The sequence below is a fragment of the Aythya marila genome (assembly GCF_965140915.1).
Source record: "Aythya marila genome assembly, chromosome: 15".
In the NCBI taxonomy this organism is placed as follows: Eukaryota; Metazoa; Chordata; class Aves; order Anseriformes; family Anatidae; genus Aythya; species Aythya marila.
Genome location: NC_139056.1, coordinates 4,964,032 through 5,100,691, shown reverse-complemented (window position 1 = coordinate 5,100,691; position 136,660 = coordinate 4,964,032). Strand labels below are relative to the sequence as shown.

Below are 136,660 nucleotides of genomic sequence, written 5' to 3'. Positions count from 1 at the left end.
TTACTCTAGCTGAACAAGATCAAGGCAGTGACACTTCTTTAAAAGTACACCTCAGATTATACTTAACTTTCTGTTTGTCTCCATTGTGCAGAGTTCCACTTAGAAACTCAAAAATAAAGCGTGAATGAGTTTGTCCTCTCCTGTCGAGGTGTCAGGAGGTGTGCAAGCCCCTCTCTAGCTGGGCGATGCCACGGTCCCGACCCGCTGAGCAAGGGCACCCCACGAGCACTGCTCCCCGCATCCAGCACCCCTGCCACTGCAGCTTTTTGCACTGTGTCTCGCTGAGGCTTGCACAATGCTCTGAGGACTTCGTTGTTTCCTCATTCTGCTGACAACAAAACGTTGTTTTACTTGGAGTCCTCTGTCCTGGACTGCTTTCTTGAAGAGCTGCCCGGTGGAAACCCTGTGGGGCCAGCACAGCAGTTAGCTTTTGCTCAGGGCACTCGCTGAATGAGTTGTTTGCTCTGGTTTTTCATTACGCAGAGCTGTTACGGGTATGTAGTACAAGGTCAAGCTCCTTTGAAGCATTTTGTTATTTTTCTTCACATGGCACCCAACAGTCACTTTTGAGGGAGAAAAGCATTAAGCCGTGCCAGAGCTCAGCAAAATGCATCTCAGTGAAGGCACCACGGCTCCAGCTCGTGCCCCGTGGGTAGTTTTTGGCTGCCTGGTTTTACTCTTGTTTAGCTTTTGTTTGCTATATCTACTTTTGCTGAACTTCACGAAGTGCCCGATAAAGGCTGAATTCGCAAAACTTGAAGGCTGTAGGCAGAGGCACATGACAGTGCCCCAGCTTGGTAAAGCACTTCCGTGGGATTTATTTTAAGCCTCTGTTCAAGACCATATGCTGAAGCGTTTTGCCAGAGCTAAGAATGGATCTGAAGCTGTTGGGGTTTTTATACATCCTTAAGTGATTCCCTGAATCCAGCCCGAGCTGGTGAGTTCACAGCCTCCTCCACCCGGGGAGCAGGGCTCCGACCCTGCTGGGACAGAGGAACGAGCCGGCAGCGCTCAGACTGCTGGCCATTCAGGATGAAAAAAGGCTCAACCTTCCCAAATGTTCAGTTTGGGGGTGAAGTAGGCAAACAAACACAAATATTTGGAAATTCCTGGGCAGTGCCACTGCACTCCCTGCGTCCCAGGGAGCTGGGCTGTGCTGGGGGCTGCATCACCCCGCTCCCGGGTCGCCACGCACATGGTAGTCTCCCTGGGATGGAGCCACCAGGGAGGAAAAGGATTCCCTGTGCTGCAGGCTGAAGAGGAGCTGACTGGCATTTCTAAATCACCACTACTGCATTTTTCTGTCATTTGGGTTTTGATAGCTGGGCTTTCGTGGTCCCCCAAAGTGGGAGTGGATGAGGGACAGCCACGTGCAGAGCCATGCGCCCCGTCTCCTGCAGGCACAATGCACAAAGCCAGACCCACTGGGGAGCTAGCACCAAAACCAAGAGCTCCATTGTTCACTGCTCGTGTGAATCAGCTTTCAAACCACTCAACTGAGATGTAATAAAAATAACAACACGCTGGAAAGCAGCTTGACCCTGTACTACGGCCTTCACAAAACTCACTCTGGCTGTTGTGAACGTGGGCACTTCTGGAGTTGGAACTTCAGTGTCGAAATTGGTTTCTGGAGTTTGGTGTTCAAAATCCTCCGAGCTGTGGGAGCCCTTCATGCAGCAGCAGAGAGCAGTGGCACACTGTCACTGAAAATGGATATCCAGCCTTGTACAATAGAAAGACAATGCTAGCATGAACAGGAGGCCTGGTGACGGATGGCATTTTTTCGGAAGGATCTGTCTGAATCCACCCAGGCCTGCCTTTCTTGTGGGCTAAGATTTAATAAAACCATTAAAAATACACACTTCATTTTTGGACCAGAACCTATTATTGGGGCTGAAGGGGAGCCATGCGAGTCTCGGAGAGGTGATGGCACAGGGTCAGAGTGGAGCAGCCTCAGGGCTGCCCTCAGTGGGGCTGGTGGGCACCGGCCCTGACCTCTTCTGTGCTGGCTCCTGAAGTGCTCCAACTGCAGCAGCCCAGGGCCAAGGGCCTCTCACCTCTCATAATGGACCTGGGAGCTCTTAGGCATTTGTGCTCAAGAATAAGGAAGAAAGTTTTAAAGCCTTCTGGCCTCTGCTCCTTGCCTGTGCTGAGTGGGAAGTCTGCAGTGCCCAGAGGTGAAGGCAAACACCGTGCTGGTGCTGCTGGGGCTCGGCCACGTGGCCAGCATCCAGCATGGGCTGCCAGCCACGGGCAGGAGCAAACCCCAACACAACCTCTTTTTGTGAATCTTCCTTCTGACCACACATGAGGAGACCTTGACCTGTGCCTTGGTGTCCTGGTTTCAGTTAGAACAAAATTAATTTTCTTCCTAGTAGCTGGCATAAGGACTTGGGCATAAGGACTTGTGTCCCTGCTGCACTCCTTTCCCACACTGCTTCCACGCACAGGTCAGCCTGTGCACGGCTTTTTGGCTTTTTGGCTTTTTGGCTTCTGCAAAACCTCTCCCTCCCTCCGCAGCAATGCAAGGCAGGGACTTGAGGGAGCGTAGCTGGATTTCATGAGGCACCAGTTTTAGGTTTGCTGTCTTTCAGCCTGATCTCCCTGCTGCTCATTCATTAGGAGACAGCAGAGCACAGCAATCTTCTTTGCGACATTTCTGTTGTCCACAGCTTTCTGTTGTCTCCCTTTCCTGAGGACCTTTGCGGAAGCAGGAGCATGCCTTCAGGGGCAGCACACATAGAAGCTGAATGCCTTTTGCTAAAGGCTTTTAGGACTGAACAGTGAAAACCTTTTAGTGCTGGCACATCGTGCAGAATTAAATCCAATCAATCTAGTCCAGACATCACAGTGCCCCTATAGTGAAAGGAAGTTTTCATATTTGCTGCAAGAAGCATAGGAAAAAGCTGATGATCTCATGCACAGGAAGAACACAAAGGGCTTCCTAAATTGAAGACTGCACCCACATACAGTTGGCAAGTGGCATTTGCCGTCCAAAGTGATTGGCACTCATGGCAGGAGGCAGCAGCAACAAATGTGGAAAGGCAGTGACTGACTGGGGAAGTATATGCCGAGAGCATAAACAAACATGAAATCTGTATGTTTTATCCAGAGGAGACCCTCATAGCTGAAGGCCGCTCGGGAACAATTGTTTTTCTTCCAGATTTGATGTGGAATAACAACAGCTCCATTTTCCTGGAAGCCTTAGCCTACTAGCACGCAAAACCCATCCCTGCACACAGGGCTGTCGTACCGCCGGAGCTGCCGAGGCATCCTTACTTTTTCCAGTTGGAAGTCTGCTTCAGGCTGAATAGGGCACTTGTCTGTGTTTTCTGGACATCTGGAGTATGTTGGGAGAGTGGTTCCCGCGGGGCTGGAGGATATCTGGAAAATTCAGACATGTGCATGGGTACAGCAACGCCACAGCAGGACCAAAATAAATGTTGCCGTCTGAACCAAGGGCGGACCTTGTGAAGAGTCTGTGACTACGAGCTAGCGAGGAGAGGCACTTTACCAAATTGTCACACCAGAGATACAGAAAGGTGGCTGCAAGCGTTCAGGTTAACTTGCTTTAGGAAGCCAGCACAGCTGAGGAGAAGGCTGGCTGCTGATTGTACACGTGCTCCGGCAGTGCCAACAGAGAGAGATTAACATCACTCACATCGGCAGGGCACGAAGCTGGAGCAGGGTTAACCTATTTCACATGGCATTTGCAATGCCTTGCTTGGCTGAGGGACGTGCTGACACGGTCACACACAGCTGCCTGCTCAGAGCCCGTGGGTGCATTAACCCTGACATCAGCGGACAGGACTTAGGAGTTAAGAAGCAACTGGACTCTCCAATCACCCTTGGGGCAAAACGTGTGGGCTAAATTAATTACGATTGACTTTTTATTCCCCTTGCTCTGGAGAATACCTCCAAACACACCCACAGAGCTGCTGACCAGGGCCATACCCTTGTGGTTTCCTCCTCCCTCTGGCCGCAGGCTGCACCACCGCAGGTGGCTGGGGAGCCCCAGGGATGGGGCCTGGAGCTGCTGTGTGGCTGCCCCGTGTGCTGCGCACGCGTTGCTGCTGCCCAGGGAGCTCCCAGGCACCAGGCCAGCAGCATTTATTTTTTTCAGTGCAACGATCTACTTCATCCCCTATGGGAATATTAGCAGGAAGGGGCTGTGCAGAGCCAGAAATCCCATTCTCCCTTGGTACTCCCCTGGGGATTTTCTTAGAAGCCCTCTCTTGGGTCAGGGACCCCAGAGGTGTTTCTCTGGGATTTTAATGCTCCACCTTCCCCCAGAACAATCGGCTTTCAGCTGCAGGCAAGAGCAGCCTGACAGCACTTGTGGCACACAGCAGGGATCAGCAGTGTGTTTCGCATCCCTTGGGTGTCTCTGAGACCACTGCTCCGCTCCAGGGTGCCCCACACAGCCCGGGGGAGATGATGGGGCCTGGCTTCCACCACACAGCAGGTCCCCGGCCCACGACCAGCAGGCCTGGGCCTCATCTCATTTCGTGGCCACTCAGCCCCGCTTCCTGCTAGCCCTCGGCCTTTCAGCCTCCAGGCTTGGCCAGCAGACAGCAGGCGGCCCCCAGACGGCGTCTAATTGGGAATGTGCTCGCGTCGTCGTGCCGGCTCTGCTGCCACACTGGGAAATTTTGTCCTTAACCTTGCGGTGGGGGTGGGAAGCAGGGTGAAAAAAAAAAAAAAAAAAAAAAATTCTCCTGACAAACAAGCGGGGATTTTATTACAGCTTGTGTCACACCCGAGGAGTGAGAGCTGAGTCACTGCCAGGTACAGACAGTGACTGTGAGTCACCGCGGAGCCCGGCTCATCAATAACCCCAGTGCTCCTCGCCCAGCTCCGGCCCCGTTACGGGTGCCCAGTGCCGGGGTTGCGGTGCCGCTGGCCGGCTTCTCCCCCTCACCGAGGGGCCACCGGGCAGGCCTCACCCTGCCGGAGGTGGGAGCAGGAAGGCAGTAGGCAGCCAGCCATCCCCAGCGTGACACGGAGAGAAACTGGGGGCTGTGAAAGCGCTAAATCAGCGCAGAAATGCCAGCTGGTGTCTGTCGTCCTCCAAGCCCCAGAGGCCAAAGCTCTCACTCACATGAGGATCTGCTTCTCTGCTGCACTTCCCCACCCGGCTGCAACCAGCACCTCCTCGCCAGCAGAGCCTGGGGCTCCCCTGGCCGCCCCAAGCTGACCAAGGAGCTGCTTCCATGAACACCAGAGAGAAAAGAGTGCTTTTTGGGAGAAAAATGCACCCATTTGGTGATCTCGGGCCATTTCCTGATGGCAGGTGCTCGCAGCCTAATTGGCAGCCAGCAGTGCCGGTGCTGGCTGTGCTGCAGGGAGCCCGGCGGCGAGGGGAGAGCCGGTGGCCACCCGCAGAGGGTGCTGAGTGTCACCGGGACCTCGTCCCCGGGCTGGCAGGGCTGGTGCTCTCTTTCTGCAGGGTGTCACGCTGAAAGCTTTGACTTTGCAAGAAGCCCCTTTTAGAGATAAAACAGACAAAATGAAACAATAAACCTCTTGAAAAAAAAATAATAATAAAGGAAAAGAAGGGTAATTTAACACAGAGTTAATAAAGGCAATGAATAACCTGCCAAGTACCCAGGGGACAGGCATGGCATAAAGCTATCACTTAACGTCTGCGCTCGATTTTCTTTCCTAACTCAGCTGCCATTAGCATCAGGCCCCCATTTGCTGCCCTTGTCCTTCAGCACCTTTTATACCAAAGGTGCCCAAGCACTTCCCATTCTTTCATGTGCATCAGTCACCTCACTTGGTCCCAAAATACATCTGATAACGTGGGCGGCGTACGGCAGCATGCGATAATTAACATTACACAACAGCCTTAGGACCAGAAGCAAAGGATAAACTTGGTGCTGGATTGAAAATAAGCTGGGCTGTGTGGGATGAACCAGCCGAGCTGGAATTCAGCCACAAGCTCCCGAGCCCCGTGCGTGCCAGGGGTCTGGGGCTGGGCTTTTGCCATCAGGTCGGGAAGCCGCCAGCCTGCCCTCAGCTGCCACCACTTCACAGCGCGATGGGCTCGGCCTCGTCTCCAACAGAAGCCCCTTCCTAACATCTTCATATTTCCAGGAAACATTGGAAGGGGGCCCAGCCTGCCAGACAGCTTTTTAGAAATCGGGAAAGCAATCATGGTTTGAGAAAATTGCATTAGTGCCTCCTTGCAGCCACGGCCCGTGCATCCGTGTGAGTCACTCCTAGCAACCCCCGGCCCGCTCGCACCAGTGCGAGCACCGGGCTCTGCCTCCAGCCCCGGCTGATGGATGAGTGCTGAAGCACCGAGGCCGCACGCCTGGTGCGATAAAGCAAGGATGTCAAACGTTGCAGAGAGCACGGTGCACGCCAAGCCATCCCCACACAGAGGTCCCGTGGAAGCCCTGAGAAGTGGGTAAGGCGGCTTCTGGGCTTGCGAGGTGATTTATTGCTGCTTGGCATGTGAGATGCTGTGCAAACAGGGAGTGCGATGTGATATGGGGCCCTGGAGAGCTGCTCCCGGTGACCATCGGTGGCACTGCAGTGACAGGATCTCACACTGGGGTGACGCCGGGTGGGCACAGGGAGCCCAGGAGGACAAATGCCAGGAGCAGTTTGCTGATAGCAACGGGCTGCCCCTGCCCAGGAGGACGTGTCTGGGGGCACGGGCAGCCCCATCAACCCCAGAGCTGTCGGCACGGGCAGCATCTGCCATCGCCTGCCAGCAGCGCCGTGCAGCAGCACCGACACACTGCTCAACTTGTCGCACAGCACAGAGAAAGCAGGCGAGGTGTCAGCACTCACACCCAGCCTGGCAAGGCATTCGCACATGCGTGCAGTGCTGCAGGACACACGGACACACCTGGGAATGGCCCAGCTGCAGCAGGGAAGTGCCTGCGACAAAATCCCCCTTTTGTCAGCGTCCAGCCTGGCCCACGCAGGGGGTTTGGTGAACGCACTGCTGGCAGCTCTGTGTTCAGCAGCCTCAGCAAGACCAGCGATGCTTTCTGCTCCCAAAAGAGCTGTCCCTGCTGTCAGAGCTCTGCAGCCAAGGACGGTCCCGGCTGAGGCTGCCTCTCCCGTGGGGAGGGAAGGAGGCGCTGGCTGTGAAAGCTTTAAGCTCGTTAGCTGCTGCCGGAACGGGTAATTAGGTTGATTTGTGCAGGAAGCACACAGGGAGCAGCTTTCTTCTTCAGGAAGCACCCACAGCGAGGGCAGGACTCCCATCTCCCCTCGGAGCAGGGTTAAGGACAGAAGCTGGCTGAGCGACCGCTGTGCTGGGGAGGTCACCAGCGGCTCTGGAGCCCCCTGCTGCATGGGATGGGGTTGTGGGGCAGCCCAGGGCTGTCTCCTTGTGGTCTCTGGGCCCATGCAGGGGATGCAGGAGGTTGGTAGTGGGACAGCCCTGCCCAGGCTGGCCCCCATGGAGATGTAACTAGGGCTCTGGTTGCCGGTAGCTCCATCAGAACAAAAAAATCCACTTGTACCAGTGTGCCGTGAGGGCTCATGGTGGGTGCGGGGGACACAGCATCACTGTCTGGGAGGATCCTCACCAGGAGGGACCCCCCTGACCCCTCTGGCCCCCTACAGGGCGCTCAGCACCGGCTTTCAACAGGCACTAAATAGTCCCTGAGCTTTCTGATGTGGGATCAGACCCCAAACCCTGTCTGCTTTCTCTGAGCCTCGACACCCCGTTTCTCTCCCCGGAGAAGAATGTACGATCCGTTCAGTTAAACCTCATCATTAGTGGTGGAACCAGAGCCTGGAAATCTGGCACCGGTCCGCAGCTCTCCTCCTGACCCCACACATTTGTGGGGTGAGAGCGGAGGCAGAGGAGCGTTTCCTGCCCATGCCTCCAGCAAAGCTTCTCCCCTGCCCACGTGAAGCTCCTGCCAAAACCATGGCTGGCACAGCAGAGGCACTGTGCTGTCGTGTGAGAGCCACGTGTCCCCTCCTGTGGCTCCGTCCTCGTCCCCACCGGCTGCTCCTGGCACAGGCTGTGTCCCTCCCCGTGCCGAGGAGGAGACAAGGCAGGGCTGCCTGGTGGCCGAGCGGGGCTTTTCTGGAAAGCTGTTAGCTGGAGGCTGCCGGGGGAACATGGCGAGGTAATTGGGGAAGATGGGACTAATCTCATTTTTTTTCTTGTTGTGAAAAGGGCGTGAAGAAGAGAAAAGGAGATGTACTGCTAAATTACCATCAGGGCTGCTATAGTAACACGGCTTTAAAGAGTGCCTAGCCGGCCTCCTTGGGGCTATAGAAAGCTCTTCAGATTGTTCTGTAGTTTTCCACTTTCTCCTGACGCAGGCTGCCCAGGGCTGGCTGCCGTGGCCATCCCCCTGTGCCGTGCCCCCGCACGGGACCCAAGGGTGCTGCACGAGCCGGTCCCTGGGCACCACAGCCAGAGCACCCTAAACCCATGGGATGCCCTGGCAGGGCAGCACGGGGCTGGAGGGCTGGGGCTGGCAGGGGGACACCAAGAAGGGACACAAAGGGAAAGGTTCACTGCTGAGTTGTTGCCCAGCCTTCAGTGGGACAGCTTCTCTCTCCTCTTTTCAAAGGAAAGCCCCAAACCTCAGAGCAGTGGTGGGATGCCCCGGTGTGAAGTGCTATTAACTGCTGCAAACTGAGGCAACAGAAAGCATGGGAAACAGCTGATTTCCTCCCGTCTGCCATCAAGCGGTTTGATCTTCTGCACCGACCATTTATCTTTCCAAGCAGTTCTCATTTCTGTCAAGCAGGATGCTTTCCTCGGCATGCTCAAGAGCAAGCCTTGTTTTCAGTGCAGTCAAGGTCAGGGTCACAATGTAATGCTTAAGTGTGTTTGCAGGATAAATAGGATTTAACAGAATTTCAGGCTCCAGGTACTACTCATGAGTGACGTAGAAGTCCTGGAAGAGAGACAAGTCCTCTCCTAGCACTCCTGTATTTCAGTATTTTTCAACTCTAGCTTAGCGTGTGGAGGCGTTGGTATTTTATGTCTTCGTGGCTTTGAAGTTCCCTGGGATGGAGAGATGCTAATGTTAAATTTACATAGGAGGGAGAATGTGTTAAAAAACAAGCCTTGCAAAGGTAATTTAGTAAAAACAAAAGGCTGGTGTGGATTTTGCCATGAAAAATTTGAAATCGGTAGGTGTGCTGGCCTGCAGCTTGGAGCATTTAGGAGTTTTGAGTTGCGCACTTTGAAGCCACAGAAATAATCACTCTTACCCTTTATTAAAATAGCACCTAAGGTGTTGCAAGGCAATTTTCTTCCAGATGAGATGGATGTTGTCCCCGTGCTGAAGACCTTAGGGCCTTCTCGATGTGCTGCAATACAGAAAAACAGGGATGAGTGAGGTATGATACAGGGAGCAGAGCTCAGCTCGCAGCACTTGGGGCCACGGAGATACTCAGGAGCAGGAAAACTCCAATTTACAATAAACCAGCCACACACACACCTGCACACGTGTGTGCATTGTAAGAAGGAAGCACAGCCACCATCCTCCCCAGGATGCTGGCTCAGATGCCATGAGCCCCTGGAAGAGCAGAACGAGAGGATGGAGGTGGCTCTTCAGTCCGGCACCACTCAGGGCCTCAGCAGCTCGCGGCATTAAGGCACCACCTTTCCACCTCCCAGAGCAGCCGTCAGTCTGTCCTGCGAGCAGACTGGAGCCTGGAGGAGATGCAACGTGCCCACGGTCACTCCACGCACCAGGAGATGTGGGGATCAGAAGATGCATCCCGCGGGCCTTGCTCCATCACTCCAATTCCTGTGAAGCCAGGCAGCTCAAGGCACCTCTCGGAGCCAGGTCCGCCCCTTGGTGGTTCAATGCTAGAACAGCATCAAAAAAACGTAGCTGAAAGGATCTGAGAAATGTAGCTGCAGATCTGCGTGGTGGATGTCAGCTCCGTGCCTGTGGCAGCTGGGAGCACACACAAGGACTTTGCACAGCCGGCAGCAGGGCCGCTGCTGGGAGTGGGCGTTGAGGCACGCGGGGTCAATGTCAAATCCTCGCCAGCTGAGAGGCTCTTGTATGCATCAGCCGAGAAGCAAAAGATTCATGAAACCATGAACTTCTTAAAAGATCAAGAGAAACAGACAGGAGTTGTTTAGAAGTGGCAGCAGCAGGACTGAATGCCACCCGCAGCAGGTGCCTGCTGCCAGCTCTGCTCCCAGCACAGCCCAGACGTTTTTGGGGACTCGCACTCAGCCCTGGCAGGAGCAAGAAAGGAGCTGTCATGGTCTGAAGCCTGGGAAAGCAAGGAGCCATAAAACCAGGAGTAGATCCTCTCCTGGGGCCCTGCTGTTAGGTGCTGTAATGCTGGAAACGCTGCACGTGTTAGAAAGCATTCTAAAACAGCAAACCTTTCCCCCACTGTTGTGTTACCTTACTCAGCTTTCATAATGCAATCTGATTTTTTTTCCTTTCAAAAATTTTGCATCTGAAATGTTGACTTCTGTTCCTGCTTGCTCCTTCTCTTTCATTTTTCCCTTTCCTGATTTTTTTCTGCTTGTTTGCTAACAGAGCAGCTGCCACCTGCCGAGTGCTTGGTTACTCTTTAATTCAGTTTGATTTCCTCAGAGGCTGCTGGGGATGGATAGCCACTGAGCCCTGACCAAGTACAGTTATTTCTGGGGTGAAACAATGCAGCCCATGGAAGGAGCACTGGATCCAGCTGATCTCCTCTCCTGGCAGGGTCTGATTAGTGTTTGCAGCCTCATTCCATCCATCGGATGCGGTGTCACCACCAGGTGCTTGAGCACAGGCATGTTTTTAGGGAGCAGAGAGCACGTTCCTCCTGTGACACAGGAGGAGAAGAGGCCAGGACGGGGCCGTCTGTCCCGACGGGTGTGAAACCCGACCGCGGGGTCCCGTGGGGAGTGAACGTAAAAGTCTGGTGGAGCACAGGTTGCTTGGGGTCAGTCACACAGGATCCTCTCATCCCATCTGCGGGATGCTCCCAAGAAGGACACCACCAGGTGACTGCTGAAAATTTGCTCCGGCACAGAAGCGCAAGTCCAGAGCCACCACTGTACTGGCCTTGGCAAGGACCTGGAGACCTTCCTGACTGATGGGACCGATGTCGGAGCCCAGGAGGCTCCCTGGCAGCCGTACGCCACCTTACACATTTCAGATAGCCGATGGAACAGGAACATCCCCTGGCTCCCGTGATGAGTTTGTTTACCCTCTCCTCCAGTTACAGGAGTCAGATGGAGCACATCCATCTTCAGCAGGGAGACCGGTGCCCACGGAGAGGGCAAAACTGTAACCAGAAACTTGCTGATGGACACAGTGGCACTGCAGCCCCTAGTCCAGCCCCTGCTCTGCTGCTCTGCAATTTTCTGCTCTTCTGCAAGCAGAGGAAGGCTCCCGTCTTCTGCTGGTAACCGCAGCCATAAATCTCAGCTGTGACCAGACCTGAACTCTCAGTAGGCCCATGTTCTCTCATGCAGGGTAGCACTGTCGCTCAGGGAGGCAGCCAGTGCCCTCGGACTTTTCTGCTGTCACTGCAGAAACCGCTCTCTGCAGCTGAGCTGGGCTCCTCCAGGAGCAGCTCTCCCCGGCTGCAGCGCACGAGTGCTGGGGCCGCACAAAAGAGTGCACTCCTAGGCCTAGGAAAGGAGAAAAACTATCTTTTTCCTTCATGTTTTAATGAAAGGATGCAGTGCCCAGAAGGTTCCTCCATTTCTATTCCAAAATGTGTGGTTTTACTGTGAATGTGGTTACTATTCACTGGTTTGCAGCCTTGCAATCTGCAGGGTGAATTATTATTAACATTCTCTCAAACAAAAGGACTCAGCCTTGGGGTTTCATGCATATTTATACTAAATGCTAGGCTTGCAAGGACGTTCCCCTTGACATTTCACTTGGTTTCTCTCTGAGCACAGGAATCTTCCCACCCTCTTGCCTAAGCATTGTGCAATATTCAAGCAAAAACCAGATGGAAAACAGCCTTTGGCTGAGAGAAAGATCTGAGGCCCTGACATGGAAGTCTCGCTCTCTTGGAAACCAGGCTGCAGTTCCCCAGCAGCTTGTGCACGACACAATTTCTCCAGGAGCACAAGGAAGTCAGTGTAAGAAACTTTCCTGCTGGTGGCAAAAAGATGACTGTAAGGCTTTGCCTTCGGGACTGGACATCTGGAAGTGGTTCCCAATTCTGCCCCGGGCCCCATGTGTGATTCCGGGTGAATCCTTTGCTGAGATCCCCTGCTGAAACTGGGCTGTAGGGCAGGGACTGCAGTGCCGTGTGTCAGAAGATGATGATTTAACACAGCCTTTGGGTGCTCTGATCAGGTGTCGTGATGATTCACAGTAAATGGAAGCCGTCTCTGCTTGGTAGCTGGCACGGTGTCTGTGCTGGCCACAGAAACACTTCGTCTTCTGCCCCTCCTAACCTGTGCTCTCCTACGAGACGAGGAGTGACACAGAGCAAGCTTTAGAGGCACAACCCTCACTTGCAATTTGTGAAGCTTTTGAATTGCTTGGGAAAGGCAAAAAAAAAATAGCTCTCAAAGCTTCCCATTGCTCCTTTATCATTTCCCTATTGTGCACCTCAGGTGAAACAGGAAGGCCAGGTCAGCGCTGAGAGGTTTTTTCCTGACCTTGTCTCCGTGGATATCCTAGACAGAAATCCTTAGATGAACGTTTGTCCTCCAAGTCCCAGGTCTTTGTAGCAAGTTCTTTAACCCCCACAAGCCGTCCAGAAAACCTCAGTGTCGGTAGACAAATCTGTTCTGCCCGCGTGCTTCATCTCAGACAGCTTGTGGCAACTCAGCCCCTCGTTCTGGGGGCTGTCTGCCTCTGTCACACCTTAAGCTTACATCTAAATTAAAACACTTAATCTCCAGCTCTTCGGGTTACAGAGACTAAAAGCCTCAAGTCTGGAACAGAGTGTAAATAGATCAGCATCTGTCTCGGGGCTGCACATCAGACGCACAGAGGCTGGCTAAGTGGAACCGGTGTTGATGCTAGAACAAGTGACCGACCGCATGCCCCTCGGTTCAGCTAAGCCTCTGCTGATCAAAGCTTGGAAGAAAGGAGAGAAGTGGGGGTATCACGAATGCTTCTGTGTTACCTCTCAAATGATGTTTGAACGTTGCTGAGGCAAAGTTATGCCCACCACAGGAGCTGCAGGAGTGTGTTTAGTTTCGTGTCAACACCCTCAGCATCACTTCTCTTTTCTTGTTTTTTTACTCTTGCTTGAGAAAAAACTATCAAGTTAATATTTAATGCAGCCTCACAAATGTTTATTGTTCCACTGCTCTAATGTTTTTCTACCTTTCAGCCCTGAAAAGCTGGGCTGCAGGGTGCTGCCACCAGCTGCCTGCCAGGGACGAGAGCATGAGACCAGGTGCAGGGGCACAAGCTTCAGCCTCATGCCAGGCGCTCTACAACAAGACCTGCTTCGTGCTGTGGCAGTGATAAATCCAGGTGTCCAGGTTCTCACAGGAGTGCCTGAAGTCCTGCCTGTGCCCACGTCCCTGGTGTCCCCTTTTTGGTGCCGGATCCCAGGGATTCCACTGCCACAGCCCAGCCAAACGCCTCCGCTGAGAGAGCAAACTTGCCTGAACCAGGGCTGCCTCTGCCGGATCACAACCTGAAGCAGAGCGCAAATTTTGGCCTAAGAGTGGAGGAGGGACCCGCTGCGGGGACCAAGGCAGAGCAGTGAGCCCCCCAGCACTGTGCTCTGCTTGAGCCCAGCCTGGGATGGCTGAGGCTGCGTGTGGGCGCGGGGCTGCCAGCAGGGCCCCTTTCTGCTGACGAAACCTTGACCGGAGGGGGCTCAGCCTGCTGCAGCCGTGCGGAGTTCCCCGGTACATTCCCAAGAGGAGGCTGTTAATCCCACTGACCTGGCTTGATTTCAATCAGCGTCGGAACACTCTGCCTACGCAGGTTGTTCCGATAGGGTTACTTGGCTACAGCAGGCTTCCCATCCTTTTTTTGTATTTTATGTGTATTTTGTAAATGCAGTGTGTCACAGATGCCTTCTGCCTTGGCAATCACTCACACTCTGTCCCCAGCTGTCTGCGGCACCCATCCCTCATTGTCCCATTTACAATAACATATTTTGTCTCCCTAGTACATTTTCTTTTTAATCATGAACAAGTTCCCCTCAACCTTACGCTCTCTGGCTTGAGCTGCAGGTGACACCAGCCCTCATGGGTAAAGCCACCTATGATAGCAAACAATGGTCCCGGGCCTAGAGCACATTTGCCTTCCCAGTGCCGTCACCAGCCCTTGGTTTGGCCACGCAGTGAGGGGCTCACAGCCCTCGCTTTCTCCCTGCCAGGGAGAGAAGTGATGCCCTGGCTGTATAGCTTTCTCACATTGCACAGGACAAACATTTTTAGACATGAACCCAATACAGATTTCATTACATGACCACTAATCATTTAGTCATGTGCTGCATCTCTGCCCCTAAGATACTTCTCTGCAGTTAAGATGCATACAAAAAGTTTGTCTCTATTTTTCTGGAGATAACTTCTTTTCAAAGTCCTTGCTTTTTCCGGCCAGCTTCTTAGCCCTGTGCTTTGGAGCACATCACAGGCTTTGAATATCCTGCTCTTTCCATACTCTTGGAGCACTTGATTAAGACAGAGTGGCTTCTGACTTTACATCAGCAAAGTGTTGCTGGGTGACTCTTAATGAGCACAAATTGTCAATCATTAACCACATGGTGCTTCGTGCATGGGTGGTCACCCAAAGGATGCTGGTTCTCTGTGCCTCAGCTCTGCCTTCTCCTGCATGACCAAAGAATGGGTCTTTCTAAACATGTATGAGATATATGCAAGCACGATCGTGCCCTGGTGTCCATTCTTACCCATGCCTGGGAGCTGGCAGGGCAGCAAGAGACTCCATCCTCCTTGCCCAACCCTGCTCTTCTCTCTCCGATGTGGTTGTCCCCACGGGTTTGCCACTCTCCCCCAGTGGGCCTGGTTCTGGTGCCCTGCCCTCACACACAGTGGGGTGTCCTGGGGAACACCACCTCTGAGGAGGAGCTGAGGTGAGGAGGTCAGAACTGGATTTCGGGAAAGAGAAGCTCCCACTGCTCGAGTCACTCCTGGGATCCATCAATGAGCTGCCGAGCTCCCCACCTTCCATGTGCCACCCACAGCTGGGATGGCCACCTCAGCCCAGTCTCTCTGGCTAGTCTTATATGTTCCATCCTCAATTTCAGATCACCCTTCAGTAAAGTTATTTACCAAGCATCTGGAAAAAAAGAATAATAAAAATAATAATAATAATAAAAAAGGCAGGTAAAACTGTTCTGTCCCCCCAGTGTCATCCATGGCTTTGCCACTCTTTTTCCATGCAGGTTCTGCACTCTTCCAAGATGCTACATGGCACTGTCCCTGCCTCTGCCCCTAATTCAATGGCATCGGGTGATCCTTCCTCTCAGACATGAGCTCTGGAAATATAATCGTTTGCTCTGGCAATTGAAATAGGTATCCTCTGGGACTGCTATGATCTGATTAAAGAAAGCACTGAAGTGAAAGACAGCAGCAACACTAATGAGCTCGTCTGAGAACAGATGAGGCAAAAAGGTCTGCCTGCTGGCTTTCGAAAATTAAGCTGTGCTGTGGTTGTGAAGACACAGATTACAGGGAGCACAGGAAAGAGCAAAACATGACATCCCTCCTCATGCAAACACACACACAGATGCACCTCTTGTTCTTCAGCTGGGAAGTGTGGCGGGGACCTGAGGAGCCGCTGCTCATGCAAAGCATGTTCCTGAGAAGCGGATGAAAGCTGTTCTCCACAAATGCAGGGGCAGGCAGCATTCTCAACAGTGAATGAAAATTACCAATCAAAAGAATTGTAATTAAAGCAATTACCGTGTTCTCTGCATATACACACCCTGCATGTTTCATAAAGTCTAATGGAGTATAGTGTTGGGCCATGATGGATAGGAAATTGCTGGTTAATCACTAGGGAATGGATAACTTCCTCAGCCAATCTTCAGCTAATGCCTTTAACACGCTCTTTTGAACACAATTTGTACCGGCTGTGTTTATGGAGAGACTGTTCAGTGAAATAAAGCTGGTTAATAAAGTTACTGCCCCCTGTGCATATCAAAACAAGCCTTTGAAGCCCTACGCAAGGTCCAGCTCCATTCGAGCCACCTTGCTTGGGTGCCTTGCTTGGGTGCTGTGGGCTTGCTCCGCTCACAGCACGGGGATGAAGGACAGGCCCATGGCTCCCCAGCAAGGCCCCAGGCACTGAAGGAGGCCACATCCACTTCATCTGAGTCATCCACTGGCAAGCCCAACTTCCCAGGAATTTATTTTGCTTCCTCTGCCTTGTGCCAACCTAAGACCTCTTTGAAGTCATATTTCTTTTATTATTACAGCTTAGGAGGCCTTCTGCCACAGGCTTTTGGTGGTCCTGTAAGTGAAGCGATAACTCTAGAGCATCTGAAGCCTTTCTGTCACAACCTTAACTTTTTACCCTTCACTGACTCTTTTTTTTTTCCACTTGTTTGCTTCTTGGGAACAAATTCTTGCTGATACCCCCGAAACCTCTCCAGGAAAGCTTTATCCCTTGGGGACCTTTGGCACAACGCAAGAACGCAGCAGCTGAACCCTGACGTAAGGCTGCCGGGCAGGATGCGATGCACCCGGGGGCTGGTTTCTGCACTCTCAGCAGAGAGGCTGTGCATTGCCCTAACCATCACACCAGCTTCGGAAGTGCTTTCTGCAGTCCCTCCTTGCTGGTCAGTGGCCAGGGCAGCTGCCTTGACGCCAGCAGCTCCCCAGCATCATTCCAAGTGACAGGTGTGGTGGTTTTACCCAGCCGGGTCACTGAGCTCCACCACAACCACTCTCTCACTCCCTCTCCTCAAAGGGAGAAAATACAATGAAAAGGGCTCAGGGGCTGAGATAAGAACTGGGATATTACTCAACAATTATCGTCATGGGCAAAACAGACTCAGCGCAGGGACGTTAATGTAATTTATTTTCTATTACTAACAGTCTAGAGCAGCAAGAAACTAAAAGCAAAGTAAAATCACCTTCCACCCATCCACCCTCTTCCACCTCCTCCCTGCAAGTGGCACAGGGGAACGGGCAATGGGGCTGCGGTCAGTCCCTGATGCTACAACTCCTCACAGTCCCTCTCTGCCCCTGCTCCACGAGGGGTCCCTCCCACGGGATGCCGTCCTTCACAAACTGTGTGGGCTTCCCACAGGCAGCAGCTCTTCAAGAACTGCTCCCACATGGCTCCATACCATGGGGTCCCTCCCCCAGGAGCAAACTGCTCCAGCACGGGTCCCCCACGGGTGGGTGGCAGCTCCACCCAGACCCCCTGCTCCTGCGTGGGCTCCTCTCCATGGGCTGCAGCTCCAGCCCAGGGCCTGCTCCTGCGCGGGCTCTCCATGGGCCACAGCCTCCTCCAGGCCACATCCACCTGCTCCACCGGGGACTCCTCCACGGGCTGCAGTGGATATTTGCTCCATGTGGGACCCATGGGTGCAGGGGGACAGCCTGCTCCACCAGGGGCCTCTCCACAGGCCGCAGGGGAACTGCTGCTGCCTGCCTGGAGCACCTCCTGCCCTCCTGCTGCACTCACCTGGGGGCTGCAGGGCTGGTGCTCACTCCCTGCTCTCCCAGCTGCTGTTGCACAGCATTTTTTTCCCCTTTCTTAAATCATCTCTCACAGAAGCACAACCAACATCACTTATTTGGCTTGGCTCTGAGCAGTGGTGGGTCCCTTTGGAGCCAGAAGAAACTGTCTCTTATCAGACATGGGGCAGCTTCTGGACCCTTCTCACTGAGGCCACCCCTGCAGCCCCTGCTACCAAAACCTTGCCACATAAACCCAATACAGCAGGAAAGAGACTTCTCAGCACCTTTCTCCAAGAGCATTTGAATTCCTGGAACTTGGCTCTTATCTCAGCTTGGGAAGTCCAGGCCATGCTGACCAACATACATCTTCGACAAAGGGCAGGAAATGGCCCTGTCAACTGCAAGGAGCGTACAGCAGCAAGAAAAAGCCCACCGCCACCAACGGGGCCTGTCAAACACCCATCGTGAGGTGCCCCTCCGGGAGAAGAAGGGTCCATGCTTCATCCAATGTTGCCTCTTTGGATGGAACTTGGTTACTTTTTCTATGGGTGTCTCATAAAACATCTAAAATAACTGTCTTCAGAATACAGCTTTCTTTCCATTCTGGGAATACTTCCAGCTTGTTGAGTTACAGCATCACCGCAAAGAAAATGGGATTTTACGAGTGTAATTACTGAAGACAGCTATCAGAAGATGGTAACACTTTAACTGTGGAGCTTCTGGGAGCTTTGGGGCAGTGCCCTGGAAGGCATATTCAGAGACTTTTGGCCTGATTCCGCACCCTCTGGGTACCATCAGGGCTCAGGGTCAGCCCTTGGAAGTGCTCAAGATTGTTTCAGGCTGCTGCCCAGCACTGGAATCAGCACAGGGCTCTCTGCCTTGACCTTGACCCTGGGCTGGGGGATGCTGTGGGACAGACACAGAACGGGGTAATGAGCTGGTAGGACTTGGCACAGCAGCACTGGGACAACAGAACTTTTACAGCAAACACTTAAACATTTGTTTCTATTTGCAGTGAGTAATATTAATAAGTTTGAATTCATTTGGCTCTCCATTCTCATCCCCCAAGTGTTTCTGTCTCCTGCTGCTTTTGCTGTTCTTCAGGCTGCCCCTCCTCCATCGCATCTCCTCTTGGCCAGTCACTCGCTATCTTCCAAAGCCCTCCAGCAACCTTTTTGTTTCCGCAGCTGGGCTTATTGCTCTTCTCTTCCTTCCTGTTGCGTACGCACTCCCCTTCCTGCCCCAGTGATGTCCTGGCTTCAAGTTTGCCAGTGTTGGGTTGCAGATTCCTTGGACAGGGCCCGGACCTGGCAGCATGCGTGGTGTATTCCTGGCCAGCTGTCAGTAACGTTACGCGCCTGAGCCCGGAGCAGCTCTTTGAATGCGTTCCCATGCTCGCCTCTTTGGCTCTGCTTGGCCAAGCTTCTTCTGTTACACCCTCAGCCCACTTGCAGAAATCACTTCTATCCTTGCAGTTCTTAAAGCCAGAAATGTAATTGCAAGCATATCAGTGACTTCCTTTTCTCAAGCCAGAACTCCCTAGCAAATCTTTTATTTCACAGGATGCTAAAAAAAAATTATCTTGATTTACAGCAAAAATGAAAAATGTGATTCCCAAACCTATTGTATATGACTACTTGGATTTCCTGCATAGGTCATTTTTTTTCTTCTGACTTTGACCAGAGCTTTAATGCATTGCCACACTTGTCAGTGCAGGGATACGTGAGCATGCACTTTAGGCAGGAAACAGTCTGCAGTGTTTGTGCGGTGCCAGAAGCAGCAGGGTCTCACCTGCAGCTAATACTATTTAGTGATAATGTAATGCCAACAACAGTAATTAAACATGAGTGTAATTTAGCATGAAGACTCTTTTAATTTAACTTTGTCTAAAGCCAGAGTGAGAGGAAAGCTATTTCAGCAGCTGTATTATCAGCCTCTGGCTGGTATAAGGCAGGTTGCATTTCCAGCCTCAGGGACATCACCTGTGCCTGAACTCAACCCCTGTCATGCATCCAGAGCCTAGCGACTGGGGTGCCTCTCCTGGAGAGCTCTGCAGAGCAATTCCACCCGCACGGCATCTTGGTTGTGTGCCGGAGACGCCTGTCCTTCGCTGCAGGTTCCCCTGAGACTGGTGGCTGCCAGCACCTGGGCTGGGTGCTTTAATTAATGTATACAAGTCCCTAATGCAACCGGCACGGGGACTGTTCATGTTCTCAGATGCAGGCTGGCAGCTGTGTTGGGCAGGAACTTCCACATGCTCTCTGCTTCTGGTCACATTTTGCACTGTTGTGTGGATTCAGGCAGGAGAAATCCAGAGCTCCCTTTACAAACGTGCGGCCACCAGCCAGACAGGACAGGACGTAAGCAATGGCATTACAGCATATAGGTCAGCTGTTGAAACACCAAAAAGCCTGAGAGGCATAGGAATACATGACTACTGCTGCACTTCTTGGCACTGTGGCCAGCCAGAAGAAGATGGTAGCAGAGGGACAAATCACCACCCTGCACTCATCTCCTCACCTGATGGGGTTCTTTACTAAGGGCTGCAGAGATGTTTAATGGCCTGTCCTGCGAGGGATAATTGCTTGCGTTTTGGATGTACCATGTAGGATGCCCCCACACTGATCCACTGCAGCAGTAGGGTAAGGAGTATCAACTAAATAAGGAACAAATTCTTTTTTTCTGAACTAGATTTTAGAGTTGTCTGCACCTGTGCTGAGCTGGCTGAGCCTGTGGCTGGTGCCTGTCGCCGCAGGAGGCCGACATTTTGCTCATACTGACTCAGAGAGGCAATTTCTGGGAAGCAGACTGAAACAAAAGTACCTGGGGCTGCAGGCGAAATGGAGCCACATTTTTATGTCGCAATTAACTAAAAGCAGAGAAAGTGCCTATGTCCTGCAGTGATTTCTCCATGCCTCATGGACTCCAAGAGGAGCTGCAATTTCTCCACTTGTCTAAGGGTGTGCCTGTAAATTATTATAAATATATATGTATTATTTGCCCCAAATTGGAAAAAAAGAAAAAAAAAATGTCAATTAACAATTTAAAAGAATTTTGTCATAAATTGCCCAATTTGAATCTCTTCTGCAATCCCAAACTTTCCATTGCACAACAAGTCATGTGGGAGATTTTTGCCAGCCTAATTCTCACCCTTACCCTTCTAAGTACAAAGATGGTAGTGTTGCAGCTTGATTCTGTTTTCTGTTCTAGTCAAACTGTTTAAGAATGTGCTAACGGTTCGTTCTTCTTGCAATTAGAATGACATGCAGCAATCAGATACTTTCCTACACTCCTGCAAAGTTTGCTGCAAAGGGGGGCAATGTAAGCACAGTGCTAGGAAACAAGTTACATATCTGTACAGAAAATCAATGGCAGTTAGCTGGCAAATTCCTTCTGGGATCTAGACCTGTATTTAATGCATGCCATTGCCTATTTGCAGGAAAAGAAAGACATGAGGGAAAGATGTTTCTTTCTTTCTGTTGAGTTCTCAAAGGATATTCTCAAGCATTTCATTTTCCACTTGGTTTTTGTATTAAAAATCCGAGTCTCTAAGGATCTACCTTTAAAGATTGCCTCTGAAGTGTAACAGGAGACACCACGAAATCCTGGCATCACAAAGCTCAGGGAAATGAGTTTCCATTGTGGATGTGCACAAATCTGCTTTTTGTTGAAGCGGAGCCTGAAAGGTGGCTGACGTTTTTATGGCTTGTGCTTGCAGCGCTCTGAGGCTTGTATTTCCCAAGCAGTGCAGATGCACCACTGCTAGCTCCTTGGAAGCTGCACTGTTTACAGGGCTCAAACTGGCTGGGTGTGTTTAACCCAAGTCGAGTCCCAGCAGATTGTGTTCCAGCCTTCTAATCACCATCCAAACAATATTTTGACGTAGGCTACCACCGAGAAAACATTGCCTGTTTGGGAAGGAAGGGTCAGCAACTTCTCGGTAAAGTAGGGCTTGGTCCGAGGTCAAGGCAGGATGTCAAGTCAGCAGGCCTGGGTCTGAACCAGAGAGGGACACGATCAGGCATGGCCAGAGCTGCAAGCTCACGCAGGGCAGCAGCCCGAGCTTTCAGCAGCTCTGAAGACCCCCAGAAGGCTTCTCACTGCACCCCAGGATCTGCATCTGTGCCATACTGGAGCTGGCCTCGGCCACAGGGCACTGAGCCCCAAGGATGGGATGAGGCTGTGTATGTGCAAGGCCCATGTATAGGGGAGTGACCTGTGGGTCCTGCGGTGCCGTGGGTCCAGGCCAGCTCAGCAGCCACCGCCGGGCTCCTGCAGGGCCCAGGCAGCACCGTGGGACTGAGCCGAGTCATAAGACAAATATAAATCCTATTGACTGAGCAGGCCTGCGCTGGCATGCAGGCAAGAAGAGGAAGCATCCACCATGGGGTTAGCCATGGGCAACGTTATATGGTAAGGGCTTCGTTCGTTGCAGGAAGGAGAATTAATTTTGCTGGTGTTGCAGAGAGCAAACCCAGTCCCACACAACTTCTCCTTCAGAGCCCTCGTCTCGGGCTGACTGGAGGGATGCTCCAGCAGACGTCACGGCACTGAGTCACACTACGGAGCGTTTGGAGCTATGATGGTGAAAGAGCTCACTCCTTTCTTCTGTTCTTAAACAGCAGCTTACTTTCCGGAAGAGGTCATAGATTACAAGAGAGGAAATACTGACACAGAAAGCTGCCAAGTGCTTACACTATCCTCCAGCTTGTCTTCTTCACACTCTGTATGAACGTTTCTCAAAGGCGCACTCTCCCATTATGTGCCTTGCCTGTGCTGCTGCTGCCTCAATAACCACACGTTCACCATGTCCCTACGTCTATCTGGCAGGGTGAGGGGCAGCAGTGCTCGGGCACAGGCTGCTGCCCCTTCCTGGCCACCCGCAGAGCTCCCAGGTCTCGTGATGCTCAGCCCCTTTCCAGGCAGGGCACTCCGAGAAAAGGGGCTCTGGGCTGTCTCTCCTGTGTCTCCCCCTCTTGCACCTCCTCTCCCACCTCAAGCCCTGGCGTTGCCCCTGGCTTTGCAAAGTCTGGGAAACGTCTGTTTTATGGCTTTCCTCTCTATAGCTCCTGCCCTCCAGAATCACTGTCGTTTATCTCCCTGCATCATCAACTCTCCACCCCTTTCAAATTCAATTGAAAGCACATTTTCTCCCTTGCCTGTGGTTCTTAAATTATATACTCAGCTCACTTCAAAATATCAATTCAGAAACTTGGCGAGGTGATTATTAATAACAGCTCTGTTCTCCTCTGGAGGAGAAATAATACTAGAAATATGTGAAATGTGTACACAGTTGTCATTCTCATTCTCCGCTTTTGCCAAACGCTATGTTCTTTACAGGAAATAAAAACAACCCTACACCCAGTATTAAGTGGCTGAGACCGTGTAATCAGCGAGGCACCACGCAGGATGAGGGCTGTATTCCTTCACATGTCCTGAAGCTCGGGGTGTTCACCACCCTCTGCGATGAATTAGTGCTTGGCAGTACGTAGCTCAGCAGCACATATAGGGCTAGACCTTAACAAGCTGCATACGCAGCAATCTGGAGCCCAGCTGAGCATGTGTGGTCTCTTCATTCACTTGTGTACACGATAGATATAAATATGCTTAATTAGTCATGGCAAATTGTGCTTCAGCTGTATGGTTTTTATCCCCGGGGTTCCCATGGAAGGTGGGCCAGGGCTCCCCAGGGACCCAGTGCTGGCAGCGCTGAGCTGCGGTCTGGCCTGCAAGCTGGGCTGGAAACTGCTTAGGTACATTTTTTTATTTCCTTTCCTCTTTTTTCTTTGTTTAAGTGTGCTTATTAACATGCAGCAGAGTAGTGAAGGCTGTTCCATGGCCCATAACACCACAGCATGTGCGGAGAAGAAGCTCTGGGGTCTGACCCAAAATAAACCCGTGTGTGTCTATGTGTGTGTGTGTAAAAAATCTATGAGTGTCCAGGCACTTTTAACTCCAGGTTAGCTCTGGGAGAGGAGAGGCCCCGGCCTCCCCACTCTGAACCCTCTGGTGTTCAGAGACTCGCAGGATGATGTGCCAGCACAGACCAAAGCTCCGGCCCGGCACTTCAGCCCCCAGGCACCGCGTGTTACAAGCATCTGTGCCAAGTACCTCAATATTATACTTTTTTTTTTTTTTTAATAAAAAGATGTAAATTGAATATTTCATATCAGCAAGAGCGTCCGGAGGACAAAGCCTGGTCACAGCAAGAGCCTTTGGCTCTGTGATGACAGGCAGCACTCGGCTGGCAGATGGAGACCTGCTCCCTACCCGCGTGCTACAAGCACTCCTGCCGCTATTGCTGATCCACACCGGGCACTCCCCTCCCACACAAATACGTTTTTTAAAGAAGTGGTGCCCATCCATTATTCGTAACACTCCTGTTTCAGCTCCCTAGCATGGCACTGGGGCCATACCACATGTCCACTGCAGCTTTGGGACAGATGGTGGAGGGCACCAGCAGCCACGCAGGATGGTCACCAGCACACCAAATGCTGGGAACCACAGTCCCCTGCTCAGGAAAATGAAGACCATCGCAGGCCCCTTTTGCCATGTCATTTGTTGTTAGAAGCTACGTTCACTGTTCCTCCGGACAGGCCTCAGTTTTGATTATCACTGAATTAATCTGCTTCATGCAAACGGCCACGTTCGTGTTCATTTATTAGCACAGAGTAGCATTTTCTCGTGGAAGGCTATGAGGTTATACACAGCAGTACTAAGCCCAAAGATGTGTGAAACAAAGACGTTCTGCTGCTAAAATACTAGTGCACTCCTCGGGTTAGGACTGCACTGAGATGTCCTCAGATTTGGAAAGACAAGCCAACAGCTGAAGGTCTCATGTCCCATAGTATGGGTTTGATGCCACCTTGTGGTAGTTTTATGTCCTGGTTTGAAAGGGGAGGTTTTCACTCTTTGAGGATGTTTCTCAAGTGCGTTCCCTATGAAAGAGAAATACAGTTTGGAGAAAGGATGAAGACATTACAGGCATCCTGCTCTGTCCTTGCCCTTCACTGCAGATTTGCTGCACTGTCACCCAAGGAATTGTTAACAAATGTTAGTACAAACTAAAAATATTCTCCAAACCTGGACTTCAAATTAAACTCACTACTATCGTGCTGAAATTACCTAAAGTACAAGGAAGTGAGCATTAGAGGATACACTGAGATACCCTGACTTAAAACTTTAGCCACTGTTGTCTCACCTAAGGACCTCAGATGAACACTTCCACCCAATTTGCAGCTAGATTTGGAAAAGCTCCCTTGGGGAGCAACTTCCATCTCCAGCCCAGCAGTCGTTATATGGTGTTACAGGTGTAATAAAGAGCTGAGTTACATCACCTTCTTAAAAGCAGGACAAGAGAATTTGAAAGGCTGCTACCACCATTTCAACTGAGGATTGGCTCTTTCAAGAGAAAATTGGTTCCTCTATCCTCTCGGTAATTTAGTCGTACTACAGCAGAGGATGATATTTGCCAGGAGAATTCATAGAGCATTTCAGCCTTTCATGCAGTAAATGGCCTGTGGTTGCTTCTGTTTGCCCTTTGAACTGTGGAAAAGACACTCTTTTGCAACTGACCAAATGCATTCTTCAGATGTTATAACATAAAACTGTCACATTTATCGAGTGAGTGATCATGGTCTATGTAAAAATCATAGCAAAATGACTCCTGGGTGCCCACTTCTTTCCTAGCCTCAGGCATCCTCAGATTTGAAATGGCACCACATCAGCCCCTGCAGAAATGCTAGATCCTGAAGGCAATAGAGCTGTGATGCTGCTGCAGCAGAGCTAATTACTCTTAGGTTTCCAGTTTGCTAATTAGCTTCCTTGTAAACTGTAATACCACAGGCATTTCATTTTTGGCTCCAGAACTATCTTGGACAGTGCCTGTCTTGGGGGAAGAACTTCTGCAAACCATGGCACTCCACTGTGCAGTGTACACAAGTGCTGTTTTAGTGTAAAGCTTAATGAAATTATGTTGGCAATGGCATGCAACAAAACCTTTAGTATTCAGTTGCTTGTCTGCAACAAGCTGAACACATTCTGGATGTCTAAATTAAGTGGCTTGTTAATTTGTTCTTCAGATGGGATGCTGCACTCGTTGTTATCATTTTGTGATAAGACCTATTCGACTGAAACTCTTCATCTCTGCTCTCTCCTTGAAATCTGCATATATGAATCTAATCACAATCCACGTAAACATTATGGTGAAAAAATATACTAGCTCTAAAAAGACTTTCATAATTGACCATATGAAGAGGCTTAAAAAGCTGAAATTCCTGAGAAAGGGGACACTGATGAGCAGCAGCAATACATGTATATCCTCTTAATCCACAAATGGATTTTGAAAAATGCAAGTTGATATATGCCTTATTAACAGGTATATTTCAGCAAACTTACAGACGATACTTTAAATGTCATGGGAACTTAAAGACTAATACAGGAAAACCAAATCTAACAAGAGATTCTATGCGTGAAGGAAACCAAGTGGACAGACATTTCTGACGAGCCTGTTCTGCCCAGAAAAGCGACGGGGCCGCCACCGTGGTGGCAGGACTCCTCAACTCCCTCCTGCTTGATCTGCCACAGGCAAACTTATCAGCGCCTGCTGGAGAAAGGGCTCTTGATGGGCTGTAGGCATCTATGAGAATCTCTTTCCCTGTAAGAAAATTGTCTCCTAGCCCAACAGACCTTGCCTTGGAAATAAAGATGTTTTGCCAAGGGAACGTATTTGCTGGCCATGCACATAATGCTCAGATGCCATGGTCTCAGACCCTTGAATCACTTCATGAGAGGAGTAAACACCTTGGCTGAAGATTGAGCAAGTGTAGCAGCATCTGTTGCCCCCAGAAGAACTGCCTCACATCTTTGTTGAGCTTTTTTTAAATCACAACAATTGAGGCAAATAAAAGGCTTTCACTGTGTTTAGCTTCACTTCCACAGCCAACAGATGTGAAGGGAAGAAAGACGTTCTGCTGTTCAGTGGAGACACGGCAAACAAGGGGAATCCAGCTCAGGCAACAGTGATTAAAACACACATGAATCAGCCTTCCTCTCTTTGGGGAAAGACTCATATCTGTGTCATGCCTTGCTGAGAAGTGCAGGAGTGTGAGAGAGGTGCATCCAGCCTTGTCCCCCTCCCATCCCAACCTGGTCCCTCTCCCATCCCAACCTGCCGGCTCCAGGCAGGGCTTGCAGACACCACAGGGTTTCAAAGCTCTTGCCAGATGGCCATGTTTAAGCAACACAAATCCCACTGCACACTGGTCTGCCTCTGATCTTGTATGTCAGAAATAAAGCCATCTGGATGTTCTGCCATCAGATTCCAGAGAGGACAAACCAGGACAAAGTTCACCACTGCTGAAAATCTCAACCATAATTATCACTTTCACAGAAAAGACAGAATATTGCTCTGAGTAATATATCTTATTAGAAGTCCTTTGTCTTTGTAAACCTGCTATAAACCCTCTGAAGATAGCCGCAGAGAGACTCCCACATTAATTTCACTTGACTTTGTGTCAGGCCCACACAAGGTCGGCATAGTTGTTCCAGTAAATGAGCAATGCCTTTCCAGTAATAAGCACTGGGAGAATGGTATCTTCTGGCTTTTGGCAAGCAGCATCCCTTTAGCTGCAGCTGCTTTGGGGCCAGCTCACCAGTTCGGGTGTCAGAGCACTGCTGCCATGCCCTGCCCCAAACCTTTCCTGCATCTACAGTCACAGACTTTGGGTTCCTGCCACCTCACTGCCAGCTCCCAGCTCTGTGTGCCCGCCTGGGTTTCTGTTGTAAGCTGCCCCCTTCCCCGTGGCCTGCCTTCCTCTGCTGCTCCAGTTTCGGGGAGGGATGAGATCTACCTGAGGGCACTCTGCCCCATGACTCACGGAGCATCTCCCGGGGGTATTTTAGCTTTCTGCGCGGAGCGGATTATTCACGTTTTGTTTGCTGACTCAACTTATTTTTAGTTGACAGAAACAGCTGTGAGGGGGAGAAGAAATAAGGAACAAAAGCCGACAGCGTGATTAACTCTTACACTCGAAACACTTCCCAGCTAAAGGGAGCTAAATATTTCATGAGTGCTCGATGCCACTCTGCCATGCCCCAGGAACGTGAGGCAGCAATGTGGATGGAGGTGGTGGACGTGCACGGGGGGAAGTCTTCCACAGCAGCTCCTGCATTCAGGACTGTATTCACACCCGTGGTTGCTGCACGGCTCTGGGGTGGGCACGAGGGGGGGAGCCACCCGAAATAAGGCACCGAGCCGCCTCAGCTGGGCTCCCCCAGCCACCAAGCTGGAGCACCGGTGATACCTCAGAGCCCCCCAACCCCTCCCGTGGGAGCATCCAGAATGTTGTGTGATGAAATACGCTCCTAAAACCTCGGGGTGTCCTTAAATAAAACTCAGAGACACGCTACCAAATAAAGTTTATTGAAGCTATGCTGGGCCCTGCGGGCCCCGCCTGGCACCGCCTGAGGGGAGCGGGCGCGCAGGCCGCGCCTGTTGCCATGGCAACGGCCGCCCCGCACACTGCGAACGGGGGGGGGATGTTGGGGGGGGGGGGGGGGGGGTCCTTGCTCTCCGCACGCATGCGCCGCAGCCGCCGTGCCCGCGAGGTGCTCGAACCGCCAACTGCCCCGATTCGAATTCGCATCCTCGACGCCCAATCGCGGCCCGCGGGGCGGGCCCGGCCCCGCCCCCCCGCGCCCCGCCGGCCAATCAGGCGGCCCGCTGTGTTTAAAAAAAAAAGTGCGCGCGGCCGGCAGGCGTCGCTCAGCGGAGCCGGGCCGACGGCGGAAAGGGGCGGGGCTTCCGCCACCACCACCACCCCCAGGGTGGGCGGGGCCTTCGGGGATGGGGCGGGGCTTGGGGCGGGGCCGGCCGCGCGCTCCTTCCCTGACCCTCGCTGAGCGCCGAGGGGGCGTGGCCGAGCCCCGGGGACGGAGCGGGCAGCGCGAAGCCCCGCCCCTCCGTGACTAAACCCCGCCCCTCCTCCTCTAAGCCCCGCCCCCCGTAGTGATGCCCCGCCCCCGCGGCGCCTTCCCCTCAGAAGCGCTCCGGGCGCCGCCGCCGCCGCCGCCGCTCGGTCCCCGGGGAGGCGCCGCGATGAAGGCGGGCGGTGAGTGCGGGCCGCGCCGCCCCGGCACCCCCACACGCAGCCCCCCGCGGCCCCTCAGCTCCCGGGGAATTCCAACCGGGGCGGGGACGGGGCCTCGGTGGGCTCCCGGGGTGGGGGAGGCCGGGGGGGGACCGGCGGGGAGGCTCCCGGAGGCGGCCGGGCCCCGGCGGCGCTGCCCCTGCCGGGAGGGCTCGGGCTGGGCTCCCCCGGGGCCTGTGGAGCCGGGAGGGGTGCGGGGGTCCCGTCCGTTCCCTTCCCGGTGTGTGTGGGGGGAGCCGCGGGGCAGCGCTGGGCCCCGGGGCTGTCCGGGTGCGGGGTTGCAGAGGAGCAGGTCGAGGGGAAGGGAAAAAGGAGAGAACACCCCCTAAAAATTCCCCGTGCTCCCCCTTTAGCCGTTTCTCTCACCGTGGGGAGAAGCAGGGAGCGGTGCCGCGGGCTCAGCTGCTGCCTTTGGCCCCCACAGATCAGACAGGGCGGTTTGGTGTGTTACAGTGCTGCTCTCACCCCGGTGCTCTCATCTACCTCAAAATATCTCCACATGAGAAATGAGCCGGTGAGAATAGGGCCGGCAGCGCTAGCTCAGGCGTGCAGCACAGTGTTGGGGTCTCCAGCAGAGCCAGAGAGTCTCCTAGGATGCTTCTTTTGGAAGAAAACTAAATAAATTTCCCAGGTATAACCTCTTTTTGTGTGAGACTTGAACCAGATTTGAAAAGTACAACCGAGAAGCCCTCTGTGGCCAAAACGAAGACCTTTAAGTGGCCCTCTGATTCGTGGGGCTCAGGCTTTCACTTCAGAATTTAGTTTTGGAGCCCCCCATCTGTGAAGGAAACGTTCAGCCACCTTCAGTCTCAGCAGTGGCCTCTGTTGCCCGAGCCTCTGCCTGCCCTCAGTCCGGGTGGCAGCCCAGCACTGTGCTCTCAGTAGCAGATGGAGAAAGGTTTGTGTTTCCTGTCCTCAGAGAGCAGTACGCTGTGCTCCCCTTGGGTTCGCCCCTCTCGGCTAATGCAGTGAGGGTGAACTCTTAACGAGCAACAAAAGTAGCCAGCGCCCTGGTCTGTGAGCTCTACAAAACGGTGAAGACTTCAGAGAAAGGTTTCCTGGTTCTTAGAGCTCTTCTCTGAGTACCCGTGGCAGCAACTGGCTGCCCAGGAAGGTGGGCTTCTGGCGTCAGCAGGTTTAGTGGGTCTTAACTTCCTAATCGAGCCGGTCACATTTCAAGGTCTGTTATCAATTGAGGAGGAAAAAAGTTGGGAGGTGGGGGAGGTAAATGGAGTTGTAGTGGTGACAGTTTAACTAAACAGGCAAATGGTGGAGTTAGGGCGCAGGAGGCTTCTCCTGGATGAGGAGTGTTTGAGCTGAATGGCGTGAGCCATCCTTCCTGAGCATCTCAGCTTAACTGACTGAACTGAACTAAGAAAAATTGAACCAGTCGCTTCTTCACAGCTAAGCCTTACAGCATTCTGTGACGGGCTCAATCTCTACAGTTACTGTTTGAAGAAGTATTATATGCTGCAGTCAATAGGTACTTGATCAGATGCGTGTTTGTGTGCATGTACGCTGTAAGTGCCTTTTTTCTTGTACTATTCCATCACTAACTGAGGTGTTCTGTGGTTTTGTTTCCCAGTGATTCACTGTAGGTGCTCCAGGTGTTTTTCTTTCCCTTCAAAGCGGAGGATAAGAAAACGGCCCCGCGTCCTGACGTTGCTAAGCCTGCCCGAGGACGTTCTGTTTCATGTTCTGAAAGGCCTTCCTGCTGAGGACATCCTCTCGGTCAGAGCTGTGAGTCTGCAAGTGCTTCTCCTCTGTTGCATGCAATGGCTTATTTCTGCCATTAGGAGCCAGGACTGCATACAGGAAAGTCTGTGTCCAAGTAAACCTGAAGGAAGGCAAAAAATACATGCAGTAGCTGGGTATTTGGTATCCTAGTAACTTTATTTCTTGCTACTCCAAGCTTCAAAAGAGTAGCAGTGATATTTGTTTGATTTGTGCAACTTTTCTGTGGAAATTGTCTTGCCAGCTCACTGGGACTGAACAAGTTGATTTGGTTTAGCATCTTTTGCCTTAGTGATGGTTAGACAGCAAGAGAGTTATGATCAACTTGTGATTAATTAGTTACCTATATAAAATTAGATCACAAGGAACTATTTCTCCTTTGGTCACTTTACTTTAACAATTATTATTTTACACTTCTTCCCCAACCCTGCAGGTGCACTCACATCTTAAATACCTTGTGGATAATCATGCTAGTGTTTGGGCATGTGCAAGTTTTGAAGATGTATGGCCTTCTCCAAAAAACCTGAAAGTGTTTGAAAGGTAAGCTCTAAGAATCAATATTCCCCTGAAGTTGTAGAGGAGGATGTTTCAAGCTAGATATACAGCTCTAATAAATCTTCACTACAAGTGAGAAATCTGCCTACCCTTTTTTTTTTTTTTTTTTTTTTTTTTTTATGGAAGTCTTTCCATAGGGCAATGAAGAATTATTGATTTCACGTGTAAGCTGCAAATAATTGCATACACTGAAGTTATTTCTCTCCAAGGGCATTAGTATTCCATGTTAGAACATGACACATTAACTGAAACGTTACAGGTGCTTCCATAGGAACGTGCAAGTGAGATCATAGGATCAAGAGCATAACTGTATTTCTGGGTCCTGGTTGTTTTGGTCACTTCTTGTGCAACCCACTGTACTGAAAAGCAGATAAACTTCAGTGTTAAAACAAGTGCAGTTTAAATGGGTAAATTATAAAATTAAAAAAGGAAGCACCATAAAAAGGAAGGAGAGTGTCTTACTCATCTGATTTGAAGGCGATGAATCAATATAAATGTCATGCTAATTGTTCTGCTTCTGGTTATTGCCTCTGCTCTGATGCATGTATCATCTTCTTTCTGAAGAAGATTTGTCTGAAAATTGGTCTGGAAGGGAGGAGCACAAGGGCTTGAGGCATGTCCTCGATGGCGCAAGTACTGAAGCATATTATTGTAATCTTGTATTGGGGATGTTGCTTGGGATTGGGAAACTGTTCCTGTGAATTGTCAAATTATCCTGGACATGGACGTATGAAAGGGTTGCAGCAAGAAAAGCCACAGCATAATTTGCCTTTAAGTTAGGTAGTGAAAGCACGTATGCTGGTGGCTGGTGAACAGCAGATTCACAGCTTGGCCTCCACTGAAGTAACTTGTCTGCTGATGTGGGCCTGAAAACACCTACTGACTTCAACCTGAGGTATCTTCTGTGTTCCCATTCAGGGCTGCTGAAAGGGGTAACTTTGAAGCTGCTGTGAAGCTGGGAATAGCATACCTGTACAATGAAGGCTGTAAGTGTGGGAGCTTGTGCTTGGGTCCTTGGGGAAGACGGCATAATGGAAAGAACTAAAGACGAGCTGATGGCTTGTAGCTACAGATCAGACTAATTCCCTCATTTTCACTGGCGACTTGCAAAGCTATTTCTCCAGTGCCTTCAGCAATGATGTTTTTGTACTCAGGTTCTAGAGCAGTGATGTTCAGAGCCAGTTTGCTGTCTTAAATGCGTGGTTAGGTCTCCTGTGTCATCATGCCTCTTCAGTTTTATCTTTCAGTACAACTTAAGAACTGGGCACTAAACTGCCAGGTGTCCAGTGCCGTGGTGTATGGTGCACAGGGCTTTTAAAACAACAAAATTAGTCTGTGCAAAGCCTACGAATTCATGTTTAGAAGTCATCTTTTGTAAACTCCTGGTCAAACTTGGCTACTTAACTAGTCTGTTGGTTGTAACAAAAGGGACTGATGGCAGGAGGAACCTCCTTGCTGAGGGTGCTAGCAAGGCAGGTAACTTGCACACTAATTCGTTTGTGCAGTGACAGGAATTAACATTGCTTTGAGTGTTGGTATTTGTAGAATGCCTCCTGGGTTTAGGGCTTTATGTTCCTACAGACTAATTATTATAAGATTTGTCTTCTCTTGCCATCTCCCTGATCTTTAAAGCTTTAAGGGGAAAATACAATCCAATCTTTTCCTGGTGGTATCTCATTTTCTCTCTCAGCCTGACTAAATGCCAAAATCATGTTGTGAATAAACTCTGAACTCTCCATTTTTTTTATTGTTGTTTGTTTAGTGTCCATCTCTGATGAAGGTCGTGCAGAAGTGAATGGATTAAAGGCGTCTCATTTCTTCAGTCTGGCAGAGCGTTTGAATGTGTGCGCAGCCCCATTTATCTGGCTTTTTATTCGTCCTCCCTGGTCCTTGAGTGGAAGCTGTTGTAAAGCTGTGGTCTTTGAGAGTCTTAAAGCAGAGTGTCAGTTGGAGAAGGTAAGACTGCCTTCTGCCCTTGACTTTAAGACAGGCTGGTAGCTGCACCTACTTCTTTTGGAAAAATTGTTTTCATTTCCCCAAGGAGCTCCTATGCTCTTGCTGTTTAAGTGACTGAGGATCAATCATCTTAATGAATCTGCTGCCAAAGTACACAGTATATCATGAGTACCAGAGGCCTTGTGCTGTGTCTTCTGAGAGATTCAGTACTGTGTCAAAGATGACAAAACATTGAGAAAAGCCAGGGGGAAGAATGAAAGAATGAAAGGCAAACAACTTTACTCTGGAATTAATAGCAAAAAGTTGCTATTGTTCCTTGTTTATCTTTAGCAATACTTTATCTTGATGCTTTTTTTCAGGCTCAGAAAGGATCTATTCTCTACTGCTTGGCTAAGGTCTTGAGTCTCTTTGAGGTGAGCAGTGTTTCTGATTTGATATGTTTGAGGATTCTGAAAGTGACTTTTATTGATGCTAATGCTGTGTTTGCCTCGAGTGAAGAAGAGAAAAGTCATCCAAATGTTCTTATCTTCCTCAAGTGGCGTAACAATTTCTGCTCTCGTGGGCTTAACCCAATAATTGTTTAAAGGAACATTATCAACTTAGTTTATCCAATTTTAGAAACAATTAAATTAATTTTAGCACGATCATGGGCTTGCTGTGTGGTCAGGTCTTACAGGAAGCCTTCCATTCATAATGAGCATCAAACACACAAAAATGGCCTTCAGTAGTGAACGAGGTAAAACGATTTTGTCTGGCTGAGGAAAACCACTGCTTCCTGAGATGGAATCTTTAAATGCTGAGTGGATGTTGGAGCAGCCCTTATAATCTGGAGTGGACTCACAAGTTGTTGATTCTGCTCTCCAGTTCTTAGTACAGAGCCATTCTGTAGCTTCTGAAGTATTGAGATCTGTCTGGACAGCATAAATACAGTCACGCCTTTCCTTCTTAGGATGAAGAAAAAAGGAAAGAGTCCCTTGAAATGTTTGAAGAATCTTCAAAGCAGGGTTGTTTAAACAGCTCCTACCTCCTTTGGGAAAGTAACAGAAAGGTTGCTGTAAGTAATTTTGTTTCTCAAAAAAAATTTTCACTGTAATGTCTGAACCTTTGTCCTGTGCAAGGAACATATGGAGAAAGACATCGCTGTTTCTCAAATCTTACTTTCTTCATAACCAAGAATAGTAAGAACATTCACAAATGAGCTCTGGTGTCTGTCTTGGTGTTTAAAGTAAATGAGTCTACAAGTAGTTGTAAAAGGTGTTAGCAGTTCTTTCATAGTGAGCCTACTAAAGGCATAGAGACAGCTGGCCAGTGATCAGGTTGCTCACTTGGGAACAAGAGTGGGGAGATTGCCTGCGTTGTCATTTAAAAAAAAAAAAAAAAATGCCAAAACTAGTATGTTGGAATCTCCTGTAACCTGTCTCATTTCCTGCAAGACCCTGGGCAAGAGCTGAAGAAAGTTTTTCTTAAAAACAGTGTTGTCATGGTGAGAAACAGAACAGGCAGGTTGCTGAAATAATAGAGGTACCTGCAGGTACTGTTTTTTTCTCTAGATATTAGTACTTCAGTCCTTCTGTTTGTTCTGTAAAGGTAATGGTTTTTGAAATGTGTTTACATTCTCCTCTACAGATGTCAGATCCTGGCAGGTACCTCCAAAGTCTCAGGAAGCTACGGGACTATGCAGCAAAGGGCTGCTGGGAAGCACAGGTAAGATAACTTATTTTTTTCAACCCCCACACCAGAAAGCTATCTTCATTTGGTCTTATCTATGCTCTGTCACTATAGGCTTAGACTTCTCCCTTCAGAAGCAGGGTCAAAATTGCTGAATAATATCTATATGTGTGTGTATATATACTCTGCAAATCACCCTCCTTTGGAAAATACTGCACTTCTCCTTGGTACAATCCAAGGGTTAAGCTTGTGATAGACATAAAGGCCTGCCCCTGAATTACATGTGCAGTGTTGGGTATTTTAGCAAGACTAACAACTACAAATTATCTAGCAGTTCTCTCAAGTAGTTTCTCTTGTTCCCTCTTCTCAACAGGAAAATTACAGGACCATTCTAAGCTGCTTTATTTTGCATTTGGTAAAAACCCTTTCTTTTGTGTTTTCTCTACTACAGATAGCTTTAGCCAAAGCTTGTGGGAATGGAAACCAGCTAGGATTAGAGCCAAAATCTTCCAGTGAAATGGTGTCTCAGATCTTTCAAGCCTCCCTTCCTATCAGCAAGCAAAGTATCTTCACTGTGCAGAAAAGAATAAATGAAACAATGAGGTAAAAACTCAGATCCGGGAGTCAGGCCACACAGCAAAAAACTATTTCCCTTTACATCTGTAGAGGGGAAGCACACCTAGAATGAGGTCTGTTGGAAGATGAAATCTTTAGCTTTACTCCTCTGCAGTTCATTATGTGCAATCAGGTGCAAGCTAGTGCGTCAGCAGTGTGAACGCTCAGCACTCCGGTGCCTGGGCACGCTCCCTGGCCTCCTGTTTAGGGGATGGAGGAAGGATCTTGGGGCAGGCTGGGGGTAGGTGGGAACGCCTTGTGCACAGTGTGGAGTTGTGTAACCACAGCCGTGCCCTCTCATGCGAGTGGAGCAGTAGTTGTCTCACAGTTCAGGTTGGGTATCAGGAAAAGGCTCTTCACCGAGAGGGTGGTCAGGCACTTAAACAGGGCTGTGGTCTTGTCTTTGAACTTTTAATTGGAGGAGGAATTCAGAAAACTAGGGAAAGGGAGGGTGTTTGGGACTGATTTGAATGGCTTCTAACTGGGCGGGATGTGTCTGTCTTTGCCATCTAGGTATATCCTGATTGATTGGCTGGTGGAAGTGGCTACCATGAAAGACTTCTCTTGCCTGTGCCTGCACATGACAGTGGGATGTGTGGATCGCTATTTGAAGCTGCGACCTGTACCTCGATCCCGACTCCAACTTCTGGGAATAGCCTGCATGGTTATTTGCACACGGTAGGGTTTCTGACTCATGCTGAGAGGTGGTTACTGTGATCATTCAAATTCATTTGTGCAGCTCAAGCTTTTTTCCCCATGCTAATAATAGTACTGGAAAGAATCTTTGGCTTCCCTCTACAATGACTGCTGCTTGAACTGAATTCAAATACAAACAGTCCCAGTCTCTGCAAATGAGGCACAGAATATTCCTTGAACATGTTTTTTAATATGAAAACAACTCCATAGTGGTGGATAAGCCTAAATGCATTCCATCAATAACTGAAATCTTTCACACTCTCATCAGCATGAGGATCCCTGTAAGGAACAACTGCAGCAGTGTTGTTACCTAGTTCAGTCTGTTATGCTCAGATGAACAGAAGGATGTGGTGGATAATTACTCTTCTCTGTTAATTACCTCAATATCTTGCATCTTAACCTAAGAAAGGTTTTATAAATGAAGAATTAGCAATGTCCTAGTAGGTGGTTTGAGCTAAAAGGTGAAATAAATGAAGAATTGCTATTTATTCTTTCCCAATCAGTACTTGACTTTATAAGGTACTTATTAAAGTTTAACTCCTTGGCCTTCTTGAATGCATTTATTGGCCACAGAAAGAAACAAATAGTGCATAAGTGCACAAGCTCACTCTCTTCTGGGGTTAACTGTTAGTATTCTTTGATGTTGCAGTTTCATCAGCAAAGAGATCTTGACAATACGGGAAGCTGTGTGGCTAACGGACAACACATACAAATATGAAGACCTGGTGAGGATGATGGGCGAGATCATTTCTGCCCTGGAGGGAAAGATAAGGGTGAGTTTGGAAAGTGGAGGGAATACTTTGCCTGTAGGGCTCTTGTAATTAGTGCTTCTTATCTAAGACATTATTGTTTTATGCAGATGTTCTTTATTAGCTATGGAGGCCATGCATGTTTAAGAGCATGCAGATGCAAAGCTGTCTCTCTTTCTGTAGAGATTAATACTTAGGTCTCTTGAGACAAGTTGAAGACACTTTTCTGCTGGAGAATGTTTCAATGTTAGTGTAGTATTAAAAAAGGAAAAAACACAAATGAAAATGATGTCTTCTGGAAACAACTGTTCTAAATACTTCGTGTTTGTCTTGTATTGCCAACCTCTGTTATCCTTTGTATTAGATACCTACTATTGTGGACTACAAAGAAGTACTGTCAAACATAGTCTCACTGGAGAGAAGAACTCTGCACCTTTACAGCTTCATTTGCGAACTGTCACTCTTAAACACAAGCCTTTTTGTGTATTCCCCAGCTCGCCTGGCTGCTGCGGCACTGCTGCTGGCTAAGATACTACACGGTCAAGGTAAGGAAAGCCCATTCGGAGCAGATTGTCGGATGTCAGTCTGCCTTTCCCTTTTAGGGTGCCTTTTGCTTGTTTACTTGGAGTTTAACCAAGATGTCCCAGTCACTGTGGGGAGGCCGGGTGGAGAGGAGAACAGGTGTAAAATTTGAAAAATTAAGAGTTGAGTTCAGTCTATTTGACTTCTTAATAGCTGTGATGAACAAGAGTATTAGCATCAGCCAATGCAAGTCCAGTGTTTAAACAAGTCTGAAGATTTCTGCCATTGTCTACGATGTAGGATTATATTTAGGTATATCTTAAGTTTTTCACGTAAAGCTATCCTTGAAGCTAATTCTTAACTTAAACTGTGTAGAGGCAAAAGCTCATGGCAATCGTTATCGCTTGATCTTTATCCCATAAAGAAATCTGATTATAGAAACATGAAATGGTAATGCCTGTTCTCTTCTCTAGCACATCCCTGGACCAGCCAGTTGTCTGAGTGCACTGGCTTCTCTCTTGAAGACCTGTTGCCCTGTGTGCTAAGCCTCCACCAAAAATGGTAAGACTTCTGGAACTCTTTTGGGACGAAACATGAGTGTGTGTATTCCAGCTCTCGCATCCATGCTGCATCCATAGGCAGCCCTTCCCCATGAAGGAGGTGGCTTTGGGAAACTGCCTTGCTCTCTCTACCATGAGGCACTGAAGTCTAGGGGCCGCTTCACTGACAGTTACTCTGTTTGTCCTGGTAGTGGCCCTGGGTTACAAAGACCTGGTGGTCCTCAAGTTAGTTCCCTGGTGAAATGCCAACTTCTTCAGCACAGAGCTAAGGTGGACAGAGGGAATGCACATAAACTGCTAGGTTTTGCTGTCACTGTTTCATGTAATTCATTCTAAGACTAGGACTTCAATCTGTCTTTGCAGTTTCCATGATGAGGTCCCAAAGGATTATAGGCAGGTGTCCTTAACTGCTGTGAAACAACGATTTGAAGATGAGCGTTATGAAGAAATAGGCAAAGAAAAGGTGGGTTAGCTCTCTGTTTCATTTGCTGAAGCTGGACACCCGGAGCAAAGCTACCATGTGGCAGGATGTACAAAACTTCACAGAAGGGGAAGTGGGTTTTAACTTCAGGTTTTTGGAAGAGAGAACAACTAGGTAAAGTTGTGGCTTTTAAACTTCCCCTGCTGGGATTGTAACTGTAGGGTTGAGAACGTGTAGGAAGAACTCACCAGGATAGCTTACTTCTAGAAAAATAAGGATAAAATAGCTGTCTCCTGGCAGAGGGAATCACTTGATCTAATTCTTACTGACCCTTTATTTTTCAGATGATGAGTTACAGCCAGCTCTGCTCAGTGTTGGGTGTGAAACAGGAGGACCCGGAGCCCAGTCCTTTGCACACGAATGTGGTGGAAATTGAGACTTTCCTTAGCTCTCCCTCTGGAAAGAGAACTAAAAGGCTAGTATAAGTCATTGCTTTAAATGTCTCTGAAGACATGAAGATGTCTCCTCTTTCCTCCCCTCTGGTATCCTCAGGTTCTATTCTTAGATAAGATCATTTTTTCTGTAATCGCCTTAATTGGCATACCTATTAAAAGAGCTGGAAAAGTAGATCTCTTTTTTTAATGCGTGACTTCTGCATTTCTTTGCTACAGGAGGAGGGAAGACAGCATTCAGGATGACAGAGGCAGCTTTGTGACTACGCCTACAGCTGAACTGTCCACCCAGGAAGAAAGCCTTCTAGACAACTTCCTGGACTGGAGTTTAGATTCCTGCTCAGGTTATGAAGGTGATCAGGAAAGCGAAGGCGAAAGAGATGGAGATGGTGAGGCTTTTATTCTCCTTATAAAAACTAGACAAGAATTAAAACTGGCTTGTTATCTTTGGTTAAAACTGTTTCTCAGGCACCAGGAGCCTGAACTTTCAGCAGAAGGTCAGCTGGAAGAACTCTTCCCCCTTTCCCCAGTGATTATAACTGTTAAACTGTTTTAGGAATATACAGAAGAAAAGGAACATACTGCTTCAGAACATAATGAGGGATTTTGGTAGTGGCTTAGCGTTTCAAGACAGTATTTTCAGATACAACAGTAGGCCAAACCTGATGAATGGGATCACTTGTAGCCAATTAAACATTATTATCTGTTTGTTCTGCTGATGCAGAGACTGGCCTTTCACTTTGCAAGCAGTTGTTAGGCAGTACCTATCCAAACAGGCTGATGGGGAAACAGTCTACCCTCCTGTCCACGTGTAAGAAGACACACAGTTCATACTTGTATGTTTTTTTTCTGCTTGACTGTGCTGAATGCCTGCTTGGTGATGCCCAAGTCATAACCAACCTTTCCCTTTTATCACCCTTGCAGTGACAGGTCCCAGTGGAATCTTGGATGTGACGGTGGTGTACGTGGACCCAGCGGAGCACTGCTGTCAGGACTCCAGTGATGAAGACAACCTCTCTGCAGAGTGGTCTGAGCATGCGGCACCGCAGAGGAAGGCCAAGACAGCGGATGACACTCACAGAGTTTCAACATATCTTGCCCCAAGAAACCCTAACCGGGAAGGGAGCTCGGGCTACTCTTCCATCAATGGTGCTAGTCCTACATCTTCTGTAGAAGGCAGCTGTGGAGTACCTCTCAAACCTACCTCAGCACTGTCTCTTGGCAGCGCCATGAACAAGGAGCCATGCCTGCCTCGTTACTTGGAATCATGTTTACAGTCAGTGTGTGCTAGGTCTAGTGATGGCAAGTGTGACAGAAGGCAAGTCAAACGAAAAAACATAGCGGAACACAGTGAAGGAAGGGTGAACTTGGGCTTCTTAAGCCTCTGACTTCACGCTTTTTACTTCTCTAGGTTTCCTGGAAACAGTATTTCTGTCATAGTCGTACAGGGATGATAGTGAATAATTGACAATACCTCCAAAAAGAGCCCTTCCCCTCAACTTTGCCTATCATGATCTGCAAGCCTGTCTTTTAATTCTGTAGCTCACTTCTGGGCTGTTTCCTTCCTTGATATCTGTCTTTTTTTAAGTATCCCCTATTGTCTGGTCCTGTGCAAATTAAGATCCTTTTCCACTGATGAAATGTTATAGCTTGTCATACCTCACCAGTTAATTCTTGGTGATAGGAAACTTGTCATGTCCCTTGCTTCACTGTGAGGCCTGGCACTATAAAAGAAAGGAATTTATTTTTGGTTGCCAAGTTACTAGATGTAACACTATGCTTGAATTCTTCCATTTGAAAAACCTTTTTGAGGTTGTGCTGCCTTTTTTTTTCCCAGCCAGGTACTATATCAAGTCAGCTGGTGCTTCCCTTGTCTGTGTGTGTGTATATATACTCTTTGCTGCACTGATCTAAGGTTTTTATGGATACAATCAAGAGGTAAATGAAGGCTCACAGCAGGTCTGAGCTTTTATTTTTTTAACCTACCTCTCACATGGTTTTAAGCCCTATTTGCCTCAGGCCTTAGTTGCCATATGTTCCCTCACCTGAAAAATCCTCCTCCTGTGCCTTATGCTTCACTGCCCGATGCTACAGTAATGTGATCTCCATGAACTGTTAGTCTATGCTGGAACTGTGTGGTTAAGCTGCCACCTCCAGCCAGTGGCAAAACTTCATTTCCTGTCTTGCACAGTCTTCCTTGCTATTTCTATTAACGTGTCCTGAAATAAAGCACAAATCACTTGAACACTAGAAACAGGCATCAAGGTAGTAATGGCAAACATTCTGTCGTACAGAAAGCCTTAACTTAATTTTTATTGTAACTGGATCCTAATTCACAAAGGCAGCATCTACTTTTCTTACAAAGAAATTATCTTCTGTGCTGTATCCATAGTGATGCTGACCCCAGCCTAGCCAACCCTGGTTAAAGCTCTGTCAGCCTGTGAATGTTGGGAAAACAGCCTTCTTTTTAAAAACATAGTGAGCATTCAAATACCAAGGTATAAGACTTCCAGGAGATGTCAATGAACTTAACACTGGAACTGGACTCCATGATTCTTCCTTTGTTTAGAATTTACTGTGGCAGATGGCAACAGTTCAGATACACACAATGTAGTGACTTTTTTATAAAACTTTTTTTTTGTATAAATAGATGGCTCCTTGTATTACTTCTGTGGATGGTATCCCCTTCGCCTACTGCACTGAGCTGGGGCTTGGAGAGTTAAGGTACTGCTTAGGGATGAAGTCAGGGTTTAGCTCTGAGCCAAGTTGTTAGGATTGAGTTCCAAAAGGGACAGCCTGTAGGCTATTTACATGAACAGCATGAGCAGCTGGGAGAGCATCCTGCAAATTGCCATTACATGGCAAAAAAAAAATTAGATGGGGCTCAAATCACCATCACAACTCTATAGCATCCCCAGAAAGAAAGCCTCCAGAAATGTCTTGAACATGACAAATAACTGCATGACAGGGGGCCTTAGGTGCTTGTCTGTAAAGTTTATTATAAAACAACGTACTGCCACTGTTGTCACTTAAAGTCCCTGATTTAGTTTCTTTGTGCCCTTCTCCTGGTGGCTAGAGTGCACTTCTCCAGCTGTTTACACTAACTTGCCACGCAGGAGCATCTTCACAGTAGCTTCTTACAGCAGTGGCTCAGCATTCAGTAGCATGTTACATTAAAATTAGAGGAAAATGCTTTTAAAAAGTCTTTCTCTAAACCAGGTAGGTAAAAGTTAAATGTCTTCTGAAAAGGGGCTCACACTGCAGAAAGTTTTGAACTCTGTTCTCCAGTCCAAGTTTCCTTGATCTAAAAGAAAAGGCACAAACAGGAATATTAACCAGCATTTGTACAATTCCTTCCCAGAAATCTGTTCCTGGGGCTCCTGCTTAATCCAGAGGCCTTAACTGAGGCAGGCCCAGAGTAGACGTAGATTTGTCTTTGTATTTATTTGTATTGTATCTCTTATCAAACCTTCACCTTGGCATGAAGTGTTTCATGGACAAAATAGAGCACTTGTGCCTACAGAGCTGCACTAGAAGCTGGCTTTATGAAAAAGAACTACAAAAGGTACAGCCCAGATTCTGGATTTTCTTTTTTTTCTTTTTTTTTTTTAAAAAAAGACCACATCAATCTGTACTTTGTTAGCACCTTCAGGGCCCTGGAAACTTCAGCCTTTATTGCACCTGGAAGAAGGCGGCAAGTATAACGCCTTTCTTCAAAACCTCAAAGAAACAGATGTGACAACTGCTAAGCTTGGCCTTGCATAGCACTGGACTGGCCTCTTAGGAGGGAACGGTGAAAGAACAGTGCTGCTTTCACAGTCAGGAGGAGCCTCGTGGTCTCAGGTGAGTTCACAGACCACCCTACTCTCTTTTCACCTCCTCTTGCTGCTGCCTGCAGCACCCCAGGGTGTACGGCACCGGGCAGCAGTGCCGTACTGCTCAAAGCAGCACAGGGGCACAAGTGCTTTGCACTGTGGCAGTCTGAACTGCAGGCACTTACTTAGGGCACTATCGTGATAGCCACGGAGTCGTAAGCTGATGCTTTCATCTTCTCCAGTGGCTTTTTGAAGAGCTGCCGCAGGAACTCATAGTTGGGCTTCTCCTCATACTCCAGTGCCATTACTTGCTGCAGGTAGCGCTGAAGGGCATCTGCAAAATGAGGAATGTCACTGCCCGGAGCAGCACGGCCACCCATCATCTTTACAAAGCTGCCAAATAGCCTCTCCAGACTGCATTCCCTTTAGACAGCTCACTCACCTGCCTTGGCCAGCTGCGGAGAAAAGAAAACAAAACCTGGACTGCATCAGGAGCAGTGGGAGCAGCAGGTACAAGGGCAGTGATTTGCCCCCTCTGCTCTTGTGAGGCATCACCCGCAGTGCCCTGCGTTCAGCTTGGGCCCCCAGCACAGGAAGGACAGGGAGCTGCTGGACTGAGTCCAGAGGAGGGCCACGAGGGCAACCAAAGGGACGGAGCACTTCCATTATGGCTGAGAGAGCTGTCTTGTTCAGCTCAGAGGAGAGAAGGCTCTGGGGAGATCTTACAGCGGCCTTCTAGTACCTAAAGGGGGCTACAGGAAAGCTGGAGAGGGACTCTTTGCCAGGAGCATAGTGATAGGACAAGGAGTCTTTAAAAGAGAGTAGACTTGGATTAGATCTAAGAAATTCTTCGTTATGTGGGCGGTGAAACCAGATGATCTTTAAGCTCCCTTCCCACCCAAACTGTTTTGTGGGTCTATGAAAACAAAAGACTAATACGAAACTCAAAGATAGGATGGGGAAGTGACCCAAATCCTGCATTTTTAAAGCCCCCAGAACACTTGCCTCTTCAGCAAGGCTCATGAATACAGATAATGGGCAGCAGCCCTCCTTGTTTTGCTGCAAAGAAAACAAGGGATTCATTCACAGGGGGAGCCTGTCAGCTGCTCCATGCAATGCTTTGCCACCATCACCACTGGAAGCCATCCCAGCTAGCACGCCAGCACAGGGAAGGCTCTGACCTCAAGTACAGTCAATCCTCCCTCCACAAGAAGCCCACAGGAAAGCAAGCCCACACCTGGAATTGCTCTCTGCCCGATGAAGCACTGTCGGAGAAGGCATGTCACATCTGCTTTGTACCTGGAATAATCAATGCAGAGTGCTGTCAGATGAGAAGCAAAGGAGCAGGCCCTCAAGCAGCCCACCTTTAACAACAGGGACAAAAAAAGGCTGAATTCAGGTGGCCAGGTTCTAAATGGTGCTGAACTCTGGGTTCACCAATAACCCTTTTGTTTGGGAGACACAACTTTGGCCACCTGCTTCCAGTCTCAGCCTTTACAGTGGATTAACCCACATCCCAATAGCGTACTGTGACCATGTGGTTTCTCTTTAAGTCATAGAACATTCCTCTGCACTTTCTGCTGAGCATTTCCCAAAAGAGCAGAAGATTTCTCCTACTTCTCTTTCTTCTCCACCACAGCTTCCATGTTCTTCAGATCATGAGACCAAGGCAAGAAGCCACAGAGCCATTTCAGGAGACAGTAGCCCAGAGATTCCAAGTCACTCCGTCGAGATGGTCCTGATGGGAAAGAAGGGAGGTTGACACATGAAAAAATGTTTGGGAGGCTAGCACCTTTCCTTCAAATGAAAGTAGAGACTAGCACGCATTGCACAACCTCGGAAGTCTCTATTTTAAGCGTTCTTTATGTAAAACAGGCAGCCTTGTGACGGTGCACAAGCCTAAGGAGCTGAAGTACAGAAATGCAAGAGTTTCACTGCTAGAGGATATCGGTAGTTCTGAGAGCCTGCTGCCACACAGCTGAATGAGCACATCCCAGCCCCTGCACGAACACTTGCCCAGTGTGAACATTGCAACCAAGAGAGGTACTGGCTAATTTAAATACCCTTCCAGCTCTCACTGCTTCAAGGTCAGAGCAAAGCCAGCTTGCTTCAACTCTGTTTTGGGCAGGGATCCAGTCTGGTTTGAAACATATCCCTGCTAAGCCAGCAGGAAGCAGCCCAGTTTTCTACTCCTTGCATGCCTGCAGTAAAGCCAAGGCTCCAGATGGAGCAGGAACATCTCTGCACCTCTTGCTGCTGTTGCTGAGTAACCTGGCAAGTCCCAGCACAGGAGCCTAGAGAGAGGTTAGAGGGAACAGCCCGACCAGAAGCTGAGTTGCAGGTGATGATTTCCAGGCATTTTTACTAACAAATGCCAGCTCCAGAGAGCAATGCCACAAAAACAGCTCTGTGGCAAGCTTGACTGGCTTGTGTCAGAAAGAGACTGACCTGCTCCCCTGTGGCTGTCCAGACTGATAAACTCTATCGTGCCTTCGTGAGGGGTCCTGCTGCCTTCGCGCTGAGCCACGTGCTTCCCTCCTGGGCAGTAACGGAACGCAAAGCAGTAGCCCGCTAGGGTCACCTACAAGACACCAAGGAACACGCGTCTGAGCATTAATGCTTGGGGCCAGGACCTCGAGCTGTGTATCTGCTCCTCTTCCTCCATAGGTCTCCAGGACAGAGCCTGAAACTTCCCTCCACGGAATCTCCTTCTTGCAGACTCCAGGTGGCATGGCAGGTACCACGTCCACTCCTTCAGGTGTTAAATCTGTGAATTCCCCAATCCTGCACTACAAAACCTGCTTGAGCACTGCACAGAACGCATCGTTCCCCTGCTCAAGAGCAGGATCCTGGGTGTTTTGTCCTGTTTCACAAGCCCTCCTGCACTGCCATTTCCTTGCAGCACAGCTCCTGCTTCATACCTGTGTGAGGTCTGCTGGGTTCACGTAGATGTTCTCAGCCGTGATGTCCCCATGCACGTACTCATTTTCATGAAGGTACTCCAGGCAGTCTAGCTACAAGTAAACAGAACATGTCAACGTATTAGACCCATGCATTCCTTCTGCACACGGGCTTTCCCTAAACTGGACTTTCCAACGCAGCTCCTTGAAGCTGTGTGCAGGTACACATTAGCACCAAGTCTCACAGATTCTGATTTTCAAGTGCCAGGTTTCTTTCATTCTCCTTATCTCAAATTCCTTCAGATTTACATACTGCTCAAGAGATGCTGCTCAAGTTCACAACAGGCTCAAGTGATGCTGCTTTAAGACCCCAGCCAAGCCCCTGGGTTAGCTTTAAAACATCTTTAAAAGATTAGGGGAAAAGTTGTATGCCTTTTCTGAACAAGTCTCTTGGAAAGAATTGGTTCTCTACGTACCAGCCGGACTACGATCTGAAAAGCTGCCTTCTCATTCAGGCGTACGCCATCATTCAGGATGGAGTGAAGAGTTCGCCCTAAGTCTGAGAACACCAAAAACCTACAAGAGACAAGGACTTGGCAGTACCTACCTGGTTCAGAAACCCTACAACAGACACTCATCAAGCATTCTACCTGGATTAGACCTGTCCCCCACTTCATGTTGACGTGGGCAAAGCTTTTCTCATTTCTTATATATAACAAAAAACTCTATGAAAAGGAGAGACATGCTGACCACATATTACAAAGTCTCGTCTCCCCTTTTGAGTTAAGTTTAAAAGGCAGCAATAAGATGTCCCTGGGCCTGAGGAGCAGAAGCAGCAAAAGCAATGACTTCACCAGCAACACAAAGACTGAAGGGAACAGGTTATTGGGAGAGGCCATAATTTTTGGTAATAAATAATTTTGGTAATAAATGAAATAGGAGCAATACATACTTAGGAGCCTGTGGACAGCAAGAAATGAAACAGCAGAGAGCAAGAGGGAAAGAAAGAAAAAGCCCAAGAGGATGGCAATTGTGGACAAAAGAGCTCAGCTGTGTCCTTCACAGAGTCACCTCACCTGTATTTATCTGCATGCAGTCCAAAGCCAACACAATTGGGGATTCCCAGCAGGGGCAAAGAGTGTAGCTTCTTCCACTTATCCACTAGAAGGCAAGAGAAGAGGACAAAGTGCAGCAGATGCTGCTAAGGAGCTCCAAAACAAAGGAGCTCAGTCAGGGATGGCCTTTCTCCAAAGGCCTGATCTGCCCTGGGCAGCTCAGTTAAAAGTCACTCTCCTTCTGATTCTGTCCCAGAAATGCCAGCCTAATATGCTGGGGTGTTAGCATGTCAATGAACACAGCACTGCAGAGCAAGAATACGACAGCAGGGATGCTGGAAATACCAGAGCAGGCTAAAGCATGTGCGTGCTATGGGGCTATGTAAAACAAGAAGGGAAGAAGAGAGAGTCAGAAGCAGTGATGGACAAGCAAATTCTACACATAGGCTTGGGAAGGATTTGATTGCAGTCTTCCCAGAAGTGCAAGTTTGTCAGGAATTCCCCCAAAACCCCTGCTCAAACACCTGCCCATGTTCCCTGGTCAGATTTGCCCATGCTCAGGCTTTTGAGTCAACTGAGTAAATACTTGACAGCAGCTGACAGAAATGAGGAAGCAGCACAGAAGAGAGAGCGAGCAACGGCCAGCCAGGCTGCAGGATTCAACAGCTACCACCGAGATGAAGACGAAGCCTGGGTAGAGCAGGAGAGCAGCTTCAAAATGCCAATATTACAGTGTCCTGAAGGCAGGGACAGCCTGGGAGAGCAGGCTCTTGGCTGAACTGCTCAGCACTCTGGCACAGATGAAGCAACAAATTAGTTTATTCTAGCCTTGCCTTCTGAGAGACCAACAGAACCAACGAGAGAGTGATGCCAGTTTTCCTAACAAGCAGCCTCGTCCCCACCGTTCCAAGAAGCACCAACCTGTGTCTTTCTTTGCAGCTCGCTGGAAAAAGTTCTGTTCATTGTAGATCTTGCCATCTTTGGCATCCTAAAGGAAACAGAAAGAAAATGCATTACTTCAGCAAAACACCCCCTGCTGGAATGGCAAATTTGGGCAAGACTGCTATAAGACCTTCACTAAATATTTTAAAACCTCCCCCTTCCTACCCCCAAAAAACAAAAGAACAGACAGCAGAAGAGCTGAGAAGAGAGTTCAGGTCTTTTGGCTCACTATTTAACACTGCACCTGACAGCTGCACCGACTCCAAGCATCAGCATGGAAGGAGGGAGCAGCTCTCACACTGCACGTTTCAAGCACTACCACTAAGAAGCATCCCTCGGTTAAGAGCACCTAGACAACGTGAACCATCTGGCAGCCTAGAACGAGCTCTAGTCCTGAAGCTGTTATGTTAGAAGGAGACAGAGGCAACCTTCATAGCCACAGCACAGATGAGGTTCTTTCTGCGAAGAGGCAAGTCAAAGCTATTCCATTTTAAGCTAGCTGTCAGAAAACGAGACAAGTATTCGCAACATTTCCTAAGTGTCTGGGTAGTGTGTTGGATTCTTAAAATCCATCCTTTTTACACCAGTCAGCACTACTGCTCATTTACTACTGCTGTTATCAAGTGACCTGATGGTTTACAATCAACGTATACACGTCTGTGTGCCCACACACGTTTATACAGACATACACAGAAATATGCTCAGGACGCTGCACGCTAACTTAGGGCAGATGCTACGCATGGGAGGAGGCAGCCGTTTCACATCCTGGCTGGTTTGATACCAAAGACCCCACCCACGAGCGGCCCTGGTTTCTGAGGGATCAGCAGTCTCCAGACAACACCAACGACCACGTTCCAGATATTTCATTGTGCATCTTGCCTGGAAAGCCAACCTGAACCCAAATGCTCTCGTGTGCTCTACTACAGACCGCTACAGCCACCAGGGCTGGGCTGCAGTCAGAAGACTGCTGATCAAAACACCAGAAGGTGCAAAATACAGGAGCTGGGAGCGTTACGTACAGAACTGAACAAAGATCCCCACCTACTGGTTCTAGTTTTGTGGCAGCTAGCTGTCTGTTCTCATTAACACTCTATTCTTTCTCCACTCTCTTATGTAGCTCTCCTCTGACAGAAGAGTGAATAATTTTACTAGCACATGTGAGTGGGCACCACCACGTCCCCCACAGAGCCATCAGTCATCAACTCAATTTCAACTGCAGAACAGCAATTACTGAAAATAACACGTTTCCGGAGAACACAAATCTTTGGAAGCACCTAGGAAGCTGGCTTAGAATTACAACTTCAATTACTGTTTAATTTAAAGATGTGCTCTGGTGTTAAGAGTCTCTCAGTATAACCTCAGCGTAACCACCAAATGCTGTCATCTCCAGTTCCCCCCTGATTTCAGCAGGATTTATGCCCTTGCCATACAGGAAGAAAGCAGGCCTGACATTAATGGAACAAGAACTCTATCCTACAGCACTAAATTCAGGTTTAGAGATTACTGAGCCTTGTGGATTGAAGGGGCAGCCTTCTGGGATGAAGGGGTTTTTGTCTGTTTGCTTTTAAATGAATTCCTCGTAGCTGTTTTTCTTCACACCTCTAGCGGAACAGCCAACATCTACTGAAAACCAAGCAAGAGATTCCTGGGAAGTTTTATCCATCTCCTAAGCAATGGTGTTATTTTCCTCCCTCTGAGGGATTTTACCTACGGCGATGAGGACAGTGAAGCCAGTGCACACCCCACGAGGTGGCACAGCTTCAGGCTAGAGGGGGCCTCTCTGCCCACCTGCCCTGAAAGCCACCTCTAGCCCTACAGGCGGGTGGGTCAGGCCCTGGACACAGCACTACACACTACTTCTTACCCAAACAGATCAAAACTCACAAGTTTGAGGGAGAATCTTTGCTTTTGAGGACAGGCTCCAGATGCTGACTGTGCTGTGGAAGGATGGAACAGATGTGGTTACAGAAGCACAGAAAAGAGCTACTCGCAGTGTCAGCTATGCCATTAAACACAGCCTGCACAGCCCGGCTTTTACTTAGCCTCTGCTTCTTTCACTTGGACTTTGCAAAAGCTTCCTCCGTGACAGCGCCTTCCCATACTGCCACAAAATAATTCTTACCTTGCTCCAGAAGCACAGCACCCTGACATGCTTCAGGTGCAGATCTGCTTAAGTCACAGCAGCATCTACGCATGGCTACAGTAGGGAGGTGCTTTGAAGACGGCACGCAAAGAACAAATCATTAGTAGAATCTCAAAGGCATCCCCAAATTAATTTGATGAGAGTTCCCTCTGGCTCACTATGTAGTTTTTCCAGTCTGTAAGAGATCGCAGTCCCTCCTCCTCTGCGTAATGTTATTATGCACGTGACCTTCCTCCTCCAAAATGTGCACCCATTACTTTGCCTTGGGGAAGGTTCCTTTCTGCTGCTCGCAGCCTGGATGCTACACAGAGGTTATCAGCTGCTCATCATCCAAAAGGTGTCTCTGTAAGAGCACCTTCCACTGCAGTAACAGCATTGATCTGCTCTTTTTCTGCCATCACGTCTGTGGATGCCCTGCCTTTGTTACGAAGCGGCATAACCAAGTAGAAGGAAACTAAAGCCGAACATCGGGCAAAGCTTACTAGTGGGGACAATTCCTCCTGAGCAGTGTGTTCAGGGTGACGGTGGGAATGGGATCAAAACTTTTCCCTTGGAAATACACAACTGGAGTGGCGAGAAAAGCTCAGCACGCACTGAACAGCCGAGACAATGCCCTGATGATTTCTCTGGTTCCTTTTGGCCCTGAAACGGGGAAAATCCCCACCTGACATTTACACAGCCCCGACAACACCTGCGGCACAGGAACTCGTGCAGGGGGCTCACGGCCTGTGGGTTGTGAACCTAAAAAAACAGGAAACGGCAGCACGGCCTGCAAGGCTTCTGGTCCCAGCACCGACCCCAACCCCACGGGGCCTTTAAAACCCGGTGTGGGGCCGCCAGCCCCCGCCCCACAGCCCCCGGGGACCCCCCGCCAGCCCTGCCCGGGCCGTGTCCCCCTCACCCCCAGCTCCCCGTCCCCACAGCACCTTCGTACATCAGCCCGGGCCCGCCGTGCTCCAGCAGCCGGCCCAGCCTCCAGCGCCTCTTGCCGTGATCCTCCAGCACCTCGGCCTCCGGGAACGGCACCGCCGCCACCGGCCGCGGCTTGCGGGGCGAGAAGGAGCCGCGCTTCGCCGCCGGGGACAGGGACGGGGACGGGGGCGGCCGGGAGGCCCCCGAGGGGGACGAGGAGCCGGGCCCGGCCGCGGGGCTCCGGGCCTGCCACGGCGCCGGGGCCGCCGCCGCTTCCCCCGGGGCCGGCGGCAGCCGCTCCCCGCAGGCCGGGCAGAACCTGAAGGCGGCCTCCACGCCGCGGCCGCACTGCGGGCAGAAGCGGGCGGGCCCGCGGGCACAGCCGGGATCGGGATCGGGATCGGGAGCCGGAGCCGGGTCCGGGCTCTGCTGCGGCCCCGCAGCGCGGCCCCGGCCCCGCCGCCCGCGGCCCGGCATCGCCGCAGCCCCGCCGCTGAGGGCCCGCGAGGAGCCGCTGCTGCCCGGCACGGGCACGGGCATGCGCGAGGCTGGGGGGGACGGGGGGGGACGGAGAGGGGACGGGGGCGGCTCCTCGGCACGGAGGGGGTCGGGGTGGAGTGGGGTGGGGGAAAGGGGGTGAGGAAGGGGAAGGGAAAGGGAAAGGGGGGATATAAGGAAGGGGAAGAGGAATGGGGTGAAGGAGGAGGAGAAGAGGATGAGGATGGGGAAAGGGGAGGAGAAGGAGAAAGTGAGGAAGGGAATAAGGATAAGGATTAAGATAAGGATAAGGATGGGGAAGAGGAAGGGAATGAGGATGGAGAAGGAGAAAGGGAAGGAGAAGGAGGGGAAGGAGATAGGATAAGGATGGGGATGGGGAAGGGGAGCGGATGAGGAAGTGGAATGGGATGAGGATGGGGAAAGAGAAGGGGAAAGGGATGAGGATGGGAAGAGGATGAGGATGAGAAAGGGGAAGGGGATGAGGAAGGGGAAGGGGATGAGGAAGGGGAAGGGAAGAGGATGAGGATGAGAAAGGGAAAGGGGATGAGGAAGGGGAAGAGGATGAGGATGGGGAAAGGGAAGGGGATGAGGAAGGGAAAGGGAAGAGGATGAGGAAAGGGAAGAGGATGAGGATGAGGATGAGGAAGGGGAAGGGACAGAAAGAGAAGGAAGGGGAATGCTGCCAAGGGCTGCCCCTGCTGCCTCGACCAGCCTTCCCAGGTCCTGGCTCTAGAGGAAGGAGGATATTTCTGTTACTACCTTCTTGGTTTCAGGTTATTGGTTTGTTATTTAAGAAATTATAATAAAAAGCTACATAAAAGCGAACTTAGGACTATGAAACGGGTTCTCCAAAGTGTATGAGTGCTGGGGTTAATCAGACAGTGTCAGGAGGAGTAACAAGGCCCGCCGCTCTCTGTACAGCACACCATGAACCTCGGGCCGGCCCCACAGGGCCAACACAACAAATGCGGGGGGGCTGCGGCCGTTCTGCCCCGGGTGGGCACAACAGGGTCGCATGTGAGGAAGGTGCCGGTGGGACAGGCACAGGGGGTGCTGTCACGATGGCATCGCCCTCCAGACCTCGTCCTGGCCAGCCTGCAGCACCTCGCGTGCAGGGAGCGGGCTGGCAGCAGGCTGGGGCAGCAGCTGCCCTCACCGCAGCTCAGCAAGACCAGAAGGGAGCTGGATGATTAATGGCAGGGCCAGGAAGGAGCTGCCTGAATAAAATGGCAGGGCTGGGAAGGAGCTGCCTGAATAAAATGGCACCTGGCATCAGCCCCACGCCAGGGCCCGGCTCAGGAAAGACTCCCCCAGCCAAGGCGTGCTGCACAGACCTCGTCCCACCTCAGGCTGGCTGCCCATCCCAGCCCCTCCAAACACCAAAAACATTCCTAATACTCGCTAAGCACTTGAAGTGTTCCCAGAAAAGCCCAAACTGCGCCAAGTGACGGAGGAGGCCCAGCACGTACTCGGATTGTTTGCTGCCGTCTGTTGCCGGCACTTTTCCATCTGCCTTTGAAGCGTGTGGACGCTGCCAGCAGCCGTGGAGCAGGCTGGCTGGGCTCCCACGTCCCTACCTGCGGCGTTCATCAGGACGCAGCACGCACTTGGGTCACTTTGTCATTTTTTCCTGGCACTGTGGGTGCAGCAGGGGTGTGCAGAGCTGGCTGCCCCCGCAGCCACCCCCCAGTGCGCCAGCTTCTTCTCAGTCCTAGCTATTCCTGCCCCTCGTATGGGTGCAGATAGCAATTCCTTTGTTAAACAGAGCTATGCGTCAGAATTTCCTTCATCAGATTTGGCTGAACACACCTTTACAGGCTGGTGGCGTCTTCACCTTGCTCCTGAATTAAGATCTATAATCGTTGCTTTTTCCTACCGAAGCCACCAGCTGGTGGCCCCGACGTGAATGTCATGTTTCAGCAACAACATATTAAGCCCTGCAGTTACAATTTTTTTTGTTGCTGTTGTTTTTGACTTTTTTAAACGGTGTTAATTCATGATCATAGCTCTATAATTCTGGTGGTGGTTGCCTAGGGAACAGTGATCATGACCTGATTACATTCAATTTGGGCAGAGAATAATCCATTCAGTAAACCAAAATACATATTGCTTTAAAAAGTCAAACCCCAGAAGGCCGAGAAAAAACGCTGAGAAAAATTAGTGGTGTGAAAAGGCAGATGGGAAAATGTGTGTGAAAAAAGGGGAATTCTTTAAGATTTCTTTCCAAGTGCCCCCAAGCTAGTATCAAAGAAAAAAAAAAAAAGAGAGAGAGAGAGAGCCTGTCAGTGCGTACACAAAGCACTATTTTTTATGTTGCCTTGAATTCAGTTATATTGAATCACATTTTAAGTCTTTCTGCTCAGCCACTTGACATCACGCAACCCCTCCCCAGCTTTTCACAGCCTGCTTTCATCGTAACCACCCTGAGGCCCTGCGCATCACCAGCAGGAGCTGTTCTCTCATGGACGTATTGACCAGCGCAGGTCTGGCACACATCGTGCCCATTTATTCCCACACCATCTCCTAACTCCTAAGCAGTTACTTTACAAGCAAAAGCTCACTGTAAATCCATCCTTAACGTCGTGCAGAGCTTCTGCAGTGAGGCCCCAGCACACACCTGCCCCATCCCTGCCAGCCACAGTGGGCTCCCAGCAAACTTCTTCTTTCTGACGGGTTTGCAAACCCTGGCTATAATTTTTGTGTGGTAAGCAAATTACGCTCAAAATATTTTTTGTCTGTGTGAACGTGGCTTTTAACTTGCTGAGGGTTTTGCATCTTGCTGTTTTCCTTGTTTGAAACAGAAAATGTCAGTTTCTGAAGAATTTTATTTTGTGTATTTTAACTATTTGTTTGCATTTTGGCTAGCTTGCCTTGCTGTTAAGCCATCCCCCAGCAGGTTCACCATGGCAGAACCTCTGTGTCTTGGTGGCGCACTGGCTAGATGATATCTCCCCATCACTTACAAGAACTTTCCTCTGTATTTCATTTTCACTTCTCCCTGTGAGTTTCTCTGTTTTATGTAGTTCCTCCTGGCAAGGTTATGTAAGCTTGCCAAGGGTTTTTGCCCTTACCTGTGCCCATTTTGCAGCCTGGCAGCTCCTGGCCGAGGCAGTGGTTGCCATCCTGTGATAGCACCAGCACGGCCTGACTTGCTGCTGAGAACTGAGCCCAGCATTAATGAAGCACAGTCCCAGCCATATCAGGTCACGCTAAAGCCCAGATCCTGCCATCAGTGGTGGGTGATACCTGGGAAAGCGTGCAGAGACCAGGGGCGCATGTACATGTATTCGTGGAGGATTCACGGAGGATTTTCCCAGTCTATGGCTCAGGGGATGCCCCTCCTTGTGCTTCTCCAGATGCAGTCATTTGGGATGTCTTTGCTGTCACATTTCTCCTCGTTTCTCCTCCCGTGCACAGCGGTTTCTCGCTCTCACAGCCTCGTAGCCTCCCTCAGCAGTTTGGGCACATTTTCCCCATCCTCTCTGGGTGGAGTGCCCTCCTCCCTCATCCTCTGTGTCTCCTGGGCCACTCCCCAGGGGTTTCTGCAGGTTCCCAATGCACCTCGCTGCTTCCCAAAGCACCTAACTGCACCCCACGCCTTCACTTGCTTGGTCCCGTGCCTCCCCCAGCCCTTTGCACACCCGGTCCTCCACCAGCTCCTCCTCTCCTCCCACCCTGGGCTGTCCATTTCACCAGTGCCTTATCTTCATCCAAACCAGGCTGCCTGCTCCTCCTGCCAGGGCTGCAGGCATGGCAGAGCACCACCTGCATCTCCTCTTGCCCTGGAGGCTGTTTTCAATGTCTCTTCTCCTCTGACCCTTGCTGAAGGAGCAGAGATATTAATTTAGCTCTGGACGATTCCCTGCACCACTGCCCACCGACCCCACCCCATCCTTGATCTAAAAGCCCTCCTGGCATCGTTTTCAGCTTAAGAACTGCTTTGGTTTTCATTTAGAGCTCATCATTCCTTGGAATGCTTTCTCTATTCTGAAAATGTCTCTATTTTTTTCCTAAGACTAAAGGCAACCTGCCTAACCAGCAGCCTGCCCACCCCTGCTGCGTGAGCCGCACTGGCTGCAGTGTGTGAGGTTTCCTCTAAAGCTGTGTTTTAGGTGAACTTCTGACTCTTCCTGCAGTGCTCCCAGATTCTGCAAGACATAATGTGTGGATGCTCACCCCGAGGCTCTGAAGCAGCAAGGCGCTGATCTTCTCCCCACTTGCACAAGGAACATCCCTGGCATCTTCTCTTGGGAGGTGGCGCTCTGGGGTAACAAACGCAGTCCCCAGTATTGCAACAGCCAGCATTGCAGCTAAGCCAACAAGTGGGAAGAAACTGGGACAAAATGGGAAGTGAACCCAGCAGAAGTCAGCTCTGTTTGCCTGTCTCTGACCCCGGGTTCGCGGTTTGGGGCTGTCCAGGGAAGTGTTGCTGGCAGCTCCTGCTCTTTAGGTGGCGGGGAGCACAAGGACATGGCCTGGTTCGTCCCTGGGTGCTGCACGGCCACACTGGCATCATCAAACAGTGCTCCCCAGCAGTCGCTGAGTGTGGGTATCCTCAGCACGCACCTCAGCCCCCCAGCCATGCAGCCCAGGGGCTGTCCTGGGAGCTGGTGTCCCCAGGCTCGGGGACACATAACTCAGCTCTGCCAGCATGAAAAGGTTCTGCTGCACCAGAGGCCACCTCCCTGGGGACAGCCACTGGCTGGGCTGACGTTGGACACAGGAAGACGGTTTCAAACCAGAATTTCTGGAAGGAGGAGGTGACCAGCAGGTTTTAGCAGCGGGGTTAGCAGCTGTGCCAGCACAGGGGCTGACTTCTCATCCTTTCAGATGTTGCTGATGAGTGTGACGGAGCCATGGGGGGGACACACCCACAACCAAGCCCTCTCCAGCTTTCCGACACAGGGAGGTGGGAAAGCTGTCCCTGCGGTTTGTCTTCTGCCCGTGCCCAGTCCTGGATGGGATTGCCCAGTCCTCCGTGCCCTGCACCCGACTGCAGCCTCGGTCCTCGCACCTTGGCGTGCTGCTGCCCCTCTCCGCAGGGCAGCCCTGGCCCTGCTCCCGTCTCCTGAGCTGAGTCACCGCGATGTCACCCTGCCTCCTTGCAACATCTCTCATTTGCTGTTCCAGGAGCAACGAGGAGCCTGTAAATACCGGCTTTGGCAAGACTTATGTTTTGATCTAATCGCTCCGCTTCCTTCAAAGCCAGGCACAGAGAAGAGCCGAGTGAGGCAATAGGGAAGGTCACGGGGAAGCTGTAATTGGGGAAGATCAAGCCACGCTGGAGGAGGGGCGTGGACGCGGCAGGGCTGGCTCAACCCAGGCTGACGCGAGGCCGCAACGCCGTGGGCCTGCCTTCCACAGGCACCAGCTGCCCCAGATACCCCCCAGGACCCGTGGCCACGCTGCCGAGCTCCCTGGCACGGGCACAGAGCTCTGCCCACCCCGTTCCTGTTACACCTGCAGTAGGTCGAAAGCAATATGTTTGCAGCGTGGTCCCAAGCGATGGGGAAAAGCCACGAGGAGCCCACCAAGCCCCAGCTGGCCACGCTCGGAGTGCAGGCTCACCCCATCCCACCCCACCAACCTGCACTCCCCATCTCCTAACCCCGAGCCCTGCCACGAGCCCTGCTGGGGGTGCCCAGAGCCGGTTTTGGGGACGCTTCCCCCCTGGGCTCCCCATTTCTTGCCCTGCCTCCCCCTTTGCAGCCCTGCTCGGAGCCCCCAGCCCTGCCCAGGGGCCCCCTCCCCAGCCCCCAGGTGCCGCAGGTCCCCCCGCGGGCACGCGCGCCCCTCGCGCCCCCCCCCTACCGGAGCCAGCGGGCGCAGCCCCGCCGCCCCGGCGCGCGCTCGCGCTCGCGTGCACGCGCACGCCCGGCGCGTGCGCGGGGCGGGGCGGCTCCCGGGATGGCGGCGGCGCGGGCGCGGCGCTGAGGCCGGAGCCGCCCGGCCGGGGGGTGCCGGTGAGTGCGGGACCGGGGGGGGGGCTCCGACCCCATGGCCGAGCCCCAGCAGCACCGGGAGGGTCCCCAAGGGGGGTCCCCATGGGGTCTCCGGGAGGGTGGCGGCGCCGCCGCCGCCGCTGCTCGTGCCCGCTGCCGGTGCTCGCCCTTGGGGAGCGGGGAGCGCCGGGGGCGCGCACGGTGGGGGCCGCCCCGGGAGCCGCCGGTGCCGGTTCGCGGGGGCGCGCGTCGGGGTTCGGGCTCCGTGCGCACCGCAGTGCGCTGGGGCTGTCGGCTGCCGGGCGCACGGCTCCTGCGCTTCCTGCAGCAGCGAAACGGGAAAGGGACGGCAGCAGCCGGGAGCTGGCGGCTCGGGGCAGGCGGTCCCGGAGCCCTGCTGGAGGCAGGATGGCCGGGAGGTGTCGGAAATGGCTCCCGGCTCCCAAAAACGCTGTGCGCAGCTTGCCCCGTCCAGCCCGGGACGTGGCTGCCGGCACCGTGCCCGGCCCCGGCTGCTGCAGCCCCCCCCAGCCTGCCGGGGATGCTCCCTCGCCGAGCCGGGGGGAGAAGCGATTAAAAAAAAAAAAAAAAAAAAAAGCCCCGTCTGCCATTTCCAGGCCGCGTTCCTATGGCAACAGGGCAGCAGAAGAGCAGAAATGAGGCGAGGGAGCTGAAATAAGCGCTGCATGGCCTTCACCCGGCCCTTCGGGGCGATGGCAGCGGGGTCGGGCTGTGGCCACCGTCCCTGCCCGTCCTCCTGCCCCGATCCGAACCCATCAGGTCCTCGTGGGCAGGAGGGTGGCCACGGGGCCAGCCCTGTGCTCAGCAGGCTCGCCCTCCCTCGGGGCTGCGGTGCAGAAAGCGGGGGCTTTTTGGGGAGGTGGAACTGGGGGGCCACACATTCCCCAAGCTGGCCGTGTTCCTGCTTCCCCTGGGCTAGTTGGTCCTGGCTGGCAGAGTGAGCGCTGAGGTCAGGCAGGAGAGCGTCTCTAGAGGTAACCTGATCTGCCCTGGCACCGCGGGGTTGCAGGTGAGTTGCGTGGTGTCCTCCTGCAAGGTACACGCGGTGCCTCCCATGGTTGCACGGATCCGCCTGTGCACAGCCCCGCTTCCCAAGGATGGCCATCCCGCTGGATCGCTGCATCGAGCGGCCCCAGGAGCAAGGCTGGGGCCTGCTGGGGCAGCAGAGCTTGCCTAGGGAGCGCCTTCCAAAAAAAAAAGGCTTTCCCTTCAGGTTTTGCACGTTCTGAGTTGAAAAAATCATTTCTGGGGATGCTCAGAACCTGGGAAACCATTTTTTTTTTTTTTTTGTGTTTAAGTCTGTAAGAGCAGCCCTGAGCGCCTTCCTGCTCTTGTTCCGCAGCCAGCAAACGGTTCGGTGTGGGTTTTCTTGGGGCACTTCAAAAAGGGTGGGCAGATTTGATTGGCAATACTGGAGTTTTCCGACGTTGCGTAGCGTTGGCGTTACCCAAGAGGTGCTTGACACTTTCTCAGAGAGGTGAGAGCCCCGCTGGGAGCAGCAGCGCCGCGCGGGCGCTTGGGAGGTGTCCGAGGGTGCGGCAGGGCGAGCAGCAGGTAGGTCGCTGTCGGATCGCCTGTGAGACAAAGGAGCAATGGTTTTGGTCGCCTCGATTCGTTCCCAATGCCCTTCGAGGAAGTGCAGGAGGAGGTTTTTGTGTTCAGGTGGTTCGTGTGAGCGCACGGGCGTCCTGTCGTCTGCTTTGCTGCGTGTGGGGCTGGAGGGGTCCTGGCCCTTCCCGTGGCATTTCTGCTACGGTGTCACCTGGGGCGGAGAGGGCCTGGGATGGGCTTCGGTCTGTTTTAACCGAAATCTAGCAGCAGCCACCTTGGCAAAATCCCCTTTGCTGTTCCTCCCCTGCCTGCCACCTGGGAGGGGGGTGTCTGACGGGCTCCTTCTGGAGCTCTTCTTCTTTTTCTGGGTTACTGCGCAGAGCAGGACAGTCTGGCGCAGATGTTGCTTGCTACTGCAAGAATCGAACTTCTTTGTATCAAATGGTAAAAAAAAGCAGATGTTTTTTTGCTCAGAGCTTGCACCTGGAGTTTGATTCAGGGCTGGACAGAAGTGTGCCAAGCCAGGAGGACACCTGAAGGGCTCGGGGACCTGGCTATGTAGGGCGGGCTGGCCAAATGGATGCTTGTTGCTTTATCCACGGATCCGTGTGGATTTTAACCCGCTCTTGCTGCTGTTCTGTTACTCCCAGCTGCTGGCGCTGTGCTTGTGGCGTGTTTTTACCCAGCTCCGGCCGGGTGGGTCACTGTCCACCCCCTGGCCTCGCTGGGCTGCTTCGCGTTGTACTCGCAGCTCTCCACCGAGGCTATGGGCGCTATTAATCTCCGGAGGCCCAGCTGTCTGTGGGTGCTTTTGGCCTCAGGAAGCAATCACAGTGGCAGCAGCACGGCCCCACTGCGGCCAGAGGGAGGAGGAGGAGGCGGCTGTCGTCGCGGGGGCAGCTGGGTGAGGCACGGAGCAGCGTGGCCGCCCCTCAGAGCCGGCTTTCCCGTGTCTGCAGGCGATGCTTTTGTGCAGCGTGTGCTGAAAACACAGCCTGCCTGCCTGCCTGCCTTTGCTCGCACGAGTGCAGCAAGCCTCCGAACCCGGGGAGCTGGTGCTGTACCCACCAGAGCTGGAGAACCTGCTGCCGAGCATCTCCCGTGCTATTTCTGGGAGGCAGCGTGTCCTTCCGTGTGGCTGCCGATGCTGCCAGCCCGTGGACCAAGCCGTGAGGCTGGGGCTGGAGCACGGGGCTCCTCGTGGCAGAGGGCACCTCCGAGGTGAAGCTGGGAAGAGGGGACTTGCTGGGCTCAGCCTCCGAGCACAGCAGGGCTGTTGTTTGGCTCAATGGCTCCTTTTCCCCGATTTTGTGGTTTGCGTTTCCCGGCTCCAGTTGCCGAACGTGATGTGATGAAGTGAGTTCAGCTGCCTGGCACAAGACCTTTGAGGTCAGGGATTTGTGAGATGATTGTTTGGCATTTATCCTGAGCTGCTGGCGGGGCCGTGCTACCTCCTCTTGTCTCGTAGACCCAGGGTCAGCCGTGATGCTGGCTGGCTCTGCTCGTGCTGGGGCTGACCCCCTGCACTGGGGTGATGGGGTGAGTGCCAGCACAGCTCAACTCCTGCCGGGGCTGGAGAGTTTCCTCGGGGAACCCCTGTGTGCCCTGGGAGGGATGGCTCAGCTGGAAGCGGGAGGAGGGCTGGTGGGTTCCTCCAGAGAGGGGAACGGCTTGGGTGCAGCACCCTGGGGTGCTGACCTCTCTCCCCTGTGCTTTTCTCAACCTTGCCTCTCCTCTGGGACAAGAGTTTGTTCTGGGCAAGCAGTGCTCCCGTTGCACAACCAACACTTCTGCCGCCTCGCGTCGCGGGAGGCGGGGGCGCAGCCTGAAACCTGAACCAAAGGAATGGGCGACAAATGCCTTCCTGGCCAGCCTCGGGCCGGTCGTGGTGCTGTAATCCTGTGCTCACACCCCTTCACTACAGCTCTTCCCTGCCTGAAGGACCCCTACGAGGGGGTGCAGCTGCCCGAGCGCTGGCTCCCTTTGCACAGCAGCCTTCGGGGTGGCTTTTAGAGCCCTGGGCAGCAGCGTGCTCACCCGGCGCTGCCCGTGGGGCTCCTGCCCTGCTCCGTGTGGTGGGTGCAGCGCCCCGGGAGCTCCGTGGGACGTGGCTGCAACACCTCCTGGTGCTCTCAGGCTGGGTTTCCGAGCAGCAGCCTCCCTCGCTGCGTGTCCAGATGCTTGCAGCTGCCTCGAGGCCGTGCGGATGGCTGGGACCAGATAGCACCAGAAACCCAAGGCGCCTCTGGCTCTCGAGGGCTCCTCGTGACCCTTGGGGAGGGAGCACTGTGGTTATTTTCCACTCTTTCGGGGCTGAGCCAGTTGTTGCAACATCGTCCTGGGAGCGGCGATAGCCACCCTCAGCCTTGCTGCCGACGCCTGGGATGCTTCCTGGTCTCCTCACACCATCATCATCGTCAGCTCCTGGCGCTCCTTGTGGCAAAATGAAACCCTGCTGCCCTGGGGGGGCTCAGCAACCTCTGCCCCACCACGCAAGCTCCTGGGCCTTGGCGGTGGGGAGCTGCCGGGGTCTGCGAGGGCACCGTGCTCACTGCTCTCTCCTCTTCCTCAGAGTCCTGCGAAGCGGCGGCGGTCCCCGTCCGATGGGAGGATGGTTGTTCTCAGGCAGTTTGGGCTGCTCCTCTGGAAGAACTACATCCTGCAGGTAGGCCGGCACGGCGCTCCTGGGGGGACACTGCCTTTGGCACTGCCAGACGTGGTTACATCAGAGCTTTCCTGGCATCCTGGTTCTTGTGTTTCTGTGTCAGGGCAGGCGGGCAGGGATCAGCGCCTCCCTGCCTCTGTCCCCATCCCCTCGTGCCCGCACTTCCCCATTTCCCTCGCTTCTGAAATCAGGCAGAGTTCAGCTTCCTTGCTCGTGGACACGATAACCCCCGTGTCCTCCTGTGCGGCGTGGCTTTTCTGAGCTATCTCCTTACACAAATCCTTTAAGGATTTGGCAGGTCCTGAGCAGTGTCTGTAAACCGCCACCCAGATGGTTTTACCCCATTACTCTCCGCTGTCCTCAGAAGCAGCTTTTAGGGGTGCGTGGGCTGCCTTAAACCACCGCTGTCCTGGCACCTGCTCCCAGCCCAGCTCTGTGCGTGGCAGCCCGCTAATTATGAGGGATTTAGGGAGCCTGGAGCTCGCTGCTCATCCTGCTGCCAGCCTTGCCCAGCAGAGTGGCAGCAGGAAGGGGCTGCAGCCCCCTGGAGCAGCGTGGCCGTGCCTCTCACCAGGCCGGGGCAGCACGGGAGGAGGGAGCAGCAGGCTGGGCAGCTTCAGTCCCCATTTTGCACATCAGCACTTGTGTAAAAGTAAAAGGGGGCAGAGGGGAGGGTGAGCTGGGCTGCTGCCTCGGTGCTAGGAGCAGGGCCAGCTTGCAGCGTCCCACCAGGAGCATCCCCTCCCGGCACAGGGAGGGGAACACACCTCCACGTGGAGCTGGGTGTTGGGGTGGGGGCACACGGCTTGCCCCGGGCTGGCAGCAGCAGCCGTTTGTGGTGCTGGCTGTGGATGGGTGTCCCTGGTGCCTCTGAAACACGGCAGCGTGAACGACTTCCGCGGTAGCAAAAGCTCATGCTGGTAAATGCGCATCAGCCGCCAAGTTCACGGAGCCAGGCAGCCCTTCTGGAGAAAGTCCAAGGGACTATTAGAGGGTTAATATGGTAGTAAATCTGCAGGAGGCAGCTGGTCTGCGAGAGCTGCATTATAAAACCATCAGACAACTGCAACACTCGCTTCTACGAGCGTCTCCTTTGGAACGCTCCTTTTCCCTGCCAGCCCAGAGCCTCCGCATCCCTCCTGCGATGCCAGGGCTGACTCCGTGCTCCTTGCGCTGACAGGCTGCCCAACTTGCTCCTTTTTCCCCTCCCGTCTGAAAAATAAATCCTTCCTCCAGTCTGCAGAGAGCCTGGGAGGTTATAACTTGCTGGGCAGCGCCGCTCAGGGGCTGATGGTTGTGGGTCTGAAGGAGCTGCTGCAGAGCACGGGGCTGGAGCAGCGGGCAGTGCAGGCAGGGCTGCACCCAAAACACCCCACGGTGCCGCGGATCTCACCGGGGCTTGCTGGGCCTGGGTGTGTGCAGAGAAATCTCAGGAGCCGTGGCTGCAGCGATCGAGGTCGGGCGAGATGGGTTTGCCCTGCCTGTGGGCAGCTCGGGCTGCAGGAGGAGGCGCTCCTTGCCCCCGTGCCGCAAACCATCCTGCACGAGGCTGGGCGCCTGCCAGCAGAAATGGAGGAGCCCCATTTTAAATGCTAATTAATGCCCAGGCTGAGCACGTGCTGGCAGTTCGTTTTTGAAGTCTTGCGAGGCAGCCCCGGGGGAGAACTGAGGGGCTGGAGGGTGGTGCTCGGGCTGCCTGGGACGCGTGCTGAGCTCAGGCTGACTCTAAAGGCACGCGGCTCAGAGCCGGACAGAGGTTAGGGAAGGGGACAGGAACCGCCGTGGCTGGGAAGTCCTGGGAGCTGTGGGAACCTCCTCGGTGCAGCCGTCAGAGCCCGCCTGGCCTCGTGGTTAACTTGGCTGCTTCCTTCATTGTGGCCAGCTGCAGGAAAGCCCCGGCTGCGAAACCTGCGCGGCTGCAGGCGCTGCAAGGAGCACTTCGGGCACCGGGGTTTGCGCACCCCGGTCGTCGTTGCTGCACTCGCTCTGCTTCCAGTGTTAACATCCCGGTGTGGTTTTTGTTCTCCCCTCCCCTTGGCCTTGCTGCAGAAACGGCAGATTTTGGTAACGGTCATCGAAATCTGCCTCCCGCTGCTGTTTGCTGCCATCCTGATCGCGCTTCGGCATCGGGTGCACTCCATCAGCCACCCCAACGCCACCATCTACCCCGCCGAGTCCGTGGATGACCTGCCGGGCTTCTTCTACCGCCGGCACCCGAGCAACCCCTGGGAGCTGGCGTACGTCCCCTCCAACAGCAGCGCCGTCAGGAGCATCGCTGAGGCGGTGGAGAGAGCTTTACCCATCAGCATCCGAGGTGAGCGGGGCCAGGCCACAGCTCGTGCGTGGTCACGGCTCCATCCTGCACCACCGCAGTGACGTGGACGGGGTGCGATGTTCTCAGCTTCATGGGTGCCGGGGCAGCGCCTGTGCTCTGACGGCCGGGGTGAGGAGGTCTCCCAGAACAGCCCTCTGCTCAGCAGCCTGGTCTTACAGGGAACGGGTAAAGCAAATGAGGCTGGAAAAAAGGGCATCCAGCTGGACGAATTTAGGCTTCGTCAGTCTGCCTTCCACCCTGGGACCAGAAATTCTCGGACAAACTTCTATTCGGTTAAATACCCACGCTCGGTTCCAAGGATGCCTCGGTTTTGTCAGAACGTCAAGGCAACGGTTTTCCTGTGTAAAGCTGCAGGGTTTAGTTCTGATTTTTGTCACATCTTGTTGCAGTTTCTATCTAGAAAAATACTGGCTTAAAATAGTTGAAGAAAACTGGCTGTCACTTCCCTAAAGCTGAGCATTTTGGAAATCTCCTTGCACAGAAAATCTTAGCGCTTCGTGTTTCAAACTGAAAATAACGTTAGGTTTTCCTGTGCAAGGAGATCTAACTTCTGCTCCCTGAGTACCGGCAGCTCACGGCCCGGCTTTCCTCCCTGCAGCTCAGGGCTTCGCCTCGGAGAGGGAGTTCGAGGAGTACGTCAGGGTGGACAACCGCTCGGGCAGCGTGCTGGCTGCTGTCGTCTTCAAGCACCGCTTCAACCACAGCACAGCCCCGCTGCCCCTCCAGGTGAGTGCTGCGGGACCCCAGGGACAGCGGGGCTGGATGCAGCCCCCGGCACCTTGCTGCTCCCGGGATGTGTCCCGAAATCGCCCCTTTGAGGTTGGTGCGTGACGTGGTCGTCCTCCCCACAGGTGGACTATGAGCTGCGCTTCAAGTACAGCCCCAGGAACGCCCCGCGGAGCGAGCAGACGGGCCTGAACCCCAACCTGGACCGCGACTGGCACACCAGCTACCTCTTCCCACTCTTCCAGCTGCCCGGCCCCCGGGAGGCCAAGTTTGCGGATGGGGGAACGCCAGGTGAGGCCGCCGGCAGGTCTGCACTGCTCTGCCAGGCGAGGAGATGGGCGTGTGGATGTTCTTCTTTTCTATTTTTAAATGGGTTACTGGAAAATATATTTCAGGGTCCAAACTATCTAGGATTTATCGTGCTATTTAAATGCTTAAAATAGAGCAATTCTGTGGTTTGAGCGCGGGTTTTTAATGAAAGCCAGACCACAGCCTGAGCAGGAGGCAGCGGCCACGTTGCTGGAACTGGCACCAGTTTCAGACCAGCCCAGCTCTTGATTTCGGGAGCTTCCTTTCTGGCTGTGAAAGGGATATTTCCCCCAGCCTGGTGTCTTCTTCCTCCTGATTTCATGGTGACATCAAGAAAAAGACTGAAGGACTGAGAAGGCAGGCAGACTGTTCTTGCTCACAGAGTGTAATTAAAACCAAGCACAAGAGAACAATACCTGCTAGTTCAAATATCTTGCAGGACGGGGTGACCAGAAGCTGGGATCAGTTCTCTCACTACAGTGTTTGTTTAGCAACTTAGTTAATATATAACATCGAGTAATCTCATATTCTCACCTTTTCCTTACCTGTCTAGCATGTTTTAAGCAGCCAGCTTTCAAAATGCTCGCTTGGGGCATTCTGAACAGAATCTGAGTCTCAATTTCAGTAATGTGGCAGAAATCCCAAGTGACAATAGAACAGTTAAAAAACAAAAATAAATCTTTCACTATTTTCTAACGCACAAAATTTTTAAACCAAATGTGTCCGTAATGGGATATATTCTTCCTCACCAAAACATACTGTAGTTTCCCATGTTCTTGGTTTACCAAAAAAAACAAACAAACACCACAAATAAACTCTGCTTGGTGGCATTGTTGATGGTTAACGATGACCGAGAATCTTAGACAAATAAAAACGTGGGCAGAAAAAGGATTGCAGGTTATTTTGAGGATCTCTGCTAGCTGCTTTTAAATTACAATTGCTAAAGATTTAAATTCCTCTGATTTAAATCTTTCCCAGCATCTGCTGGAATGATAGAGGGTGTTTTCATAGTAACGTTTCCTTCTGTTATGAGTTCTTTTTATGTTTCCTGCTCTTCCCAAGAAATCCCTCCTTCTGTAAAGGCTGCTTCTCTTCCAAAGGCGCCATGCTCTTCTCTACTTCCTGGAGAGCACGCGCCCATCCCTACTTTATGGTGTTGTTGCCGTGCAGGTTATATCCGAGAAGGTTTCCTGGCAGTGCAGCATGCTGTGGACAGGGCCATCATGCAGTACCATGCCAACGCCAGCGCCGCCAGCCTGCTGGAGAACATCACGGTGGTGGTGCAGCGCTTCCCCTACCCGCCCTACGTCAACGACCTCTTTGTCCTCGCCATCCAGAACCAGCTTCCCCTGCTGCTCATGCTCAGCTTCACCTACACCTCGCTCAACATCGTCCGCGCCGTTGTGCACGAGAAGGAGAAGAAGCTGAAGGTAATGCAAGGGTCTGTAGGCATCCAGACAGGCCTTGAATATCTCCAGAGAAGGAGACCCCACAGCCTCCCTGGGCAGCCTGTGCCAGTGCTCCGTCACCCTCACCGTGAAGAAGTTCTTCCGCGTGTTGGTGCGGAACTGCCTGTGATCTATCTTGTGGCCATTACCCCTTGTCCTGTCCCCACAAACCACTGAAAAGAGGTTGGCCAAATCCCTCTGTCTCCCACACTTAAGGGATTTATAACCATTGATGAGATCCCCTCTCAGTCTTCTCTTCTCAAGGCTGACCAGCCCCAGGTCTCTCAGCCTTTCTTCATAGGGGAGATGCTCCAGGCCCCATATCATCTTTGTGGCCCTCTGCTGGACTCTTTCCAGGAGATCCCTGTCCTTTTTGTAGCGGGGAGCCCAGAAGTGGACACAGCACTCCAGGTTAAATCCCCGCTGGGTTTGGAGCCAGCACACAGGAGTCAGGGAGGCTCAATGGCAGCGGATTAGCAAGGCACTGTGAGGAATGTCGCTAATCCTGCTGCTGGGACGCGGCTCTGCGCTCCGCTTCCCTTGCTGTGAGGGTGCTCGGAGGGGCAGCCCACAGAGAGGCAGCTCTCATGGGCGCAGGAGATCAGCGTGTGGGAAACGGGACTTTTGTCTTTCCAATTTGGAACCCCGTGTTTCCCTGCTGTGGTGTGTGGGCAGGGGGGAGCTCGGCCAACAGCTCCTGTGGGGCACCCGGGGCTGCCACCTCCCTCGACAGTGCTGGGGGGCAGAGCGGTCTCCACCTCTCCACCTCCCCTTGCCGTGGCCCTGTTCCCCTGCCCGGGAAGTGTGGCAGCAGCCCCGGGTGACGGCGTGACCTCCCTGCAGGAGTACATGCACATGATGGGGCTCAGCAACTGGTTGCACTGGAGCGCCTGGTTCCTCATGTTCTTCCTCTTCCTCCTGGTGTCCGTGTTCTTCGTCACCGTGCTCTTCTGTGTCAAGGTGAGTGTCTGCCCTCGGGCCAGAAGCTCTGCGGTGCCGGGGCACGAGGGTGACAGGGCTCCTCTGCCGCGGGCTGGGCTGTCCCGGTGACCTGGGACTCGTCCCCGTGTGTCACAGAGGCTGGAGTTGGCCTTCTGCTGAGCTGCATGGGCACAGCTGGAGCTCTGTGGGTGAATGCACGTGGAGGGCAGCCAGGAGTCTGTTTCAGTTGCTCCCAGCTTCAGGGTGTTGCATCCACAGCCCCAGAGCTGCCTCTCACGGCAGCAGTGAGCTGCCCGGGAGGCTGGGTGGGAGCTCTGCGGGCGCAGGCACTGTCCAGGCAGGGCCATCCCACCGCTCAGGGCTGCGTCCTCGGCTCCTCGAGCTCTCCTCTCCTCACATCTGCACTGCAAGAAGCGGGATGTGGCAGTCTGGATGCAGAGCAAGGCATCCCCTGCCTCATAGACCCTGCATCACACGAGGACAGCCCCGTTTCCTTCCTCTGGACTGCTCTGGGAGGGTCTGGGTGTCTCCACCTGCCTCGGTTTGCCTTTACCCCACGGAGGACACCAGGCTCGCAGTGCCAGCCCCACGCCTGACCCCGTTTTCTCGGCAGGTGAGCGAACAAGGAGCGGTGCTTACCAACAGTGACCCCACGCTGGTGTTCACCTTCCTCGCCATCTTCTCCATCTCCTCCATCTCCTTCAACTTCATGGTGAGCACCTTCTTCTCAAGAGGTGAGTTCCTCCCTGCCCGCCTCCTCGCAGGGCTGGGTGGGTCGGCATGCAATGCCAGGGGGGTTGTGCTGTAAGACCTCTGATTAATTTTGGTTGGGAGGGAGTTCTGGAGGTCAACAGTGTGTGCTAAGCAGAATTACATGAGGTTGCAGAGGGCAGCGTGTAGAACAACTTGTTTTGTCGTGTGGAGGGAGGTTCTTTCCTCCATTTTTTGGCTGCGTTTTCCACATCGTGCATTGGAAGTGTACACTGGCACTTCCCAAACCAGACGGGCTCATGTGTTAGGGCCTCGTCCAGCTGCTGCAGCCCCGGCATGCACTGGGTTGGGCAAGTCATCATCCTGCCCCCCTTGTACAAAAGGTCTCAGTCTCTGTGGATGGAAAGCTGGTGGGAAGTTGGTTGATGTTTTCCCTCCCTCTTTTCTCTGTGCTCGCAGCAAATGTTGCGGCTGCTGCTGGCGGCTTCCTGTACTTCTTCTCCTACATCCCCTACTTCTTCATCTCGCCTCGCTACGACCTCATGTCCCACAGCCAGAAGCTGGCGTCCTGCCTTATCTCCAACGTGGCCATGGCCATGGGGGCACAGCTCATAGGCATGTTTGAAGGAAAAGGTGAGCACGTCCTTCGGTGCATCAGAGCTTCCTGTGGTGGGTTGGGACGGGCTGGCAGGTGGTTTGAGGGGCAGAAAGAAGTCAGGGGGCGGCTGGATGTGAGCAGGATGGGTAATTTCAGGGTGCTACACAGCTCTTGTCAGAACCAAGGCTCTGCCCTCTCCAAACCCATGCATCTGGCAGTCACCAAATGGAGTCTCTGTTTTGCACAATGCTGTCGCGTGCTGCTTTGGTGGCAAAGTTAATTCTGTTCCAAGGGATGGGAATTTACTGTGTTTCCTCTCCATTTTTTAATTTCTACATTAGTAAGAATCCTCTGTTGGTTCCAGCAGAGGCAGCATTTTTGCAAAGTGGTGGGACTAAAAGGAGGCTGCAGGGATGGAAGGGCAGTGGCTGGAGAGGAGATGGTTTCTTCTCAGGGCAGTTATGGAGAAAGTGATAGAAGTTTGGTGATGTGTGCAAGGGACAGGGTGGGAGCCTCCAGGTTTAGTATGCTTCTGCTACGTCTTTACGTATTTGAAATGGAGGTTGTCGGGCTGTGCATGTGCTTCTCATTATGGAGCACTGAATTAGGGTCGGGGGTGCTATCTTGCAGCCCTGGGAACACTTGCTGCTCCCCTCCGTCCTTCTGGGGGTGAGCGAGCGCCCTGGGCAGGGGTGAGCAGTGCCCTGTGTCACTGCAGGGACTGGCATTCAGTGGAGGGACCTCATGAAGCCCATCAGCGTGGACGACAACTTCACCTTGGCACAAGTCCTGGGGATGCTGCTCCTGGACTCGGTGCTCTATGGCCTGGTGGCCTGGTACGTGGAGGCTGTCTTCCCGGGGGAGTACGGCGTGCCGCAGCCCTGGTACTTCTTCCTGACGGTGAGCACTGCCTGCACACCCTTTCCACCCTTTCCAGCAGGACTTACAGCCATTACTCAGTGATGTTTTCTGGTTTGGGGTCATGCAGCAGGTCAGACTAAAGCAAAATGGTGGCACCGCCAGCTTCCAAAACTGGGGGGCCTGCAGTGCATCTGCGGTCAAGGGTGATGCAGCCAGATTTTTGTCTATGACCTGCAAGACATAGTTCTTGTCTTTCAATCTTTGTCCCAACATTTCTTGGCACGCACATTGTTGCTAACCATGTCTCCATGCCCCAAGCAAAGGCATCAGAGAGAAGACCCAGGTGAGGGCCAGCAGACACAGTCGCTTGAGACCGCCCTGAGCAGCAAGGTGCAGCGGGGTCTGTCCTGTGCTGTCACCGCTGGCCTGGGGAGGCTGCAGCTGCAGGGCCAGCCAGTTGTCACCCATCGGCTGTGCTGCACTCACTGCCAGGTCTGATGTCACCCCAGCCTGTCCCCGTGGTGGTCACTGCAGCTCAGCTGCTTGCTGAGAATTGCCTAAGCTGCACTGAGACATCGCTTGTGATTGCATGAATGTTGGGAGGCTTTTCCTCCTCCCCTCTAAATCCCCTTATCCCAGCATAATTGCACTCGAGCATCTGACTTCCTCTTGAAGCTAGACCCACGCAAAGCTCTTGGTGGAGTGGAGATGCGGGTGTTGGGATGGTGATTTGGGGCAGAAGGCAGTAGTACCCCAGGGCAGCCCTGTGCTGGGCACCTTGGTATGCTGGCACTCAGATGCCCTAGGCCCGGGAGTTGCTGACTTGCTATTTACACAGGGTTTTAAGGTCCTGGACATTTAATTCCTAGAGAAGCAGGTCAAAAAGGGTGTAACTGCATCAAGTGGATCCCAGGCCTTTTCCATTTAGAGCATACAGGGTTTTGGGGGCTGCTGAGTGTCTCTTTGCCTTCTCCTGTCAGCCCTCGTACTGGTGCAGGCGCCCCAGGACAGTCGTGGGAAAAGAGAAAGAGGAGGAGGAGGACCCTGAGAAAGCCCTGAAGAGCCAGTACATTGAGGAGGAGCCTTCTGACCTCGTGTCAGGCATCAAAATAAAGCACCTTTCCAAGGTACTGCCTTCCCGTTGCCAGTTCTGGTCCCATGCTCTCCCTTCCCCCGTGCTGTCTCAGTGTTCGAGCAGTCCCCAGCCGTGCAGTTCCTGCAAGGAGCTGCCGGGTGTTGTGGCTGACGGGAGCACAGCTCAGGCCTTTTCCCACAACCATTTGTCAAGCGATCTCACAGCACCCTGAGCTCAGGGGGTGCCTCGATCCCTGCTCTGGAAGGGCAGTAGGCATGGCCTGTGTGGTGGTCCAGGCAGAGCAGCCCCGTTCCTCCAGCACAGCAGGCCTGCAGGGCTCTCTGTCCTGGTCCCACCGGGCTGAGCTGTGCTTGCCCATGCAGCAGCAGTGCCTGTTGCACCTTGTGCTTGGTTTTCTGAAAGCTCCCACCTCTGGGGAGGTTCCCCGTCACTTACTGCCCTCTTCACCCAGGGGTCTTCAACCCCACGTGAGCATCACAGCCTTGGGCTGCCTGGAGGGCGCAGGCCTGACAGCACTCGGCGTGAGTGCAGCATCAGCTCAGTAAGGTGATCTCTGCAGGTCTTCAGAGTGGGAAACAAGGTGAAGGAGGCAGTCAAGGACTTAACGGTGAACATGTACGAAGGGCAGATCACCGTTCTGTTGGGACACAACGGGGCTGGGAAGACCACCACTCTGTCCATGCTCACAGGTAGGGGCTGTGTCCTGCCACGGGCAGGAGCAGGGGGTGTGCTGCCTGCAGGCTTGCTGGGCAGGGCTGGCTGGGGAAGGGGAGCTGTGTGTCCTCTCTGAGCCTGGAGAGGGTTTTGCCCTTCCTCAGAGCACCTTGGGTTTGCTGAGCTGTTAGCTGGGGATGGCAGGGTGTTGGGAAGCACATCAGTGCCTGGGGGAGATGGAGGGAGCCTGGGGGATCGGCCTGAGGGTGTCCTCTGGAGGGAAAGGTGCCTGGAGCAGCACTGCAAGGAAAAAGGGCTGGCTGTAGGATGGGTACCTGTGGGCTTCCTGCACACACAGCAGCACCAACTTTGCCTGTGGTAGCCTCTCGGCCTCCTTTGTGGGTGGGAGGGAAGAGCTCCATGCCCCAGCCTCAGCGGGTGCCAGCTGGGTAGCACCTGGGGGGGCTCATGGCCACGGCAGGGCCCTGCCCTTTCCTCCAGCTCAGCCGTGCAGGCTCAGCACAGGTCTGCTGCTGCTCCTCGCAGGTCTGTACTCCCCGACGAGTGGGCAGGCGTACATCAACGGCTACGAGATCTCGCAGGACATGGTGCTGATCCGCCGCAGCCTGGGGCTGTGTCCCCAGCACGACGTGCTCTTCGACAACATGACGGTGGAGGAGCACCTCCACTTCTACGCGGGGGTGAGCCTGGTGCTGGGGCAGCCTGGGGCTCGTGGTGCAGCACTGCACGCTGCTCGTGGGGCTGTCAGCGGGCAGGCGAGGCCCTGGGTGTGGAGCAGGGGCCGTGATGGGGCTTAGCAGCTGGTTGCTGGTGAGGTGGGAAGGGTCTTTGTCAGGGACGCTTGCCCCTGCAGGTGTACCTAGCCCTCTTTCCCCTTGTCTGGCAGCTGAAGGGATTCCCAGCATCCAAGTGCCCTGAGGAGATCAACCACGTCCTGCGGATCCTGAACCTGGAGGACAAACGCCACTCGCTGACCAAGGCGCTCTCCGGAGGCATGAAGAGAAAGCTCTCCATCGGCATCGCCCTCATCGGGGACTCCAAGGCAAGCATCCGTGGTGGGGCTTGCTTTGAGCCTTTCTCCCCAGGGCTTTTTTTGCAGCTCTGAGATTGTCCCTCACTTGTTGTTTGCTACTGGAGATGCAGGGGCAGTGAGGAGGTGGAAGCACTGCCACGAAGGGAAGCAGCTCTGAGACTGATGTCCTGAGGCTGCAGTGCAGCTCTGCTGCCTGGGAACTCCCCCAGACAAGCCCACTGCATGCACGCTGGGGGCTCAAGGCTCGTGGGTGCCAGGTTTACCCCTTCCAGTGCTGCCGTGCCTCTCCCAGACCCGTTTTGACCAGCGCCCATCTCCCATGCACAGGTGGTGATGCTGGATGAGCCGACGTCGGGGATGGACCCAGCCTCTCGCCGAGCCACCTGGGACCTCCTCCAGCAGCAGAGGAGCAACCGCACCATCCTGCTCACCACCCACTTCATGGACGAGGCCGACCTGCTGGGGGACCGCATCGCTATCATGGCCAAGGGCGAGCTGCAGTGCTGCGGCTCCTCGCTCTTCCTCAAACGTAAATACGGTAAGGAAGGAGCAGGCAGGCTCTGCTGGAGTGTTTGTCCTCTTTCTGCCTTCCCGTCACGCTGTTACGCCTTTCCTGAGGCCCGTACCCTGCTTATTTCTCACAGCTAGTCGCTCAGAGGTGGCTGGTGCTGTGAAAGCTTTGCTCCTTGGCTTGCCTTCAGCCCTTCTCACTGGCTTTTGCATTGTCTGCAGCCCACACAAAGCCAGCAAGGCCCTGCGGTGCCTTGGCAGCCCCCTTGGCAGCCCCTCTCTGTGCTCCAGCACTGAAGGGCCAGGTCTGGCTTACCCTCTTTTTTCCCCTCTTCCCAGGGGCAGGATACCACATGGTGATGGTGAAAGAGCCTTACTGTAACCTGGGGGAGATCTCCCGCCTCATCTGTCAGTACGTGCCCAACGCCACCATGGAGAGCAACGCCGGGGCAGAGCTGTCCTTCATCCTACCCAAAGAGAGCACCCACAGGTAATGGTGCCACCTCCTGCTCTCCCTCCCCAAGTGGGTCCCCTGTCCCCATGCACTGGGGGATTTCTGTTCTCTGCATCTCCTGGGAAGCCGCAGGTGTGCATGAGCCCGTGGCTGCAGTGCTGATCCTGGGAAGTCGAGTTGGGTTCCTCTTCTCACTGCAGTCCCCCCCTGTGTCTGCTGGCACGTCACTCTCCTGCCACCATGCCTGTCATGCAGAAACCGCCTGGGCAGGGTGTGGGAGGCTGGGGGCATTGGTTTCTCTGGATGGGCCAATGGCATGAGGGTGTCTGAGGCTGCCTGTGACAAGGGAGAACAGCAGAAGACGGAGACCAGATGCTGTTCCTGGGGATAGAAGGACACCCAGTGCTGCAGGCAGCCCTGAAGCTGGCTGCAGGACTCAAACCATCACTTTGAGTTCTCTCATCCTCTTCTCACCTGTGGCTGTGCTGAAATCCAAGCCCCAGGGTGTGCCTTTGGATGGGTGCTGCACTGCACGGCTTTGTCTGCCATCTGTGAAACCACATCCCGGTGCCCCCAAGCAGGGGGATCTGCCTGGAGCTGGCTTTTGGCTGCAGCAGAAGGAATGAGCAGCAGAGCCTGACACCTCACTCATCCTTCCAGGTTTGAGGCCCTGTTCACGGAGCTGGAGCAGAAGCGTGAGGAGCTGGGCATCGCAAGCTACGGTGCCTCGGTCACCACCATGGAGGAGGTCTTCCTGAGGTAGGGGGACAGGGAGCTGGGCTGTGGTCCAGCTGGTGGGAAGAGCAGTGTGTGGGGGCACGAGCTGGGTCCTCCATCGTGAGCTGAGTCCCCCCCCAAGAGTGGTGGTCAGGGACCCTTCGGGGCTGGCTGCGCAATCCGTGTGCCTTAGTCATGACCTGCAAGAGTTTTCCAGAGGGTAATGGGACTGGGACCATGCAGCGTGTGGCCAGGGGTGGCCTGGGCTCTGTGAGCAGCACTGGGACAGTCCCAACAGCCGTCTTGTGGGACAGCCCCCATGGGCACCAGCAGCAGTGGTGTCCAGCACAGCCCCCCAGCTCTCTGGGCTGGAAACAGCAAGTCCAAGTGTAGGTGTGAAGTCCCACTAAGTCATGTTTTTACTTTTTCCCTGCAAAAACAAACATTTGATTTTTAATGGATTAGGAAAACAATCAAATAAACAAACAAACAAAAAAAAAAACAGTTGCAACTGTGGAAGAAGCTTCATACAGGCAGCACCTTTCTGCCACGGGCCCTTCCCAGAGTTCTGTGTCTGAATGTCCAGACTGGGGGAAAAACATCTGCTCTGGGGAGAGAAGGAAGGTTGGAAGGCTCAATCCAACGCAGGTTGCGGTGGGCTCTCCACAGCACACATGGGTTTTGTCTCCTGGGTTTGGCTTCTCCAGCTTGATCCCGTCTGGGTTCTCCTCTCATCCTCCCCTGTCCCTCCTGGTGCAGAGTTGGGAAGCTGGTGGACTCCAGCATGGACATCCAGGCCATCCAGCTGCCTGCTCTGCAGTACCAGCACGAGAGGCGTTCCAACGACTGGGCCATGGATGACTCCAGCAGCCTGAGCGGGATGACGGACATGACGGACGACAGCGGAGCGCTCATCACAGAGGACTGCTCCAGCATCAAGCTCAACACCGGGGTGAGTGCTGGGTGTCGGGGCCCCAGGCACAGGACCTCGGCAGTGGGGTTACCGGACGGAGCCCCCCACAGCCCTGTCTCACCTTGTGTGAGTTGGAAGTCGCTAGTGGAGAAGTGGAATCCTAAACTTCAGCACAAATTATTTTAAGGGTCGCTTAGGGTTGGTCACTGCCAATCTTCACGTTAATCCCGTGCTCTGTAGAGGTGCCACCTTGTGAAGATGTCTAGGTGATCCCAAGTGTTTCTCATCTGCTTTTGCTACAGCCCTTGGCATTTCCAGCAGGGAGATGAGAGAGGCTTCTTTCCCTCGCTGGGTGTTCCAGATCTGCTGCAGTCCTTCATGGCCCGCTGCCTACATGCCTGTGATAAGTTGCCCTGTCCTTCTCAAGGGCATGTCTCACACTAGAGGGAGGAAGATGTTTATGGTTTAAAAAGTAAAGAAGGCGCTCACATGCGCTGGGCTTGGGAGCTCCGGGCCTCTCAGCTGCCTTGGCAGGCAGCCTTGCCACAGCAATCCTATTTGAGAACCTCCCGTGCTGAGAGTTGGGCTGAGGTGAAGGCCATGTCTGAAGCTGCTTTTCTGAGCCCTTAGATCCCAAAGTGGATTCTGAACAGCTGACCAGCTGCACCGAAGTCAAGCAGCTGCCCTGCTAACCCCTTTGCTGCAAGCAGCTGGTGGCACAGCCTGGGGGCTGGAGGGGGACCGGGAGGGGGCTCTGGGCTCGTTCCCTCCCCAGCCGTGCATGGTGGTGCTGGGCCCGGCGCTGACCTGCCTTCTCCCCTGCCAGTTCTACCTGTGCTGCCAGCAGTTCTACGCCATGTTCATGAAGCGAGCCATGTACAGCTGGCGCAACTGGAAGATGGTGGCAGCGCAGTTCCTCGTGCCTCTGATCTTCACTGCCTTTGCCCTCATCGTGGCCAAGACCTTCCCGGGACCCAGGGACTCCTCCCTGCTGAGGCTGACACTGGAGCCCTACGGCCAGACCATTGTGCCTTTCTCCGTCCCGGCCACCTCGGCTCTGTCGCAGAAGCTGGCAGAGCAGTACGTGGAGCTACTGGATGCCCAGCGCCAGTCGCCGCTGGAGGTGCCGGGTGAGGCTTGGCAGGGCACCCGGGCAATGCCCAGCGATGTGTGCGGGGGCTGCAGGCTTCTCTCCTGCCAGGGCTGGGGTCCCACTTGATGCACCCTGTTGCATCCTGTCCTGCACAGGAGGGTCCCACAGCGGGCTCCTTCCCCTCCTCACCCAGACAGAGCTGTGTTTTCGGGGCTGAGTGGGCCACCAGGGCTGGCACTGCCTGGGGGTTTCTCCAGGTGGCCCCGGTCAGCTCTCGTTGCCTGGAGTCCGCTTGTAACAGCGGTGGTGTTCGGCAGGTGGCCTGGAGGAATACCTCATCTCGAGAGCATCCGAGGAGGGGGGAGCCTTCAACGAGCACTACATCGCTGCCGCCTCCTTCGAAGGAGCTGGAAACCGCACGATGGTCACCGCGCTCTTCAACAACCAGGCCTATCACTCCCCCGCCACTGCCCTAATGCTGGCCGACAACGCTGTCTTCAGGGTGCTGGCAGGCCCCAACGCCTCCATCACGGTCACCAACTACCCGCAGCCCCGCAACATCACCGAGAAGGCCAAAGACCAGCTCATGGAGTACGTCCGATCGCGCGGCGCTTTCTTTCCTGCTAGGGTGTCTGGCAGGGTGGTTGGAGGTTTGTGGTGTGCCAGGAGGGCTGTTTGTGCCCTCGTCCCACAGAGACGTGCTTTTTTTGGGGGCATTCACTAGTGTAGACTCCACGGGAAGCACGGTGAAGGCGTGTTGTCCCCATGCGGCCTCCGTGTCGGTCTGTCAGGCTGTTCCTGTTCTAACCAGCCCCGCTGCTCTCCCACAGGGGCCAGACTGGGTTTGCCATTGCGATCAACCTGCTGTACGGCATGGCCTCGCTTGCCAGCACCTTCGCCCTCCTGCTGGTCAGTGAGCGGGCCATCAAGGCCAAGCACGTCCAGTTCGTCAGCGGCGTCTACGTGGTCAACTTCTGGCTGTCCGCCCTGCTCTGGGACATCATCAACTTCCTCATTCCCTGTGCTCTGATGCTGGTAGGTCGCTTCTGACAGCCCAACACCCTCCTGTCTCAGTGAAACCCCCGCAGCTCATGGAAAGTTGCAGGGATCTCCCAGATGAGCTGCGGGTGCTTCTTGTGGATCCTCTGGGAGATCCGGGATGTGTGTTGGTAGAGCCCAGCTCCCCTGATCCAGGTCTGTTGGGTGCAGCGGGTGTGGGCACTGGCACTAGAAAATCTGACGTGTGGGAGCATGGAGAGAAGCTCCCTGGATTCACCCTTAAGCATCAAAATCTGCAGGAAGAGGGCTTTCCTTGGGGACGGGCATGGGCTGCTGGTGCTGCCAGCAGGAGCTGTGTGTGAGCAGGTCCCTGGTCAGGGCGGTGCAGCCTGGGCCATGGAGGCAGGATGGCATCGCTTGCAGTCAAGACAAACATGCGCTCTCCTCACCTTGCTGTGCCCCAGGTGATATTCCAAGCCTTTGACGTGCAAGCCTTCACGCAAGACAGCCACCTCGTCGATGTGATGCTGATCTTCCTCCTTTACGGCTGGGCCATCATCCCCCTTATGTACCTCCTCAGCTTCTTCTTCTCGGTGGCAGCCACTGCCTACACCCGCCTCACCATCTTCAACATCCTCTCGGGCACAGCCACCTTCCTCGCTGTCACCATCATGAGCATCCCAGGTGGGTGGCTGCCCTCTCTGCACACCCAGCACTGCACCCTGCAGTCACCGAGAAGACGCAGCCCCTAAGGGGACTCCTTCACACTTAGGCTCTAGGGCCACATAGCAGAAAACCCCCCAGACAGCCCCTTCTCACCCGTTAAGCAGAACAAAATGTGTTGTTTCTCCTTCTGAGATGCGTCAGGGTCTTTCTGTAAAAGCAGCTAAATCCAGCCTGTTGATCCTCCTCTGGTCCTCTTTCAGAGCTGGGCTTGGTGGATCTCTCCAGAACCCTGGATAAAGTCTTCCTGGCCTTACCCAATTACTGCTTGGGCCAGTGCATCAGTGACTTCTACCAGAACTACGAGTTCATTCAGTTCTGCACCTCCTCCGTTGAAGCCATCTTCATCTGCAAGGCATTCAGTGAGTCTCTGCCTTGGTCCTGGCTGGCCCCTTTTGGGGTTCTCTGTGGGGCAGGCGATGGGGCTGGGGGGGCTGGGAGGGCTGGTATGGGTCCAGCAGGGCTGTGGGCAGCTCTGGTTCTGTTCTGGAGGAAATCCAGCTGGAGTTGGAGGGGTGAGCTTTGTTCTGCATGTGCCCTGTGGCAGCTGGAGGTGATGGAGTGGGGTTTGTAGTGGGGACGGGGCTAAAATCCACAATGGCATCTGGGTCCCTGCTGTGGGGGTGCCTGTCCCCAGGGTGCTCCCGGCCGGGGCTTGGGAAGGAGATGCTCGCCTGGGGAGGTGGCTCCAGTGTCACCAGGCCTCTAACCCGACCTGGGCAGTAGCTCCAGGTGTCATTTTAAAGCAAAAACGGGGCAGCATTGGACACTAATGGAGTGATCTAGATAAGGAACCTTTTTTTCTTACTAATGAGAAGCCAGGAGTTGGAAGAGATCCACAAGGATATCGAGTCCAACTCGGGATATTCTTTGATTCTGTGATTTGGAGGAAAATGTGGACTGGGGAAAGTTTCATGGACTAGTCAGGAAAAGCCGGGTATGGTCCTGAACGAGTGACTCGGTCTCTTCTGTGTCTGTGCCCAGCACCTTGGTGCCAGATGCCCTCCAGGACCTGAATCCTCTTGTGGGAAGTGCTGGAAAGAGCTGTGGGCAGGGAGCCCGGTGGGGGTGGGGATGGGGCTGGCAAAGCTCACGGTTTTCTCTGAAGCTTATCTGCCCTTCCCCAGAGTGGGGATTGATCCAAGTTTGGTTTTGTTCCAACCCTGTTCAGATATCAGCTATCAAATGAACTACTTTTCCTGGGAATCGCCTGGGATCGGGCGGTACTTGACCTCCTTGACCATCCAGGGCTTCTCCTTCCTCTTCCTCCTCTTCCTCATTGAGACAAACCTTCTCTGGAGGCTGAGAACTTTGGTCTGTGGCATCTGCAGGCGGCGGAAATGGGTGAGCTGAAGCACATGGGGGGGAGAAGCAAGGTGCCCTTGTGACAAAGCAGGAGTCCCCGCGGGCTGGAGACAGGCCTGTGTCCCTCACTTGGATCAAACCCAAATGCTGGGGGTTCGTGGGGTCACTCATGTGGTGGTTAGGGCTCCAAATTCTGCTTCTGCCTCCGTTTGGTACTCTGCATGAAGTGTCACGTGGCTGGGACGCTTCAGGAGCTGCAGCTCCCAAACCCCACGGGCTCTTGGCCTTTTTACCTCAATCATCTTCCCTGGGGAGCAGCCGTGGGGCAGGTTGCTCTGAGGGGCAGGTCTTGTGGGACGTGTGGGTTGGCAGAGGGAGAGGGGTGCCCTGGAGGTGGCTGATGGAGGGGGTGGCTCCTGCCAGGCCAGCCCAGAGGAAGCCCCTTGTCCCCCAGCAGCAAGGTGACGGTGCTTTTTGTCCCTGTGTTCAGGTGGCACTGCTGAACAGGGTGTCCGTGCTTCCCGAGGACCGTGACGTAGCAGATGAGAGGAAGAAGGTTTTGGAGTCACCACCAGAGCTGCTGTCGTCTCTGAGCAGCCCCCTGGTCATCAAGGAGCTCACTAAGGTGAGGAGAGCACGGTCCGTGCTGGGCAACCTGCTGGGAGCAGAGCCGTGCTCCCTGGGGGCTGGGGAAGCCCCCGCCAGCCAGGCTGTGCCGTCGGGCACCTGGCACGTGCCCTGACCTGCTCGCTTGTGCTGTGCTCTCCCCCAGGTCTATGACAGCCGGGAGTCCCTGCTAGCAGTGGACAGGATCTCCTTGGCGGTCAGCAAAGGGGAATGCTTTGGTCTTCTCGGCTTCAACGGAGCGGGCAAAACCACCACGTTCAAGATGCTGACAGGTGATGAGAGCATCACGTCAGGGGATGCCTTTGTGGATGGCCACAGCATCCTGGCCAACATCAAGAAGGTACCGAGGGCTGCGGGGGCGGTGTCTGGTGTCCTGCTGGGCTCGGCCATCTCAGAGTGCCTCTGAGGAGGGCATGGTTGCGAGTGTCAGGGGTGATGTGATGCCCCAGGGATGTGGTGTTCTCATCTGGCTCCCTGTTAATTTGTTCACCTGGAATCAATCCCCTCTCTACTGGGTTAACAGATGGGAAACAAAGGGAAGCCTAACCTTGGGAGGGCGGCAGAAGCTTTAAAATGGGTTAGCTCTGCAACTGGGCATGTGAAAAATGTGAGTTAATGCCCACGGTCAGACGGTGGTCTCCCTAAAACAAGCAGGTGAGATGCTTCCAAACCCCTGCTAGGTCTCTTCTTGCTGGGAATCGCCCACTCCCTGTGGCAAGGCAAGAGATAAGTCACAACCTGAAACACCCCGGAGCATGGGTCAGGGGTTTCAGCCCCATCCCTGGGTGCACCTACCTCTGTCAGCCCTGGACATCCCCATTACACGAAGCCCATAACCTTGCGGAGGTGCAAAGCGACCCTCTGGGGGTGCCAGGGCACCTCGCGGTGCAGACCTGCTGCCGAGCTGACCCCCTTGGCTTCCTCTCTTCCCCCCCAAGGTCCAGCAGCGGATCGGGTACTGCCCGCAGTTCGATGCCCTCCTGGAGCACATGACGGGCCGCGAGACCCTCAGCATGTACGCCCGGCTGCGGGGCATCCCCGAGCGCTACATCGGCAGCTGCGTGGAGAACATGCTGAGGGGGCTGCTCCTGGAGCCCCACGCGGACAAGCTCATCAGGACCTACAGGTGAGCAGGGACTCAAACGCGCCCCTGCGTGCCCCCACACCCTCTCCGAGGGGTCCTCTCCACTTTTCCTGGCGTGGTTTCTCCGTGCTCACGTCGGGCCCCTCTCCGTCTCCCCCTGCAGCGGTGGCAACAAGCGGAAGCTGAGCGCCGGCATCGCCCTCATCGGCGGCCCCCCCGTCATCTTCCTGGACGAGCCCTCCACCGGCATGGACCCCGTGGCCCGGCGTTTGCTCTGGGACGCCGTGACGCGGACGCGGGAGTGCGGCAAGTCCATCATCTTCACCTCCCACAGGTGACTCCTCCGGGCAGGGAGGTTTTGGGGGTGCGGCGGGCAGAGCCGGCATGTCCCGGCGCCCCTGCCCCACTGAACGAGCCCCCCCTCCTGTCCCGCAGCATGGAGGAGTGCGAGGCCCTGTGCACGCGGCTGGCCATCATGGTGAACGGGCAGTTCAAGTGCCTGGGCAGCCCCCAGCACCTGAAGAGCAAGTTTGGCAGCGGCTACACCTTGCTGGCCAAAACGCGGAGCGACGAGGAAGGCGAGCTGCAGGCCTTCAAGGCCTTCGTGGAGAAGACTTTCCCAGGTACCGGGAGCTGCCGGGCTGGGGGCCGGGGGCTTTGGTGAGCTTCAGGAGTTTCTTAGCTCAGAGCCTCTCTCTCCTGGTCTCTCCCAGGCAGTGTCCTGAAGCACGAGCACCAGGGCATGGTGCATTACCACTTGACCAACAAGAACCTCAGCTGGGCACAGGTAAGGGGGTGCCGGAGCACGTCTCCTCCCTTTGCAGGAGGAGGCAAGGGTGGCTGGGGAGTTCACACAGTGTTCACACGCTGATTTTGCTTGTGTTCATCTCCAAGCATTTCCTGAAGGCTCTGCGACAGCAGGGCGCTGGAGGGGCTGTGCTTGGTCATCACGTCCATCTCCCTGCCGGGAGCACAGCACGGGTTCCCGTGAGCCAGCACAGACCCTCCAGGGCCTGCGGGGTTTGAGCCTCGCTGCTCCTTGCTGCTCCCCGGGGCTGCAGGCGGTGGCTTTGCAGAGCCACCAGCCCTGTTGGACCCCAGTCCAGGAAACGTGTGCATTTTTTTAATGGGCTCGGGTACTCTGCTAAATAATGGTACTCTGCTAAATAATCCGTCTCCTGGCTTCTCACCACCCTCCTGCCAGGGAAGGTTTTGCTGCCCTGTGGTTTCCATGGGGAAAAGCTTTGCTCTTTCAGCCGCAGCCTGCTGTGGCTCTCCCCAGGATGAGGGATCTGGCAGTGACTGGTGCTGCTGTGCTGTCCCGTGCAGGTCTTTGGGGCCTTGGAGAAAGCCAAAGAGAAGTATCGCTTAGAAGACTATTCGGTTAGCCAGATATCCCTGGAGCAAGTCTTCATGAGCTTCACTCGCTTCCAGCACTACACAGAGGACAGAGGGAAATGAGCAAAAGCCCCCCGGTGTCCTTCTCCATGGACTGGCCCTGCTGCCTATACATAGTATATATAGAGACAGTAATTTATATATCAGCGTGTGTCTTAAATAATGTATAAATGTAAGAAAATTTTCACTGGGGTGGGGAGAGGATGGAATCGTACCCTCTGCTCTCGGGATACACGAGCAGTGCGTGTGCACGGGTGTGCGTGTGCCTGCGTGCGCATGTGACACTTCACTCGTCATCATTTGTCCCCATCTACAAAAAAAAAAAAGCCCCCGAAGCCAGGGAAGGCACGGATGGGTGCAGGCAGGCGTTGTGGGCTGGGCTGGAGCTCCGTCGGCAGCGGGGCGCAGGAGCCTCAGGTCCCCACACACCCATCCTGTCCCCCCCACACACCCTGCCCGGCACTCACACGCACCAGGAGGTTGCTTCATGGTCTGTGCACGCATGCTGAATTGTATTCTGTTCGCTGTTTTGGTTTGCTTGTGGTTTATCAGGATGCTGTTGAATAGCTTAGATCCAAAATGTTTGCTGGGTTAATTGGGGTGCTCTGTGGTTGCCCTCGGGGGCGCTTCGCCCTAGCTGGAGGGGACACAGAGGAGCAGCCGCGGGTTTTCCCCAGCAGCAAAACTCCCACCCCGAGCACGAGAGGTGCAGGAAAGGCAGAAAGGACAGGCTGTGTCTGCACAGCCCTGCTTAGTGCGAGCAGCGTGTGCTGAGTCGTCTCCGTTGGCACCAAAACCCCTGGTGCCACCCTCCAGGCTCCTGGTGCCATGGCAAAAGGGAACCCCGACACCTCCTCTTCCTCCTGCTGCCCAAAAACCTCTGTGGATGTGGGCGAGCCGGGCAGCAGCCCGAGTAGAGTGCAAGGCCGTGCGGGGCTGGCGCTGGGCCGAGGGAGGACACACCGATGGCGAAATGCCCAGCGCGTGATGAATCCTGCCCCGGGGCTCAGCGAGGAGGCAGCAATGGGTTGGAGGTGTTGCAGGCTGCCTGGGCATGCTGCCTGGCTCTGTGTTGCATCCATTAAAAGGGTGAAACAGCAGCACTGCCCTGGAGCCTGTGACACAGGCTGCAGGACGGGGCTTGGAGGCTGGCGATGCGCTCAGTGCGCTCGGGTCCTGCTGCTCTGCCCCCTCCTCACCGTGCTGGGCTGCAGCCCCCACTGAGCAAAGAGCCCAGAGGCAGCAACAGGGATTAATTTTGGTGTTTCCCAGCGTTGCTTTTTTTTGTTTGTTTGTTTTCCATACGTGTTTACTCTTGTCTGTCTCTAACTAGTCCCTGTGTCACCTGTGGGCAGTCCCCTTCTGGCTGGCTGCTCCGTGATCAATGCAGAGCTATTTGCACTATAGTAATACACACAATTGCACATACTAAATGAATTAATATTTATGGCAAGGGGTGCTGATTCCCTTCCTGTGATTGCATTGTCAGGGGTTGGGCTACGTTTTGGGTTGGGTTTTTGTTTCGTTCCTGTAACCAAATCGTTCTTTCCTGTTCCATCCTTCCCTTTGCCTACTGTTGTTGTTTAAGATGATGGTGCATCATGTTACTAAGAATTTCCCTGGATCTTAACCAAGTCTGTTTTTATTGGTGAGCAGCAGCCCCCCGGCACCCAGGAGCCCCCTTGGGCTGTGGGTGCAGGGGATCTGCTTGCTGGGAGCATCCCCGCACCACGTGGGGGATAATGAGGGAGCCAGGGAGGAAAACCCCAGCACCCCTGACCTTCCCCTGCTCTGAGCTGCTCAGTTGCAAGGAAAATGTGTGGTGCTTTGTTGGGCTGTCCTGGATCTGCCCAGAGCCTGTTGAACTTGTGGTGCCAACTGGGGGCAGAGGGAGACGAGTAGGACAGGGCAGAGCTGCACCCACAGAGGGGAGCGGTGGGGCAGGAGGGCTGGATGGCACAGCCACGCACCTCCAGCACGGGTCCTGCTGGGGCAGGAGGGACCTAACGGGGTGCTGGGTGCCTGCAGGTCCCTGACACAGGACCAAGAGCGCTCCTGGCCTGTGCTGGAGCTGGCCCCAGGTGGGCACGGCCACCCTGAGGCACAGCCAAAGCTGTGGGGTGGCCCCCAGGACCCTGTCCCGCACCTCTCCTCCTGCAGGGCCGGGATGCCGGGGGTGCAGCTGCTGCTTGGCCCCAGGCAGGAGCAGCGGGGATTGGGGATGTGGCTGCTGTGCCCAGGGGGGCTGCAGCACTGTTCTTGTGTTCCCACCATAGGAATAAAACAGATTTTTTTTTCCAGTGGGTGTCTGCTGGCCTCCTTCAGAGTCAGGGGCAGCTCCAGCTGGAGTCCCGTGGCAGAGGGGTGGGCTCCCTGGGAAAGCAAGGGAACTGGGGGCTGGTGGTGGGCTGTGGGGCCCTGCACTCACTGCTGGGGCTGCAAGCACCCCTCTGGGGGAAGTGTCCCCTGTCCCTTCCCCTGCAGGACGGTGCTGGCCCTCAGCCCTTCTCCCTGCTGCTTTACCCCCACGTGCTGGAGAGACGATGCACAGCGCGGTTCTGACACCCCCCTGCCCCAAAGGTGCCCCCACAGCAGCCTCCCTCGGCCTGTACGGGGTGGAAGAAGCAGGAGGCAGCTCCGAGGAGGGCCTGGAGGAAGCCAGGGGGCTGCCCCAGCTCAGCCTCAGCCGCTCCACCGAGCAAATCCTCCCCAGCCCGCCGCAAGCGCCTCGCCACGGGCAGTTTGAGCGCTTTATTGTCTGGCAGTCCTGCTACAGCCACCTGCTGTCCTCTGGGGGGGAGGCTGCTCCTGCCTGGCCCCAGCACGGCACCGCAGTGTCCCGGGGGGGCTGCCGGAGCCGCAGACGTCTCAGAACTGGCACTTGAGGAATCCCGGCCGGGGCCGCTCGCGGCTCCTCCGCCCTGCGCAGGGAGCAGGCGCGTGGCCGGGCATGGCTGTGGTCCGGTCCCGCCGTCCTCGGTGGGCTGGCAGAGAGGGGTCACGGGGTTGCTGACATCTTGTAAAAAGGTGTTTCTAAATACCACCGAGTCCAGGGTGTGACCAGAGAGGCTCTTAGCTTTTTTTTTTTTTTTTTTTTAAAAAAAAAAAAAAAAAAGAAGAAAAAAAAACTTTCTTCCCTTTTATGATATGGTTCAGATTTTGGCCAAAAATTGTTTTGCCCACCACTCCTCCAGGTCGATGGGAACAAAGTCTGAAAGAGAGGGGAGGGAGAGAGCATAGGAGAGCAGCTGGAGAAGGCAGCAGAGCACAGCCTGTTCCCACCAGTGTGCATTCCCTGTGTCTGTTTGCCACTGGGAAAAACACCACCGAGATCCCCCCTCCCTGGAGCCCCCTCTCCCAGGCTGGGGCTATGGGATCCTTCTCTTTTTGGGGCCGTAACCTCCTTGGCTGCTGCAGGACCCCCGGGGTGGCTGCCCAGAGAGCTCACACATGTTGTCCCCTGCCCCTGTGCTGTGTGCCTGGGGCAGGGGGCGCAGCTCTTTGGGGCAGGACCGGGGGCTCTCTACATGGCATCTGCCCCCCTTTGGTGGCTGGAGGAGGCACTGCTCTGAGACGAGGCAGCAGCGAGGCATCCTGCTGGCTGGGCCTCCAGCAGGGCCTGTGGGACCCCCCCACATCCCCTCTCCACCCCACCCCCAAACTTCACTCACATTTCAGGCTGGGGTCCGGGGTTTTCTCTACGTACTGCACGGGCCCGCGGGTGCTCTCCCCTCTCTGGCTGTCGTCCAGCTGCTGCTCGACCTCCTGCCAGGCTGGGGACAGAGGGCAGCGGGTGAGGCCCGGGCCAGCAGCCAGCGCCCCACAGGGCCTCCCCCGAGCCCCCCGCACCTTCGTAGACGAAGCGGACGTTCTCCTCGTGGGCGGCCGTGTAGCACTCCTCAGGCCCCGCGGCGTGCGGCAGCAGCACCTGAGGCCGCTTGCCGTTCACTCTGTTGAAGACGAGCTTCGGGAGCGGGCTGCGGGGGCAAGGCGAGGGTTGAGGAGGAGGAGGAGGAGGAGCCGGTGCTGGACGGGTGCCGCAGGAGCTCGTGGAAGCGATGCACACGCGGCCAGCCCCAGCCTCGAGCCTGGCCTGTAGGGCTGCCCGGGGACAGCAGGGACACGGCCGTGCAGCACGGCAGGGCCACCACGGCTCTGTGCCATCCCCTCCCCATCGCTCCACAGCACAGAGGGGCAGGACGGACAGACAGACAGACAGGGTGGGCACCCAAGTCCCGAAGGCAGTGCTCAGCGATTCCTTCTCCCCCAGGAAAAAGCCGAAGCAGCTGCTCCAGCCTGGGCCAGAGGGTGCAAGAAGGCTGCGGGTGGCCCCAAGGCAGTGCCCACAGGCAGGTCCCCGGGCCGAGCAGGGACATTTGCTTTTCAGGTTTCGGCTGTGCCCCCGGTGAAGGCAGAAGGGTTGCTGCAGGGTGACAGCACACTCGCTAGGCTGGGGGCACAGGGAAGCAGGCTGGGCCCAAAAGTAACGGGGAAAAGTGTGCCAGGGTACACGGCGTGCTGCTCACCCCCCCCCGCCGTGCAGGGAGGCACACACGGCCCCTCACAGCCATGCAGGGGACACGGGGGGGGACACACGAGCGTGTGGCACCAGAAACCCGCCAGCTGCTGCAGCTCTGCAAAGCCTGGAGTGCTTCAGGGCAAACACCTCCACCTCACGGCGAGGGGAAACCGAGGCACGGAGGCATTAAATGAGGGTAGTGCACAGCCACGTGCCCGGCCAGGCAGCCACGCAGCCTTGGACTGCAAACCTTGGGAAGCGTTAAACTGATGCAACAGGCGGCAAGGAAAGGTCACCCAGCCCGAGAGGAGCCTGCGGAGGGTGAAGGGCACCACGGGTGGGGGAAAGCCCCAGGGGAACAGTGCCTGCAAGCACCGGAGGGGAGATGACAGCAAAAGCAAGAGCTGCCCCCTCCCGCCCTGGCACAAAGGAAATTTGCTGCCAAAGAGGAATTGCTGAAACACAAGGAAAATGGAAGTGAGATGTTGTTTGGGCAGTGGGAAGTGCTCTGAGCACAGGCAAACATCTGAACTCGTGATGCCGAGCTCGCTGGAGCGGCCCTGCTCCTCCTGCTGCAGCAGCGGGGTGCCTGGCTCCAGCAGCACATCCACAGGGCACTCGGGGAACTGGGACAGAGGTCTGGGAACTGGGACCAGAGCGGGCTCCCCGCGACCTGGCACCCCTCCTGCCCAGAGCAGGGCACTCGAACCCATCTGGAAACCCTGCGAAGCCAGCCAGACCCAAACTGAGGACCTGGAGCGAGGCTCGGCAGCGTGCTGCACGCCAAGGTTCAGTATTTGAGCTGCCCTTGAGCAGCTCTGGGGCAGGACATGTTTGCAGCAGTCACGCTTCTCACGGGACAAAGTCTGAAAGGCCCCAGAGCACGTGGGGGGGGGGGGGGAGGTGGAACATGGTTTGGAGAGCAGCAGAGCTGGAGCAGGCAGCCCCTGCCCGTGCCCCTGCAGCCTGCGGGAGCTGCCCCAAGGCATGGGGCAGGGGAAGGCTCCCCCAAAGCCACGCAGCCCCAGCCCCAGCCCCACACGCATGCCCCAGGGCACCCAGCACGTTCAAGCACCTGCTGCGGGGAGGGAGCGTGAGCAGGCAGCCTGCCCTGAGGAGGGAGAACGGTTCAGCAGTTAATTTATGAGATGACAGGCAAGAAAGCAAGCTGGAGGTGAAGCTTTTCTTATGCATTTCTTGAAGATGGAGGAAAGGGGAGAAAGCAGCATCGCCTCCTCCCACTACAGCCAGCCCCAGGGCTCGCCCCAGCTCCCCAGCCCCACGCCTGCTGCAGCAGCACCCTCCTTCAGGGAGGTTATCTCCCCCCTCCAGCCGCTTAACCCCCTTCCACCAGCTCCTGCTGAGAGCTGGGAGCCCATCCCAAAGGCTTTTTCCCCCTTCCTTGGGGAGGGAAAGGGACAGGTGGCGAGGGCAGGGAGCAGACCCGGGCTGCAGGAGCTGCCTCGCGCAGCCGGCAAACCGCACGGAGCCGGGGGGAGCCCCCTGCTCGCAGAGCCTGGGGGGGCCGAGCACAGCCCGGGGGGGCCGAGCACAGCCCGGGGGGGGGCCGTAACCCACCGCAGCGGGGCCCTGCCGGGCTGCTGGAGGCGCAGCGGGCACCGATTGAGCCCCGCTCCCTGCCCGGCCCTCCCCGCCGCTTGCACAACTCCGCCGGGGCCGGCCGCGGGGGGCTCCCAGCTCCCGGCGGGGGGGACCTCGCGGCCCGGCACCCCCGGGCTTTGAGGGACCGACCTCGCACCTAGCGCGGCCCGGGGGGGCGGCGAAGCTCCGCGCCCCCTCCCCGCGGCGCTCAGCCCCCCGCAGCCCCCCGGGGGGGCAGCCCCCAACCGGGACCCCCCTCCCCGGCGCGCTCCGGTCCCCCCCTCACCCTCCACACTCCCTCCCTTGCCGGGGGGCTCCGCGCCCCGTCCCGCTCCCCCCCCCTCCCCTTCCCCGTGGCGTCCCGTCCCGTCCCGGCGCCGCACGGCCGCGGTCACCTTTCCCCAAGGTCACGGCGCTCAGAGGGGCTCACCTGGCGGGGGGCCAGGCACCGGGCTGCAGCCGGCCCCGCGGCTCGCCCACCTTGCTCTCCACCGGCTGCTGTGTCGGACCTGCGGGCGGCAGCGGCCGTCAGAGCCTGGCGGCGAGGAGCCGGGGGGGCACCGGCACCGCCGCTCGGCCGCCCCCCCACCTCTTCCCTCCGCCTCCGCCTTCTCTCTTTGCTCCGTGTCCCCCCCCCCTCCTCCACCTCCCCGGTCCCCGCTACCTGTGCGGCGCTGCGTGGCCAGCTTGCTGGGGCCGCGTGTCAGCGTGTACATCCTGCGGCCCCCCCCGACGGCACGGCCCGGCCCGGCCCGGCACGGCCCCGCCGCTCCTGCCGGCCGAGTGCGCTCGGCGCCCCCCCGGGGCCTTTAACCGGGCCCGCCCCCTCCAAGGGGGCGGTTCGCAGAGCGCGGGGCCGTGGGGGGGGGGGTGGCCGTGGGAGCTCTGGGCTCGGGGGGGGGGAGCTGCGAGGTGTCCCCCATGCGGCCGCGTCCCTGCGGGGAGCGGGGAGGGGGGCGCGCGTGGGGCGCGTGGGGGCCGTGGTGGCCCCGGGCACGTGGAGGGCGCAGGGCGCACGTGGAGCGCAGGGGCGGGGAGGGCGCAGGAGTCACTCGTGCGACACCCGGGGGACACGCGCGGGACCCCTGTGAGGACGCATGGCAGGCGCAGGGGACAAGGAGGAGCAGCTGGGACGCGCAGGGGACACGCAGGGGACAGCGCAAGGTGCCAGGGCACGGCCGAGCGCTGCGGCTGGCACCGCGTGTCCTGGGCCGCAGAGGTGCCACCACCCACTGTCCCTCTGCACGAGGGGACAGCGAGGGGCCCTGGGTCTGGGTGAGGGCAGCACCTCACTCCTGGCACTCTGTGTCCCCAGATCTGCACAGGGCTCGGGGACACCCCTGGGTGCTGCCACCCACTGAGCCCGGAGGTCCCTGAGCTGTGTGAGCAGGAGCAGTGTGCCCCCCAACACTGCACCCCATGGGGCCACCCCACAGCACAGGACGAGGGGCTGGGTGGCTGCGGCCCCGTCCTCGTGTCGAGGTGACCTTTGGACAGGGAAGGTGCACGAGGTCTGCGGGCCAGAACGCACGGTGGGAGGCGTGGGGCTGGGGGTGGCCCCCATGTCTGGGTGGTGTCACCTGCCCTGGGCAGTGCTGGGGGCTTTGGGGAGAGGCTGTGGGACAACTCTTGGGGTGGTGAAGATGCCTCAGCCTAGCTCTGGGGCCTGCACAGCCCTCCCGTGCCACTCGTGTGGTGGGGATGAGCAGGGCCGGATCCTGCAGGGTGCTGGGCACCCCTGGGTGGCCCATGGGGGTGCAGCCAGCAGCCCCCCAGAGCTCCCCCAACCCCTCCGGGATACCTCACACAGCAGGCCCTGCTTAACGTGACTGTGACCCTGCAGCCCAGGGGACCTCGGTGTTCCCATCCTGCCGCCCGGGGGGGTCGTGCCTCAGTTTCCCCCACCCGAGACAGCAGCAGATGGCCGAGGACACCTGCGCGCACCGCGTGGCCTCCCCACGCTTCGCCACGCACAGGCCCGGAGCCCCGCAGCACCCCGGGCTTCGGCGGGGGCATTGCGGGTGTCTGGGGTCGTTGGGGGCCGTCGGGGGTCGCTGCAGGGGGGGAGAAACGGGGCCGGGAGAGACTCAAAAGGGACCGGGCTGGGTTTTGCAACCAACGGCGCCGCTGGTGTAGTGGTATCATGCAAGATTCCCATTCTTGCGACCCGGGTTCGATTCCCGGGCGGCGCAGAATCTTTTTTTCCCTTATCTTTTATTTTTCTTAAATCTCGACGAAATTCCCTTTTCACCTTTTAACGTAAAATCTCGGCCTTTTTTTTGCCACGTTCCGGCGGCGGGGCGGCTGTCGTTTTTTTTTTTTTATGTTTTGTTTTGTTTTTTGTTCCTTTTTTTTTTTTTTTTTTTTTTTTTTGGGGGGTGGGGGGGTGGAGGAGGAAGGAGGGTGGCAGCAGCGGGGCGGGCTGGGAGCTGTAGTCCTGTGCCCTGCGACTACACTCCCCAGCGTGCCGTGCCTCCCCGAGCCGTGCCTCCCCGAGCCTCCCCGTGCCACCCCCAGCCCGCCCCGTCCAACCATGCTGGCGCCGGCGGCGGCGGAGCGCAACAAGGGCCCGATCCTGGCGGTGCTGCGGGAGTACGCGGGGCCGGGCCCCGTGCGGGTGCTGGAGGTGGGGGCGGGCGCGGGGCTGCACGCCGCGCACTGCGCCCGGGCGCTGCCGCACGCCCGCTGGCTGCCCTCCGACGTGGAGCCCCGGGCGCTGCGCAGGTGAGAGGAGAGGGGCCGGGGGCGGCGGCTCCGGGCTGCCCGGGGGGGGCCGCAGCGGGAACCGAGCTGGGGCTGAACCCCCCCCCCCCGGGGTCTCCGGCTGGCAGCGTTTGCTTCTGGGTGGCTCCCGGGGGGGCCCGTGCGACGGCGAGGGGATGCGGGGGGATGCGAGGGGCACCGCGCCCCGCTGCCCACCGGCACTGCCGGGAACCCCGACGGAGCCGCCAGCCCCCCCTGAGGAGCCCCCAGCCCCCCCGACGGAGCCCCCAGCCCCTTTCCACGAGCCCCCAGCCCCCCGAGGAGCTGCCAGCCCCCGGTTGTTCGCGCTGCGGGGCTGCGTGCGGGGCCCCGCCGCACCCAGATGCCCATTCCAGGCATTGCAGCGCCGCACGGGATCGGTTTTCCATCGAGGAAACCAAAATAAACGCGGGCTCTTAAAAGGAGAGGAATTCCCCAACAGCAAATCACTCCCTTCCAGCGGCCTGCTGCAGAGGGGCAGAAATAGCCCCCGGGGCCGGGGGGCTCAGCCCGCATCCTTCCACCCGTCCCCTCGTCGGGAGCAGCCCCGAGCACTCGCTGCCCTGGTTAAAAATACTCCCCGGGCTGGGGCAGAGGTTCAGCGCGGGGCCAGACCGCTGTGCGGCACTCACAGCCCTTCTCTGGCCACATCTCCACGTCCAGGCTGATTTTCAGAGCCAGGGTGGAGGGGTTGTGCTGCTTGCCCTGAGCCCTTCAGGGACGGGGCTGGAAGAGGCAGTGCTGGGACCTGGGAACGGTGTCTAGAGGGTTTCTCTGGGATTTTTCAGTGTGTTCTTAAAGCCAGGTTTGCAGGAGGCTCTCCTCCTCGTGGCTGGGAGCCGTGCCGTGCGTGGTGCTGTGCGGGCTGGGAACCTCCTGCTCTCCAAAGCAGCTCCCTGGCTGTGAGCGGAGGCAAGGCTCATGCAGTGCCCCGTCATCCCGCAGCCCCTGAAGCACCAGAGCCAAGCTGGTGCCCCCCTCCTCTGCTGGGTTGCGAGCACAGCCTTATTACGAGACATCAGAGACTCCACCTGGGAGACGCTGCCGGCAGCCGGGGCAGGTGGGCTTCGGGTGCTGGTGCGGGGCGGCGCTGGGGCTGACGGGGGGGTTGTGCCCGCAGCATCGCTGCCTACGCAGAGGCCATGCAGGTGCCCAACATGCTGCCGCCCATCTACCTGGACGTCTCGCAGGGCTGGGAGACCTGGGGGGGCACCCAGCCCGCCACCCTCGACCTCGTCGTCAGCATCAACATGATGCACATCTCGGAGCTGCGCTGCACGGAGGTGAGCGGTGCCCGGCACCCCTGGGGGCGTGGGGGGCTCAGGTGCAGCTCCCTGTATTTATTGGGGGGCTCGGGGTGAAGGCTGCAGTGCCCGGGGTTGGGAAATCAGCTGTGGGGTGTCCCTGGTGTTCTGATCCGGACCCTGCTTCTTTCTTTCCCCAGGGGCTGTTCAAGGGGGCCGGGGTGCTGCTGAAGCCCGGAGGCGTGCTCTTCACCTACGGGGTGGGTGCTGCTCCAAGGGCCGGGTGGGAGCACGGCGGTGGGGTGAGGGGTGGCCCTGGGGATGCTGGAGCTCCTGCTGGGGGGCAGAGGGGGGGATTCCCTGGGCTGGGAAAAGGGGGGCTCAACTTAAGGGAGGATCAATCTTCTGGGGAGCGCTGTGAGCTCTGGATGGGGCTGCTTTGGCCATTCGCCCCCAGCACTGTCTGCTGGGTGTAAGCACTCCTGCATCACCCCAAAACACTCTGCAGAGGAGCAGAGCAGAGGCTGGGAGCCCTGCGGTGGGTGACAACGTCTGTGGCTCCTTCCAGGGCCGTGTCCCTTCTTGCTTGGCCTCGGGGGGACAGGGACAGGGACTGGGGATTCCAGCAGGGAGCCGTGGCTCGAGCCCACAGCTCCGGCTTTGTGTCCCGGCAGCCGTACGCTGTGGATGGCCAGATCAGTCCCCAGAGCAACGTGGAATTTGACCGCAGCCTGAGGCAGAGGTAGGAGGGGGAAGCCAGGGGCTGGGGGTCCAAGCAGCCTGCCTGGGGCTGCCCCCGCTGCCCGCCCTGCTGGCACTGCCCACCGCGTGCCCACCCTCCGAGTGGGATCCCTCGGGAAAACACCTAAAGCAGGGGCTCCTCGGGGCACCCCTGGGAGATGGGGTCATTTTGGGGGTGAGGTGTCTGCCTGCCCACCCGCCTGGCTCACCGGTGCCTCCCTTCCCGGCAGCAACCCCGCCTGGGGCCTTCGGGACACGGTGCTGCTGCGGCAGCTGGCTGAGGCCAACGGGATGCGCCTGGAGAGGATGGTAGGTGCTGAGTCCCTGGGGGGGACGGTCCCCGTGATGGTGGCCCCCCCCCCCGACCCCAGCTCTGTGCTTGCAGGTGGACATGCCGGCCAACAACAAGAGCCTCATCTTCCGCAAGCTGTAACCCGCTGCGCCCTGCGGGCACCTCCCAGCACAGCTTCACAAGGGGCTGGGCACGGCAGCGAGGGCACAGTGCCACGGCTTGCCCCGGCCAGAGGTCTCGGCTCCATCTCCTCTGGCTCCTCCGTGGGACTCCCTGGGGGGCACAACCTGGGAGGGGGCGCAGGGGGCAGCTCTCTCCTGGTGCTGGTTTCCATGTCTCCGGGCAGGCGCCGTGCTGAGCCGTGGGACCCCATTCCCCACATGGGACCACGCTGCTGCCCCCAATAAAGTCTGGGGGGCTGCGCCCCACCAGCAGCTTCCCAAGAGCTCCAGCCTGGCTGCCACGCACTGTCCCTGTTCCAGAGACACATTTGGGGTGGGGGCTCTCCCTCCATCACCGCCCCCCAGCACTGAGGCTGTGGGGCACCAGCCCCTGCCCAGAGCCCTGCAGCGCACAGCCACGGAGCAGTGCAGAGCTCGAGGGCATCACGCTGCACCCGAGGCTTTGGTGCTGCGGGAAGGTTGTCGTGGGTGGGGGGCCGGGCAGACCCCTCTGCAACCCAGCCCAGTCCTTTATTGCTGCTGCCCAGGCTGGGGGTACATGGGGAGGGCATGCGGACAGATAAATTACAGGGGAGGGAACTACAAAATGGTGATAACTGCTAAATAAATGCGGGCTTGGGCGTGCTGTCCCCCCCCACCAGGGGTCTGCAGCCCCGCAGCCCCCGCGTCTGCGCATCCCGGCTCGCCCCTAGTCCTGGAAGCGGTTGAGGAGGTCGCAGGTTTTCTTCTCCATCAGCTCGTAGATCTTCTTCACCCGCTTGTCGTTGGCTGCCCGGACGTAGCTGCTGGGGTCCAGCGTGGCCATGCCGTCGTGCACCTCGCCCATGATGATGAGCGGCCCGTCCTCGGCCGTCATGTTGGGGCAGGGGCAGCTCCAGTCCATGTCGGTCAAGGTCACCTCCAGATACTTGATGTTGAAGAACTTGAGGCCCATCTTCTCATCCTTGAGGACGTCCTCGAGGGCGAAGCGGGCGATGCCCGAGTCCTGGTCCTCGACGATCTCCATCAGCCGCCCCACGATGGCGAAGTCGCTGCGGCAGAGGCTCAGCACCATCTTGCTCTTGAGGCGGCAGGCCTTGCACTGCAGGCTCTTGGGGAAGGGGCAGACGTCCTCGCAGGTCTCCTTGCTGTCGAAGTTGTTGTTGTTGCCCTCGCAGCCGCCGTAGACGAAGGAGTGGCACTGCTTCAGCAGGTGGTTGTAGGCCCAGCGGGGCTCCCAGTTCTGGCAGGGGCCCTGCACCATGGGCAGCAGGCAGGTGGGCCGGGCGCTGCCCAGGCAGGCGGCGCGGCACTCCTCGTACGTCTCGAAGTGGTTCCTGTTGGCGCCGCAGCCACCGTAGCGGAAGGTGAGGCAGGAGCCCTGCTTGGCGTCGAAGTGCCAGCGCACCTCCAGGGCCTCGCAGCGGCGCCGGTCGGGCTCCTTCAGGCACTCGGCGCTGGGGAAGGGCTGGGGGCTGCTGGCCCGCGGGGTCCCCCCGGGCTCCCGCTTGAGCACCGAGAGCGGGAAGTCGGCGCGCAGCAGCCCGGCGGCGTTCCTGGCCGTGCAGGTGTAGATGCCGGCGTCCTCCTGGCGGGCGTTGTAGATGACCAGCTGCCCGATGTTGGTGACCACCACGTTGCCGTACATCTGGTCGGGCCGCATGATGAAGTTCTCGGCCCGGTCGCTCTGCTTCTCCCAGGTGATGTCGGGCCGCGGGCGGCCGCTCACGTCACAGCGGAAGCTGACGGTGCCGCCGGCGCGCACGGCCTGGTGGAAGGGGTTGCTGTAGAGGGCGGGGGGCACCGGCACCTCGGGGCCGGCGCCCGGCGTGGGCCGCGCCGTCGTCTCCCGCGGCACGGGGCTGGTGTCGGGCCAGGTGAAGATGTACTTGCAGGGCACGGTGGTGAGGCGCGTGCCGCGGAGGCACGCCTCAGCATCCATGTAGCACTTGTTGTAGTAGGTGAGGCCGTCGGAGGCGCAGGTGAAGTTGGGCTCCTTCTCGCAGCGGTCCTTGCACTTGCAGACGGGCTGCCCGTCCCAGATGTCGCAGTCGGAGCCCTGCTGCGCGCACACGAAGCTCTCGCACGAGGGCCCGCGGCCCAGCTCCAGCGCCGGCAGGCTGCCGTCGGCGAAGCGGGCGGCCACGCAGCTGCGCAGCCCGCAGACGTTGGTGCAGCACTTCTCGAAGCCCTCGCAGTCCTGGCCGGGAGGGGAAGGGAAGGAGAAGGAGGGGAGAGAGGGGGTCAGCGCCATGCCACAGCTGTGGGGATGCTCCCACTGCTGGAGAACCTTCACCGTTCCTGGGCTCCTCTGGGTGCTGGGTCCGAGTTGGACCTTCCCTGCACAGCTGTGTGCCCGGACCCAGGTTGAACTCAGCCCCCCAGGATGGTGGGGGTGAGGCACAGACAGCCCCCCCTGCACAGCGATGCCATGCCCTGGGGCAGCGCGGTCACCCAGTGAGGACCTGCCACTGTGGGTGCACTGAGAGGGGACCCGGTGCTGTCCCCCCCCCCACCATGGGTCGGGGAGCCTGCAAGCTTTGGCTGGCTGAGGGGAGGCAGAACTCATTGCAGTGATGAACTGCGGCGTGCTCAGTCCCCTGGGATGGGCAGCACTGGGCTCCTGGGAAAGCTGAGGGGCTTGGTGGGGGGAGCAGTCGCAGTGCACCCACACCCCTCGTCTCAGCGGCGGCCCCACAACCAGCTGGGATCATCCTGGGGGTGCATGGGGTAGGGGGGAGGTCTTGGACATGGAGAGTGGCTGGGGGGGACACGGTGGGGCAATAAGCCGTAGCTTTGCCTGCTGCAGGGCTTGGGAACAGCCCCTGGGCACCGCTCGTGCAGGGCAGGGTGAAGTTGCAGAGGGGCTGAGCACGCGGGGCACCGGCTGCAGCCTCCAGCGCTGGGACCAGCCATCCCGACACACTGGGAACCAGCACCCCCTGGGGACACCCCAGCCCCACAAAACCACACGGGTTTTTCCAAGCAGCTGCGTGCAGCCCCAGCAGCACCCGAACCCATCCCATCCGTGCCCGCAGCCCCCATGCAGCCCCCCTGCTCACCTGGTCGGCCTGGCACTCCCGCTCGCAGGTGCTCTGCGCGTCCACCCAGAGGTTGGGGTTCAGCTGGTTGGGGCAGACCCCCAGGTGCCGCATCCTGGCCGGCTGCAGGCTCAGCCCGGCGGCGGCGGCGGCCAGCAAGGGCAGGAGCAGCGCCGCACGCATCGGCTCAGCCCTGCCGAGCTGCCACCCGCCTGCGCGCACCCGGCGTCCCGGGCGGCCAAAACTCCGGCGAGGCATCTGGCTGCCCTGTGCCCTGCCGCGAGGCTCGGCACAAATCACATTGGATGGAAGGGAAAAAAAAAAATCAAAAAAAAAATCAAAAAGGAGACAGGGAGGACAAAGAGGAGGAGGAGATGAGGTCCAAACTGCCGTGGTTTAGCACGCCTGCAGTGTGCTGGCTCTGCAGGGATGCTGCCCGGCACCTCCGTCCATCGCTGAGCCCTCAGGGTGATGGGGACAGCATCGTGCAGTGGTGGCTCAGCCTCGTTGGTGTCCCCGTGCTGCCGGGGGGCTCACTCCATGCCTGGCACCCCGAAGCCGTGGCAGCGGCGGCAGGGCCAGGCTCCCAGCACGGCGGGAGCGGGCAGTGGGGCTGGGGTGCAGCCTGCGTGTGGGGCAGGGGTGGAAGGGGAGGACGGGAAGGTTGTAATCTGAATCCCCTCCCTTCTCACTGATGTTTCTGGGTGTTTGGAATGGAAAAGGCGCTGACCTCAGCCTCTAACCCCGTCTGAGCCGATCGACTGGGCAAACACAGGGGGGAGATCAAAGGCAGAATGCGGAAAGTCTCCAAAGAGAGAGAGTGAAAGGAGGGGAAAAAAATGCCCGGCCCATGGAGCCGAATTCCTGCAGGATGAGAAAACAGCCAGAGCCTGTTGTCTGCCCGCCGCGGCTCGGCCACCCCGGGTCTGCTGGCGGGGAAGCAGCCGCAGCCCCCAGCCCCACGGCACCGCCAGCCGGAGATCCAGGCTGCAGCAGCCGGGCAGTGGGGCTGGGGGGCTGCAGGGCCATGCTGGGGGCTGCTCTGGGACCCCCACCCCACGTCTGCCTTCTCCTCTGGGCACCTGCGGGCTCCCCCAGCCCCCCGTAAACCCACAGGTTTGTAGCCGGCCCTCCCTCCCTCCCCGCTCCAGCAGCAGCCGGTGATGATCTGCAGCTGGTTTTTTTACGCTCCGTATTTTTCTGCTCCGGGGAGGCAGCTCCTGGCCGTGCCAGACCCCGGCCGGACCCTGTGCCGGGGCTGCAACCCCACCGCTGCCTTGCACAGCACCTCCCGGAGCCGGCCCTAAGCTGGCAGGAGCCGGCCCTTGCTCCCAGCCAGATTCCCTTAATCCCTGCTGGAGACTGACCTGCGGCAGGAAGGGTCTCGGAGCGGCCTGGGGAGCATTAACTCCTGCAGCACTGGGAGAACCCACGACCCGAGCTTTGACCTGGGAGCTGGATGAGCACCAAACCCCTGCCAGGCGCAGGCAGAGCTGGGTGCGCCCCCTCCTTAGCCTTTTTTTAACCCCCAGCCCATCGTAGTGCTGAGGGGTGACAAAACGTGCAAGTCAGCACCAGGTCCAGGCTGTCCCCTGGGCATCACCCCGTCCCCCAGGCGCAGGGGGAGCTGGCACGGCCGCTGCCAGCCCCAAATGTGCCGGCTGCAGGCGCCCAAGGAGGAGCCATCGCCTCCTGCCCCAGGCTGGGCTCACCCCGCACGGCCCCGCTGCAGCAGCTCCCTCCCCGCAGCCCCTGCTGGGTGGTGTGGAGGGGTCAGGATCTGGCCGGGGGCAGACAACCCCTTGGCTGAGTTGGCCTGGGGTGTGCAGGGGGGGTTGTGCCGCCCTGGGACACCAGCGGGGAGGCTGGCGAGAGATTTTGCAAACGGAGAATTGCATCCGAGCAGCCCGAGGGGCAGCACAGCAGCCTGGAGCCCCTTGCACCCCCTGTACACAGCCACAGGGCTCTGTGCACAGACCCCACACGCCCCCAGCCCCAAATCCCCCTCACTCCAGCCGAGGTGCAGCTATGTGGGCATCGCCACCTGGGGACCCTGGGGACAGGACGGGCACCTCCAGCCCTCGCCTCCCCCGGTGGCGGTGCTGCTGCTGCTTCAGGACAGGGTCGACAAGGCAATCAACCCTGTCTTGAAGGGTCGATTCTCCCCCCCCAGAACAAGCACGTGATAAACCCTCATCATCTAAAGGCTTTCAGGAATTGTGACTTCATCTTCACAACTCCCTGTGTCTGCACACCAAGGTGCCCCAAAAGCAGGGTCTGGGACACAAGTCCTGAGTGGAGCGGCTGGGGGGGTTTGGGCTGGGGAAGGGGAGGCTCAGGGGAGACCTCATTGCTCTACAACTACCTGAAAGGGAGGGGTGGGGAGCTGGGGGTCAACCTCTGCTCACAGGTAAGACTAGAGGGATGTTCAAGGAGAGGTGTTCTAGGAGAGGCTGGACATGGTGCTTGGGGACACGGCTTAGTGGTGACAGTGGTGGCAGGGGGTGGTAGGACTGGGTGATCCTGGAGCTGTTTCCCAACCCTGCTGTTCCTATGGCTGTATTACTGTTCCCAGCTCTGCTCCCAGCCCCAGCCACCGCTCAGACACACATTGTGCACCAAAGTGGGGATTTTGGGGGGTCATTTCCAAGGTCACAGACTCTGATGGTGGCTTTTGCTCAGCAGCCCCAGCCCAGAGCAGCAGCTCATCCCGTGCCGCAGCGAGGACAACAGCTCCTGCTCCAGCAACGCGGCCACCGCACCCCAGCACCGAGCAGCCCGGGTAGGGGCAGGGGAGCACTGCCTCCTCCCCACGGCCCCACGGAACAACCCAGGGGGCACAACGGGACCGGCCAGAGCCACAGCATGCTGTGTATGGCATCTCCTTGCCCTGCTCCCCCCGCAGAGCTGGCTCCTGCTGGCGCTTCCCCCACCTGAAGCCACCCACAGCCCTCGGCCAGACCGTGCTGATGAGGAGCAGTCGCTGCCAGAAGCCACCCGGAGAACAAAAAGGGCTCCGTGACTCTTCCCCGGCCAAGCTTTTACCTTAGTTAAGGGTTTTCCAGGCTGCAGACGCTATCTGATTTCCCCCCTTGCCCCCTCCCAGCCCCAGCAATAATTACTTAAGCTGTTAAAACAAGCGTGGCCGGTCTGGTACGAAGTGGAAAATCTGATCCTCGGGAAGTGAGCAGGCAGGGGAAGAGGGAGGTCACGGAGAGGTGGGCTGGGAGCAGAAGAGGATGGGGCAAGGAGAAGTTTCCTTCCAGCCCTGCAGCAAGCTGCTGGCTCTGGACTCCAGCACCCAGCTCCCAGGGCCATGGGGTGGCTGCACAAACCCACGGGCACCACGGGGAAGGCGCCTTCTTGTAGCACTCAGCCCCTGCCAGGCTGGGCTCTGCTTGCTTAAAGCTACCCAGCCTCAGCCATCGTGTGACAATCGAGCTTTTGATGAGAACAATTTCAGCTTTTGTATGTATGGAGCAGGGCAAAAGACCAGAACCGGCGTCGGGAGTTTAAGATTCCCACCCTCCCCAAAGGGAAGCTGAGATCAGTGTCAGCTCCTGTTGCTGGATGGGGTACACACCAGCATCACAAGCACACCTGCTTTTGCCCAGTTTTGGGCAAAACCACCGCTTTTTCTTTTACAGCTCTTCCCAGCCTCCTCCCACACCACCCAAAAAAACCCTGATACAACTCCTCCACCTCCTGGATGGCAGTTCAAAACAAAAAAGGCTTTAATTTATATAAAACAAAACCATGTATAATCAGTTGAACAACATTGACTGTACAAAGGAATAAAAAAATAAAAGGACAGTCCAAGAAACAAAAACAAAACACAACCCTCAGGAATGGTACAAGTGTTGGAGAGCAGCTAAAGACTAGTGTTGACATCAGATGCAAGAACCTCTTTTCCTTTTTAAATTAAAAAAAAATAATAATAAAATAAATTGCTGAGCAAACATTCCGGGTGAATCTTTTGTTCTCCCTCCAGACAGGATCTCTTGAACTTTACAGGATGGAAAAAAAAAAAAAAAAAATCAGCTTTGGGCAAAAGGCGCAGGAGGTGCCGCACGTTATCAAAGCAAAACCAAGCAGAGGTACGTCGAGTTTTTCTACACATGCAGCAGCTTTGTGACTTTGTGAAGGAAACCTTCGTGCCTCTCCGCCTCACGCGCCGCTGCCTGGCTGCCGCGGAGGCGAGAGGCCGCCTGCAGCCCGGCCCCGCGCTGCCCAGGAGATGTTTTCCAGGAGGAGCTGCCTTCTGCAGCGCTGGGGTGCATCACCTGTTGGCCGTATATCCCCAGCCCGCCGGGCTGCTGAGCCAGCGATTGTCTTCTGCTGTGTGTTAAGTGATGGGAAACAGGTGCCAGCCGTCCCAGACAGGTTCCAGAAATCCCCCGGACTCCGTGCCGAAATCGGCTGCAGCTTTGCTCCTGAGCCAAATCACCACTACAAAGGATTCTTCTCCCCCCCTCTGCCCGGGGTTTAATTCTCTCCCCGCTCATTTGAGCTGGGCAATAAAGCACACCAGGGACAAGCCAAGAAACCCACCCCAGCGCTGGGTTTTGTTCCGCAGAGCGGGGAGGGGGAAGGCTCCTTCCTCGCCCAGGGCAGGGGGCTGCCCGCCCGCCTGCTGCTTGCACCAAGGGGGTCGTCAGCCTCGCAGAAACTGCTGCGGCTTCATCCTGCCCGTGCAAGGCGACGGGGAGCTTTGGGAGCAGAGGAGAGGAGAGGAGCACGCCGAGGCCCCGAGGAGTTGCTGACAACAGGAGGAAGATGGCAGCACTGCACCGCCGCTCTCCTCCGCGGAGACGAAGAGCAGTTCACTTTCTGCCGCGGTGCTCGCAAATCCACACGTCCTGGCTGGCTGCAGAGACCTGTCAGCACAGCTCAGTACCGCTGCCAGGCCCTGCTCTTCTGCTGCAGTAAGGTCTAGGCGTGAGTTTTCAGTTTCCAGGTGAATTTCCATCACAAACCAATACACTGCCACGGGACTGCGCCAGGGATGCACATGCCTTTGTTTGACAGATCTTCTCCTGCCCCAGGCGCGTATCTCAGGCTCTCGCCACCGAGCCTGCACGTCCTCTAAAACTCAGGAGCAGTCCCACAGGACAAAGCAGTCGGCTTTCCTGATCTCTGCCGTGGCCACGAGCCCAGCACGCTCACCACGGCGGGACGTGGAGGCCGGTGACTGCTGCCTGCTGCGCAAAGGGCGCCCAGCGTCCACCCCCAGCCACAGCCCCACTGCTGCTCCTTCACCTCCAGCGGGACGAGCTGCGTCTGCCCCTGCCCGCTTTCATCCAGGAGGAGCCACAGCAGCACGAGCTCAGGCAGGGCATCTTTGGGAAAGCAAAGCAAAAAAGGCAGGATTCAGGGCCAGTCTCACGGGGTGGCAATGCGAGGATCCAGGAGGTGCACGAGGCGCATGGTGGAGGCAGGGCTCTGCTGCGCTGCTCCCAGTACAGGACAAGGTTGGCACCTTCCTGCTGCTTTAGGCTCGGGGCTTCCCCCCTCTGCTCCTCAGCCCCTGACCTCCTCACATCTTCTAACGTGCACCTGATCGAGGCGTCGGTCGGTCGCCTGGGTGGGTTCAAACCTCAGAGCTGCCTCTTTGTCCTGCCCGCTGAAAACAAAATCCAGCCCCAGGCCCCTGCTCTGCCCCCGAATCGATTCTAAATCCCACCCTGCCTTCGGCACTCAAATTTTAGGGTACAATCAGAGTAAAGCAGCTTGGGGTACGTAACACGCCCATCGTTCTTTCCTTCTGCATATGTAGTATTTAAAAAACCCAGCATAAATCCTGGCAGCGACTGGAAGTCTCTTAAAGCATTTGTGTATTTTCATCTTAAAATCCTCCATCTTTCCCCTTTTGCTGACACTGGTAAAGTTAATCCCGTGCTTTTATTTACATGGCTGCATAAAATTTTCCCTGACTGCTTCTTAAAAAAAACCTTAAAAAACAAGTGATATATATATATGTATAATATTTACATAAATAAACGAAGAAGGCAAGCAGACTGCTTCCTTCAGCTTGCCAATCGGCCAACTCCTGCCTTTTTTTTTTTTTTTTCCCCCCTCTTTTCTTTTTGGCAACAGCAGGTTAACATCCTGGTGGAAACGGTCACTAGTCCCCTGTCCCCATTTTCTTTACTACATCCAACAGCCACTATTGCACCAGCAATCTGTTCAGGAGTCCAAGAGTTAAAGTTGCAGCACAGACTCTCCTTGCCTACTCCCTTAAGCCTCTCAATCTGCCATTAAATCCATTTCTCCATCGAAACTGGATGAGCTTTTTCCCCTTCCCCCCTCCCCAACCCGGCAGCTGCTGAATTTTCCACCCCGGGCCGAGAGGCAAAGCCCAAAGCATTCTTGGAGGGTCACTTGGCAGAGTCCTCTCCCCCCCGGCCGGCACCGCGCTTCACATGCGAGGCCAAACGTGAGCACGTTCCCAACGCTCACACGCGCCGTCAGAGGAGCAGCCGAGGCCCATCCGAAGGGATCCAGTCGAAAAGGGTGAAGTGTGCAAACATCTGTACATCGGTGGGTGGGTGCGGACACGTTCGGAGCTCACGGCGCCTCCGTCCTGCTAAGAGATCTTGCAGTTGTTGCGCGAGCAGTTCTGTGGGGGGCTCTGGGGCGGCCGAATCGACTTGGATCTCTTCAAGCTGTTGCCTTTGCTGCTGCTCCCGCCGCCGCTGCTGGCCAGGGAGTACGACCGGCCGTGCATCATCACCGCGTTCATCCCGTTGGCCATGGAGAAGGATTTCAGGTGACTCTTGATGGTGACGGGCAGCGGCAGCTTGTCGATGAGGTGCACCGGGGTGCAGGAAACTATGGCTCGGCAGCACAGGTCCTGTAGGCTGAACACTGGTGGGAGAAAAAGACCGGACAGTCAAGGCCCAAGAGACCTCAAGGGCTGCCTTCTTCCTGCACCCATTCTTTACAACGTGCAGTTTTTGCTTAGAAGGGGAGAAGAGCTAATAGTGACTGCAGGGGAGCCCCGAGCAGAGAGCAGGTCAGTCAGGGTAGGTGTGGGGTAGGGCTCAGGTAGGCTCTGCCTGCGGAGGCCAGACTTTGCAGGAGGCCAGCTTTAGTGTCAACCCTGGGCTCAGATGCTGGGCTGGCTCGCGACCCTGCCCCACGCCTGGTTTTCCCCAGGGCAGCCTGAAGGGGAGGCCGGGGAAGGAGTTCTCTCTGTTGGCCAGCCCTGATGTAGGATGTTCTCGTTGGGGACCTACTTGGTGAGCAGCAGCCACGAGCTGCCTCTCTGCGGGGTGCTTGCAGCAGCGGGATCCCATCCAGCCAGGACAAGCTTCCCAGAGTCCTCGTAGCTCAGCGTAACCACGTGGATCTGCCTTGGCAAGTCGGCTCGGATGGGATTTCCCAGCAGCCGGCCACAGGAGGGCACACGTTCACCTCCAGCTGGCTGCTGAAGTCTCTCTGCTGCTCCCAGGCAGGCAGCAGTTAGGGGTGCTGCCCTCTGGGAGAGTCTGGCAGACACTTTGGTGAGTGGGGCCAGCGAGTGGGATCGTCCCTCCCTAGCGAGCAGGATGGCAGGACCCCGACGAAGGCAGGTCATCCCTCGTGGGGTGTTAAACTCCTGCTGCTCAGCCTGCCAGCAGGACATGCTGCTACCTCCAGCCAGGAGCGTGGGGCCTAAGGGTTATTTCGCTTCTAACTCAACGGGCTGGGACATCAGGTGGCCTCTGCTCACTGCCTTCCGCCCTGCAGCACATGCACCTTGATACACAGAACATCCCAGCCCTCTGCTTCATGCCTACAGCAGGGACACGGTTTATCCCTTTTCAACTCCTTGTGCTGCCCTGGGCTCACTCTGCCCCCACGTCTTGCCAAAACAGGAGATACAGGCTCAGGCAAGGATAAGGACAGAGTTGCTTACACTCGGGTTCATCCCACACAACCATCTGACTGCAGTACTTTCAAGCTGTGAGCTTAATCACCCTCAGCCTCATCTAGAGTAAACGCAGAGGTGCAGGATGTCCCAGAGCAGCTCAGAGCCCAGACATGCTGAGCTGCCCTCTGGAGCTGCCCATCCCTCACTGCAGGGCTCTGGCACCAGCACAGGCAGCTCGCTGCAGCTCAGCTTCAGCATTTCACCATTTCACCAGGTCAGGTGCTTTCAGACCCCACGGGGACAAGCACACGAGCCTCCCACCCAGGCAGTCCTACCCCTCTCCCCTTCATCCCCTCCAGCTGCCCACGCAGAGCGCCCTCCTCACCTCTGTTGGGTCTCCAGATCTTCTCCATGCCGTGCCGCATGAGGACGATCCGGGAGAGCTCTGTGAAGGACTCTATCACGTTGAAGTTGCACAGGGGGCTGACCTCAAAGAACGTCATGCAGTTCTTCTCCGCGTAGGCCCGGGCCTGCTCCGTGGGCACCTGCCGCTTGAAGGCGAGGTGAAGCCTGTTCCCCACCAGGATCCGGGGGACACCAGGGGCATGCTGAAAAAAAAGAAAAAAAGAAGTGAAGAAAGTCACGGTTTGCCTTTAGCCACGGCAGCCGACACCTGGTGTTCTACCTGGCTTCAACAGCAGTGACAGGCAACGGAAGAGAGGCTGCTCTGACTGCTGAGCAATCAATACTACACGATGAAGACAACTCATTTATCCCTCCCACAGTCCACTTCAGAGGGAACTTTCCTGTCTTTCTTGCCATTCCCAAGCCCTTTCCTGCTACTCCAGGTTTATACCGAACCGATACTGATGGACAGACATTAAACCCTGCCTCTGCCTGTAGCGGCCTGCCATCACCTCCTCTCCCCAGCCGAGCCACGCTTGTCCCCAGACCAGAGGTGGCATCTCCCCGGGGTTTTGTTGGACTGCTGCCCTCCTGTGCCATGTTTCTCCCCAAACAGTCCCACACGTGTTTTGGGACACAGCTGGCACGGTAGGAAGCTGGTATGCTCCACGGGTTCTTCCCTTTGGCTTACCTCATCTATTTCCTTGATCCATCGATCTATCCCATCGAAGGACCAGCGGTTTGTGATGTCGTACACCAGGAGAATTCCCTGAGGGAAGAAAACGCGCGATCAGTAAGCCATGTAGCAGGCAAACTAAAAGGGAGATGCACCTGGAAGACCACTGCTATGCCCAGAACCTAAAAGGCTAAGGAAAGGTTTCTCCAGTCACATTATTTGCATTTACTAGGCTTAAAATTCACATAACAGGTCTGTATGAACTTAGACCTGCTAGGGAAGGTTTTACTCCCGTTTCCAACAAGAAAGCAGCTCTGGAAAAGACACCGGTTTGTTTTGGCCTGAACAGACCCCAAAACACTTCAAAGCAGCAGGCTCTGCAGAGGAGGAACTGCCCCAGTGCCTCTGTATCCAGAGGAGAAAGGCTCCGCTTTGCACACCCTCCTCCTACCACAAACCTGATACACATTCACAGAGGGAGGAACAGTTTTTTTCTCTTCCCCTTATGCAGCACACCTGCACTGAATGGCAGCAGCTCCCAATAAAGCAGCTCACCCATCTTCAAAACCTGTTCCTTTTCCCTCCAGAACCCGTCTCATTCGGTCCTCCCGTTGCTGCCAAGGAAGCAGTTCAGTGACTGCAGCAATCGAGAGCTCTGGAGGACAGAGACCCCCAGCCTGGCACCCACACCAGACCCACCAAGGGCAGCCCATGCTCGCAGAGCTCCCAGAGGAGCGACGCTGGCAAACCCCCGAGGTCCTGCTGCAGGGTGCACAGCTCAAAGGGACAGTCCCAGTGTGAGCTGCAAAACCCAGAAGGACTGAGGAGGTGCCGGAGGGAGGAGGCAGGGGTAAGCTGCATGCAGCCCAGCCCAAGAAATGTGCCCAGTGCCCAGGAGCAGCTGGGGGCACGGGGAGCTGCCTCGGTGCTGGTACGTGACCAGGAAGGTGCTGGGCAAGTCAGCTGCCAGCCACCCTCTGCTGGGAACTCCAGCAACTCCACGAGCTGTGGCACAGTATTTTCAGCACCCTTGAAAAAAATAAAAATAAAAAAGGGTGCCTCCTGTGTCCCCATGCCCAAACACACCTTCCCTAACGCCACCCGCATCTCACTGCCTGGCCACCTGCAGGGCTGGCAGCCGGGACAGGCACGGCCCAAGGAGGAAAAGTTTGTGCCTGCAGCCCCCACTGCAAGCCCTGGAGCATCGGCCCAGCCGATGCTGAGAATCATTTCAAGCAAGCAGTGAGTGCTGCAGTTGGTGTTCTGGCTTCTTGGCACCCTGTAATCAAGGGCATTTCAAGTGACAAGAGGCTCTTTGAGGTTACTTCGGAATTGGAACTGAAGATACCCTGAAGTGGGGACTGCAGGAGGCAGGGAGGGCAGGCCGGGGGCAGCCTGCACTGAAGCCATGCACAGACACAGAGGGGGGCAGGAGCATCTTCCCTTCCCTCCAAGGATGCTCTAGAGCTCATTCCTCAAGTCTATGGTCTTTTTGCAGCATCATTCCTAGAACAGTGAAGTCTTACACTCAAAAAGAATGAGGCTTTCCCCACCCCCTTCTTCTGAAGGAGGGAAGGGGGTTCTCCTAAGTCTCGACAGGAGAAAAAAAAGTCTAGGAAGAAAGTTTTCACCCAAATAAAAAAGGCTCACAGAAACCCAAGCTAGTGCTTTTCAAGAAGCCAATCAAGAACTACCTACTATCAGGATATATTATGTTAAAGTGCATTTTGAAAAAACAAAAAGCAAGACTCAGCTTTCTTTTAATTATTGTTACATCTGTTTTGACTTCTGGCTTCCAAGGCTGTGCATGTGAATGAATGATAACCAGGAAATAACAAAGGCAGACGTTTGATGACCCCCTTCCAAGACAAATTGCCAGAGAGCTGAAGTCTACTTATTTTATTTCTGGACTGACGGCTTCCCTTAGCCAAGGGAAACAGACCAAGACCTAGTTTGTGAAGACTGCTTCTGCCAGAAATTCGCTCTAGGAGAACAGCGCTTTTCAGCTTGCTGGCAGCTCCAGCCCAGATCTGCTTTAGAGAGGAACACGGATTCACCACCAGCCAAAACACAGCCCCCAGTTCTCGGGAGCAGGGGGAAGGTCACGGCCGTGCTCCCTGCGAGGAGAGACGCCGTCTGCCAGCTCATCCCCAAGGTCATAACACAGCTCCGTGCGTGACATTTGGAGTTCAGACTGTCAAGTCAAGCTTGCCAAAGCCACAAGACACCAAGGCCACGTTGTCTAACGCCTTGATCCTGTCCCCATCCTGCCCAGCATGGGCTTTAAGACCAGCTCTGCTTTCACCAGCACAAACTGGAGGAAGCAGCCCCAGAAGTGCCCAGCCCGTGGTGGCCCTGGGCTTCCCCAGGTGGCACAGACGTGCTCCAGACACCACATTTCCAGGGCACACATCCCCAGAGCACGCTGTCATTGCCGCGTTCTGCCCTGCAGAGAGCAGTGCGCAGACACGCACACAGACAGGGAGCTGGCTCCATCTCTGCAGACAGCTCCAAGTGAGATCTGTCAGGTTGTCTTTTCTATTTTTAGTTTTTAAACAAAAAAAGTGTGCAGAATTTTAATCAACTCAGCTAGAAAGATGAACAGATCCCCATTTGCAGCCTAAATCATCCCCTAAGTGCCTCGATGGCTGTCAGCACTCGAATGTCTCCATCCCTCTCAATATTTAGTTTCACAAGACATCCACCTCCGTGTCTTGCAGTAACACCTCGTGAAGGTATCCTGGATCCCTCACCAACCCTCAAACAGCCTTTCCCCCTGCCTGCCTAGAGGTTCAAGGTGGAAGAAGAGTGGGCTGACCTGTCTCAGGTCTTTTCAGAGTTAATTTTCCAAGTTCGTTTCCACTCTGCTTTTGTTCCACGCTGCTGGGACTGCTGCAAGCCTGAGCACTGCAGTGACAAATTTCCACATGAGCACACGGTGCCATGAACACAGAGATCATCTGCTATCATATCCAACAGCACACGTGGACACTTAACTTTGCCAAAATCAAGCTTGTTTTCAGCAGGAGCTTGCACAAAGATCCGTCCCCATACCCAAAGGGGGAAATCAAATCCCGCCCCTGCCTCCTTGCTGCAGGTGCCTCGAGCAGGTTTACAAGCGATGTGCTTTGGAAGGTGGCAAACGCAGCGTGCTCGCCCAGCAGAGCAGAGCAGGCTTCTCAGCTGTGAGCAGGGGGCTCCAGCTGCTCACACAGGCCTGCAAGAACACGGCTGGGAGAACTGAGTGCTCGCAGCAGTGCCAAAGCCTCAGCAGAGGACAGGGCAGCCAGGGAAGGACACTCGCTGGTGTCCTCCACAGGCAGAGCAGAGCTGAAGCTGCTCAAACACCCCCCCTGGCTGGACTTCTCCAGCCCGTAGGACTATCCGGCCCCAAAGAAGGATCTGGCAGTGACGGCAGGCAGAACACTCTGTCCTGCCTTCTCCGTCAGGGCCGGGCTCAGCCGCAGCTTTCCAGCTGGCACCACAGGCCTTGGCTCGCAGCACAGCTACACCCTGCTGCCAGAGCGTTTCCCAACAGCGTTAACACATCGTGGGGGTTATTTATCACCGAGCTTTCCATAAACGTTTCGCCTTGCAGGGCCAGCTCCCCCAGCAGCTGGGCAGCCCTCAGAGTGACCCGGGGCAGGTAGGGTATGTGCAAGGCGCAGCAGCGCCCGCGTCTCAGAGCCTGCTGAGCTGCCAGGAGCAGCCAGCAGCGCCCTGCATACTAAGATGCCCCCACCAGGATAAACAGCAACTGCTCAAATCAGCTGCCTAAGCAGAACTCGACAGCATTCATTATTCTGTTAGGGCTGCAGCTCTGCTGGAAGACGGGAGCATTTCTGAACGTTGATCACGACTTTCTGTAGGCAAACTATTCCTGAAGGACTCCATCCAGCACACTGTCTGGGACGTGCTGGCAAGCCGCGTTTCCAGCAGCAGTTTAAGTCACTGGCACACGAGGAGATCAGAAGTGACACTGGATCTGCGTCTTCCTTGCTAGATCAGGATGTGCCACCAGGATTCCTGCTGCCTTCAGCGATGACTGCTGGAAGAGACGCGTTGGCTCCCAGCAGCCGTCGGAGCAGCTGCTGCACACATGCAGCAGTTGATGCCGGTGTGCCTGCTCCGCTGTGCGTGTGCTGGGGCCTTATTGCCAAGCAGAAACAGCCAAAGAGCAGAAGCCCAAGAGCAAACCAAAAGAGCTCTGAAGCACCTTTAAGCATCACCAAATACCCTTCCCCATGCACCACACTGCAGCAGTACACAAATTCTGCAAGCCCCTGATGTTCCAGGTAAGTCACTCCTCTTGCAAAGCCCAAGGCCAAGTGCCACCTCCCAGCTAAGCCTCCCAAGGGGCTAGAAGTTGGATGTCACACAGCTCTTGCCTCCCAGCGGAAGGGGATCACGGCTCTGCAGCTGTGAGAGCACCCAGCACATGCCACAGCTCTGTCACAGCCAGCAGCAGAGCTGAGAGCTGCAGCCCAGCGGTTCACAAGAGCAGATGCTCACTGCTTGTCACCCACCTTCATTAGAACCGAGCCACAAAACCAAAACAAGAGCTGAGTTAGTTAACTCCTTACACCTCGGTCTCTTCTTTTGGCCAAGGAACTGGTTAGCGTGGGAAGGTCCCACCACTCCTCAGCACCACCTCACCTTCAACATGGGTAGCACGAGATGAGATGCCAGTGCTGTTCTGAAACCTGGGACACTCCAGAGCATGTCAGTGACACCACAACACCTCTGCGTTGCGTTCCCACCTCCACCTTGCCCCTGGAGTCAGCACAACGTGGTCTGGGTGATGCTGCCCCCACCCCACCAGGCTCCTCTCATGCCCCAGGCGAGACCCTGGAGCAGCATGGTGCAGAGCTGCTGGCACAACAAGCCCCAACGGGGAAGGGATGATGAAAGCTGCTGGGTTAGGAGAAGGGAAACGCAGACCCCAGGGAAGCAAGGAGAGAAAAGGAGGGAGGTCCCAGGCACAGTATGCCACAAGCCCCTGCCTTGAGCCAAATAGCTCTCTGCATCCCTGAAGAGATCAGATCTGCCAGGCAGGGCAGGGAGGGAAAGCAAGAGAGATCTGTGACCCCAGCCGCAAATCCAGGGGTAAATGGGATTGCCCGACTTGGCTCAACAAGGGGCTGCTCCTCATTTAAAGCTGGTTCATCTGGGACAGCAGAACTACTTTGAGGTCTAAACAGCAGTGTGGAAACTAAGCCACGGACAGCCGGTGAAGGCACCCAGGTGCTTGGGAAGAGCCCTTCCACTTGGGAAGGAGCTGCCTGCGGCCCAGGCTGAGCAGAGAACAGCGCCGTGCTGTGCTGCACCAGGAAGGGGGGCTCACAAGAAGGTCTGGTTCCTGCCTGCAGGCTGATTTTCCCCTTGGCAATCAATCTCTGCAGGGTTTAACTTCAGAAGTTCTTATCACTCCACTCAAGAAACCACGAGGTGGGGATGGGAGCCAGGTGTGCTTCCCCTGCTTGAAGGCACTTCTCATTCCAAGCAGTTGTTTTGCCTATTTTCTGAAGCACTCGCCATTCAGATGCACCTACCCTCTTCTCAGTCAGCCCTGGGAAAAGCCAGGCCAGCCTCCTGCTTGCCCAACAGCCTCTCAAAGACCTCTTTGGACACCCAGCTCTGAGCCACTCTTAAAGCTCCCCTTGTGTTCCGTACAGGAAGCTCAGCTCGGAGCCTCCATCCTCTACTCAAAAAAAAAAACAAAAACAAAACAAACAAACAAACAAACAAACAAACAAAAACTTTTGCTGGGTTTCAGCATAAAGGTGCTCACTGCCAGTTTATACCAAGCTGTTCTTGAACAAGTATCACACCGCTCTTTAAACTGAGCTTTTTCCCCCGGCATCTCTCTTCTCTGCTGTATTTATTCTTCCTGAGCTTTTGGTAAGTTAAAAAAAGAAAAAAAAAGAGCTGTTTCTCTTGCTTCCAGCTGGATTTGCATCAGGCTTTCTACAGCAGAAGTCTTGAAGTCTGACAATACCAAGACAGAAGAGAAGAAAGACTAAAAGCAAAGCAGTCCAACACACAGCATCAAGTGTACCTCCAAAAAAGCAAGCACAGGAGCACTTCATTTTTTCCCCTTGCCTGAGACCACACAGGGTTACACTGCCTTTACACTGTCAATAAAAATGGTATTGCCAATCTTCTAAGCAGCAGCTTTCACTGAGCAAGGAGAGCACTGCCCAGCTGTGCTGAAGTTGGCTTCTGCACGCCAAAAATAACTACAGCTATTCAGGTCTGCTCCTGCAAAGATATTTGTCATTCACATTTAACATCACTCCTGCTTTGGTTAACCATTAGGAGTTTAAATTAAGATGCTTTCCTTTCACTGAAAGATGTGGAGAGTCGTTTAAGAGACAGAATCTGTATTCCTGCTAACGCAGGGATGTTGCTGGATTGCCACGTGGACACCAATCACCTGATGCCAAAACCAAAAGTTTTACTTCAAGCCACCTGGAGAAGACTGCACCAGGACTCCGGGTGCCAGCCTTCAAAAAGCACCCGCTGATCAGTGCTCCACACAAGACCATTTTTCAGAGGGCAGTGGAGATTTTTCACTTGGGAAGCTCCCCTCCTCCCCTGGGCAGGCTTGCTGCTTGGGCTGTTTTGTTGTTCTGACGGGTAGAGGCTGACTGCTGTGGCACGTCAGGACTGAGGCACCACAACAGTTGTTTGGAACAGGGAGTTGTGGCACAAGCCGAATTGAGACCTTGAAGCATAAGCTACACTTTGCTGCCCAAGTAAGGAGCATGCCCCAGCACTCAGCATTAGAGGATTCACATTAAAAGGGCCTCTGCCAAGCCGGCTGATGGTGTTTGTTGTGAATGTCTCGAACCAACACCTTGACAAAGGCGGGCAGATAAGATGGATGAGGCGAGCTTTCCAGACTTTAAAGTGGGAGTTCCTACAGCAACACTGATGAATAAAACAGAAGGGCAAGATGTTACCTCCAAAGCAAAGAAGATCAAGAGCCTCACTGTGAGGACAGAAGATAAAAGCAATCCATTTCAAACTTAAGGCCGGCCACGTATACACCTTATCCCATCCAGCATCAGATGTAATAGCACAGAAAACAGGCTGCAGGAATTTGACGGATGCGCTCTAGGTGCCTTCCAGCTCCACTTCAGCTTCTAGACAGACATGTACATCATCTATCCAAGTATTCCCATCACTACTTTCATCTCTCCCATCTGCCCCAGATCACCGTACGGCAGCTGTGTCCTGGCAGCAAGGTGCAGGCTCTGCTGGGTGAAGCCCTGTGGGGACACGGTGTTGCTCAGAGGAGCTCAGTCTGCACCAAAGGGATGAAAGGCTGCTGTGCAGCAGCTTGGGAGAGCAGCTCATGCTGCAGGTGGGTAAAAGCTCTCATTAACTTTCTGAACACATGAGGTAGAAGCCTACCCCTCTCTTTGGTTTCTATTGCCAAGTTGATTTGGGCATGGTGAGGGAAAGGACACCGTCTCAAGCACGGGTTATATTAGGACCAAAGTGCTAGAGTACTCTGAAACAGCATGGACAGAGGGAAATTTCAACTCCCACATTGGACCAAGCGTGCAGGAGATCCTGCTCTCTCCCACCGCCCGTGGCACCCCGCAGCACTCCCCACCCCGCACCGGGAAGTCGGCCTCCTCTTCAAAGCAGCTGCCTCAAAGCCATGCACGGCACCGGAGGCGTGCACAGACAAGGCTGAGACACCGGGGGAGATACCAACGGCGCATCCCAGGCTAAGTGCTTTCATGTCTAAAGCCCAAGTGAATATGCAGAACAGCTTAGGGAAAGAGAGCATGACGGATTTTGCCAGTTTGCAAAGCAAGTCCGCAGCTACAAGAAGTGAAGAGCCAAGAGCAACAGTGGCAGAGGTTGAACAGAAATGGCAAATCTCCCAATGGCTCGGGAGCTGCCGGGATGCTGGCTCGGTCACTAAGTTGATGTACAGTTTTGGACTCAGTGCGTAGAAGGAAGAGAATTTTCCCAACTTTTTAAATTGGGAAACACCGTCATTCATTTCACTTACTGAGGCTCTACCTAGGGGGACCACACCATGTTACTCAGGGAATGGCTATTGATACAAGAAAGCATTATTAACAAGCAGCAATTTTTCCAAAGGAGCAGAAGATTTCTCTAGCGTTCAGAACCAACGTTATTCTGGAGAAAGCCCCAAAGAAGCAGCTCAAAATTTAAACACAGTTTCATGTTTTAAGGAGTCTACTTTAAGATCCAGTTGAGCTGCTCTAGTTTCAGGTTTACGTGCAAGCAGGAGAAACCTTATTTTGGAACTGACTTGGAGGCAACACAGACAAAGAACTCCTTTGGGAAAGCTGCTGTCATACTGAACCAAACCTAATAAACCTTGGAAGTTAGCATCCACATCAAAGCTAAGGGAGATCTCAGATTAGAATTGCCATGTCCTCTACAACCCCACCTTCACAGCCCCTGCCTAGAAACCAACAGCCTCCAACAGCCCTTTTCCACAGCTGTCTAGGGAAGAGTCACTCACTCCCATCTTTCCCATCGTTTCATAAAATGAGAAAACTAGACTTCAGGAATACATGTGGTACCTCTCCGTATTTACGGTTCTCATCTTTTTGATGCTTGATGCATTTCTCCTCAGAGCTCTTAAGGCTGTAAAAAAATTTAATGCCATCGTAAAGAAAAAGAAAGTGTGCTCCTGTCAAATAACCGAGAGCAGCACTTACCTGGGCTCCTCTAGAGTACGATCTGAAAATGGTACAAAATCTTCCTTGCCCTGATGTGTCCCTGCAACAAAGAAAACTAAAATTACACCTGTGAAATTTAGGAAGGAAAAAAAATAAAACACAAAGGAAAAATTTCTCATTGGACTAGAAACCAGCCAGGGTAGATCTCATCAGTTCTTAGAACACGCATGGTACACGAACTGCTCTGCAAGGTGTTTTCGGGAAGAATGTGAAGACGTGTGCTGGGTGCGTCACCGTCTTTGGTTACAGTCAGACATGCAGAGCTTCCTCACTGTCACTGTGCTTGTGACGTACAAGCACGTAAACCATTTTCTTCTCTCGCACAAAGCATCTTCTTCCTGGTTCCCTACAGTCCACTGGAATTCAAAGTACAAATGAGACTTCAGATCTCTTCTGTCACGGAGGAGCTGGCGTATCATAAAATGAACCTAACCACAGAAGATGGGAGAGACTGTCCTGCACTGTCTGGTCTTGTGGATTTTTTCCAACGTGTTTTAACCAAAGTAAGAGGAAGAATACACCTGGATCTGACAAACCTGGACCAGCATACCCAACACACAGCTCAGAAACAAGCCTGAGGAAAAATGTTTCTAAAATGCTGTCACAACAAGGGGCTGTTTGGACACTGACTGCAACTCCTGACGCAGGAAATACAATTACGTTACCAGCGCCGAGCAGTGCCTCTGGGAGCATCTGGGACGGTAAGCCAGAGCTCAGCACGCTGAGCTGATTTAAGCAGTATACTCCAAAATGCATCAAGGCCATCAGAGACATGGGATGGCGTTGGTCTTATTTGCTTCGTACTGGCCCAGTCAAGACATTAATGACCACTGAGGAAGTTAATGAATCCCTCATACCAGATACGTGCCAGATAAATGAAAAAGGCAGTGACCTCAAGCTTTAAGAGAGTCATTCAGGGATCTCATTGGTCCTGTACACCAGCCTAGCAGCCTGTGCTTTAATCTCCTTCCCTAACAATCAGGTATTTGGTTGCATGAGGAAAGTAATGGTAAAAGATTGCATCAAGACATCATAAACCAACACTACCAGCTTTTCAGGTAAGGTTCTGGGCTGGTTCTCCAACTCTAGGATTCTCTCTCCAACTCAAGGATTATACTATAAAATGAAGATTTCAGGAGGGAAGCAGTGGGTAACTATATACATGGAGCTGAAATGTTAAAATAGAAGTCTTACAAGAGAAACAAAAGAATATTAAAATCATATATAAACATATGGGTAGAAGAGATAAATTAGCTGTTAGAAACATGAAGACATTCAGCTCCTTGGAGATCAGGATTATAATTAAGCCATGAAGCTATACACTGTTAGAGTCAGTCACTGAGGCTGTTCCTCTTTCCTATTTAGGGAAGGCTGTTCCTCTTCCCTAATTTAACCAGTCACATGGATCATTAGCATTCCAGTTATTTCATACATGCTTTGGTAGACGTTTAATTTAATATTTTAGGGCCTGTGTCACTTCCTACTAGATCCAGGTGAAACGCAGAACAAGGGCAGCCTGTCTGTCCTTCCTATCTCATCTACAGGATTCTTGAGGCAGCTTCTCAGCAGTTTAAACCTCAGGGCTCCAGGTCTTCTTCCAGTGCTGACAGATAAGGAAGGAACCACCCCTCATGTGCAGCGTTCTGACATCTCCATCCCAGTGTCAGGTCACTCCAGTAAGCCCGGCTCTCCAGTTATTCACCGTACTCTGTGGCTGAGAGGTCTGTTCATCGCTCTCATTGGAAATTTCTACTCCAGTCCCTGAGCGATACCCAGGCTTCAACAGGAACTGAGGGCGTCACCCCTTTTGTCTTCCCAATTCTCTCATATTGATTTCTCATCCTAGGATTTCGGGGAAGTATTTATTTCCAAAATACTATCGTTCCCCAAGTGACTGAGATCTGCACGGGAACACAGTCAGGTATGACAGAGAAAGTCTCACGTTGGACCACTCCAGCAAAAGACAGCAAGCTGCTTGTGCTGCTCAGGAATGGAGAGGGGTCTGATTTGCCAGAATAACACTCTGGTACGAGGAGCTAGCAAGCCTCACCACCTGGCTGGGGCTGCTCTGCGCTCTCCACACCTTGGTGCTGCATCCCACTTGCAGGACCAGCTGCTCCGCTCACCAGTAATGTGCTCACAGCCAAAGCAGCTCAAAATCAAAGCTCACCAGAGTTCCAGCTTGACCCTTCTGCCGTCCAACAAGATGGTAGTGGTCTTGTAGTCAATTCCTAGAAGGAAAACAAAACAAAGTTGAGTTAACACTGAGCATGTCTTCAGAGATGGACAAGAAATCTGCTTTGCCCACCCACGTCCATCGTTTCATGTTTACATAAAGTGATGTTCTCCTCCCTCTTGCTCTAGTACATGGTTAGGAAGGATTACACAGCCCTGACAGAGCAGATCTCTTCTTCAAAGCAAAGCTTACTCCTGTGGAACTCTCCTCCCTTCTCCCTAAAAATCCTGTTAACCCCTAGGAGGCTTTCTATTTCCCCATTATTGAGCAGAAGCTGTGAGGGCTCCAGCTGTAGGAGATGCAGCGCTCTGCAGCGTTATCCCAGGTGTTACAGGATTCTGGGGGGTGAGCCAGAGATGAACAATTTCAAAGCATGACCTGCAGACCCAGCACCCCCAAAAGAACATCACTACCTGAAACATTCAAAGTACATTTTGGGATGTGGTGATGCTGAAAAGCCTGTCCAGAGAATACAGTGTTTCTTTCCAAATATGAAGACAAAAACAATTGAGAACTCCTACAAGTCACGCTCACCTGCTACGCTTGCTAATAAAAATACAGGAATTAAAACTTCACTTTTGAATGAAGTTCAAAAGTGAAAACTCAAACTTGGTGGCAGATGAAGAGACTCCAACACCGATGCATTTTGGGACAACATTACTTTCTCTGTCGTCACCTACACTCATCCTTCAGGTTACTGCAGCAGCTCGTAGTGCAGAACAACAAGGGGCACAGTCGACGCGAGTGCCAAGCTCCAAAAAGCAGCCAGGGACGAGCCCAGCAGCCCCTCAGCTACAAGCTCCGCCAAGTCAGGGCAGGCTCCATCATTTCCATACCTTTTTTTTTTTCTTCTTCTCTACAGAAAAAAAGAATTGAAGGGCTTCATATCTGGGTCACAGGGGGCTGCGAACTGGGTCAGGAAGTGAGGCTGACGCAGCTTCAGAGAAGGCTCCTGGTGCAGCTCGGGGCCATGCCCAGCAGGGCTCTCAGAGAGCGCTGCCTCCGCACCAAACAGCACAGACAGGGGCTCCTCACAGAGCCCCAGTGCCAGAACAGGGCCTCCCCAGCACTGCTCCCCCGGGCTGTGCCAATGAGCAACTCATTTGCACTGGAGACTGTTAAAAGCAGAGCCTGGCGACAGGCTGCACCCCTGCCATGCGGAGAGGAAGGTTGCAGCAGGGCAGCTCGGCTTGCAAGCAGCACCTCTGAGCCAAGCTGAGGGTGCTGCTCCCCGCCACCAAAATGCAGGGGCACAGCCAAGAGGACGTGCCCGGGGAAGCGGCTGTCACACTGGCTCCAGCTGTGAGGTCTGGAGGCAGCCTGGAAAGCAGGAACAAATTCACAGGCATCTTTAATAACTCCACGTACCTCCACTTGGATTACATCAGCTTCATTTTCTCCTCCAGCCACTAGATACCAAAGTCTGAACCTAAATTAGAGACCTACTCGTGTTCCTGCCCGGATTTCCCTTCCCCTGCACGAACGCCTCCCCGACAACCAAATGGGCAAGTTGGTCAATAAAGCAAATGGATTTGTTCCTGAGCCATCAGCAGGAATCCCGTTAGTGAACAACAAATTAGATTTCAGTCTTCGCAGGGTGCTATAAAAAGCAATAAAAGATAATTATCTTAAATTCCAACTATTTCCAGTGCTTTATCACAGAAAGGAGATGGTTTACGTTTTATCTTCCTCCAGAGGCGAGGGAATGATTTGTATTTGTTGTCAGGCAGACACAAATCTCCCCATGCCCAGGGACAGCGAGTGGGCCCGCCTGGCAGCCAGCAGGGAGCATCCTGACACCTCCCGATTCCCAAAGCGGGGCTGACCCCCCAGCCACTGCTCCCACCCAAAACGACACCGTGCACTTCAAAGCAGAGTAACACAGCCCTTCGGGAAGGACAACCACCAGCAAAGCACACAGCCTCCAGAAAGCACCAGCCAGAAACTTCCCGAGCTCCTGCTTCAGCTGCTCCTTGCTCTGACGGTGCTCAGGGAAAATACCTGGTGGTGGTCCTTCGCTGCAGTGTCTGACACCTACAAAATAGGCCAGATAGAGGCTCCCAGACAGCCCAAGGAATTAACGTGCATTCAGGTGAAAAGCAGAGCTGGTTTGCCTTTTTATTCCAGGCTACATTCAGTACTGAAACATACCTGGTAAAGCAAGCTGGAAGAAAGCGATGCGCTTTTTACCTTGCACGTCTTCAGCAAAAACCCACCGACGAGCTCACTGGGGAGGACAAAGGCTTGCAGCCGCACCATCTGTACCTAACTTTATTTTTTAGGTCTGTTCTGTGGTTAGCTCAGTGCTCAGCCCAGGTCACACGTGCAGTCCCCACCCATGCAAGCCAAGCTCAGGGCCCTGCAGTGCTGCTGCCCCCACAGGTCCCCAACGTCCCTAAACCCACAGGACTCATCGGGGAAGCTGCCACTGGCTCCGGCCACTTCCTTGGGCACAGCAGCACAAAGGGAAGGAAGGATGAGGGTTTTCCCTACAAAAGCCTTCTCCTAGGTGCTCGCCAAGCAGCCCTGCCTGCAGCAGCTCCCAGCTGGGGCTTCCCCCCTTGTCCCAGGGCTCTGGGGACAGTGGGGACAGGGGCCACCGCCCCGCGGGGCGCAGCGGCCGCTAGATGCCACTGTCGCACAGAGGCTGCTGGCAGCACCACGGCTGCTCTTTTGTCTTCATTTCAGGCAGCTCGGAAGCTGGTGAAGTTTTTTTAAAAAAATTCATTTCTGGAGTTGGCAGGGTTTCCCCCACCTGAGCATCACCTCTGCGCGCAGCAGCGCACAGCTCATTTCGAGACTGACATTTCGGCTCCGCCGGCGCAGGCTTTGATCCCCCGGAAGGGATGCGTGGCTGCAAAGCCCACGCGATGCTCCTGCGGCTCATGCAGCACCAGCCACCTCGCCACCACAGCCCCACGGGGCAAGCAGCGCTGTGGGGAGAGAAAGCAGCCTCGCTGAGAGCTCGTTTGTGTCAGCCCATCTCCTTCCTGACCGATATCTAGCATGATGCAACAAAACGAACGAAGCTTGGAGAACAAGTCCGGGCTGTTCTCTGTAATTGAGCATTCAGTTCGACTCCTCGGCTATTTTTCCAGCCCTGCTTTAGGCTCCTACCGACGCTGACGCCATCTCAGCCTCGCTCCCGGAGCAGCCAGGCGATCTGTTGTTGTCACACGGCTGCTGCCAGACATCCCGCTCCCCTCCGCGGAGCTGGGCTTCGTGCACGAGCATGGTAATCGCTCCCAGGCAGGGCTCCAAGGGATCCCAAACCTTTATTCCCTTTGCCACTCGGTACAAGGGAAACCTAAACACAAGCCACTTTCCCATGGGAATAGGCAGGGTGTACGTAGGAATCTCTGACCTGTTCCCGATTACTCATGCCGAGCACAGGATGCTTCACATCAACGAGAGCTGAAACAAAACTTGGCTTAGTTAAAATTCGGACTTCCAGCTCAAGCTTACACCTGACGTAAGCAGAAAAAGTAAAGCCACACCAAGAAGGGGCATTTTCTTCCAGCACGTGACAGTCAGTGCTTTGTGATCCCTTCTCCTGGGAACTTGGTGCCCTCGTCGTGCCCCAACGGAGGCAGCAGCAGGCAGGCAGGCACACGGCCTGGGAAGTGGCACTGGAAAAGGCAGAGAGACAATGGGAGCAGGTATTTCATGCTGCTCGAGCTCTTCCGTTAAACAGAGTAAGATATCACGAAAATTGCTTTAAATAGTTTAAGCAACCAAGGTTCTGTAAATGTCACTGCTGTAAGCACAGTAGCTTCTTGGCTTTATGCAAGATTTTGTTTCAGGAGAAAGAAAAAGGAGAGAGTTTGGCAGATACAGACTCAGGGCTGACACTGTCCTAACGCCCGTGCAGGGGACCAGACAGGTTTCCTCTTCTTGAGGAGGAGGATCTGAGCCAAGCCTTCTCCATTTTCCTGTGCAGCAGTAAGGAGAGCACGTGGGTTTTCTCTCCTTTGGATTTCCCAGGTGATCCTCAGGCAGTGCTGGGATGCAAACAAGTCCAGCTCTCCGTAAGCAGAGGCAGCGAGGCCACTGCTGGAGCCAGTACCGCATTTCAGGTTTGTTATCAGCCCCGATCAACCGTCCTCTTCCAGAGAGGCTCTGATAAGCCAACCCCAACCGCCAGCCCCACCAAACCTGTGTACACACACAGGTGGTGCTGCTGGAAGGAGCAGAGGGAGGAAGGAGCTCGCCCCACCTCACAGCAAGCCCTCAGGGGTTTGCCTCCAGCCTTTCCCCAGGTCTGCTGCCAGCCTGCTGCAGTGCAGAATCTCCAGCTTGCACCCGTGGTGCAAAACACACAGATCACCTACGGATCTGGGGCAGAAGGCATCCCAGGTGACGTTCAGGAACTTCTTCCCAAAGGAAAGAACAAATGCATTCGAGTGAGACGCTGACATAGTTTTAAGACAAGCTTGCTTTCTGTCCTGGAGATGCTCTACTTCAAGTCCCTCATCTACCCCTTTCTTTGTTAGCCTACCCACAACAAAAAACCAACATACATTAGCTGAACTTCATAAAAAAAATCTAACCCAGTCCCCCAGCTTGCAGACATGCTCTGTATCATGCCATCTCAGCCTGTTGGTTTTTTTAAAGCAGGTTTTAGTTCATTTGTAATTCAAAAGAATTAGAGCCCATTTGCGATATAGGCTTATATATGGTCAGCAATCAGAACTTGGGGTATTCAGTGATGACTCAGGACCTACCCTTCAATCAATGCGTTATATAAATAGGAAAATAAGATAAATTGAGTAGACTCTCGTTGCCCAATTACTGCTTTTAGACAGATTGGTATTTCATTTGTACACATGGTCAAGCAAAAGCAACTCCATGGTGTAACCCTCCCAAGAAACAAAGGCACCTGAGGTCTGGGGGAACACAACAAAGGCGATGTGCCTGATCCATTGGGACCTGCAGAGGATCCCTGCTGCACTGGAAGTTCCAGTAGAGGCTCCCAAGCCACCCAGAAGCAGTCGTTGTGCCACTGGGGTGCCTTTTGGAGCAAGCCCAGGACCCACTTCCATTTGGGATGGGGCACCTCTGCCATCAGCACTGCCAAAGCCACGACACCACAGCTGTCTGAGGACGCTGCATTATCACCCAAACTCTTCTGGTTTTGTGTAGGTCATCAGACAAAGGTCTAGGACAAAATTCTCAGGTAATTATTTTTGTAAAGCTTAGATTGCCAGCCCCTGATGTTGGGACCTAAACCCCAGCACCTCCTCATGGCCATGACTCGAGCTGAATTCCCCTCTGCACGGCTGCCCCAGACATCCTTCCTCACTCCCGTGGGGTGCTTCTGGAGCAGGGTGCAGCACACCATGAGCAGCGAAACCCCGAAGAGCAAAGCTCAGCCAGCTCCATCAGCGAGTCCCCATTAGGGAGGGGAAGAGGCTTAACGCTACCCTGGCCAGAGACTGTGGGGATCTGTGGGGAGAGCAGAGCTGGAGTCAGAAACAGAGCACACGTCTGAGATTTAACTTTCTGCAGTGTCCTGGTGACCTCAGGTAACCGGCTTCGAGGAGCTGGTTGTGATGCTCTGTGCTGAAGATGCTCAGGAGAAAGCGATGTAGTTCCCTATGAGCACCTGGCAAATAAATAACTGAAAAAAAAAAAACAACAAACACACAAAGACATGCTGTGTTTGTAAAATAGAACAACGTCAAAGGTACTGAGCATACCCCATTTCTCCTGTGCCTTGGGCAGCACTGAACACCTCAGAGTCAGCGTGGCAGACTATGGAGAGAGACTGCAACAAATCTATAGTACCAGTGTCATGGAAATCCTTACTGACACACAAGGATGGATCAGAAGTCCTGAGCATCTAGCATATGGCTGGTCTTAAGGAAGTGAAAACAAACACTTAGAGCATAAGCTCAGAGAAATAATATAAGGCAGGCAACAGAATGTAAATAGTCTTTTCTTCCTTTTTGTAAAAGAAAGATGCTAAGAACAGATCTCCAGCGCAGTTTCTTGGCAGGAAGGATTTCCAGAGATGCAGCTAAGCAGAGATGGGTAAACCTAACTTATAACCTCTAACATCAAGATACAGCGTTGGACGCCAGCAAGAACACTGCATGCAGTTCTGAGTTCTCAGAAGGAGGTGTGAGAGCAGGGCAGGAGGCTCAGCAGTGCCATAACCCCGCTCAGCTCCCGCTGCAGGATGAGGACCAGCAGCGGCTCCATGCCTGAGGGGCAGCAGCCGAGCACACGTCCCCAGCAGGCATGGCCAGGGAGGTCCTTGGACAGCAGGGCTTAATCCGATGGTGCTGATCACGGCCAAAAGAGCTCAGACCACGCAGCACGGTGCTGCCTGGGCATGGAAAGGAACAAATTCACCTGTGCACACCGGAGAGGCACAGCCCACCTCCGCAGGGGAAACGCACACTGCGTGCGAGATACAAGCTGCTGAAAGCTCCCTCCCTCTCCTCCACGCAGGGCTCGTGCCGACCTTTCAGGTGGGTTAAAAGAACAAACAAACAAGGTGCTAAACTTGCACCAGGAGCAGCGCAGCGAGCGGCGCACACAGCAGGCTCCGTACCGGCGTGCTTCGGTTCTCTGCTCCAGCCTGAAGCAGTCAGCGCAGAACTTAATTTATCCCAAATGCCAGCAATAGCTGAGAAGTGTCCAAAGACGACTGCTTGCTCTGCCAAGTCCCTGGGTGCTACAGATGTTAACAAAAAGCTTCTCAGCCACGACCGACGTGGCTGGGTTTTGAAGCCCAAAGCCCTGCCCTTGTGCGTGCCGGCCGGGCACGGGGAGCAGCCGGGCACAGCACCGGCCACGCGCTGGCAGGGCAGCAGCACGGGGCCACCCGGGACACAGCAGCTCACATCCTGCACTTGTCTTCTGTAGAGCAGTGTATGGTGATAAATACGGCCAGTAACAGTCATCCTACAGCCACTGAACCCAGCAGCCAAGTCGCTCCAAGCAGCATGAAACAGAACACGAAGGCGGCACCATTAAAAGTTCCACGTACCTTATCTTCAGTTGTTTTTTTTTGTTTTGTTTTGTTTTGTTTTTGTCCCCCCTTGACTTGTGCTTTTTGTGCCTTCACCAGCCTACAAGCAAAGGACAGCCAGGGCTGAAGACTCGGACCAGAATTGTTCACTTGTGGGCAAAGGTCAGCGCAGAAAGCTCTGTCACTTCATTGCTAGTCAAACGAGGCAGATGAGCACAGGAGTCACAGCAGCCCAAAAGGTCCTTGTAAGCCACTGGACGGAAATTCAAAGCACACACGCTAGGGAAGGTGTCACTGGGCAACGTGCACTGACTGCTATGCCAAAACCAAAACCCTCCTCCCAGGCAGAAGGCAGCTGCCGGGGCCGGCACGGGAAGGATTTGCGCACCGCGGATGCATCATCTGTAAGTTATACCAAACTGTTTAGAAAAATGTGCTATGAGCACAAACAGCAGCTGACGAAAAAACCAAATTCAACCCATTCAAATAACAACTAATGAAGTCATCCGGCCTTAAAAAGCGTGTACAGCAGCACATTACCAGCAGCAATGCAGCCAGTCAGCTCAGAGCTGCAAGCCACAGGAAAAAACCCTTCCAAACAACACATGAGCTCATCGGCTTGAGTCATGCATTCAATTACCCACTCCTTAGATTGACAAATAACAAATTATCTTCATCAACAACAGGGGTCAACAAAACATACGGCTTGGAAGAAGGATGGAGTCCCTGCAGCTCTGTGCCTTCCAGCGCGGACACGAACCTCGCAGCACCGCTGTTGGAGCGTGGTGGTGAGGCTCCCAGACAGCATCGCCGCCCTGCGCCCCCGGCTGGTGCTGGCAGAGCTGGAGCTGAGGGTCCAAAAGCAGGTGCTTGTCCCACTGCCCTGCGCCGCTTTGTGGAGCAGAAGCTACCTCAGGAACAAGACCAAGAGGTCTCGGTTCCCACTGGGCACCCAGGAGACCAGCGGCGCATCGTGCTGGTCACAGGGGAGCGGGGTAGGTGGAGGCCGTTTGCTCTGCCCTTCATCGCCTCCTCCTCCTCAAGCAGGAAGGACAAAACCCATCCCTGCTGTGCAGTCGAACGGGAAGCACCTCACCTTGGTTGTGGGTGCTTCACAGCTTCACAAAGCCTTTCGCAGACCCAAGAGACCGCTCCCAGGCAGCTTCATCTCCAGTGGCAGGGACCTCGAGCAGTAACTGCTCCTTCGGTTTTGTGACCAGCCAGAAGTAAAACGTGCATTCAGAGTGCTCGGGGAGCCCAGACCTGCAGAGCACCCACCAGCAGCCTGCTCCACCTCCCTGCAGCACCCCGGTGGCCACGTTGTCCAGCGCTCAGCTCCGGGTGACATCCACATCCAAAACCGCGCCTGGAGCCAGGAGCAAATCTGTTCCTGCAGCTCACACCACAGCAGCGGGCACCCGGGACGCCACAGAAACAGTCAGAAGTCAGTCCAGAATCGGGAATGTCGAGTGGGTTTGTTCTTTAGAAGAAAATCAAGATTGGTTTTATGCACAGAAGCTCCCACGGACAAAAAGAGTTTCTTCATGCCTCGCAGTTCAGATGTCCATAAAAGCGGCACAGCTGCACGCGGAGACAAAGGCAGCCTGTGAGGAGGCACCGCAGGGCACCAGAACAATCCGCATTGTTGCTGGACCACCAGACAAACACCGAGGCACGCTTGGGGACAAAAAAAAAACATTCAACAAGGCCCGAGTGACTGCGTGAAACACCTCCACAGCGCCGGCCTTGCGGAGTTGGCTGCCACCGGCTCCCGAGGCTGTCCCCACGAGGGATGGCAGCACCGTGCTTGGAGGCCGGCAGCCTGAAGCCTACACAGGGAGCGGAGGCACGGGGCTCCCGGGCTCCCAGGAGGGAGGCCACAGCTTGCTGAAGGGCTGACACGGCCGAGCACCACTGCCCGGTGCCAAGACCTGGCCCCCAGCAGGAGCCGGCCCTGATGGCGAGGTGAGCGCAGCCCGACGCACGCTGCCGAGCGCTCTGCCTGCAGCCCAAACGGAATCACAGAATCATAAAGGTTGGAAAAGCCTCCGAGATCATCTGGTCCAACCATCCCCTACCACCATCACCCACTAAACCCTGTCCCTAACACCACGTCCAGCCTTTCCTTGAACACCCCCAGGGACGGGGACTCCCCCACCTCTCTGAGCCACCCGTCCCAACGCCTGGCTGCTCTTCTGAGCAGAAATGTCTCCTCATTGCCAACCTGAACCTTGAGAGCACACCCTCCAGTCCTACCTCTAGTTATCTGCCAGCCTTCCCCTAGAGCTGCTGCAGAGCACACCTCGCCCCAGAACCTCGGCTGGGGTCACGAAGCATCGCTTTGGCTGCTACGAAGAGAAAGGAGGGATTGCACCTGGTTGGGTTAGACAAAAGCACCGAGCGTTACCCTTACAACGCAGACAGCCCCTACAAGAACAGGCACACGTTTCCCAAGGAGACATTTAGCACGTTTCTGCATTTTGTCGTGCAGTGAGCAGCACGGGCAGGGCTCTGGCCGGGTAGGATCAGCCCTGCACGACTTCTCCTCGTGCCTCAGCACAGAAACTGCTGGCTCCCTGTACAGAGCTGAGAATCGGCTCAGGACACCTCACAGTCCAAAATAAATAAATAAAAAATCCCACACACAACAGAAAACACACGCACGGTTCTTGGGACAAGAACCACGGGCAAAACAGCCCGACTGCTGCCAAAACCAGCAAAAACCAAGGGGCAGTCGTTGCTCTGGACGTGGCTGTGAGAGTGTGCGGGGAGCGACCTTGTGCAAAGCCAGGAACGTGGCATGAAAACCCCCAGATCGCCTGGGCAACTCAGAAGGAGAGATGGAAAGCAAGTTAAAGTGATGCTTAAAAAAATATTTGTTTTCTTTAAATGGAATAAAGTATTATTCCAGAGATAGACAGTATCACATGGTTTAATAGCCACAACATCTATAAAGCTACGGGTACGTAGAAGGCTTCTCACCAAGCAGAAGCCCCCTCGGACCAAGCTGAATCTCAGAACCGATGTCACAACCTTGCTGTGAGCACGGCTCTTGCAGGAAGCAGCAGACCCACGCTGGTGGTGTGGAGCAGACCCACGCCACGGTGGCCCTCCATGCCCCAAGGAAAGCTTCTTCCAGACTGCCTCAGGCAAAACCCAGCTCTCAGCAAAGCATTCAGCAAAACAGCAAAAACAGGCTGAGGATTTTCGCCTCAAAGCTTCCTCCCTCCTCCTCAGCCTGAAATCAAATAGAAACTGGTATGACAGAAGGAATCTGTATCGCTGCTCCTATGGTGATGAGCCTGGGCTGTCGGAGGGAGAAGAGGGGTAGAGGAAAGTTTGGGGAAGAAAACGAGAGCAGCGAGGTTGTAAAACCCCAGCTCTGAAAGTTCAGCTTGCAGCATCGCTCTTTGTGAGCCCAGCAGAGAGATGCTCTGCTCCTCAGTGAGAGAGGGAGGCAGGGAGCTGCCTGAGGAAAACGTGCCAGGGAACAGCTGGAAACAAAAGCTGAAGGGGATGGGGCGGGGAAGGAGGAGACATTTTACACGGGTTTTCCTCTGCAGTTTATAGCCAAGGCCAACAGACGCAGACAAGTTCATCTCGCGATCTAGAAAAATCAAAACCTATTGGCTTTTAAAAAACAAGCTCAAAAAATAAAGAAAAACATCATTCCAGTTATTAGGAGAGCATCCCACCCACTTCAGATTCATCCCACTCATTCGACATCACCTTCGTGGACCTGAGGCTCAGGCATACAGCAGCCACCTAGAAGCAAAGCCTTTATGCAGTGTTAGAGGCAGTGAGAACTGCCCAGGCAACAGAGAGCTCAGCAGAGTAAGTGCCCAGCATTGCAAAAACACAGCCCTGCTGGAAGGTGACACGTGCACAACAGCCTCACACGCTGAGCATCCTCCGTCCTGACCTGAGAGAGCAGAAGACGTCCAGGCCTGCCGGGGACTTGGTCCCCTGGAGCAGAGAGAGCTGCAGGACTGCACGTTCAGAAATAATTTTACACAAAGGAAAAGTAAATGAGGGAGAACTACGAGATACCGGAGTGGTTTCTAACCCAACGCCTGCTCCGATGAGATCAGTTCTGCATCCCTGATGACCACGGAAAAAAACAGTCCTGAAGGACACTGACGCGAGCGCTGGCAGCCGCGAGGACCTGCTGTAACAAACCCTCTCCGCTCTTTCAGCAGCTTGAGGAGATTCCCAGCAGCACGATCAGCCTGTCTGAGCCGGGGCATTCCCCACGGACCCATCCTGCAGCCACGACAGGGACGTGATGGCGAGGCTCCTTTTAGAACATCCTGCCTCAAATCCAACTCCCAGCAGAGCGCTAAAACCTCAGAACAAAGCATTATTCCCATTCCTACAGCCCTGCCCCAGATCTTGCCAAGCAGGGGTGCACCCTGCAATAGTTGCTCGTATGCTCGGGAGGGACGGCGAGCTGTCAGGTGTACAGAGATGCATGTTTAAAGCAGAACTGCTCGCCTGCATGCTTCTGAGCATCCAGAGGTGGGTCACTCAATGACAGCATCCTCGGGTACCACAGCACCACGAGTTGTGCTCGAATGCAGACATTGAGCCCCAGACGGGGCCGGGGTCTCCCTGCGGAGGGCCCGGTGACATCCCTGCCCTGCAGTGGCACCTTCCCATGCTGCTGTACGGAGACCAGAGCGCAGCAGACCTGAGCTTCCCTCCTCATGACTTTCTTAATACAAACTGAGAACAGAAAAAATACAAAATAAAATAATCTATTCCCCTTCCAATCAAACCCATCTGCTCAGAAACATGCTCCGCTCCTTCCCGAGCACACGGCTCTCCTCTCCCATGGGAGCAGCAGCAGGTGAGGGGGAAGACTCAGCCACAGAAAAAGCATCCGATCACGTGAGGCTGAGCGGGGAGCACATTGCATTCGTGTCTGAGCGCTGAGGGCAGCCCAGGCCCTACTCCTGCTGCACGCCGAGCACCTTGGCCCACGCCGCGGCGGCATCCGCGCCTGCCGGGCAGCGGCTCCGGGTGAGTCAGGCCGTGGGGCTGCGGCACGGCGCAGGGCAGCCTCGTCAGCAAGCCAACTAACGAGCTCGGCAGGATTGTTTCAGCACACCGACAATGAGATGGTCCCGAGAGGACGGGTGACACGGCGCTGACGGGGCATCGGGGCTGGCTGCGGGCGAGCACACGGCCACTGCTCGGCTCAGTGCTCGCAGCCCCGCAGAGTCTGGCTTCCACCCGTTCAAGGGCCAGGACAGGACCCTCCTGGGCAGCAAAAGCACTGAAGGGACAAGCGAGCTGTGTAGGTGGCTCCTGTCTGTGGGCAAGGCATGTGGTCCTGCTCCGAGGCAGCTCGGACACCGCCACAGGGCTGGAAACCTGCCTGCTGCACCTCGGGAGCACGGCTGAGAGCTGAGAGGGCAAAGCTTTTGGGGAAAGGCAGGGTTCTGGCTTGCGGGTGAGGTCTGCCAGCTGTCAGGAGCAGTGGGGGGCTCTGAGAGCAGCAGCCTGCTTCCACAGCAGCAGATTTGGGAAGTTTGAGGGGGAAAAAGCTGGGAAGGACAATGCTGGAAGCTCAGAAATCAGAACCGTAGTGTTCTCCCGAAAGCTCACATTTTCCCTAAAATACTAGGGAGGATGCTTGCTTAGGGCTTTCTGAAGCTGAGCAAGAAGCAGCAAAACACAATTCCACCTCAGCTACAAGCCCTCCTGGGGCAGGGGTGCCAATGCCCAGCCACATGGCACAAGCAGCAGCCCTGGGGGACAGACCCTGCTCCTCACCAGGAGCACGCTCAGCCTCACACTCCTCGACACCAACACTCTCAGCGGCTTCAGCAGCAACCCAGTGAGGAACACAGGTGAGAGCTGGACGCCAAATCTCCGTTGACACTGCCTCTGCTGAGCCTCCAGAAGCTCCGTGCCTGGTGTCTGGTGTCGCACAGGGTGCCACGCTACAGGGAGACGCTGAGAAGCGGGGTTTTGGGATCCTGGACGAGGGCAGAGAGAAGCAACCACGATGCTTTAAGCCTCATCACACAGCCCTCCAGGCTTTCAGAACTGGGTGGGAGCAAGCAGAGGCTCCTTGCTGCTTAGAGCTCCCAAAGGAGATGCTGGTAGGAAAAGGGCTCTCATATCCCTTGGCCGCCCACTTCTCCAACACCTCACTGCTCGCGGAGCGAAGAATCCCTCTGACTGCTTTCTAGACATCAGGTGTAGGGCAGGTAAGCAGGAAAAGATCCGGGGCTTCATTTACAGAGTTTCCCTTTTAAAAGGTGTGCCTCCCCAGAGCCGAAAGGAAGGTATTTCACCCTGCATTTCTAAAGCCTGCATCCAAACAGCTGTCCTTGTCCAAATGACCCCGCTGGGACAGCGCGTGGGCACCCTACTTACCCCTTCCCCAACACAGGTTGGGTACAAGGGATCTGAGCATGAGCCGAGACACGTCCCTGTCACCATGCGACCTAAAGCACGCTCCTTTTCACACTGATCAGGGCAAGTTTTGTCTTCAGGAGAGAAAAAAACAGGCACGTGCCTGCGCATCGAGGGCCAGTCTCCGTCGGGGCACAGGCAGCACACGCGGCGAGGCTTCCCCTGCCGGTACGCACAGCCCAGCTGATCAGAGACGGAGGAAACCTGACTGCCAGGGCTGTCAGGAATCTCTCTGGTATCAAATTCACTCAGATTTCAAAGCTGCTCAATCTGATTATCCAAAAGGCATGCAGTTGCAGAAGCAACAGAGACTATCGAGGCATATATTGCTGTAATAAAAACAGCACGTGACCCAATTCCCTAATTAGCAATAGGTTCAATTGCCTACAGAAGATGAGGGGAGGTTTTGAAAACGTTATTTCTTTTTCAAGAAATAGACAGCGTTACCTCGTTGTTACGAACAGCAGGTACAGAGATAAACCTGCTACAGCCACAGCGACAGCTCTTTGGGCTCTGCACATGCATCAGGGAGCCCACCACACGCTCCCTTTCCAATTGTCCGCATTATTCCTGCATCACTAGCCTCAAAACAACCGTTTTATTGGAAGACAACTCCATCGTTAACACCGCACCTAAAACAAACACTCCTCACCCCTCTCCATGCAGCGGGCACTACGCTCCGGGTGCTTCAGGGATGCAAAGGCTTCAGGCAGCTGCCCAGCATCTCCTCGAATGCAAACCGCACAAGCGCAGCCAGACATCCAAACAGATGAATGATCCCACAGCCTCCTAGTTCCAGAATTTGCTACTCTCGTTTCACAACTACCCTGACTTCTGAGTCACTGCCTCCCCGTGAGTATCTGCAGAGCAGGTGCGCTCTTGCATCAGCTCCTACGGAGATGGCAGCAGCTTGGGGGGCCGAGCACAGCATCGGGAGGAGAGCCACGCTGCTCCTGTATGCTCCGTGTTCAGCCAGCTTCAATTCAGAGCCCCCAGAAGCACCCGATCCTCCCGGATCCCTGTTTACAGACAGAACAGGGCACCAACCGCTCCAGCCCTCGGGCCAGCTGCGGCGCTGGGGCAGGATCTGAATTGCGCTGCTTCTGTCGAGCCCCTGGGGCCGTTATTTCGCATCGAGGCCGGGGAGAAGGATGACAGATTGAACATCACCCCAGGACCTGCACCCTGCCAGGCCGTGTTACGCTTTGACTGCGGCGAGGGGACGCAGGAAATAGCACAGCGCCACTCCTTGGCTCTTAATTACGGTCTTGTGACACTGTAGTTAATGGTCTGTCAGGGGCTCCATTATAAGCCGTGATGTTTGCAGGAGGGGCACAAACCACGCCGTGCTCAGCAGCCGGCCACCCAGCGCTACCAGCTCTGCTCTGGCAGCACCGCTCCCGCTCTGCTCCCGTTCTTTTGTTCCGGGCCCCGCTTCCTTCTAGCGCGGCTCAGCCCTGGCGTTAACCCCTGTGGAGATAATGGAGAAGCTGCCCGGGCTCTGTGAGCAGGCCGTGGAGGCAGAGCCCGGCTCGGTGACGGCCCCATAGACCCGAGCTATGGGGTCGGTGCTTTGAGGGGGCACCGGCAGCTCCGCCAGACCCTTGGGGGAACCCCATAGGCAGTGGCAGCCTCCCCGCTGCCAGGAGCACACACCCCGATGGGAAGCATTGTAGGGACACAGGGACAAACCCAACCTGCAAAACCAACCCCATAAAACCCCAAAATGACCCAACCCAACCCAAAACAACCCAAAAAACCCACCCCAACCCCCCCAAAAAAACCACCCCAACCCCCAAAAAAACCCACCCCAGCCCCCCGCTCACCGTTGCTGTAGGCGTAGGGGGACTCGGACGCCCCGTCCTGGAGGCTCTCCAGGATCTCGCCCTTGCCCACGTCGCTGTCCCCCACCAGCAGGAATTTCAGCAGGTAGTCGTAGCTCTTCACCGGGCTGCCCTGCGTCCCCATCGCCCCTGGCTCGGCCGGGAGGCTCAGGCCGCATTCCAGGGCTGCTGCCGCTGCTGCTGCTCCGCCGCCGGGCCCGGGGCAGCCTCGGCTCTGGGGGCTGAGCCCCGGAGCCCCGCCGCCACCCCCGCTCCTCGGTCCCTGCCCCAGCCCCGGCCCCGCGCTCAGCTCCGCGCCGGGCGCCCCGGGGCCGGGCCGCAGCCTCCGCCTGGCGCCGCGCAGCGCCCGCTCGGCCCGAGGAGAGGCGGCGGCCGCGCCCCGCCCCGCGGCTGCCAGCGCGCCTCGCCATAGGGCGGGAGGCACGTCCGTCACGCCTCGCCCCGCCCCTCTCGGGGGGGAGGGGGTGGAGGGAGGTGCGGTGGGGAACTACGAGTCCCGGCGTGCTCCGCGCGGGTGGGGGCGGTGGAAAGAGTGGGCGCGGCGGCGCGGGGAGTGATGGGAACGCGAGGCTGGGAGGGGGGCGGAGGGGCGAGGCCGGGAACCGCGCCCCCCCATGGCTGCCCCCGCGGGGACAACGAGCCCCGGGCAGGGGGACCCCAGGGACACCCCCAGGGCCCCCCTGGACCCCCAGAGGGACCCTATGGACCCCAGAGAGACCCCGTGGATCCCAGAGGGACCCCATTGTCCCCCCCAGGAGGACCCTCTGGATCTCCACAGGGACTCCATGGCCACCCCGAGTGACCCCATAGCCCCCCAGGGGGATCCCACGGACCCCCAGCTCCTGCTCCGGCTCTGGCGGATCAGGAATCAGGGTCTGGCTCCACAGCGGGGCTCAGCCCCACGCTGTCTCACAGCCCCTCTGCCTGCCTGCCCCCCGAAAAAAACCTCTCCTCTGGTCGTTTCCAAAGAGCAGTGGGGTCAGAGGTGTTGGGGGAGCAGCCAGATCCCCCTGCTGTGTGACAGCCTGCGAGGGGAGGCAGGGCACGGAGCACGAGCTCAACCCTTACAAGCCCTCAGAGAATCCCCTCCACTCAGCGCCACTGCTTAATTCCTGGAGCACCCCCAAATTGCCTCGGGTGGAGCGGGAGGGCGATGGGCTGGATGGGGTGGGTGGGGGCGCTGGGCAGGGAGCGGGGCACTCAGAAGGGGCTCGGGGGGCTGGGAGCCGCAGGCACGGGGATGCTGGGCAGCCCCATGGCAGCCTCTTCTGCCAGGAATCAGAACCATTAGGGCTGGGAAAGCCCTCTGAAATCATCAGGTCCAACCGTCCCCCTACCACCAGTGTCACCCACTGAACCACGTCCCTAAGCACCAGGTTCATTTATCCTGCTCCAGCTGTGAGGGTTTGGAAGCCTCCCCAGAAGTGGGGCAACCTGCAACAGGAGCAGAAGGGGGAATGACCACCAGCACCAGCCCTCAGCCGAATGAGGAGCTCCGGGCACCGAGACCCGAGCACCGTGCACGGGCCTGGGGCCGCCTGCTCTGTGCCTTGCTCCCCGGGGGCACGGTTGGCTCTCCCCGCCCTGCTGTGTGTCCGTCTGTGTCCGTCTGTCCGGGCTGAGCCTGCTGCCACATCCCAGGGCGTTCGCTGCCTTTGTTCAGGGCCTGGCAGGCGGCTGGGAGCCAGCGCTGCGGCAGGGCTGGGGGCGAGCCGGGGGGGAGGCCTGGCGGTGGGCACGGATCCAGCCCCGCGTGCCCCCGCCTCGGTGGTCCCAGCCCAACTCCCTCCCCGTGCCGAAGGGCTGGAGCTCATTTGCTGCCTCGGAGCCGCACGATCTCAGCTCCCTCGGGAGGGCTTGTTTTGATGAGGCTTTTGTTAAAATAACCTCCCCGCAGTCACTGAAAATGCATGAGGAAGCGCAGAGCGCTCAGCTTGCAGCCACGGCCCTGGTGCGCTGCGTAAAGTGGCACAAAATCACCCCCCCGCAGCAGGCCCGGGCGTCCTCACCCAGCACTGCCTGGTTTGGGCCATCCCAAACGCAGCAGAGGAGAGAAGTCATTCCCCGTGGTGCTGCTCCCACCCCACCCAACCCAAAGCTGTGGGAGGAAGAGGCCAGGCAGGCGTCTCCTTGAGTTTGCTTCTCTTTTTGTTGCCTCTCCTCCTCAGTCCTGCCTCTCTTTCCAGGGCCAAGGTTTCCAGTCGAGGTGTATGGCTGTTGGAGTGCTCCTCATCCCCCTGGTGGGACGGTGGGACACCCAGAAGATCCCACACTGACAGTGACCCCCGTGGGAGAGGAGAAGGCAACCCAGGTGGCTCCTGGTGCTCCCAGCAGCACGAGGTCAGGCAGATGCCACGGGGTGAACCTAGCTGGCTGCACCCTGCCCAGTGGGCACGAGGCAGCTGGTGCAAGCTGCTGAAGGATAGGGAAAGGAAAAAAGAGAAAGAGAAAGAGAAAGAGAAAGAGAAAGAGAAAGAGAAAGAGAAAGAGAAAGAGAAAGAGAAAGAGAAAGAGAAAGAGAAAGAGAAAGAGAAAGAGAAAGAAAAAATGAGAGGAGGAAGAAGAGTAAATTCAAGGGTGTTGGCTGCTCTCATGTGGAAAGGAGAGGAGCAGCCCCAAGCACCCCGTTCCCAGGCATGGCACATATCCCTGCTCAGGTGGTGCAGCTTGTCCCCTTGTCCTGCCTCTCACCTCGAGCAGCCACGTGTGGTACAGACGAGCTGGCGGCAAACTGAGCCACGGTGAAAGTGGAAAGATGGCCATGACCATCTCCCAGTGCTGGGGCAGGATCTGCTGGATCGGTGCTCCTCCTTCCAAGGCTTTTGTGAACTGGCCTCAGCAGAGCACTCTGCTGGGGGAGCGGTGGGTGAATTACCCCATGTGTGTGGGGAACAGAGATCAGGGCCAGGCCGGGGGGAGCAGCCCAGCCCTCCCGCAGCCCCCCTGCTCCATCCCCTGGCACCAGCCGCTGCTGCAGGCAGCCACGCAGGGGTCGGCATGCAGAAACGAGAGGGAAGAGCTTGATTTTTCTCCCAACATCTTTATTCCAGTGTAATCAAAAACCAATTAAGTTCCGATTAAAAGGCTTAATTAACCAAAAAATCCACACCTGTCAGCAGAGAAAACATCTCCATCCCTATATTGTCACCCAGCAGCACCTGCAGAACCTCTCTGGTCCCTGCTGCACGTGGGCCAGCAGGTACAAACCCCACGAGCATCGCCGTGCCTTTGCACAAATGGTGCTGGGATGGGCACACAGCAGAGCTGTTTGCTGAGCTGGTTGGCCGTGCTTTGAGTGGTGCTAACAGGGGCATTTTAAAACAAACACTGCCTTGCTGCTATGTGAGCACTTTGCTCCTGCCTAGCACTTGGTAACCGATGCGAATGCAAACAGAAAATGGGCCGGTGCTGTTTAACCAGCACGAGACTTCCTCATCATCTCTGATGTTCACACACAAACACACACGTCAAATTAAAGTACAAATGATTTGTAACTTCAACAAATATTTTAAAACTGGAAAGACTGTAAGTAGAAGGATTGACTACAACAGTTGTGAAGTTCTCATGAACTTCCCCAGTCCCGGATGCTGCTTAAATACTGCTACGGCCAGGAGGTGCACACGCAGCCTCCCTCCAGCCCTGCTGGATGCAGCCCAGGCTCTGGCTCCTCTGCTTCCCCAGGCACGCAGCGTGCCCAGCACCACCGCCTGCTTTCTGTGCCACGGCCCCCATTTAGAAACGAAGAGTTTACATCCTGCTGCCTTCAGCATTTATAATTGCATGTGGCCTCCTCACACGCAGCTTGCTGGGACAATAAGCGGGCAGCCGGCGCGTTCTGGGTTTGAGGTCTGTGCCCTGACGTGGATGAGCGCTAGAGGGAGGCTGCCAGCTGCCACCAGGGCTCACGGGCCAGGTTCTCTGAGCAGCTCTTCAGCTCCCAGTGAAAAAAGGTAGGCCAGATGCAAAGGGGGTGGGATGGGTGCACCGTTCCCATCTGGGAAGGGAGATCAGCTGCTCACATAGGGTTTGGATTGCTCTAAACATGTTTATCCTGCACAGTGGAATATAACCTGGAAGATCCTGAATGAGCTGGAAAGCCCGGTGGCCTCATGTCATCTGCTGAAATCCAGGCACGTCCCCGCTGTGTTCACCAGCATCCTGCCACGGGGTACCCATGGAGAGCCCCAGAGGGGCCGCAAAGGCAGCTCCCAGCTCCGTGCAGCCTCACACGCTGCCAGCCTCGGGGGGTCTGCCCCACAGCCCACGGGGAGGCAATGGGCATGAATTAAAACACATGAAATGGTCTAAACATCAGGAACACTTATTTGTGGTGACTGAGCACTGGCACAGGTTGCACGGGGAGGTTTTGGGGTCTCCTTCCCAGGAGATATCCAAATCCATCTGGACATGGTCCTGGGCAACCCACTGCAGGTGGCCCTGTCTGAGCAGGGGCGTTGGACCAGGTCCACAGCCCCATTCCAGCCTCAGCTACCCTGTGATTCACGACGGTGTAATCACCAGGTCTGGGCACAGGGTAGATCAGTAAGGGCTTGAGATAAGGAAGAAGGTGTTGTCGCAGCGCTGGGATCAGGCAAAACATGGCAGGAGGAAACCAACTCATTATCTGCGTGATGACAAACAGGAGATTTGCCTGCTTTCATTTCACACTATTAAACAGAAGAAACCTGCCTACCCTTGTGGATCCTCTGTGAAATTAGAGCAGCTTGGGCAGGCAGGCAGACTGCCCTGTCCCTAAAGCCCAGGGCCTGGCTCGCACTGGAGACACCGCTCCTGGTGCAGCTGGAGCCGAGGAGCTGCTCCCAGGCTAAGCAAGGTGTTCTCAGAGCTTAGGACCCACACGCCTCTGTGCCCTGTGTCAATTTTAATTGTGGAGTTGCACAATGCCAGTGAGGCTGACACGGCTCCTTTGGGTGCAAGAGCCAAGCGGGAGTCACCATGCCCTGCCCTCCCGCTGGCTCCAGGGCTCTCTGCGTGCTGCACTGCTCTGCTCCCTGCTAGCTGCTGCGTGGGAGCCCACGTGTGGGTTATACGTACGTGCGATGCTCGTTTTCCGTGGGTCTGACGATGTATTTGTATGTGCCAGGAGAATAAGGCACAGTCTAGCTGCAGGATGAGGGAAGCCTCCCAAAACCATAAACAGAGTCTTTGGTGCAGTGTAATTACCGAGATTTCCTTTCAGCATCGTCACAGGCTATTCTGGTTAGGAAAGGAAAGTATTTCTCAGAGGCAGAACTGTCTAGGATGGAGTTTTATGTGCAGTGAGTTACATTTTCCTTCGCAAAAATCATGCCTATGTAAAGAGGCACATCAGATGTTGTGCCAGCACTGGGAAACAAAAGGTAAAAGGAATAATAATAATGCTAAGGAAATGCAGTATTATAAAAAACCCTGCAAGATTACAGTCTTTGAATGATGCTTGGCAAAGACGGCTTGCTGCCTGCTCTAAGTTGTGGCACAATAAATGAGTGCCATAACCTTATCAGCAGCCTCTCCCCCAGGGAAATGCCAGCCTGCACT

At 55.1% G+C, this 136,660-nt stretch overlaps 7 protein-coding genes across 7 annotated transcripts; 3 read left to right on the top strand and 4 right to left on the bottom strand.

The window, feature by feature from the left end:
* Positions 1-28,609: 28,609 nt before the first annotated feature.
* CCNF (cyclin F) lies at positions 28,610-41,183 on the top strand. The gene is made up of 17 exons (XM_082772162.1): positions 28,610-28,656; positions 30,281-30,435; positions 30,863-30,969; positions 31,903-31,970; positions 32,747-32,940; positions 33,300-33,353; positions 33,890-33,994; positions 34,567-34,644; positions 35,060-35,211; positions 35,737-35,901; positions 36,569-36,692; positions 37,033-37,213; positions 37,664-37,751; positions 38,114-38,213; positions 38,516-38,646; positions 38,843-39,012; positions 39,548-41,183. Exons 1-17 carry the CDS (start codon positions 28,644-28,646, stop codon positions 40,009-40,011), a joined length of 2,349 nt encoding a protein of 782 aa, XP_082628288.1. The 5' UTR covers positions 28,610-28,643; the 3' UTR covers positions 40,012-41,183.
* Positions 41,184-41,375: 192 nt separating this feature from the next.
* On the bottom strand, positions 41,376-50,910 carry VRK3 (VRK serine/threonine kinase 3). Its single transcript, XM_082772163.1, has 11 exons — positions 50,405-50,910; positions 49,220-49,272; positions 47,315-47,381; positions 46,415-46,499; positions 45,815-45,914; positions 45,360-45,452; positions 44,887-45,019; positions 44,056-44,176; positions 43,676-43,737; positions 42,624-42,772; positions 41,376-41,927 (listed from the first exon to the last, which is right to left on the bottom strand). The coding sequence occupies exons 1-10, from the start codon at positions 50,865-50,867 to the stop codon at positions 42,624-42,626; spliced, it is 1,326 nt and encodes a 441-aa protein (XP_082628289.1). The 5' UTR covers positions 50,868-50,910; the 3' UTR covers positions 41,376-41,927.
* A 5,873-nt stretch (positions 50,911-56,783) lies between these two features.
* ABCA3 (ATP binding cassette subfamily A member 3) lies at positions 56,784-83,925 on the top strand. Its single transcript, XM_082772259.1, has 31 exons — positions 56,784-56,851; positions 60,975-61,067; positions 63,117-63,381; positions 64,001-64,128; positions 64,254-64,419; positions 65,608-65,867; positions 66,729-66,845; positions 67,441-67,561; positions 67,998-68,171; positions 68,855-69,036; positions 69,978-70,124; positions 70,653-70,782; positions 71,294-71,448; positions 71,655-71,810; positions 72,129-72,339; positions 72,651-72,801; positions 73,426-73,524; positions 74,242-74,434; positions 75,222-75,525; positions 75,806-76,079; positions 76,319-76,523; positions 76,952-77,171; positions 77,414-77,572; positions 78,382-78,554; positions 79,006-79,140; positions 79,288-79,482; positions 80,081-80,268; positions 80,390-80,560; positions 80,662-80,849; positions 80,940-81,013; positions 81,556-83,925. Exons 2-31 carry the CDS (start codon positions 61,014-61,016, stop codon positions 81,685-81,687), a joined length of 5,127 nt encoding a protein of 1,708 aa, XP_082628385.1. The 5' UTR covers positions 56,784-56,851; positions 60,975-61,013; the 3' UTR covers positions 81,688-83,925.
* A 435-nt stretch (positions 83,926-84,360) lies between these two features.
* Positions 84,361-88,564, bottom strand: MCRIP2 (MAPK regulated corepressor interacting protein 2). The gene is made up of 5 exons (XM_082772260.1): positions 88,410-88,564; positions 88,176-88,254; positions 85,474-85,601; positions 85,296-85,397; positions 84,361-84,835 (listed from the first exon to the last, which is right to left on the bottom strand). The coding sequence occupies exons 1-5, from the start codon at positions 88,459-88,461 to the stop codon at positions 84,777-84,779; spliced, it is 420 nt and encodes a 139-aa protein (XP_082628386.1). The 5' UTR covers positions 88,462-88,564; the 3' UTR covers positions 84,361-84,776.
* Positions 88,565-90,239: 1,675 nt separating this feature from the next.
* On the top strand, positions 90,240-93,433 carry METTL26 (methyltransferase like 26). Its single transcript, XM_082772189.1, has 6 exons — positions 90,240-90,469; positions 91,608-91,770; positions 91,932-91,991; positions 92,406-92,473; positions 92,703-92,781; positions 92,858-93,433. The coding sequence occupies exons 1-6, from the start codon at positions 90,279-90,281 to the stop codon at positions 92,903-92,905; spliced, it is 609 nt and encodes a 202-aa protein (XP_082628315.1). The 5' UTR covers positions 90,240-90,278; the 3' UTR covers positions 92,906-93,433.
* A 107-nt stretch (positions 93,434-93,540) lies between these two features.
* WFIKKN1 (WAP, follistatin/kazal, immunoglobulin, kunitz and netrin domain containing 1) lies at positions 93,541-96,224 on the bottom strand (the record flags this gene model as incomplete). The annotated part of the gene is made up of 2 exons (XM_082772188.1): positions 93,541-95,125; positions 95,988-96,224. The coding sequence occupies 2 exons, from the start codon at positions 96,222-96,224 to the stop codon at positions 93,635-93,637; spliced, it is 1,728 nt and encodes a 575-aa protein (XP_082628314.1). The 3' UTR covers positions 93,541-93,634.
* Positions 96,225-99,676: 3,452 nt separating this feature from the next.
* On the bottom strand, positions 99,677-131,474 carry RAB40C (RAB40C, member RAS oncogene family). Its single transcript, XM_082772582.1, has 6 exons — positions 131,105-131,474; positions 115,808-115,868; positions 113,617-113,677; positions 104,918-104,995; positions 104,207-104,429; positions 99,677-102,833 (listed from the first exon to the last, which is right to left on the bottom strand). Exons 1-6 carry the CDS (start codon positions 131,244-131,246, stop codon positions 102,553-102,555), a joined length of 846 nt encoding a protein of 281 aa, XP_082628708.1. The 5' UTR covers positions 131,247-131,474; the 3' UTR covers positions 99,677-102,552.
* Between the last annotated feature and the right edge of the window lie 5,186 nt (positions 131,475-136,660).

Bases quoted from the DNA above. Each gene is read 5' to 3' on its own strand.
- CCNF (XM_082772162.1), top strand. The intron at 33,995-34,566 runs GTAAGTAATTTT...TCTCCTCTACAG, and splicing joins AAAGTAACAGAAAGGTTGCT to ATGTCAGATCCTGGCAGGTA. The intron at 34,645-35,059 runs GTAAGATAACTT...TCTCTACTACAG, and splicing joins AGGGCTGCTGGGAAGCACAG to ATAGCTTTAGCCAAAGCTTG.
- VRK3 (XM_082772163.1), bottom strand. From the start codon at position 50,867: ATGCCGGGCCGCGGGCGGCGGGGCCGGGGCCGCGCTGCGGGGCCGCAG. The intron at 45,915-46,414 runs GTGAGGTGACTC...TGTCTCTTGTAG, and splicing joins CTGCATGCAGATAAATACAG to GTTTTTGGTGTTCTCAGACT. The intron at 43,738-44,055 runs GTAGGAGAAATC...TGATTATTCCAG, and splicing joins GTGGTGGAGAAGAAAGAGAA to GTACAAAGCAGATGTGACAT.
- ABCA3 (XM_082772259.1), top strand. From the start codon at position 61,014: ATGGTTGTTCTCAGGCAGTTTGGGCTGCTCCTCTGGAAGAACTACATC. The intron at 64,129-64,253 runs GTGAGTGCTGCG...TCCTCCCCACAG, and splicing joins CAGCCCCGCTGCCCCTCCAG to GTGGACTATGAGCTGCGCTT. The intron at 76,524-76,951 runs GTAGGTCGCTTC...GCTGTGCCCCAG, and splicing joins TTCCCTGTGCTCTGATGCTG to GTGATATTCCAAGCCTTTGA.
- MCRIP2 (XM_082772260.1), bottom strand. From the start codon at position 88,461: ATGTACACGCTGACACGCGGCCCCAGCAAGCTGGCCACGCAGCGCCGC. The intron at 88,255-88,409 runs GTAGCGGGGACC...TGCCGCCCGCAG, and splicing joins GGCCACGCAGCGCCGCACAG to GTCCGACACAGCAGCCGGTG. The intron at 85,398-85,473 runs GTGCGGGGGGCT...CTCTGTCCCCAG, and splicing joins CGTCCGCTTCGTCTACGAAG to CCTGGCAGGAGGTCGAGCAG.
- METTL26 (XM_082772189.1), top strand. From the start codon at position 90,279: ATGCTGGCGCCGGCGGCGGCGGAGCGCAACAAGGGCCCGATCCTGGCG. The intron at 91,771-91,931 runs GTGAGCGGTGCC...TTCTTTCCCCAG, and splicing joins CGGAGCTGCGCTGCACGGAG to GGGCTGTTCAAGGGGGCCGG. The intron at 92,782-92,857 runs GTAGGTGCTGAG...CTGTGCTTGCAG, and splicing joins GGATGCGCCTGGAGAGGATG to GTGGACATGCCGGCCAACAA.
- RAB40C (XM_082772582.1), bottom strand. From the start codon at position 131,246: ATGGGGACGCAGGGCAGCCCGGTGAAGAGCTACGACTACCTGCTGAAA. The intron at 115,869-131,104 runs GTGAGCGGGGGG...TTTTCCTTCTAG, and splicing joins CCCCTACGCCTACAGCAACG to GAATTGACTACAAGACCACT. The intron at 104,996-113,616 runs GTAAGTGCTGCT...TTCTTCCCTCAG, and splicing joins CGTACTCTAGAGGAGCCCAG to GGAATTCTCCTGGTGTACGA.